General features: G+C 31.8%; 2 protein-coding genes across 4 annotated transcripts; one reads left to right on the top strand and one right to left on the bottom strand.

Moving 5' to 3' along the window:
* The first annotated feature begins 17522 nt into the window (after positions 1-17522).
* LOC117114105 (prolyl endopeptidase FAP-like) lies at positions 17523-85567 on the top strand. 3 transcript variants are annotated; one of them, XM_033257651.1, is made up of 18 exons: positions 17523-17986; positions 37686-37800; positions 56799-56900; positions 57658-57752; positions 59293-59483; positions 60859-60946; positions 67068-67194; positions 69743-69995; positions 70492-70675; positions 71647-71754; positions 72198-72322; positions 72750-73334; positions 74843-74900; positions 76324-76423; positions 77916-77974; positions 81035-81107; positions 81490-81563; positions 82081-85567. In XM_033257651.1, the coding sequence occupies exons 1-18, from the start codon at positions 17909-17911 to the stop codon at positions 82195-82197; spliced, it is 2532 nt and encodes an 843-aa protein (XP_033113542.1). In that variant the 5' UTR covers positions 17523-17908; the 3' UTR covers positions 82198-85567. The 3 variants fall into 3 exon arrangements, with proteins under 3 accessions (XP_033113542.1, XP_033113541.1, XP_033113543.1); XM_033257650.1 differs by having other exon boundaries at positions 56793-56900; XM_033257652.1 differs by lacking the exon at positions 17523-17986 and adding an exon at positions 32472-32520 and having other exon boundaries at positions 56793-56900.
* A 954-nt stretch (positions 85568-86521) lies between these two features.
* LOC117114106 (DNA primase small subunit-like) lies at positions 86522-95409 on the bottom strand. The gene is made up of 12 exons (XM_033257654.1): positions 95190-95409; positions 93887-94044; positions 93588-93694; positions 92826-92899; positions 92238-92374; positions 91695-91756; positions 90798-90910; positions 90114-90211; positions 89708-89910; positions 89280-89362; positions 87964-88062; positions 86522-87088 (listed from the first exon to the last, which is right to left on the bottom strand). Exons 1-12 carry the CDS (start codon positions 95311-95313, stop codon positions 87069-87071), a joined length of 1278 nt encoding a protein of 425 aa, XP_033113545.1. The 5' UTR covers positions 95314-95409; the 3' UTR covers positions 86522-87068.
* Between the last annotated feature and the right edge of the window lie 13077 nt (positions 95410-108486).

Genomic DNA, 108486 nt, shown 5'->3' with positions numbered 1-108486 from the left:
GCAATTATATACTTTTTAAATAAGGACAATTTTTAAACATTTTTAACATCATCGCTAATTTCATTCCAAAGTTTGGCACCTCTATATGTACAAACTTCTCTTTTTGTAGTCAGTTTTTGGTTTTGGCAATATTAATTCTGGTTTAGTTCTGATATTATAGTAATTATTTTTAGAGACAAATAATGAGGTACAAGGTTATTCATAACCTTAAACATAGTAATGGCCTCATTTATATACAACCTTTGGTCTAAATTCATCCATTTAAGGTTTTGTAGAGCTTGAGTACTAGAATCACTTCTTGATTTGTTTAAAATAATTTTAGCTGCACAGTTTTGTAGAATTTGGAGAGTTTTACTTTCTATTTGATTTTTACGTCCCCATACAACATGGCAATATTCAAGGTGTGGTGCCATGAGTGATTTGTATAGTTTGCTTTGGAAAGAATTTTGCTGGCTTTTTTCAGATGGTACAAGCTCTGCAAAGCCTTCGATTTTGCATCTATTTGTGGACACCAAGAAAGGTTCTTATCTAGTATTACACCAAGGTGTTTACATTGACTGACAAGAGTAATAAGCTCTCCATCAATGTTAATATTTACCTAAACATTTGATAATTTAGCTAATTTTTGCCTTGTGCCTATTATCATGTACTCTGTTTTTTCAATATTTAAACTTAGTTTATTTGTTATGAGTTCTGTCAAGTCATTATTAATTGTAGAAGTAAGGTTATTAATATCATCAGCATACAGAGAAGTAGTACACTTATGGACAGCTGTAGGCAGATCGTTTACATAGAGGAGGAAAAGCAGGGGTCCTAGTATAGACCCCTATGGAAAAAGAAATTAAAAGTAATTAAGATATTGTTATTAATACAAAATATAATTTACAGAAAAGAAATATAATTTTTCCATTAAATTTTAAACTTCTTTAATTTAAGTGAAATAGGCATTTGAATAATTTTTTAACCTTATATGTAAAAGAAATATTTAATTATGTAATTTAGGATTTCCATTTATAAGCTATGCTTCAGGAATTTCCCATTTTCTTTGATCTTCAAAAATGATATACATTTTTTTTTCATAAATTTTTATGCTCAAAGGAAATAAATATTTTTGTCATTGTCATTCCTTTTTTAGGCTGGGTCTCAAAGTTTCAGTGTGGGTGCCTTTTGAAAAGAGAAATTGATGTATGTGGTATTCTTCTATGTGTATAAGAATTAATATATATACATAGGTTAATGATTACTGAAGTAATTAGCATCTTACTATTAATCATGTTCATTAATAGTTTTTTATTTCATCAATCATCCGAAAATTATCCATTGGTTTCCAAATAATAGCTGGATTGAGAGCACTTTCCATTTTCCATGATGCATATTTATCATAATATGTGGAAAGCAATTTGTTTTAAATTTTATGTAATACAGTACAATATATCCTATATTATTACTAAAGGTTATTAGTCTACAAATAAGTATTATTATAACCTTTGTTAATAGTATGCCCATACTGTAATGGCGAAAAATACCGGCGCATATATTGTATTATAACAATAGAAAGAAGATTAATTTTGACCGATTGGCTTATCCAATGATAATATCCAAATAAAAATTAGGTGGTATCCATACAATTTTAGATCATGGTATTTCCTTAGCAATTGGCATATTGAAAGTGAGAAAATTACAATTGCGTTTGCATTATAATGGTGAGCTCCCTTTTAATTAACCCTAAAAGAGACTGTTATAATATTGGCTAATAAGCATTTTTATTAGCATGCGAGAGGTTTATAAACAGTGTGTGTGTTTTGTGCATTGGAATCGACTGGTAGTGAGTAAAGACTGGTATTACTGCCTTTGTTTAGTCTGATATGGATCAGTAAAGCATTTGTTCAGCAAGACGCAGTCTTTATTATAATTGCCATAACGCCAAGTGTCAAATAACATAGCTTATTGAAACCTTGGGATCGTGGATGTTATTGAGTTAATTGTCTTTCAATCGCAATTAAAACTGCATTAGTTTAGTTACCACCGGAATATGTTTGCCAGAATGCTTAGATGAATTTTTCATTGAAAGATGACGATACCAATGCCCGGGCACTTTGACGAAGAAGAGGAGATATTCTATTCAAATGTAGGTTTAATTTAGATTTAATATCTATAATAGTTTTATTTTATTCTTAGAATCGGTGACAATGTATATGCATGATGATCTGCTTTTTGAGAGCCATAACCATACTCTTGTATCCTCCCTTGCTGTTTCTATTCCACAAACTGATGGACTAACTAAAGGATGTAGGCTCGGTTCACTTCATTAATCAAACAAAGAGATTATAAATGTTGTAGAGAGATATGACAATATAGTAGGAGAACTTACTAATGAGAGAGAGACAAAGACAGATAGATAGAAAGGGGCTGGTACCCTGCTGGACAATTATTTCCCAAGCACAGTGCCATTTAGTAACAACGGTGGGTTGGGTAGGATTTTTGTAAAACTATAGTTTTATACACAGAATGGTTGGTGTTGTAGGTGTGGGGGGTGAGGGATCACATCCAAGTTTCCGTAGACCACTAGAGTGAAAAAATTAATAAAAATGAAAATATCTATATCAGTCGAAATAATAAATTAGATATGTAAATACTATACCTCAATGGCTTCCCTGGGTCAGGATACATGTATAAAAACATAGAAGACGATGTTAAAATAAACTTTGAAATTTTGGAAACAATAGAGAAATAAATTATTCCAACATCGCGAGGGGGCAGTAAAAAAGCAGACAACAGCGTGTAAGATCAAATAACTACCATCAAAAGATGGTAGTGGAGCACCCAAAATTCCAAGATGTACCAATGTAAAACTAGATAATTATTAGCTTAATGTCCAGTCACTGTTAATTTGACATACCATATTGAACATGCATTCCAGTTTATAATTATATTCTGATTATCATTCATGCATATCTTAATTTGAATCATATAACTGGGTCTATCAAATCAAGTCTACATGCCTCTTTGATATTTCATAACGCTCATTCCAATTATTTATATTTGATCAAATGTACGCAAATTGTGGATTAATGTAAAAAATGTACAGGCATGAACTTAAATCCGATAAAAGAGTATTGCATCACATGAATAAGTGATTTTAATTGGTGAAAAACAGCAATGAAACAAGTTAGTTCCCATGAGAGTTTGCTTTTCACAGCTTTTTTTCTGCTTGCTAAATTGGTAGCTGGTATCAAATTGCTCTCAACAGTGTACTACAGTATATTGTTGTAATAATACTGTACATGCACGAGTTGTGTACAATGAGGCTTGTCAAACCCCTGCCTAATTTCCCAAGCATGTCAACCTACGTCCACACTTACATTCAAACATATAATATTCTGCAATGACACGTGACAAATTCCTCACAAGGTTATTTTTCCATATAAAAAAAATTTCAAATGAGAATTACTTATTTAGTTTATGGAGACAAACCCATTTTGAATAATTGTGCAAATGCTACACGTTTTTATTGTGTTTCTAAACGGGCGGAATGATATAATTGATTGATTAATTGACAATAGGCAATATGGCACCTTTGACAGCAGCTTTGGGAGAGTAACAACGTTTAAGATCCCTACGGAATAGCAGGCTGGAGAAGTTCATTGCAGACCCTTCATTAGGCAAATTAGTTGTGCCAGTGAATAATAAGCAGATTGATTGAACCGAATTCCCAATATATTGTACATTAAGTCTGCAATGAGATACCGTGTAGCGGCCAGATTTACTAAACAGTAGCACGGTGCCTTAATCCGGCTAGGATTCAATGCTACGTTACCAACAACAACACCAGCTGGATGTGTATGGTGCGTGGTTAATAGCTGCGTACTACTCTAGTAGATGTGGATACTTGCAGAATTCTCGAGGACATATATGCTCGGTTTTCGACTCAAAAGCACATTTAGGATTTTTAAAAGCAAAAACTAATGCAATCTTGAGAAAGAATTATTTTTTGAGTAAAATTAAACGAGATGCAATATGCTAGTCATTACTCAGAAAAAAGAGGAAGAAGATGAGAAACCCAGGAAGCAAGAGGTAAGCTGGTAGGAATAATTTAAAAAGGTATAATTGCCAGAATATATTTTTTGTCCTAATTTGTAAATATGTTTTTGAGATTGTTAGTCATTATTTATTGTTATCAAACAAATTTTTCATTATGTTTAGCTGATGACATAATATTAAGTAGTATTTAATATAATTATTTACTTAGCTAATTACCAGATATTTATTGGATTTTATCCTATTTTAATGTAAAAAAATGTGAAATTTAGTAATGAGGACCGATTGTGAGTGTCCTGTTTTGAATTTTCAGTTCAAGGTATAAACATTTTATACTTGACAAGAAATTTCATAATTACTTGGAAATTTCATTAAACTTGCATTTGTGTCTTTTGATGATTTTTAAATGGTGTTTTTTTGGTACAGTGGTTGATGTTCTCTCTCCCAGCCTTGAGGTCATGGGTGGGGGCAGGTAGGGATTGAAACCTCTTGCTTTTGAATTTGTCTTATGTTTTGGGCAAGGAACTTTACTTAAGTTTGGCTTTCTCTGCCTAGGAGTATAAATGGGTATTCTTTGGTATTGAATGTATTACTACTGCCATATGCTATGGGCGCACAACTAAATATACACGCTATGATTTATTTTGGAATTAGCAAAATATTATCATCTTCAGAAGTGTGGTACACTTGGAGATGAGAGAGACTGTTTGAATAGAAAATGGAAGCAAAATGCTGATGACAATATGATTAAAGCTTATATGTATGTTTACAAAGAATGGAAATGCCATGTGTGGTTATGAAATTAGCAATAGATTGCAGTGCAAGTCATCATATATGCATTATGCTCCTAAAGATACTAATAGTGACCACTTTGGTTTGAGAAAATGGTAAAAATTACAGGCTGTTTTAACTAGCTTTCACTGATTCTTAAAAATATTTTAGTACTTATATTTTGTTCAGTAATATATGTAAACAGTTTATATCATTGAAAAACAACATGATACAAGAATTATATGCTGGTTGTATAGATATTTTATCGTTAGTACCAATTATACTACTGGCAGAGAAAGTCAAATTTTATCTTATGGACTTCTTTTTTCCAACGTCCATATGATTTTAACATATAGTATATGAAGAAAGTCAAAAATTAAGAAATTGTAGCTAAGCGCAACTCATTATGAAAGTATGTAATATATAAAATAAATATAATATAAACTGTACTTTACATAAAAATAACCATAAAAATAACATAAAGATCACGAAGCAATGTTGTGTCACGTAAATGGCACCAGTTTCAAGGACATCTAACTTGTAAAGAAGTATTCAAAACAGAAATGAGAAAGAATTGCTTCAGTAAATTGGATGTGAAATTAAGAATATGTTAGTGATGCCTTTGTTTTGCTATATCTTTTTATGTAACTTAGTCTGAATATATAGAAAAATCATTGAACTGAAATTTAACAACCTGCTAGTACTTGAATTATGTATTTGATTAGAGCGCATTTGATTGGGTGATGGCATCTTAACCCTGATAATGTGATGGATTAAGTTTTCCATGTCCTCGGTTTTCTGCACATATTAAGGTACTGGTCATTGTGTCCTACAGTAAGTCCACTACCATCCCTTACAGCAGGTGTTCTAATGGCAATGGTACAGTACAAGAGGTCACACTTTCAAATGGTCATGTTTATGTGAAACTAAATTTTAAGGGATACATGAGCCTGCACACTAAAAAAATTGTTAGTGAATTTCTGTAAGGCAGTAGTACTAGGAATACCATGAACTCAATAAGGAGCAAGAAATAATCATCTATTTTTGCCATCCCTTTTGCAGTACATGTAATGTGTCATTATTGTTTATTCCATCAGAATTATAAGTCTTAAGTCTACAATTGCTTTTTTATTATCACAAACATAGGCAGCTTAAGTAGAGCAGCTTAGTTCAGTCGGCATATCTGGTGTAGGCACTGTGTGTGCGCTGAACCGTGAAGATCTCTAGGTCCCCGGTTCAATTCCCATCACTGCCTCTTCTTGTGAAGCTCTACGATTGTATATAAATGAGACTATTATCATGTTTAAAATTATGAACAACCTTGCACCTCAATATCTATCAAACAAATTTCACTTTAGAAATAATTACTATGATACCAGAACTAAACCAATATTAACACTACCAAAACCAAAAACTGACTATAAAAAAAAAAAGCTTATCATATAGAGGTGCAAAGATTTGGAATGAACTAAATGACGATCTAAAAAATTGCAAAAACATTTCCTTATTTAAAAAACATATTATGGAAATTTTGTAAAGAATTTGTATTTTTTTTTAATGAAACTATTATTGTATTTTCTCTGCTAGTGTAAACTTTCTATTTTATCAAATTCAGTAGTTAGTAGTATTAGTTATTCAATTAGTTATTAATGATAAGCATAAGTGAATATCAAAAACAGTAGTTAAGTTTGTGTACTATATTTAATTTTAATTTTACAAAGTGTTGTAGTTATTATTTTTGTATACTGTAAAATTTGTGCCTTATACACGGCCTTGCAGAAAAACAACTGCTAGTTGAGCCAAGTTTCCGTGTTGAAATAAAGCTTATTATTATTATTATTATTATTATTATTATTATTATTATTATTATTATTATTATTATGAACTCAATAAGGAGCAAGAAATAATCATCTATTTTTGCCATCCCTTTTGCAGTACATGTAATGTGTCATTGTTTATTCCATCAGAATTATAAGTCTTAAGTCTACAATTGCTTTTTTATTATCGCAAACATAGGCAGCTTAAGTAGAGCAGCTTAGTTCAGTCGGCATATCTGGTGTAGGCACTGTGTGTGCGCTGAACCGTGAAGATCTCTAGGTCCCCGGTTCAATTCCCATCACTGCCTCTTCTTGTGTTTCAGCTAGAGGGCTGAAATACAAGTTACAATAGCGCACTGTCTTTCGGATGAAATGTTTAAGCTGTTGGTCCCGTGTGCATTATGGCCCATGTGCAATTTAAGGAACGCAGTACACTCTTCAGAAAAGAGTAGGGGATTGTCTCCCGGTGTACTGCGCAATCACCACCAGAAGGACCCCACTGGAAATAAATCCAATCCAATCCAAGTATAGGTAACTCAATCCTTTCTAGTTTAGTGATAAGCATTATGCTCTATACCCCAGAAACCCTGATGCAGTGCTCCCTTTAGGTCACATGGCAATGCACCGAGGCACTATCTGTTACTTTTTTTTCAATGACTTTACAAAGTTCATTATCGTGTACAATCAGAGCTTTATTCCACATGGGAAGGATGACTTAAATGTCGCATGCGGACAAACTTATATTTAAAGCCTCTAGCTAAAAATACAATCTGGATAAAATCGAACCAGCGTTACAAGGATCTCCACGGTGCATATCAAGTAATTTGAGATCATGAGTGATATTCTATTCTCCAATTGACTTAAAATAAATGTGTGAAAGTGTTATTTGGAATTACCCTTCAGGTCAATGTGGTGATTCTTTCTTGCATAAAGGGGTTTTAAAATAATTACATCATTTAAACTGATTACAGTCTGCTGACCCTAGCAGTGGTGGTGTCAGCTTCTGGAATCTGGGGGAGCAAAGTAAAATTTTAGGCGGAAATATGCGGGATGGGGGGGTGGCCAAAGGTGGGCATGGTCAGATTCCAGGGAGGGGCGAAACCCCCAATAAATAAATAATAAATATAAATTTAGGGGTTTCAGAGGCTTGTTTAATCAATTTTATAGGTAGATAGTCTATTTAGAAAATACATAACATTTTTTTCTCCCCTATGGTTTTTCTTCTTTTTTTGTGGGGGAAAGAAAATTTTCTGGGTGGAAAAACTCCCTTCCCAATAGCGCTGCCACTGGACCATAGACATCACACCAATCCATTATGGGGAAGGGGCATATAAGTTGAGTTTTAGGTAGAAAGTTAGAAAAATCATGATAGTGAAATAGTAGTAATAATAATAGTGGTAATTTACAAATATTTATCCTTCTAGATGATTAGTTGAGCTTTTTAACCACCAAGATATCCAATATGAAGAAGAGATAGAAATTTGTATTCATATATTTCTCAATTTTATTAGGGGTTTAATGTATAGATATTTCAGGTGTTTAATATTATGGATGGATAGGTAAATTAGTTTTTGGTCACTTCAGTAACTTCATTAAAATATACACATTTACTTCTTTTTCCACTTCATCACATACCAAATCGTATAATTATATTTTGTATGCTTGTCAAAATTAAAATTAAATTTTAGTTTATAGCATCTTTATTCAGTATTTTAATGATGAACATCATTCTACAATGCAATTTCAAAAGGTTTTTATACTGCTTGCAATAATATACTGAACATAATTATGTAAATTGTAAACTGTAACTTTGGGGAAATCTGCAATTGGAGTAAAAGCAACATTTTCTCAGCTGTGATTGAAATTCAGTGTTGCTTGATATATATATGTTTTAGGTCAATGTGATATGATTTAATACTCTGTACTGTTTAATATAATATAAACCTGTTTTTTCATATTTAGGTAAACTAGATTACTTGGTGGAACCATTGGGCTAAATATTTTTCCGATCCAATCAGTTCTTTTGATGCCAGCAGGGCCGGATCCAGAAATGTCCAAAAGGGGGGGGGGGCCGAAATTAGGGCCGATCGAGACAACACTGAAATAGGAGGTCTGGGGCATGCCCCCGCGAAATTTCTATGTTTTAGACGCCCGAAAATAACACTTGAGGAGTTCTCGGCTATCGTTTTTTCTTTTTCTTTCTTTTTTTTTCTTTTTTTTACCTCTCAAAAGTGGTGGGGGGGGCCGCCCCCCCCTCCTAAATCTGCCCCTGGCCAGTCCATAATACTGTGGTCTAAAAGCAGAATTTTGTGCCATTCTAACCAGATTTTATTCTGGGACCCTTGCTGTAGGTGGCCCCTTAGTTTGGACACCCTCCTGCCTGACTTGTTGGACCCGCTGTCAGCAGGTTTCTGGAGCCAACACTTTCTTACTTTACTTTAATGCCTCTTCTCCGAGTAATCATCTGATTTCTCCGTCTGAGCTAGCCTTGCTTGCTCATTATACAACATGTTTCCATTTACTTCTCATGCTGGCCAACTTTCTAAACTTTTCGACATCATTTAAGGTGTTCAGTCTCATCCAAGTTTGGTTTAGTTTTTTTTGTATGTCGTTGTTGAGAGTGACTGGGAGTGTGTATTTAGGTCTACCTAAATGTTTTTGTGTCAGTGAAGTAAAATTGTATAGCTAGATTTGCTGGGGTTATTTCTCTTCTGTCTCAGGATGTGTGCGTAAAGCCTCCATCTCGCCTGTGTTATTTCAATGGATGTATCAGCCAACACTGCTGACTTTAATTGTACCAGTACTGGCCTCTATAACAGCCATTTGGTCTTCCTTTTTCTTCTGCCCTTTCCTTAAAATTAGTAGTCATATTTATTGATCATTGCACTTTTGTAGAAGCTGATTACTTGCGTGCATCCTTGGAAAGACACATTATCCATGTTGCTTCTCCCCATCCAGGAATACATGTATGCGTACCTGGTTAAAATTTGAATGTACTCATTGCTCGCTGTAACATTATGGAATCACTCCCGAAGGAGCTGAGTATGTGCTTCTTGTGTGTTTGATCTAATGACTAGGATAATGATGTGAATTACATATACTATAGCATAATGCACTATATCAGATTGAGATAATGTAAAGAATAAAACATGTGCCTGCTCTAAATCATCATGTGAGAATTTGGGACACGAACGCATGTTATTCTTACTTTTTGTTTGCATAAGAATTTTTTTGTGGGCTCACATTTAATTATCGCTTGAATTTGGGGGACTCACACATTTACAAAAGTATGATTTAAGATTTATTGACATTTATGATTGAGATAATGTAAAGAAAAATCGTGTGGCCGCTCTAAATCATCATGTGAGAATTTTGGACACGAATACATATCATTCTCACTTTTACGTTTGTGTAAGAAATTATTTGTGGGCTCACATTTAATTATCGCATGAATTTTTATAAAACCATGATTGAGATTTATTGACATTCCATCGAAAGTAGTAATAAAAGCAGTGATTAGCATATGTCTGCAAAATGCATTATCCTGATCCAATCCAATGCACGGTAATTAGTTTAGATTCGTCTTGAATTCTTTTCATCATTTCTCATTCTCGTACACTGTCTCTTTATTAACTTTATATGTTATTTATAGAGCTAATTTAAAGCCATGATTTCTGTAATGGTATTGATAGTTTCTAATTCATTGTTTTGTTTTGTTGATGATTCCCCTCATTGATTTTCTTAATTGCTAAAAGCGTTATTGAAAATTAGCCATTTAATTAATTTGCCTAATGTTTACAAAATGTATTGAATCTAACCCCTAATTCATTTGTGTAAATAATTTCAGGTAGTTTGAGGTATTTTTTAGGTGATTATTATACAAAAATTCTTGCAAATTTATTGTTGAATCGCTTATATATATTTATTTGACTATAAATAAATTTTATTTCCTGTTTTCAGAAAGCAATTCATGTCTTGATATTGTTACTGTAAAGTGTGTTATGAAAAATTTTGTTGATGTTACATATTGTTCTCAATATATTGCCAACACAAGTTGCTATTTAAATTAGTTTCAAGTTTATGAAATGTAAACCATAAATGCATGTATTTGATTTTTTTGTTTTAGAATTATTGTTTGTGCATTAGTCTTCTAAATCCATTCAAACTGAAACCTAGAACTCGCGTTTAGAAATTGGCCAATGAATGCTGTGGACTTAGGTTTACGATAACATTTCCCGACTAAATTTTTAAAGCATGTGAGAAGTAATCACAACCGTACAATTGCAGAGTAAATCTTCTAAGCATGTTCTAAGTTACTGCACATGAGAAACAGACATGTGCAATTCACTATGTGATATATACGATAACCAACTTCAGCAATGAATTTTAGTTTCGAATGTAGGCCAACATGCGATACAGCTTTTTTGCCCGGAGATACGCTGTAACCAAAACCACATGTATCATTGACAAAATTTCTATTAGAATGTGTAGAGTTATAATTTTGTGAGCATCTCAGTTGTGGGGTTACGATAGACTGACTTTTAGAAAATACATGGTGAATAAATGATGTAATATGTAATTTAGTTGTAGAGTATTAAGTATTAATGTCAGATGGATAGTCATCAAATATGTAATCTGATATTAATATAAAATGAGATTAGAAGTAAAAACATAGGCTATAAATGATATATCACTTAATTATACGTATGACATATGATATAATATTATATAAATATTAGATAAAGATTCATGTTAATTTAAAGTGGGCTTTTCTTCATTCTCAACTAATAGCAAGTAAGTCGTTATATACTATATATATTATGTAGAATCAACACTAATTAATTATTGATTATATATAATTTATTAGTGTGTAAATATTTGAAAATGATACAAAAATTATTCCCATGGAGATTCTGAATTATTTAATAAATACACAATATCTTTCAGAACATAAACATAGTTAGTATGAATATATTAAATAGTAATATATTGTCAAAAGGATTTATTCATTCATACATATGTTCATTCATATATATCCACCCATTCATTCATCCATCAATTCATTCATGCATCAATTAATTCATTTATTTGTTTATATTTATTTTAATCCAGTATTTTGATTTACAAGATCTAGCTACTGTATTAAAAGTCATTGATTATAATTGATTGGAAGGCCCGGTGGAAAACAGTTGTCAGTGATCTGAATTTCCCTCATTAGGATTTAATTACATAATTAATAATCATTGGAACATATTACAAACATGTCTATACGATTTATGTAACTCATTGGATACAGAACCAATCATTTGGAATGTGTAACCTCTTCCATCCCTAGGCAATATTCTTAATTCTGCAGCCAATTCAGTACCAAAAAATTCCAATCCAAATGAAAATCTGCATCTTACTACTAGGTTCTCATTTATATTCCATAAAGTGACTTTCTGAAAGAAACATGTTTATGTACAGTAATCAGACTCCAACACACGACCTTTCATTTGAAAGCCCCAAGATGTCTGACATAAGTTGCTCGCATATTATCATAATAGAGAGAGGCATTTATATTATTATTCTAAGCATAATATAATTGTTATGTTTATCTAAGAACTGCTATGTGATCATCTTTGCTGGGAATAAGGAAGAACAAGTCATATCTTTCAGAGATAGGTAGAAAATATTTTATAACATACAATTTAAGTTTCATAAAAATAGTTATATTGAAAAACAACAATGCTGAGGGATCTCAGCTAGAGATACAAATTTCATAAAGCAAGAGCTAAAAAGTAAATGTAAGTAAACAGCCAGAAATAGAACCAGAGAGCTTTACAACTAAATGTACATATTAAATATGTCTCTTCTAATGCTCCTATTTTGTTCATGGTTGTCGCAATCATTTTTCATGTAAACGTTTAATATTATATAAAAATTAAAATTATATAAAAATGAGTATTCTCTAGTGAAAGAGTTATTTTTTTGTCTCTTGTTGAGTTAAGTATCCATAAAGCTTGTTTGATTGAGGTTAATTTTTAACATATTGATACTTCTACTACTTTAAAACATATTTTTTATCATCATAATCACCACCGTTTATCATTGCTTTTAAGATTGTTATTCTTGCTGCCTACCTGTCCAAAAAATATGCCTTATTCCCTAATAGCTATATATTCACTTAAAGTGCATTATGAGGTGGTTTATCTTACCAATTTTCTTAAATACCTAATCCATTGTGTTGATTGTCCATAATTAAGGATGATGATGATAATATTGAAATTATTGTTTTTTAAATTATTATCAATATATTATAGATTTATAACTAATTTAAAGATATAAGTTGTTATAAATAACCATAGACAGCCTCCAGGATTAAGAGAATAAACCAGATATAGAGATACCGAGAATTTATTGGGCATGTAAAACAATTGAACAAAATTGATTAGTTGCTGGCAATCCATTTAAAAATCACAATGGTTATACTGTATAAATATAAAATTCAGTATATATAAAAGTTATAAGAAATAATAAATTAAAATTAAAAAGTATATAAAGGTTAGTGCAACTTTCAAATTCATTTAAAAAGGTGTAAAGAAATATATGAATTTACAGTAATTGAAATACAAGTAATATTATCCAGTAAATTAAATACAAAATACAAAAGACAAAGGTTTCTGGTTCATAGTTAAAATGCATAAAACCTTTTAATGCTGTTAACTGAAAAGATTTCCACCCACTTTCTATACAGCTTCTGTGTATTATATGAAATTTCATAAATCGAGCCACCCACAGTTCCCATTCATTAACTTCTGTATTATGATGTAATACATTGACGCCATATATCTAACCCTTTATGTCTGTAAATGTCATAAAGACTGCATATCAGTGTGTGCATAACACGATATAAAACTGATACACTTAATGCAAAGGCTACAGTACTAGCTCTGAAGCAAAAATTGTTAATGATATTTTCCCATAACAATAACTGATAACTGATAGCAGGGAACCAGAGCACTGTGCATATTCTATAGAGGGAGCTCACACATTAATTTTTGTTTTCTCCATTAATATTATACAGTACTATACTTATGAGGGCTCTGTAGCATAAATAATTTATACCGAACTATATCAGAACATTTTACCATCATAATCATTAAAAGTATATGAGTGTTAAAATTCTTTGAGTGGCTAATTTTATTTTTTCTTATGATGCTGAACTTGAAATGTAAAGTAAATAAAAAGCAATTTCGTGTTCAGACTTATAATTAAAAAAATTATGGCCAATAAAAGAGGATGGTTCCACTATTGGCCAGCAGTTATTTTATATCAAGTTATCTCGATCTACAGAGGCCAAATTACAAGATTATGAATATATTTAAATGTCATTGCTTTTTTAAGTGAAAATTTAAATTAGAAAATATTTTTATTAACAACTCACAGCAATTTATAATAATGATAATAATTTGCGATTTGTATAGCGCCTCCCATTGAACCAACCTCAAGGTGCAATTGACAACAGTGAAATAATAGCATCCTGAATTTTTACAGACTCTTAGATTGGCTGGTAATCAATTTTTTCTATAAGAATAAATTACTAAAAACAAATTGTTTTGATATTGCTATAAATAAATTGAATATTAAGTAGACATTGTATCTGGAATAACATGAATGCGTTAAATCTGAGATTGTTTTCTTTGTTTTCCTTTTTCAGTGTTCATGAAGTAATGAATAGTAATTCAGGAAATTTATATATGAAATTAAGCAATTATGTTAATATTTGCATTTGCTGGGTAAACACAGTTAATTGTAAGTTTCAAAATTCTTAACATAATTCTTGTAAAGGCTAATCAAGCATGTTAATGTATGTGTACTTATATCGCCAACACAGGAGTATGCTTAAACTATACCTTATATACTGTAGAGGGCTCACTTATGAAGTTTTAAAAAATGTGGAATGAGAAAAGTTAGTATTTTTCATTGTCTTAATATTTGAAGTGAGCCCTCTGTTGTTAAGAAGAATAATTCATAATAATAATAATAATAATAATAAGCTTTATTTTAACACGAAAAAACTTGTTTCAACTAGAGTTCTTCTACAAGTCCATGTAGGAGAAGCAAAAAATTAAACAAATTGAAAATTTAACATACCATTTTGTTAATTGAACAACTTAAAGAAAACCAAAAATACAATTGATAAAATTTTTCAATATGGAAATTTCGACATTCTGTAAACCAGACCCCCAGCAACTCCACTACTGGTACCTCGCAACCTGGACACTTTGAGATTTGAAATGCCTTGGTTACAAAATGTCCAGATTGCGATGCACCTGCAGTATAGCGTCATGAAACATCCAGGTCCCAAAATTCCTTTTGCCCATCAACATAAAAATAATTACAAAAAGGTACTAAAAGAAATAAAAACTAAACTAAAATTCAGAGGTTAATATATACAGAAATACAATATCACAAAGTATGAACACAAATTGTGGTTATATGGTAGCAATAAACATTTTTTTAAATAAATTGACATTAGTAACATTTTTTAGGTCTTCACTAATATCATTCCAGATTTTTGCACCCCTATATGATAAGCTTCTTTTCTTATAGTCAGTTCTTGGTTTTAGTAATAACAATTTTGGTTTACTTCTAATATTGTAATAGTTATCTCTGATAATAAATTTGTTGAATAAATAAGTAGGTGCAAGATTATTCATGATCTTATACATATTGATGGCCTCATTTATACAATATTTATAAGTATAAAAAAAAATTGAGGTTGTACAAAAATGGCATGTTTAATCAATTAAATTTGCAGTCGCTTGTAAAACAATTTAATATTAAACCACTGTCGCCCTTGATCATACATTGTGTGTATTCATCTATTCTATGATTTAGCTTGAAGCATCACTGATATCTAGACTCTCGTTGTCATTCAACATTATTAATATTTCAGCTGATAGTAAGGTCCTACAGATGTATATTAATATCTGTATGTCCTTGAGAATTTAAGGAAATTATGTAATTGACAGTGTTAGAACCAGGAAAATTATTATTGTTATTAATATTGTAATTTTAGATAAATCTCAAAATAATGATAATAAATTGAAAAATGTGAAAAGTTTTTACTATAATGCGTCTCTGTATAATACAAAGATCTTATAATAACAAGATAGCACTCTCCGCGATTCTACGTGTAACAAATAGAAGCGTCAATGTTCAGCAAAAGAAGCATAATGTAATTGAGAGAGGGCGTCCTAATTGTTACCATGACATTTTCCCGTTGTTCCAGAACTTGCACGCAGATCATACATGTCAAAGTTCAAAAGTAATTTGAATTGTAGGAGGGTGCCCTACACTGAGTTGTTACAGAATTTGCACGCAGAAATCATGGAGAACGCTATCTTATTATTTTAAGATCCTTGATAATAATATAGAATCTAACATAAGAGGGCAGCATATATGTTTTTCTGTATTACAGGACATGTTCCAAAACAAGTGTTTTTTTTTTATTCTTGCATTGAAGTATGAGTTAAATAATGTTCCTTTGCTTTATCCCTTGATGTCTAGAGCAGTCTACAACAACTAATCTTTGGTCTCATTTGCAATATTTATATATTTCCTACATATAACACAACATTTGTTTACTATCTTCAGCATTATTTTTAAAGACTCAGAAACCTAATTATACAATGAAAAGTAATAAATGACTTTAATTATTGACGGGTGTATTTAAAACGTTGCATTAAATATCTAGAAAATGAAATACATTTTGTAACCTATAGTTAAGTGCTTGTTTTGGTGCATGTTCACTAAAATGAGGATGTAATTGTCTTTTCTTTAACCTTTTCTTTTCATTTGATTTTTAGTTTATAGTACATAATACAAATAATTTATGCTTTATAGCCTTAAGCAGCAGGTAAAAGGCATCTGTGCCTTGTTGTTTGTAGGAAATATTCTATATTGTATCTTTTTAACAAGCTTCCAGTATTCAAATAAAGTTTTAATGATTAAAGTAATTGCTATTTACAGTCTTAGAAAACAGCAAATAACGGGCATCTTTGCTTGGTTTCTCAAGAGAATTCCAAATGATTTATTTTTTTGTTGATTTTTAAGGTCCAATTGTATTCATGCTTCATTTCCCTTCTTTTTAAATGGTAGTTAGAGATCCTAAACTGAAATCCTATGCAGAAAAGGAAAAAACAACAAATCAACAGAAGGTAAAATACATTGATGGCTCAAAAATTACAATGTTAACTTCATCTGATTAAATTGAAAACTAAATTAAATTAAATATTTTTATATTTAAAGAAAGTAAATGCAATTTTTATATAAAGAAGAAAAATATAACAAGTTCTCGTAATCTCGAAAGCTCCGACGAGGCCAGTGTAATAAAGGCAGTAGAGCTAAAAAGGTCTATTAATCAATCATCTATTAATCAATTAGCCTCATGGAGTCCAGTAATATAGACGCAGTAGAGCTAAAAAGATCTATTAATCAATCAGCTGAGTGTTTCTAGAGTTCATCAAAGCTAAGAAATGCAAAATCAAGTGGGGTTTCAACTTTAATAAGCATGATCATGAACTTTAATAACTTAATGATTTCCGAATGCTCTTAACATTTTGGACAGAAAAGATATCTTTGATCTAGGCTAACCATACTTAAATACCATTTTAATCATTTGCTTCCATAAATAAAAGTTAATTTCCTAAACATGATATACAGGTTAATTACTATGAAATTCAAGTAAATCTCTACAGAACCCTTTGGAAATAGCAGTGCTATTAATTAGAATGGTATGCATTACAGATGACTTTCTGAGAGGAAGAGATTAGGTGAGCATGCCCTCTATAGTTTAAGAACGGTAAAGTTTCTCAGGCATACATATAAATCTGTGACAATACAGCAAGTGTCAACGACTGAAACACAAGGAACAATACCACCAAGATACACTGTTGCTGCCGACTGGTCCTATACATAAGAAAAATAACCTATTTGCAAACAAATAGCAGAATTATTTTCTACACCAAGGAATTAAAATCTCTTTTTGAGCTGCAGTTCTAACAGCTTTTAACCAGCAGTTACTAGTGGTCCAGCCCCTCATGTACTTGTCAGCTATAGCGGTCAAACTGGTTTTTCGCCGTTAGCTTAAGTACATAAGCGCAACATGCAAATCCATGTGGACTAATGTCACAATTCCGAAGAGCTTTTCTAGATACTTTGGCTCTGTGTGAGTCTAGTTGATATTCTAGCAGTGAATTTTAACTCCTAGGCCTAGCTTTTGATACCGGTATGCGATGAGGACATATGCGACTATTGATGGAAGTGGCATTAATAAGGACAGCCAGTCCATGGGTCTGCTGGGCTGGTTTCAGGTAGGCTACAGCATTTCAGTATGTTTGAGGCCTATGTCAGAGCCTTAACTTCCCTGTAGAGATTAGAGTGACATCCTAATATCAGCGGGAACAATTGTTAGGTAGGCTGAGTGTAGTTCCCTCTAATTAAAGACCACTTTTGACATCTGGGTTTTCAGGTTTTTTTTAGCAGTTTTTGTCTTTGATTAGAACAATTATTATGAAGATAAAAGCTAAGCCTAGGTATACATTTGGGACTACAGAAAGGTGGTCTTTCATTGAAGGTATTCTTTAATTTTATAGTTCTTTAATTAAAGGGAGATCATAGTATTTTTTGTGTAACTTAATATGTCATTAAAAAATCATAAATTTTAAAAATGCTAATAAAAAAATTAAAAAAAATAGGAACAGTGAAAGTCAATTATATTTGCCTTTAAAATATATGAAAACAAAACCTTGTTTGGCATGATGCGTAATGTAAACATATGGAGTCCACTGGCATAAGTCACAAAATTACTGAACAAACTTCAGTGAAAGAGTGGTTGGGCTTTTAAGTTAGGTTGTGGTTCAAATTTTAAACTGTATGGATCAGCAGTTGAGGTTGCTGCACTGAAGTATTCCCTGGGAGCTGAGAGGGTTACACATGGCGGAACATGAATGCTGTATCCAGTGATCATTGGTGGCACCAGCATTTCCCTGACAGGAGGTCTATTATTTCCCGAGAGATAGGCCACACCCACATCAGCCCAATTATTGTTAGGTCTGAGGCAAAAAAAGTTAGGTTATGTCACCTCTAGATATCTGAAAATGGCACTCTCAGGCAGTCTTTGGCTTGAAAATATTTTAAATTAATTTTACCACAACTCGAGCCAGTCGTCCCTGATGGCCCGCTGAACCGTGGAGATCTCTAGGTCCCCGGTTCAATAGCTGGAGGGCTGAAATATAAGCGCACCATCTTTCGGATGAGATGTTTAAGCCATTGGTCCTGTGTGCATTGATAGCCTATGTGCATGTTAAAGAACGCAGTACATTCTTCTAAAAAGAGTAGGGGATTGCCTCACGATGTACTGCCCAATCACCACCAGAAGGACCCCACTGGAAATAAGGCTTCTTCTAGACTTTTGTGGGCTATCCTTGGTGTTCAATCCAATCCCCTGCCTACTGTTGACAGGTACTTTACAGACTCTAACAATAGTAGGCCTTGTATTTATTATTTTGAGCCATCATAATTTAATATTACAAACCTTCAAGAATAAGTTTGTGCCCAGTCTTGCTTATAAATGCAGTAGATCATGCAAGTATGTTCAGTTGATCCAATCAAGCAATTATTATTATTATTATTTAATATATTTAAAAAATGTGTCATTTTTCAAGTTTTGTACTTTAGGATATGTTTTGAATGTTATGTTTTATGGAGGAGTTCTGTTAACCAGCATTGATGCTGATTCTAGATATCTCTTCATTAAAGTATGGGGATTTCCAGTGTAAGAGTAAAGCAAGATTATCATTGGTTCTTGGTCTATCATAAAGAAGAATTTTCAACTATCCCTTTGTTTTTTTTTTTGTTTTTTTTCCTAATTCTAATAATTCTGCCAATTAGCTTAAGAGAATTTTTTTTCCCCATCTCCTAAGATCATTATGCTAACACTCTAATATTTAGAGCATGACAAACTAATTTTCATTCATGGTTAAAGTATTATTCAGATACCATATGATGATCAATCAATCAACAGGGATGGAAAGCACTAATATCCATGGCAGAATGCAATTTTTGTGATGCTATTAAGAATTTCAAGCAATAGTTTTTGTTTTTTAATTCTGTTAACTCCCTGAAGCATTTTAGTCAAACTTCTTACTATATAACTAAATAATTACAGATAGAATTAATTGGCTGATGTATAGTAAAGGCAACCAGTAATAATGCAGGATGTAATATTTAGTTTCAGATTGAAATAATAAATTCAGATTATATCTTCTGCCTATTATTATGCTCAATGTTGGGCTAATAACTTACATAATTAAGTATACGTTGCAGAAAAAGAATCCTGCTTTTCGGAAGGATTAGAATCCAGAGATAATTGACTAGAGGACAAGCATTCTAACTTATAAAGCTACAACCCCAACTATTGTGTTTATTATTTTTTGAAAAATGTTCATGTAGATGGTAGATAGAATATTTGCTATATAATCCAATTTATAAATGCTTTGGTTTTATGTTTTTATGCTCTCCATTTGGAGGTAAATTGAATAAATTGAAATGCCAAGTATCTTTGATTCCCTAAGTACAGTTTACAAATGAAATTTTTTTTTATGAAATTACTTAATTGAATACAGTCTACTGCTTTTATAACAACTTTGTCTAATAGCATTTCAAATTGCTTTTAAAAAGCTTTAAATTATGAGCTGATTTAACAGAATCATTTATCATGCTGCCGATGTTAGCACATTTTATCCCTTAGCTTCTCACATTTTTCCTTTAGGAGAATGTAACAAAAGCTACATACATTTATCTAAGAGATTTATGTCTAGAGAAGTTTAATGTTATGGTATTTGACGAGCTAGAATGTTGGCGTTGTGAGCATGCAACATGAACGACAATGCCACGTGTGTGCATTAACGTGATGCTGATAATGCTGGGTAACATTGACATTAGGCCCTATTCGTGTTTCTGCCTCTGGTGATATCCCTGTTGGTAGAGGTTAAGGCAGTGGGAGACACGTCTAATATATCTCATGTTTGAATTATTGGGATATTTCTACATCATTATCTATTTTATTCAATCTGTATAGAAAATATAACAGATGGTGGTTCAAAATATTTAAATGCTATATAAATTGATTGATAACCCACAATGACATATGTGGATATTGAGAATGCTAAAGGGATACCCCAATAATTATTTTGTTTTTGTCAGAAATCAAGAGTGTATTGATTTGTTTATTTCTTTAATGAACACCATAATCATTGCGTGCTTCATACCTGCACAAGGTAATTGTTTATAGAAAGCTGAGATGATAAAACTGAAAGCAGATCTGGATTGGCAAAGATATCCAGCACTTGGGTAATGGAATGCTTATAGCATTATATCACTCACTGTCTGAAGTATAAGCACGAACAACCAGAAATAAACCAGAACGTTGCATCATAACGCAATCACCATTCTTTTCATGCCCATAACCAGGTTCATGTGAAGGGGGTTTCCTAATTCCAAATTTAACTCAGAAGTGTTTCTTTGATAAAGAAAGGTTATGATAAAATACCACTTCAGTAGTGAAGTGTTTAAAAAGGGCATTCAGCCAAACCACCGAAACCTCCTGGTTACGGGCCTGTTTTTCCAAGTAGTGTAGGCCTATATATTGCTTTTTTTATGCAGAAAATTATTGTATACAAAGCATTAATGGATTAACGTTACATCAAAGGGATGAGATAATTTAGAGTAGAGTAGAGTATCATACCCAATTGGCATTAGCAGGTTTTTAAATCTGGGAACATGCGTGCCAAAGCCCATATCTCAGCCATACCATGATATCAATACTCTGTACAACTTCTCGGTTTTTGTCAGTCCATGCATGATCTACTTCTTTGCATTCTAACATACTCAACTACTGTCTCTAATGTGCCAGTACTAATGCATTTGGTAATGATACCAGGTTTCATATCTTCAGGACAGGAAACAATTTACTATACTTATTTTGAGAAACTGCAGAATAAATAGTATGATAAAATAATTTGATCTTAAGAAAATTATTTATTAGTTTATTTATTACCTTGTTGTTTTTTATTTAAATTTAAGTAGCCAGCGCAAATCTTCATTGTTAAATGTAAAAATGGTCTACATAATGGCCTATAATATATGAGGCATTATAATACACAAATGCATGAGAAAATTGTTTAATTATATATTAATTGAAAACTAAATTTATAATGCCAGAACTAAGCAAACAGAAGAAGCCAAATTCAGAACTAATCATTATAACATTTTAAAATTAATTGGGAGAGAATTATCTGGAGAATTATCAAGCAAGCTACAAATAATGCATAATGAATACCAGTAGGTTACTTTTTATTTGACCTCCCAGTTTATGTAGGACAGGAATTTAATCCAAATGAGAATTCAGTCATTTATGATTTTTATACCTACTTAAAAAAATTGTATTGCTCTATTAATAATTTATATTTTATTAATAGGTACATTGAAACAGGTTTCTTTAAATAAAATAAAATATTGTGTGAAATATTGAATTTAAAAAAATAAAGTAAATTTCTTAAAAATCATGGGGTATAATTTATTTATTTTTATTAATTTATTTTTTATTAATTTGTTAAAAAATATCTGTTACAAATTATTTATCATCTATTCAAATTTAAGACTAATCCCTTTAATGAAATCAATTTTATTGATGTTTTTAATTTATTCACTAATTGTTTTTTTTTTTTTTTTTTTTGCAAACCATATTTAGGATCTATTAGGAAATAGTTGTAAAAAGGATGAAACTTGAGATTATACTCTATCAATTCTGTTCCGTTGTTTACTGCCAAAATCTAATTTTTAGCTTCTAGCAAAATGATGAATAAATTGTATATTGTATTGTAACTCGTTACGATAGCTGATAGGTCAAGGTTCAGATATGTGAAATTAGCTGGTTGTATTGAAATCATCGAGATGCTAGGTATTATTTTAGCACAGTGTTAAAGGTATACTGTCTATAGTAAATTGTAAAAAATTACATTAAAACATTTTTTATTTAAAGAATCCAATTATTTAAATAAGGAAGCTGTAGTTTTTAATTGTTTCATGGTTTTAGATGGCATGATCATCCCCCTCAAGTTCTGGTTGAATACGGTGAGGGGTAAGCTCTGGAAACTTGGGATCCTACAAATTTTAAAGGATAATGATGTTGATTGTGTAAAAGCCAAGGAGAACTTATTGATCAGGTGGATTTTTAACTGCGATGAGGAGCTCTAGAAACACTCAGCTGATTGACTAATCTGATTGATTAATAGATGGGCGGCTGTTAGGGACAATATACTCTACTGCCTCTATTATCATCGGAGCTTTCGAGATTACGAGAACTTGGTTTTTTTCTCTTCACAACAAGTGCACTCGCCAATTCTAGGATGGACATGCTTTTTAAATCAAGTGTCTTTATGAGGTATAGGGACTGGAGTTGTTTTTGGTCGTGAGAAAAAATCCTGCTGTGACAGAATTAACCCGGGACCATTGGATTAGACTTATTTAAGAGAGGCCTTACAATAGGTCTATGTCAGTGGAGGTGTTTTTGTGTAAAATATATATGCTGTGGCGTAGAAAAGTATTTTTCATTGGGGGGGGGAGGGTGATGATTGGTATGTTAGCGCCAATGTATGCGCTTGTGCGGACAGGGGATATGCCCCCTCTGAAGCTGGAAACCTTGTTTTTGCAAAATACATTGGTGCAATTTGATGACTACTTTTAGTGAAATTTTGATCAAAATGAAAATAAAATTTACCATTAACAATATGGCATATCTGTATCTGAGATATTCACAATGCTTCCTTGTTGAATGCCATGAGGGAGGTCATTGATGTGGAGCAAAAAAAAGAAGTGGAAGAATAAGTAAATATTTTATAGTATTTTATTGACTCTCTTCATTTTTACACTTTTATAATAAATACATTCGCTCATGAACGATAAACCTCTTAGTGTCTATTTTGTTTTGTTTTTATTACCACTGGTATTAACATGGTTTTGTAAAGTATTAAACATAATAAAAATAATGAGTATTTATATGCGCTATTCACATAACTGCTTAAATGAAATGGCCAAACTTGTTTTTATGAAAAAGTTCCTCCTTGCTATTATAATCAATAAATTCCTCATCAACTGATATATCCTTAAAAATTCTTGGAATTGACATGAAATCTTAATCCCATAGGGCCTACATAGTCAAAATATTGGGGGGATCATACAATGGACCATCTCCCCCCACCCCCTGGATCTATGCCTATGCATATATGCAATCAATTGTATGATTGTGGTAGCTTATAGATCCCTGATTCAATAATATAATCCTGTTTGATTAATAATTGGTGATTGAAAGTTGTTTAGAATAAGCTAGTTTGTTTACAATTGTAAAGCCTCAAAGGATCCATAACCATAGCGTTGCTTCTAATTAGTTGAGTACACAGTAGTTTGGAGGCTGGACATTTTTGAGAAAAAAAACATAGGGACCATTTATTTTATGTGATGTTCTGGAGGGAAGTATAGTCGGGGAGGCATTGATTCAAAGTAGTGCATTTATTTGTATAAATACAGTTAATAGAATGTGGTAATAGTTCCTATATTTTGTAAGGTTAAAGTATAAAAAGATAAATCCTTTGAGATTCTTTTCTAATGGAAACTGAAACATCTTTACTCCTGAAACCTCAAATTGAGATATATTATCAGGTTTATTCCATCTTGTGGCAAGTCATTCAGAGTTCAATTATGTTTTTAAAAAATGATTAAATGAGTTTTTTTGTAGTAACCACAATATTCCCCATCTCACCTGGGTTCAAATAGAATCAAATATTCTCTTAATTTTACCAGTTACTCTTTAGTAATATTCCGATACTTCAAACAAACTGAATATTCCTTGAAGATATGTATTGTGAGCACTTCTTAATGAACAATATGCAAAATAATCTTACTTAATGTGCTTTTACCCCTAGAGAAATCAGGATTCCGAATTTAATCTACTTAAAACCTACAATTTTCCATAAGCTTTGCCAAGGTAAAATGAACCGAGTTCTGCCACCTGCTCTCTAGGGTAAACACACCTGTCTTCTTACCCTCTCGTTTCATGTCCTTTTGACATCCCATCCTCTATTATCATCGTATATAATACACAGGATAACCAGCTCAGATATTTTTTATATGCAATGCAATGTGCGGCATATTTTTTTTCTACTGAAATAACGATTTGATTTTAATGATGACATTAGTTTCTGACGTGGATTACATACACGCAGCAAATTCTTTGTAGTCATCATTAAAGTTTTCTATTCTTGGCACGTTAAATGCTTATGCGTATTTCTGTTGCTAAACTGCAATGACTTCTAATCTAATGCTTTTATTTATAACGTTTTATTGGAATGCACTTACTGTGTATCCCTACTACACTTTCACATTTTGGATCTTGGATTAGTTTCTGTTGTGATCATGACTAGGATGATTCTTAAAGTCAAGGGAGTCTTGGGAAAAAGTTTAAGAACAAATTCCTAGTGATTCAATATCAAATAATATGAAAGCAAAAATAGCTCCAGACATTTATTATGTCGACTTTGTTGCTTTTGAGGCCCCATATGAAGCATTTTGAGCCCCCATATGAAGCATTTTGAGCTTGTCACTGTCCTCTCTTGTGTCTTGTATTCTTGTTCTTTTGTATTTTTAAGGAGGATCATCTTAAATTTTAGAAATAAATATATTCCATTGTTATGTCTGCCTCATTCCAATATAACCATCATGAAATATTGTCTGCTTCATTTTCTTGTTTCTCTGTTATTGACGTACTTAACAGGTGGAGAGTCAATGAAAAAAATCAAATATCTATTTTTAAATTACCTCTTAAGACTCCCCAGAGTACAATATCCCATCATTGTTTATATGTAAATTCATACGTGCATATGTAAATTTAGATGCATATGTAAATTTATGTTTGCTTTGTAGATGTGCTTAATGCACCATTATTGACAACATGGTTTTAAATTGCATTACTACCAAGTGTAAATTCAAAGGAAATTTTTTTTCAAAATCTAGGTTAATTTCTTGATCCATGTTTTATATCATCCTCTGTTTGTCTTAAATGTAGCCAGCTCTGGCAAAACCAGCTTTTTATAGGAAAAATTGAAATTGTTATTTGGTATTTTTATATTCTGCATGAATTCTTTAAAAGAGTGTGTATATTAATGGAAATTTGGTTAGTATTGAATATTTAATTCATTGCGTATCAGCCATGTAGATTTTTTTAGAAAACAGCTTCCAGAGATTCCAAAAACAATAGTTATTATTAAGATTTGTATTTTTAAAATAATTTTAGTATACTTTGCAGTTAGATTTAGTGATTGATATTTTGCAGAAATCTTCTTTTCTTTTATAAAATGCAAAAACCTGAAAATGTTTACAATTCAGATTCTCAAACGATTTTGGTGCTTGTGCGAAATTAGAAAACAGTGGATTTTGCCAAAGCCGGTCACATATTGCATTGTGCGGCAAGAGACATCAAGTCTAGTTTTTTTTTAAATGTTATAGTTGCATATATAATTGTAAATAAATATATGTAAATATATTTAAATTTGTAAATTTATTCAGTGTCTTATGAACAATGATGACTTACCGTGGTCATTAGAATTTATGATTGATAGAAAATGTAATTAAGGCAAGCCTTGAGTAATTAATCAAGTTACTAATTAATTGATGATGCTGATAGTTTATTTGAAAGTGTCAAATAGAATACTAAAGACACTGAGTACACCAGTGGCAAGTGTCTGCAGTAGACAATGTAAAATATTACTTTTTTTTATTCTGTGTCGCATATTCACATCATGTTCTTTGTGAGGTATGATAAGGAATATAATAGAAATATATATTTAAATAATAAATTACTTTTTAAAGCACCAGTAAACCTCACTAAAGATCAAAGGCATTAAAGATCTTCTTATAATTAAATAATGAAAGACTTGATTATATATACAACTTAATAATATGTATATAAATAAATATTTTATACAGCACCAATAAACTTATAGTAAAAATCAAAACCATATTTAAAATTATGTTTTATCTCATAAAGTTGTTTTTGTTTTGTTTATTTAGCCAAAATTAATGAATTATACTATATATATAAATCAAAATATATAAAAGAGCACTATACACTGTAATAAATATTTAGGGCACCGTACATTTTAGATGTTTAAGAGGTATTCATGTTTTAAGTCTATGGTAGCAAAGGGAGGTAATTCAGTTATATTGTGTTTAGGTAACAAGTAGTCCCAAGACAATTACAGTATCAAAAAGAAACATTATATTTATTGTGTATATTTGAAAAGTTGACATACAAGAATTTCTTTGTAAATTCATTTATATTAATTATAAAAGATATGTAATTTTATTAGTAATGTTTCATTGCGATATTAAAATATATGTAGAATGCATGAAAACACCATAAAGTTAGATTTACTTACTGCAGTAGTCATTGTATCTCTCAGCGCAATCATAAAATCTTTTATTTTAGACAGTTAATTTTAGAAAATGTCTTCATGTTACAGCATACACTACTTTTCATTATCATATTTTAAAAGACTTCAAATTTTCCTTACTAAAAAACATTTTAACAACTTAATTACCATTTTGAATGCACATTGAATTTGACAGATTCAGATAGAATAAATTTTGCAAATCTTAAAATGCATGCTACAATTTGATCGTTGTTGTAATGTTAATAAAACGCTACATAAGGGGATGATAATAGTACATTTCAAATTGAATCAGATCAAATCAAATAGCTTCTATTTATCATTCCATTATAAAGGTTAATAGTGTATTTAAAATTACATAAGAATAGTATCAAGAGTAACGAATCTAGGTTATCCTGGCTGTCTTGTCCTATATGCATATTTTAAATTGTTTCTAACTTTACTGTTACTTTTTAGTCCATCTTCTTGTATAGTTGTTGTTGGCTTTTTCTCTGCATATTACAGTTCTATAAGTAGGCATCTGTTATTATTAATTATATATTATTATTGGCTATTTTAAATAAGAATTCTAACTATTTTTTGTACCGTTTAAAATATAAATAATTTAAATTATGAATATTGGCTATTTAAAATACAAATATATATGGTTATGTAAGATATATATCCGCTATTTAGAATATCAATACCAAATCCAATACAAATATTTTTTTTAATTTTTAGCATAAGAACATAAGAATATTAAAAATCTATATGTATTACAATGCTTAATCTCCATAGCTATCCATAACAGCTTTGGTATTTATGAAGGGGTATCATTTAGCAAATCATTGTGCTTGAACCTTGGTCGCTTTTTTATTTCTCGCCTTTCTTGAATTAATTCCTTTAACATATTTATAAAGAAACAATTGAGCCTGACATCTATCATTTACCCAAATCTAAGGAATTATTAAGAATAGAATAGAATTACAGTAGTCACAAACTAAAGCCATTATAGTCGTGGGTATGACATCAAAACAAACCGCTAGGTGGCAGTTTTTTCACACAATAATAAGCCTCAACTCGAGTAAATTTTGACAGTTTTTAAACTCCTCAAACTTGTTTGTTTGTACATTTTATCATAAAATAACTTATCGAAAAGCCTTGGTAAATATTTCTATAATAAACGTCACAGTACTGACCCTTTAGATTTGAAATGGAGTGAAAGAAACAAATAGAAAACTTGGACATTTTTGCATAGCATTGTCACATGAACACGGGCCTAGCCCTAGACTAGAGAGTCATACAAACAACGTTCTTCTGACTCATTGGCCATCGTAGTCAAAAGAAACATCTTATTCTACAATTCAGCAATTTAATTTTGTCCAATAGTTAAAATATTTCATAGAGAAATTGCAACAAAATATCTTGGTAACAGAATTAAAACTGAATGTACCTCTAAATCAACGGTGATCACCTTAGTCAGTGCTGGATGTGGCAAGTCCCGCGAGTGACAGGCCTAAGCCCCCCTGGAAGCCCTCAAAATTCTTAATATTTTTAGTCTGAATGGAAATTTAAATCAAATCAACCTTAATCTCATGTATCAATAAATAATTGAAAATTATACATATTACATATAGACAGACAGAATTTAATAAAATAATATTATGTGTATACAAAATCAGGTGCAAGGTTGGGTTAAATTAGATCATATAATATCAGAGGTATTTGTAGATAGGTATTTGTAGGTTTGCATGAAAAGGGAATTATTAGAGATGTATATATAGACCAACATCTTAGTATTAGGAAATTAACACTTGAAGAATCAGCGTAAAAGGTGTGGTGTGGGCATATCTTAGTACTGTAAAGCGATATCATGTTCTCAGTGGAACATCTTGTATGCTTAGATCTCGGCTCACACAGAGTCTAGAGAAGCATGAAGCTGGTTTTGTAGGCTTTAGAGTATGAATACAAAGCAGAAAATCCCTTGGGTTTCATAGCATACTCATCCAATTCTTGATGTATCTAGGTAAGTTTCTATAGCTACACAAAAACAAAGTAGTTACAATTTGACTGATGTAGTAACCGTAATATAACATCAATACACTCTCGCATCTACTATCCACAATACCTTTCATGTGAGGTACCATAGCAAACATTAACAAATCAATTAAAATGTGTTAAAAAATGATATTAACTTATTTTCTACATGCAGTAATAGCAATAATAATTTTAACATACTTAAAACGATTTTACAAAGTGTTTCACGGTATTATCAGAAAAACGACAAAGACTGATCGAGGTGAGGAGTAAAAGTGGTATTTATCTGTCTTTAAGTGGAATTATGAAAAATTTCTTGAGGTTCATTTATTTATTTATCAAAATTCTTATTCAATAGTGGGAAACCCGTCCTGTACAGAATGGAACTTAAACTACTTAAAACTACAGTAAGAAATATACAATTTATAAGATTAAAACAATTATTAAATTAAACAATCTTATAAATTTTATTAGGTAAAACTTTTAAAACTATCAAAATAATTCCATAGTATTGTCTTTATCAACACATATTAAGACCACAAATACGGGACAAAAACCATTTTGAGTAACAAAGACAATAAATCTCAATGAAACCCAGAATTCATACACTTATATAAGTGGATGGTATAGCAATGTAGCAAGTCATGTGATAAGTAGAATTGTCTAGGTTTGCTTATGGAACTTAGAACACACATTGCAATTCGCTGGAGAACGTAATGAGATGGAGGCATGAGACAGTCAGTAGATAGTGTTGCGTCACCAGGTGCTCACAGGGGAGTACTGATGGATTCATCAGCCGATGGTGCAATGTATGCCCAGCTTAAGTAGTATTCCTCCATGAGAAGATGATTGAAGACATTGACCAAGCTAATGCAGTAGGTGAAATAATCCCGTGAAGATAAGATGGGACAAGTTAATGAAAATTTGAAAGTTGTAGAACTTCGTATGTGAAATAGACATACTGAGAAGCTAGTGGATTTGTTGGAGAGAGATGTATGGTGACATGATTAAATCTAGGAGCTTGGAAATGAAGACAATGACCAAGCTAATAGGTGAAATAAACCCCTGACGATAAGACGGTACCAATTTATAAAAATTTGAAAGTAGTTTGAACTTCATATTAGAAATAGACATACTGAGGAGTCAGTTAATTTTGTTTCAGAGAGATGTGGGACATGTTTAAATGTAGTTGGAGCTTGGTAAATAATTGTAGCAGACATTTTCTCAATAATGTAGACATTAAAAGTCTTTTGATGAAGAGTTGTATAGAAGTAAATTAGCATATTATCAAGCCGTGAAATGATGAGGGATCTGATAACATTGTGGCAAGTACATTCATCAATATATATGCGGATGTGCGAGACATTTCAGGTGATAATTTACAGATTGAGAAATTGATACAACATGAGCTGACAATTACAGATCGCACATGAACAGTGCCATTTGAAAAGCAAGTGGAAAACTCATGACATGTTAACTTAAATCTAATACTCCTTTCATTCATTTTTCATCTGTTTTCTCCTCTTTATCACAATCACATTATGATTGATAACGCATGAATAAGCGATAAGCTCTCTGAATTGCCTTTCATGATTGCTATCCTCCAACCCTTCAAACTGTTGATGCTTAATATAAACACGTGTCCATCATTTATCTCAAACAATCAGTTCATTAATCCACATTTGTTTACACAATTTCCATAGTATACCCATGACACATGATTTAATACATGTTCTTTAAAAAAAAATAGGTTTGGGAATTATTCTGGGGGGGGGGAAGTGGATATAATCTGAGCCATTAATATGAGATTGGCTATAACTTGAGCAGTAACTTCTTTATGATGTACATTAGTTGAAAATATCAGCTTTGAAAAGGCCAACACAAAGGTCTTTCTTTGGGATGAAAATTATTTTTTATTCTTTTTTCAACTACGGCCTTAAAAAGGTTTTCCATTTAGATATCAGATTCTAAAATTTAAATTAGAATTTAGTGATTGGAAATAGCAATGCATCGACTGATTAAAGTTGAGATAATTTCCAACATTTTTGCAAAGGAGTTTCCTCAGAAGAATTTACCTGTATGAATTTTAATAAGAAACACTGATGTATGCCATAATAGAAAGATAATGTCATGAGTCCTATATTAAATTGTTCTAATAACATCTGTAATCATGAAATTAATACCGCCAAAATACTCAATCGGAATGATAGTGGTGTTGATATCGCATACCTGAATTAATTTAGAGAATTCTGATGTAAATATACATTTATGGAAATAGTGTTATAGCACTTGACATGCTATTATGCATATGTATTCCTACTGAAGTGTTTTATTTCTTTTGAATTAGAGTTGGAAAAACAAAAATATTATTTAATCTGTTATTTAATGGTCACACATATGCTATGGCACTTTTCTTAAGGATAAAAAGCTCCCAGAATAAACAAAAAAAAACAATAGAGGCACTATCTTTATTAGCAAAAACCTATCTGGGATACACTGTCAAGTCTTAAGAACATGCTGTTTTATTTTTAAATAGTTGTATTTAGATGACGTTTATGACATTATTTTAAAATGGTTTATTATCCTCTCAAATTTTAAGTTTGACCGTTTTCAATGTTTTACGTCAGCATATATTCACTCTACACAGAGACGGCATTATACAACAGCCAGCACATTTTGTCTCACTGAATTTTCTCAAAAATCATTAATATCAGTTATTTATAGTACCATTGCTGTTATTGTGTATACTGCATTTGAATTGAATATGCCTCATAAACGTGTTTCAAGAATAAATTACTGTACAAGATGGGAATTTTTGTAGGACAAAATTTCACAATAATAACATATTGTATTAAAACCAGGGAACAGTGAAATTTCACTGTTGAAACACTCTATATAAAATATATGCATGACCTTCATATAATGTTTGGTGGCCTTATAAACTATTAATGCTGCAAACGTTGGCATTAAAGTTGTCTGATGTTGTAAAGGTATCTGTTTTTTCTGCAATGTATATAACTGGCATAGGCTTGCCTGCTTATCATTTGCCAGATTTTTCTGTTTAAGATCCTAAAAAGATTGTAAGAAAGGAAATGCATTTTCTTTTCAATAAGCTGTTTTTGTCTAACAAAAAGTTGTTCAATTTTTGTCAAATTGACAGATGATAGAAGAAACTATACTAGTATCGTAACTAATTTGTATGCAAAAATAATCGCTTTTACTTGTACAGCTTTACATTTTTTAAATTTTTTATTGTAGGTCTACTCGATTCTGGGAGAATGAACATATTCAATACTATATTTTTATATAGATCCTTAAAATTGATGGTATGCCATTTAAGTGTTTCCTATTAATAATTGTGAAAAACTTTTACAATTTTTTCTTCTCTGTGTTTTACTTGGAAGTTGATAACCTATATGATTTTTACATGAACAAAAATAATATTTCAATTGAATATTTTAGATGTTTTCCATATAGTATTACTATAGACACTTAAGATTATTTTTCACAATTGATCAATTACAAATATACTAAAATTTAATATTATATAAATAGTTTAACAATTAATTGTTTATGAACACAAGCTACCATTGCTATTATGAAATGTCTGGAAAAAATAATTTTGAAACATCTGTTATATGGTAAAGGAGTGAGTCTTGACCCTACCCAATTCGCATATCAAAGTAAACAGGGAGTGAATGATGTGGTACTATGTTACCTACTTGGTATTGGTGACCACCTTAAGAAACCACAAAAACGGTTGTGAGGTCATTATTCATAGATTTTAGCAGTGCGATTAATACAATAAAACCACATATTATGGTTAATAAAATGATGGAAATGAATGTTAATCTTAAACTTATTTTATGGGTTCATAGTTTTCTCTGGAATCGAGAGAGCAACTGACAAAAGTCGAAAACATTAAATCACGTACACGTATAATTAACACAGGTGCTCCACAGGGGTGCGTGCTGTCCCCGGTTCTATTTACTTTGTATGCAGGTAATTGCAGAAGCTCTTCCCCTAGTTTAAGTATAATTAAATATGCTGACGATATATTGTCATCTGTGGTTTTGTAAAAGGAAATAATGTTTCTGATTATATGAATGATATCAAGAAGTTTGCTACATGGTGTAAGGATTACTTTTTAATTTTAATGTTAAGAAGGTGAAAGAGCTCATATGATTTCAGAAGAAATCCATCTGTTCATGATCCTGTTATAAATGATGAATATGTAGACAGAGTACATGAATATTGCTACCTAGGAGCTAGTTACGGTTGACGACAGATTGACCTGGAAGCACATTGTGCTAAATTGGCCAATAAGCCAACAGTTATATTGTATTTTCTTAGGAAGTTCAATAGTGTTTTTCTTGATAAATCCATTCTGTTGTTATTTTACAAATCAGTTTATCTAGAGTGTGCTAAACCTTTGTTTAATTTTCACTTTCGGAAACTTTAGTAAAGAAAATAAGAGGAATCTTGAGAGGATCAGACGTTCAGCTTAACCGTGCATTGACTGATATAATTAAGATTTAAACCTTATACGAACAAAATGTGCGTAAAAAACTAAATGCCATTTGCCAGATGAATCGCATTCACTCCACAGTCTTTTGTATTCATGCGCTCAGGTCTCAGAATACGGGGCCCCTCGTTCAACCCATAACTCAATTCAACTTTTTAATCAATGTGCAATAAGAACAAGTTAATTTAAGTTATGTTGGCCTCATATTGATTGTATATCTGCTTCCTTTTTCGCCGTATTTCTATTTTTTAAATTTTTTTTATTGTGAAATTTTATAATTATTGTGTTAAATTGAAATGATAATGATTAGACGGCGCTAGTGGCAATAATGAAATGATTAATAATAATGATTCATGGTAGATTTAAGTGTATTTAATTATCAAATTTTTATATGTATATACCTGATGATATTCCTTTTTGATAAAAACAATTTTATATATATTTATTTTTGTAAAGCAATTTGAATTTTGATGTAACTTTACTTTGTGTTTCCTAATTCCTTTTGATAACAATGTGAGATTTATATTTGTTGTGCGATTTAAATCATGATGTAATTATTTGATGTCTTTGTATTTTTACGCCAAATGGACCATGAATTTCCACACACAAGCTAGCATTGCAGTAGACAAATATAATTTTTTTTATCTAATGCACTTGGGCATTCTCATGAAGTTCAAGACATATTTACAGCAAACCACACAGATATTTTGCCCTCCTCTTCACGTAGACTATTAATTTATTATTTGACGAATAATTTCCTCTCGTGCCATCCAATGAAGTTAAGACTGCCGCGACGGGCTCTGTTAAGATCATACTTTATCTACATGTTGTGAACATAACAGATATTTGCCGCTTGTTTCTGATCGTCAAACCCATTAAGTTTATTGTCAATCGTATACCTTGGATTTTAAGAGTGCCCCGTTAAATCCCTTAGCGGCATCCTGATATAAATTGATGGGGTTTCACATTTAGGTACGGTTAATTAATGCACAATTATTCTATTGTCCGTTATGAATTTCCAATTCAGCTATTTACATATTTTTAGACCATCTATGTTTCAGAATCATAAGTTTGTCTCCAGTCTAGTCTGTTGTGTCATTTTATCTGATTTATTAACAAAATAAATCGAAGGTTCTGTTTGCTCTCCTGTATAGCATTACAATACCATATGTTGTCTATGTTCCTTGAATAATTGTATATCAAAATGAATTTCTGAAATCACAATTAAAGTGAATTTCTGAAATCACAATTAAAGGAACTATGAACTAGTCTTAGATTTGTGACACTATGTGATAATCAATTAGAAAACCATGGAACCTTCTCAGTTATTTTTCTTGCCATGATAATAAACTATTGAACTGAATCTCTCCTAGAGAAAAGATCAAGTAACTTACTTTATGCGATTATTTCACCAGTAGTAAACAATCTTTGTGGTATCTCAGTGCTCTTATGGGAAATATGAGCTGACTTATTACATGCTTATGTTTCACCATCGGTAAAATGAGGCATCTTTGTAATAAATAATGTAACTCGCAACTAGGTTCTTACTATTCTTGTTTTAATGGTTCATTCGTGTCAGTAGCTTTAGTATTTCAGGGAAGTGATTTATCAGTTTTTGGGTTTTTTTTGCAGTATTTACAATAAGCCAATGCATAGTTTGAATGGCACATGCCCATATCAAGTTCAATCAACTTATACATACATACACACAACATGGGTTTATGTCGATTAACCTTGGATATTTAAAACTACAAATTGGATTAATGCAAACCAATTTTGTTACCATAGACTACAACCATATGTTTCATCTCATGTAAACAGATGTGTTAATTCGTTGTAAACATTTATCATTGTTGGTTGTTCATTGCCGAGACTTACAATTACAATATTTTAATACATTTCCTTCATCATTTTTCTTGCTTATTAGTGTAGTACGGTACTGACATCAACATTTGACTCCACCCTGCAATTTATGTAAGCCTACATCTTCTGGTCAAGTTAAATTGATTTTCCATTACCTTCATTTTTTTTTTATGGTTGCCTGGATTGGCTGTCCACGGACCATTACGAACCCTACTCCAAGTTATTGAAATAAAAAAGTTACATCACATTGTAAGGACAAAAAAAAAATATACTAGTGTCATACCCTCAGAAATTTTCGGGGGCGGATTTTTTTTTTTTTTTTTTTTTTTTTTTTTGCTGACTTAGGCCTAGCCTAGGCTCTAATGTGTAGGCTTCTTAGGCCTAGAGATTTCAAAAACTGCATTGGTGCCAAGCCAAATTTTTTACAAAGGCTATTACAGACACTAAATTTTACATAAAAGATTTGTTTGTACAATATTTATTTTAATAAGCATTGTGGTTCCGTAGGCAAACTGCTGCAGTGCTAGGCTAGGCCTATGCCAGGTGGGCCGAACCGGTGGGCCTAGCCATACTTACTACTAGTTATTAGGCTAGGCCTAAAACATCTGCCAATTAAAGCGTAGGTCGTAACCTATTATTTTTCTTCATAGTATACTTTATTATTATCATATTTAAAACATTGTTTATTATCTAAAAAGAACCAAATAAAAACATGTACGACTACGATCAAATTGTCCGCAATTTCTGTCAACAAGCACAATGTGTGAGGGAATCTATTTTTTTCTGCAGAAAAAGAAAACACACTTGGTGGTGCACTTCACATCTTGTTTCCTGTGCTGAAGATGAAAAAAACGATCGTTTTTCCTCTATTAATCAGCATTTTTTAGTCGATTTTCAGCACTTTTTAACCAAAAAAAAAAAATGAGAGGCGGCTAGAAAATCCGGGTCTCGCTCGCGGTGACGCTAAACAAGTATATTTTTTTTTTTTGGCCTAATATATACTCCGAGGAATAAATTCAGTATTTGAATTGCTTAACTTTTATATAAAGGTTTTGAGCTTTCCACAGTGATAAAATAATTCACTTCGCCAATTCATGAATATGCATTAATTATGTTAATTTTATATTTTAATCTTGTCATCTTTGCATTTGAAGGATTTTTGTAGTAAAATTTCTGTAAAATCAGCAAAAATGAATTGATTTGATGATTTGTGTTTGCTTCTTTTAAATGTGTTGATTATGTTTATGCTCTATAACATGTTCTAGCTTGTCAGTAGCCATTACATCATTCATCTCCTAGTTACATATCCTTTTAAAATGTATCTAATGCCTAATTAAATCTTACATGTACAATTTTTAATGTTCTTTAGTTAGTCTATCGATGTCCTTTGAATAGGGTGTATGTAGCTGTGAGGTATACAAGGCGCCTGATTCATTATTATGGCGCGATGTCAAGTATGTTGCCTAATGTTTCAAAAGTTGATAACAAAACTGATTGTGAAACCTACATATGAACAAACTTATTTAGAAAAGAATTTAACACCTTTTTTCAATAGGTACATTACATAACTTGCGGTAATATAGAGGTGACACTTTCAGACTAATGTATCAGATGATATATAACTTAAAAATTTGAATGAATACCATATTTACTGTTTTATATTAAGTAGGAATTGTGTTAGGTGATAATTGTATCTTCTCTCTTTCAACTCAGTCAGTGACATTGCTCCTTTTTGTCTTTCTTCTAATGCTCGTCCAACTTGCGCATCCAGCCACAATATACTTTCCAATTATAGTAGAAAACCAATGCTTTATAACAATTATATAGCAGTATTTAATCTTGTGCTAAATATAGCAAATTCTGAGTGTCAAATTGCTGTATCACAGAAATTGAAATGATAAATATATTTGATAGATGAATGAAAATAAAACTGAAATGGAAAGGCGAGAAAGATCTCAGGATCGAAAAAAATATCCGATAAGTACTAGATTTTATCAGGAAAAATATGTCGTCACGGTGATTGCTATTCCATCTTGCTTACATGCAGCTTACAGTACGTGCCTCATATGCGATGACTAAATTTGGTTTTTTTGGTTTTTATAGGAGCTGGTTGGCGGGCATCAGGAACAGAGGAACTGGAAGGGGATCATTATATCTCTGCTTGTGATCATTCTCATTTGCACCATAATCATCATCTGTATCCTCATAGTCACTCCAGGTCAGTAAATTACTCTTTTATTCAGGGGAAAATAGTAGAACTCGATTGAGATACAGTCTCTAATTAATTTTGAAATATTTTAGAAATATTTTATGATAGCTAACTTTTATGTTGCTATGTTTTGCAGAAATATGACCCAAGTAAAGTTTTATGCTACATTTAGACTAAATGAAGGAATTAAATTTGGATGTATTTATTCTATTATTATTATTTTGTAATTATTTTTAAAGTCAAAAATCCAGGCCATTCCATTTATATTTTCCTTTTTGCTAACTTTCTTTTATTTAAATTACATTATATAAAATAAATTTATCAATTAATATGAAGTATATTTACTATATTGTGTGCTAATAAAATTGAAGACAAAAACTACCTTCACACTAGCAATTTTTTTTAACCTGAAAACTAAATGGAAAGAAAAATAAATTGCAATGTTGCTCTTAATAATGAATCTAAGTTTTTTAACAACATTTTTAATTACTTAAGTACTGCAAGATGGTCAAAGTATTTTAATATTCATTTTGTAATTATCTACATTTTTATTAATTTCCCAAAAGTATTTACTTTAATTTCCGATTTTTATTTATCATTTTGCTGATCTGATGATAATCACACTGCAGATGAATTTAGTTTAATTGGATTTGATTGAAGTTTCGTCGACAGGATCAATGTTCATCAGCATTACTAGATGGGATTATAGAAGATGTAGCTGAACCTATTAGTCAACTATAGCATCGTAACATAGTTTTGGATGTTTGCACGGCACCTTTTGGATTCCTTTTAATTACTTGATGATTGATACCTCAAGTCTTCTTAAGAATCTGTGATCATTTTCCCATCAATTATTGGTTGATACAGAGGGCTTAAAGAACTTGTAGAGATTGGAGTATACTTCTCATACTGTACAGTACTTCTTATAGGTTGATAATCGTACTGATGATACTATCTGGTATTTAGCAAAACTGTTCACACCAAAAAAATTTCATATTATTTTTTTTTACTTAAAGGAAATTGTTTAAAAATAAAATACTTCCGATGGTAACACCTGAAAAAAGTAAAACCCTTCATAATTGGAGTAGAGTTATGAATGGTGTGGTATTTATCATTTATGTAAACTACGAAGTCACTTAATTAAACAACAGTAAATTACATAATAAATTAAAAAGTAATATTACTCACAGATATCGTCTCATACATTTTTTCTACAAACAAGTTATTTAACAGCGTACGTGTACGGTGGTGTACCTACGCCTAGGAATACACTCCGGAAGATTTTAAAATGCTAATTTTTATAACTTATGATTTGAAAATGAAGGTAAACTTATGATGTATGGTAAATAGGTTATTTAATATTTGTGCCTTTCCATAATAAAACGGGATGATTCAATATAAGTTACAGAAATAGCAATATTAAAAGGTACTACAAAACTCAGCACTAGAAATACAACAAAATTGCCGATCAAGATTTGTTTGTTTTTTTTTCTCCCTATTGCTCATTGTAAAGGATCAAATACCATCAGAGATTGATACAATTCAATGTAACATTTATTAACTTCCTTTTCCCCAAAAAATATAACTGACAATGATCATTTGTATTATATAATAGTAAGATAAGTAAGATATGCAACAAAAAAGGAAGAAGTGCAAAGACCCAAGAAGATAAGAAAACAAAGATTTTTCACTCAAATAGATAAATAGCCAAATTTAGAAGGCTTTATGTAAAGAATATGTATGATTAATATAGAAATATATTTCTATGCACCTGTTAATAGGAAATATTTTCTCATTTCTAATTTTCAATAGAAATCTATACATTACTTTATACAAAGCATGCGATGTAAATATTGAATTTTATTTGTTGTATTAGCTCAGTACAACAACATTGTACCATCAGAAAATATATTCCAATTTATCACAAAGTGCCTGAATAATTAGGACTCATAAATTTTATAGTGCATCTTTTTATGAATTATTCAAGATTTTATTTTTCAGTCGCACAGAATTACAATATGAAATCATATGACATGAGAATTTTTGGTTGCATTTCTCTGAAATGTTGTTTGATAGAGACTCATATTTTTCTTATTGTGTCTTTGGTCAATTATCTCTTTTCACTCAGTAGTATATAAACTAATAACAATATAATGTGGAAATGTTTAATGTATTAGTCTGCGCTTAATATATTCCTGCCTGATTAGAAACATACCCTAAGGAACAGTGGATTATTGAATACTTGTACTTGTGCTCTTATGTTTAGGTCATGTGACCACAAATACTGATGTTGTGAAGTGCTTTCACTTCCTCAATTACTATGTTACTAGCTCAATTCGGTTGGCATAGTGGTTGCGATTCTGGCCCTTGTAAATCTTGCTGGTAAATCTTTAGGCAAATACATTTTATCCAGGTATACCACGCTACCTGTAAATTGGATAATGTGCAGTAATTTTTAATCTAAGTGAGTAGTCTGTGCAGAAAAATATTCACAAGGGAGCAAAGGAAGTTGAGTATTTATGTGTCAATTATAGATTAAAATGTGGTGCTTTCTTTTCGTCTTCATTCTACTTTTCATTTCTTTTGCTTCATCTCATTCTTTTTGTCTAGTCATGTCTGGGCATATTCTTTTTTTTTCTTGTCTTTCCTTTCTTTTCATCTTGTATTTTCTTTTCTTTTTCTATTAGTTCTTGTAAAAATTTATCTAAAATAGTTGTACTTCGATGACAGTTTGCTCAATAATACCATTTTGAGTGATTGTGATGGAATAGATGAAAGAATCAAGTGAAAAACCAATCTTTTAATAAGGTTACTGTATTCATGATCAATATTGGTTGTTTATTAGGCAAACAGCATTCAATTAGCAGAGACACCAGAGAATCATCTATGCCACCTTCTCATTTTCGCCTCCTCATTCTTGCCTCCTCATCCTCAAGTGATACTAATTAGGTCTTCATGGACACCTGAAGAGGATTCAGGTGTCTACATAATAGAAAATGATTTTGTAGGCTGCTGAGAAATTAATTCATTAAAAACTTATAAAATTAATTCACAAAAAAAGTGATACAAAAAAAAACTTTTGATATCAAATTTAGAAATTGATTGATATAATAAAGTATTTGCATCTGATATTAGATAAGAATAATAATAATTATAATAATATTAGTAATAATTATAATAGAAATAATTATATATTAATGATTATAATAATAATCATAATATTAATAGTATCACTAATAATATTCCAAATTTTATATAGCGCATCGTGCCAGCAAATGCCTCAATGATTGATTTTGATTTCATTTATTTAGTAATATATTTATGACCACTCACTTAATATATTACTTTAAATTATCAATTTTCAATAAATTAAAAATATAGTTTCCAATAATGGATGGCATACAGATATTTTTACAGATAGAAACATACCAATGTCATTATGAAGAAAGGTTTAACTCCTGAATCCTGACGACCTATGGAGCAGAGAGATAGATAAGAACCCAAATTGCTATTGAAAGGAAAATGCTACATCTCTCACTATGGAATAAGGTGAGACACACAAAAACAAGAAAAATAACCAGAGTTAAAGATGTTATGGAGAAGATTATAGAAAAATGAATGGAGGCGACAAGACACCTTTCACGAATAGAAGACAATAGATGAACTAAGAGCTAACAATTTGGCAACCAAGAACCACCGGGAAAAGAAGGAAAGGAAGACAAAAGAAAAGGTGGAGGGATGATATCACCACATGGGAACAACAAACTGGGCAAGAGCGGCAATGGACAGAAATAAATGGAAAATGCTGGGGGAGGGCTTCACACAGCAGTGGGTGAAACAGCTTGATGTGGCAGTATATCTTTAATTCCTCATAGCTACTTCTAGGCTTGATGTTATCCAGAATCCATTTACTTGAGACCTGGTTGGTCCACCGAAATGTCCTCTTTCTACAATGATTGGAAGAAGACATGCCATATCTAGTGTGTCCAGTCCATGTGCTGTTATTTAAATATTCCTTTAATAATGATCTCATCACCAGTCCCTCTAAAAACTCCCACCTTTGTCTTTACAAAGTCTTTACTCCTTGGTCAGAGTATATTCTATGCTCTCCTCTTCTCTAGAGATACATTAAATGCTTCAGTTATTTTAAAACTGCTTTCTTAGTTTTCATGTCTCTCAAGGCATACAGTGCAACACTTCAGATCAGTGACTTTACTAGAACTAAAGTTCACTTGAAGAAAATTGGCATTATAGAACCTTTAGGACATATACTTGCATGTTTAGGAATTGAACCTTCAAAGTATTAGCGCATGATCTATAGATTAATTCTGATCTCTGATGGAGAAGTTTGCTAACAACGTTTAACTTGGAGACTTTTCACTAACCAATAAGATCTATAAAAAGGTTTACAATAAAAGTATCTATAAGCCATTATAATCCTCATTGCATTTTATGGATTTGTCAAAATGCAACTCTGCAAAACTATTGGTGCATTTTCACTTTTCGTCTTAATGCCTGCTGTTTGGGTAATATTTCAGACATATACGCAAGTCCAGAAGAGAAATCTCATTTAGCAGCCGGTGTGACTAATTGGACATCAAATAAGAAATTTGGATAGCCAATAATATACTTGCAGAATGAGTTTAACTGGTGTCCAATTTATCATAATACATATGACATCGCATTCAAGTTCCTTTGCAAAGTTCGTTTCTGGCTTCTATTTGTGGATCTGTGACATTTTAAAGTGAATATATTATATGATCCTATGAAAGTTGAGAATGCCATCATTTAGAACTAGTTATGAGTCATAGTTTTACATCTTTCTAGTCTGAAATTAATACATAATCCCTTCCAATATTCTATCAAAGCTCAAAATATATAGTTGCATCATCATCATCATCATCATGTTCAATCAATATTTCATTTAGTTAATATTCAATATTCTGTTAAATTGAATTGAACTTAATTAAAATTTATGGGTAACTTCAGGACAAAATACATAAATAATTGCAATAGGGGAAAAAACTGTTTTCTTAAAAGTCCCTCAAAATGGGAGGTGCAGTTGTAGCTTGGTGGTCCTGAGTTCAAATCATATCAAGTATTAGAATTTTGTTTAAATTATGAATCTATAGTCAAAACTACTTTCTAATACTCATTTCACACTGATGCTATTTTGCAAATATTAACAACTTGTAAAAAGTTGTAACCAGGTTTGGATGAGTGTGAAAGCAAAATCCTTGTAAACTTTCCGAGATTTCACTGGGGTCCCCTGAGTTATCTCGGAACAAAAACAGACCATCGCGAGGCCTGTTTTTTTCCTGAAATCTTCCGAGTTGTTGTTGCGCATGTGTCATGTCCATATTTTGACCTTTTTGCGGGCTGTGTTTTTTTTTTTTTTGTTTAGTTCGAATGAATGGCGGCAGCGATGGAAAACGTATCAACATATTACTACCATTTGTTAATAGGCCTAGACCTAAAATCAAAAGAAATCTCGCTAAATTTCACATGTCTGATGTAGAAACAATCACGAGGCTTCGTAAAATATGCCGACAGCGAATCATTATGATGCTTGTCGCACTGATTGCCTCTAACAACAATGGTAAGCTACTGGCCGGCGGCCCGACTGCGCCTAGCTAGCCTAGGCCTATCTTTCTCGCCAGCTTGACTACAGCAAGCGAGCTAGGAGTTGAATTTGTTTTACTCTCCGAAGGCTAAGGACCATAGAATATTAAATTATAATCTTGTTAATTCGGTACCAGGCCTAGTTTAGTAGTTGATATGTAATTCGGACAACCTACATCTAGCCTAGGCCTACTAGTACTACTCTAGGCCTAGTCATAATATTCTTCCGAGTTTTCCCGAGATTTCTCATGGTTTGAAAGTGCATGTGTGAAACGAACCAAAAATCTTGGAATATCAAACTTGTTACAACTTGTTAATAGTTGTTAAAAGTTGTAATATTTTCTGCTAGTGTGAAATGGGTATAAGTTTCATTAAAATACTTATTAGCATTGTTTCATCATGGTGTCAATTGTGCTTGATGTTGAAAGTGAGATTACAAAACAAAATCCCTCTTGCAAAATTCATGTTTTACCCATTCTTTATAGTTAGACATTTAATTAACTCTTATTAATGTATTCAGTCGCATGTTCTCCTTCTTAGAATTTATTCCATTCATTAATTTCTGTAAAAATCTGACAAACCTTATTAATGTTAGTTGTGTGGTCCCACATTCTACTGTCAGAAAGCATAAAATTAGTGTTTCTTTAGCTCGAAACATGTCATTTTTTAAGGAATGAAAATAAATCTCTATCACAATATAGTACAAGGCTTATTATCAAAACTAATTTGCATTCCAGACTTTTGCTCTACTTGATTAAATTAAATTGCTTATTTGTATTTTTAAGGAAGTTTCTAGCTTTCAATTAAAAGTAAGATAAGAAAATACATTCTTCCTAATTAACAGATTTGAAAATGAATATTGTTCTTAAACTGTATTCTTTGCAAACCAAATTGTGGGTGATGCTAATACTGTATGACTTGAAAAAAGGGTTATTGAAAAAACACAATGATCAGAACAAAAGAGAAACAGAACTTTGTGGCATATAGAGTCCTGTGTGACTTAAATTATTTACAGGACAATCAAAATGTATTTTTATAAGCACTGTTCTTTGGTTCGCTAGCTGGTTATCATCATATAAATTAAGTAGGCTTACAAATGTTATTGACAATAAAAGCCAATAGACGTATTGCAAAATAACCTAAATTTAGTTGTCTTCTACCATGGGTTATAAATCAGGCATCAGGACTATTCAACCCTTAAAATTTTAACATGTCTTGGGAGTTTTTGTTATAGTTTTGTTTACAGGGTTTAACTTTAGATCTGAGTGGAGTAACCCCTAAATCATAACACGTTTTTGGCTTGTTTGAAGCACACGATGAAGAATTGGACCAAGAAAGTACCCAGTGATCGATTTTTGGCGCTACCAGTATTTATTCTATTTATGGCCTATATATCATCTTGCTTATTTTCAAACCACTCTGTGTACATTACCTAGGGGTTGAATTTTTGTCTTTACTTTATTGAAAATGTATTCATAAAACTTTTATTATGCTTTAAATATTTTTTTTTTTTATTTTTTTTTTCCTCACAGGCCAAATTCAAAATATTACTACAGATATTATATCTGTAAAATTATATTGTTAATATTTTCTTTTTATTTGTATTTTTCTTCAGTCCAGAGTAGCTAATTAGGAACACCTCAGCGTACACAAGCACACCTTAAGTGCTTTCTTTATATATGGATTAAATGTTTTCTTTATTGCTTTTAATTTCAAGGTGGTTAGGGTGTTTCTTAGTAGGCTGCCCTGCTACCCATCTGCCTAAGTTGTTTTTATTAGTGGTTTTCATGTTAACATTTGGAATTCATAAGAATGAAAATCTCAGTGTAATGTTAGTGCATGTACGTCATCGTTTTTCTAGCTTGCATTTATCAGCCTTTTAAGAATGTAAACATGTTGAGTTTTGATCTTACTTATTATACGGACGTGCCATCTGTTAGAGTGATGTGCATCTGTATTCTACTTTAGATACGCAAGCGTTTATTTTTCAGTCATACTTCCAAGTTTGGTGAACTTCATATACTCACAACATTTAATAAATTGTTGATTAATTATTACTTATATCTTCTTTTTCATACAAGATAGCTTTATCTGACTAAGCAATGACTTTAATGACATTGGAATTTGTAGTAAATTAAAAATATTTATAGGTTGCCGAGCAGTGATGTTTTAAGAATGTATCAAAATCTGTGGGGATTATGAAGGTATCAGTTGCCGACAACAATCATGAAAAATGACTTCCATACAAAATTTTGCATTTGAAATTAAACTTTTGAAATTTATCTGATTATCAAATTACCTCAACTGGCCATCTCTGTAATAAAGATATAATAACATACATGGATGTGATATTGGTGCAAGTCTAACTTTGATTTCCATATAGGAACATTGTATTCCCCGGTGTAATGTAGCACTTATCATTTCGATAGCCAGTCTGAATTGGGATTTTCACTGGGTGAAATTTCCGTAGGCTTGAACAATCATTCAGTTGATTATCGACAGTTGTTATCTTTAGTACATTGAGATATATAAGTTTACATATCTCCATGGTACTGTAGGTGGTAAGCCATTGACAGACGTTTTGTGCGTATAAGAACTGCCAGGATATTGAATTTTTGTCAGGTTTTTTTTTTGTGTTACAAATTCCACCAGACATTAAAAGGTATGTGATAGGAACATTCATGGAGATAAATATCTACATATATCTCCATTTACAGTAGGTTTTAAGCCATTGACAGACGTTTTGTGCTTTTAACTGCCGCCAGGATGCTAAATTAAAAATTTTTTTAATTTGTTTTTGTTTTCCGACTTTCACCATACATATCAAACATTGTCAAATGAGACTTCAATTAATTGATCAATGGATGGAATATATATATCCGAAATATAGAAACATACAAAAATTAAAAACAAAAAATTAGAAACAAATGAGTAGTTTAGATTTCCGAAATGAAATCATAACTCTAATGTTAAGATTTCAAAGTTCTTTTTAGTATAATTTGTTCACTGTAGGTTGGTGATATCTCCTGTTCAAGCTATTTAAAAAAAAAACATTTCTGATAAGAAATCAGGAATTAATATGATTTAGAATAATATATAATAAAATCAAATACCAGACCATTTTCTTGCAGTACCTAAGTTTTAAGATAATTTTTACAGTTTCATATTCTTCGTTTTTATTTTCTCAATAACATGCATGCATACTCGGGAAAATGATTGCATGATATTGTATGCATTTTATGATATGGTTATTAAAATTTATTTGATATTTAAATTTGACAGGTAGATGATTGTAAATGGTACATATTTGTTCTGTTGGGGTTGGGGAGTGGAAGCATTCCATTTTAATTGAACAACTTTGGATTAACAACTTTACCAATTTATATTTTCTCAATTTAAATGTGTTTTTTTTTTTCTATTTCCCACAATATTATCTTCATTTTTTCTATGTATTGTTATTTATTTTCAACTAACTGGTTTGTTTTGTTAGGAAATATTACCTTTAGTCACAGTTATGTTATAACAACATAACAAGTACCGTATATTTATTCTTTTAAAACTATTTATTTAGATAATATGGTCCATTATTATGTAAGCATTTTATGTGGTGTCAAAAGGCCTTTTGGTATATTGCAGAAATGTATACATTTTATTCTACTTATAGGACATGTACTGTATGTAAACAATTTATCCTATTAAAAACATTACAAAATGTCAGCGTGTTATGAAAACTAAGTAAATATTGAGATAATATTCTGGATTTCATGATGCATGTATTATCTCTCACATATTTATGTCATCTGCATTATGCTGAAATGCGTACTAGGGCTGCCAGGGTGTCGTAGTAGATGTATCATCATGTTTGCCATTGTATTAAAGATGTCATACTAGTGTGCATGGGGATACAAGTCCAATGTCTAGTTGATATTCACAAACCCTACATTGAGATGAATTTTCCAATCTTGTTCTACAATCGATTAACAAAATGATATGAATTAATTGTTATTAAATTACACCCAATTGTAAATGAAATCGTGTGACTAAATGCAGTACTGCAAACTGCATTATTTCACACCTACTATAAGCCAACCATACAGCTTATGACTCAAGGTAATTTTGAGCATTATATATAACATATCAGGTGATAAAATTGCATTGATGTTGAATACAAGCTGACGTAGACAGCACGTTTGGATGGCATCGAATCTGGGTTTTGTTTTCAGCGGCCTCTTGATTTATGTACAAGATCCGTTCCATCCCTGATATACGTGATTCCATGCTAAGTGTGATTCCATGCTTGATTGAATCTTGCTTATTTCTAGCAAACTTTATAAAGTCAAGTTTTTTTCACATTTCACATGCAGTCATACTAATAAACTATCAAATATTTTTCATCCTCAATTATGATTTGATTTTCTTTTCAGCTTTTATTGTTAATAAATTATACTTTTTTTGTTTAATTTCTTCTCATCTTCTTCCAACATGATATTATATTCTGATTTTGCATTCATCTTTGCTGTATATTTGGTGTAAGTACAATAACATGCTATTTTTACGATTGCTATGTTTTTGAAATTTCGGATTTCGGTATTACCTCTGGTAGTATGTAGGCAACTTATACTTGATGGTTTTTGAGTCAATGACCTCCATGTTAATTGCATTAAATATTACTTGCAATTGATGTTAATTGCAATTGTTTTACATAGAGCTTCTTTTCAAACGTGTTGCCATTTGCTGTTTTCATTCATTGTCATTCATCGTTTGTTTCATTGTCATTATCATCACCACCATTCATGACCGAGGCTCGTTAAATAGTAGCACCTTGGTTTGTCGCATGATCTCAAACCTCATTCTTTCGTCAACATTGCATCCATTTTGAATGTTTAAAAAAGGTGTATCTTGAAATTCTAGTAAAATCCATCTGTTTGACAAGTTTATATAAGAATTGCACATAGACCATGTCTAAATATATAAATAATGAATAGTAAAAACTGTCAGAAACTAAATAATCTTGTTTAAGAATATATATGAGCAAGATACTTAATTTCAATACATTTCTAACAAAAATATTTCCTTTAGTCTTAAACCAATATTTATATATCAATTAGCAAGCATGCAAGCAACCTTAGATTCTACATCTAGGTTATTGGTCATTCACATTCACATTCAACTATTTTTAGGAAAATTAATCATTTTTGGGTAAAATTTCCTTCTTAAAGAGTATTATCATTTTTTTAATTCACGCATGTGGAATTGTTTTTTAAATTAAAAACTGTTATATATATTTATTTTACACTATTCTACATTAATATATTTTTATTCATTTCAATCTTTTTTCAAAATATTTCTTTTAATTAGTAACTATTATTTATATTATTTTACACTCTTCTGCATTATATTTTTATACATTTCATTTTTTTTTTCAAAACATTTCTTCTAAACTCTTATTGCTTGGTGTTGTTTCTTAGTATATATTTTATTATAACATTTATATTTCATTTAATTTTCTACATTTTGTTGTGCTTTTTCAGCTTTCCTACATTTCATTGCTTTCTTTACTAACAAAGTTCTTTAAATTGCATTTATATTTTTATTTCAATTAAAATAATTTTCTGATTCCATTTGCATGTTTTAGGTGAAAAATTTTACAATACCCAAAATAAATTTATGCTAGTTTTTTATTCAAGAAATTATCTCAAAAATTAATTTGATGTATTAAATTTTGCCATTATTATTTAAAAATTACTTAAAATTTACTTGTAATTTTCATATAGTTAAAATGTCCTTAAAATTGCAATTAAAAAAAAAGTACATGTAAAATGTACTTAATGATTTATTAGTATTAAAAATTAGTTTAAGTTTCATTTTGTTAAATTTGCATGTCTTTCTGTTAATACATTTTCTTTGTATAATAAGCTAAATTTTATTATTTCACCTCAATCACCTAAAGTTCTTTATGTTAATTTAATTACTTGATGAATTTGATCACATTCTTCAATGAGGACGAACATAATTTAAAAAATGCTCCCTCGATATTCAAACGCACTTTCTGAATTTATTATTAACTGAAAAGTGGCACCTTAGATTATTAAGAATGAAAAAAAAGCGGTCAAAAAGCACATGAGAATTCTAAGGCACTACATTAACCAAAGTTCAATCGATTGACCCAATTTTTGGAAATATTGATAAATTTAATCTAATTCCAGAGACACTTCATCACCTGTATGGTGCTTGGATGCAAATTGTATTTCTGCGCATACGGCAAGGCTGAGAGAGGTGACCGATGAAAAAAGTAATTTATTAATATTCTTACCAAATGGTTCTTCCAAATGCATGAGAGAAAATATAATGAAGTATTATTGAAAAAAAAGTAAAAAATATTGGTGCGTGCGGTGAAATGTAATTAGTGGCACCATTAGGCCCATGCTTAAGATCACATTTCTAAAGAATTGGATGTGGAGATGCAAACAGTTGCGTACAATAACTGTTTTGTATTTATTTCATTCTAATGAAAAAAAAATTTATGTTTTATTAGATGGCGGGTGAATCAAAATATAGAGTATTACATTTTTAATGATACTTTTTATTTCCCACGGCGGCAGGTGCATTAATGGGCCAAACATAAGTTTTTTTTTAAATTTGAAATACTTAATGATTTAAAGGCAGTGGATTCACAAAACAAGTCTTGCTTAAAATGTCTGCGCTTGCATAACTTTCACTGCAGTGAACTACGAATAATATTCACAATTATCGTATCTTAAAATCATCTATCATAATTTCTTATTCCATACCCTATCGCAAATGAATTCCTATGTAGAAATCCATCATGATTCTGACATGGATATTGTGATAAATAGAATTTGAATGTCCTACTTTCCTAGTCAATGTAACAAATATTCTTTCGGGAACTTGTCTTTCAATTCCTGTGTATTATTTTACCGCTTAATGGTACATTGTTAAGATATATAAACTTATTGTATTGTGTACTAAATATGTATAGTGAGAAAATTAAGAATTAGATTATTATATATTAATTATATATTATTATGTATTAATCTGTACATTTAGGTTGCAATAGAAAAAACTTAAGTAATAGACAGTGCTATAATTATCAATCTTTAATATTTGTAATGTAATTGCAATTTCTTGTTTTGAATATTATCATCAGACCTGACCCAATAGTGCTGTGATGTGTGTCTGTATGCAAAGGGTGTACAAAACTATTGAAAATTTCTTTTTGTGCTCTTTTTTAAAATGTTGTATTTTCTATTGTATCCCAAATTGTTCAACCTCACATTTTTCAACCTGAAATTGTACAACCTCAGCAACTTGTTCTTTTTGTTTTGTTTTTGTTTTTGTTCCTTTCCTTGCACTCCTCAGTTCCTAGGTTTCCAGTTATTAAAATATTTTATGGCATATATACTATACTCGGTTGTAATAATGATGACTGACGATTCCGAATTATGAAAAATGTCTACTGAAAGAAAAGTAAAATCCGAGTCAACATTGATAAATTTAAATTGTGTTTGGATGGACGGTACCATTAACTCCCGTCCCTTTGATATTTTTCCTACAATTTGTCCCACAAAACAACAACTAAACATATGTAAACCCCACAAAACTTTGTTTTCTATCGTAAAGATTTTTTTTATCGGATACAGAAAATAGAAAATTTGTTTATAAAATATTTTGTAATACTGATGGTTCTGACTATTACATAATTTCTGAAAACTTGGATTTAAAAAATACAGGTTTAAATGTCTTATACTGTTCATCCCATATTTTCACTTTTTCCCCTTCACTTCATCTTTATCATTGTATGTATCTATGAGTTGGTATTCCCAATGTTGTCTACTTTGAAGTTTGTTGTTGTAGTGAATTACTTCTATGAGTTGAAGTAGATTATATGTATGAATTTTTTCATCTCTGTTTTGCACATTATATGAATGTTTACGCTGTTATGTGTGACAGATAATCGAGTCTACGACACTCAGAAGTGTAGCAGTGATCAACCTGTGAGTGTCACCGATCGAACGAGCCAGGTTCATGTTCGTCGATCCGGCTTTTATCCACTGATTATATTTCAGTCATTAAGATCTTAGAGCTATTTATGAAACAAGAAAGCTTGGTGAATGAAAGTGATTGCTCAATAAAACAACTGTTGTCTGTCTTTGTGTTGATAAAAGCCATGCATCATGTACGTACAGTTGTAAACACTGTCGCCAGTCTAACCTAGGTTAGTCTATACAGAAGGATTTGGGCTTATTGTGACACCCGAAGCAACATACTCCAAAATGGAGTTATTATTGCACCCAAGAGCGAGACTACTTTTATTGATCCTAAGTGAGGTTGTTATTGCACTCAAAGGGATAATATGCATGCAAGTTTGGGATTAATACTGTTTTGCCTAAACATTGTAAAAATATTTATAGATTTAAACACGCAACATAATGTTATTGTCAAAACCAAGAGAACATGGAAATGCTATCCAAATTATAATAGCACAATGTGATTGGAGAAAAAATTGAACCAGCATTTTCTGTTGATGTGATTTGATATTTTACCAAAATAATTTTTTTTTTTTTTTTAATCTGGCTTATAATAGCATGGTATTTAATAACACTATATTGTACTTGTATCAATTAACAGAATATAAACTAATTTCTTAACCAGAATTTTTTATATAGTGCTACTAAACCTATATGCAAATAACTATACTCATTAAAAGCTTTTCTTGTGTCATATCCTAAAGTATGGAGGGTAAAGGTCAGAATCATTAGCCCTAAGATGATAGCCTATAATATGTGGGATGGATCCAGAGAGGTGCAAAACGTCACCCTAAATTTTATAACATAATTTTTGTGTGTTTTTGTATTGTGAAATTTTTGGCATAAAATAATAAATAAATTTAATCAAATCTGATTCCCTCACTTAGCCGATCCATTCAACTTGGCCAGTATCACGAATTACAAATCACGTCTAAATGTATTAGTTTTTCCATATTTGTTACGAAATGTCACCATATTATTAATGTTATGAGTGTAAGTAGTATTATTTTGTCTTCCAATACAAAATTAGGTTTCAAGTTATATAATTTAGGAATCGGTACTCAAATTTGGTTAAATGGTGCAGAAAGCCATCCGCCATGTAAATTCTTGAGTGGTCAACTTTGCAAAGTTTAATTTAAGCTTGATGGACTTACGAAATTAAAGATTAATGTACTTTACTTAATGAGAATTGAAATATGGCTCTTCCCCTGGACCCTGCTGAGTGCTTTTAGCAGAAGCCCTCACTTTTTCCAGCATTCAGACTACCCTAACCACATATTACAATATTTAAATATATGCTTCAACAATCAAAAGTTATATATAATACATCAGGGTAATATTCAAATATATGCGTCAACAATCAAAATTTATAATACATCAGGGATATAGAAGAACTTGCCAATCTGTAAAAACAACAGATTTGTTAATTCACAATGGTCAAGAAAAATGTGGTGATATATTCACAACATACAGTAAACTAAATCACATGTTTGGATGTGATTTAGTCTGATTTATGTAACATTTTTTGTGCACACAGAAACCAAATTTGAAAATGAAATTGTGAAATTAAATGACTATCCAGAGACAATTATAGTAATAGACAATTAATTTCCAGACATTCTATAAATTAAATTTCTAATACATTAATTATCTTGATAGACCAACAATGCTATTTTTGTGCATTTGCAGAGCTATAAATGTATATGTTGATGGAATCATGGTTAAGGTGCCAGACCTTCATATTTTCCAAGTTAATTGGTTCATTTTAGTCACATATTTGAACAACTCACTGTGACTCTCTAAATTTTATGACATGGTTCGATCGACCTTATATCAATGGTTATTTTTAATTAAATTATGAAGACCATGGTCATTTGTGATATATTTATCTTTTTGTTTTAAAACATTGTCTTCCAAAAGAATAAATTAAATGTTTTCATATTTGTCAAATTTGAAATTTTGACTGGGCCTGTGGGGACCCAAGGCAGAGTGCATAGTGCAGTACCAGTTATTCATGTAATAGATACATTGTCTCTTACCCACCTAACTCTCATGTGCGTGTTATACGAGAAGCTGTAACTGACGCCATCCTGGTTTGAAATAGGGTCTTTGTCACAAGAAATGGAAACATTACCTCTGAGCCAAATATTTAGCTATTTAGTTATTGAGTGTCTCCAAAATTATTGGTTTTCTAGATAACTTGTACAAATTTGTATTTAATCATTGTAAAGGTTAATTTTATATGGTTGTCTTTTTGTACCTACTGTTTCATGTTTTAAATGGCATATAGATGCTATCATCATAAACTATTTCAATATGTAAATAATGTTTATTAAGGAGTATCATGTTCATGCGAACGTGTTGCCATATAAATGGCATATGTTTGTTTAATCTTGCATCACACTCAAATTCTACAAAACTTACCATCAATTTTTTATATTAAATTTAATTATTAATGTGTTTAAAAGGTGTTTATTTATAATTGATGTATGGATTGAAAATGTTTTAGTACTTTACTTAAATTACATGCTTACATCACATTCTAGTCCTTTATAAAGTACATATATTCCATTGTATATTTTATGTGATGTATATATTAATATTTATCATTATATTTAGATTTATAGTTTTCTATATTCACTATTGTTAATTCAGTAATTTATGAGAGAGACTGTCTTGTAAAATGTATAAATCTTTTAATTGAAAATGAAAGAGTTTAATACATTTCTCAGGATTTACAAGAAAGGGGTGCTGACCTTGTAAATCTCCTACTTCTGATTATCATATGGGTTGTTAGACTTACCGTTAAAGCTGTTGGCCCCTGGATATGCCACATAGCATGATCACTTTGCGATTATTGTTGTTTTAATGGAAGATGTTGCGCATGTCCCCACTATTGTCATCGTCAAATCATCTTGTAATCATGTGTGATCTAGCAGGTAGAACACCCATCTGCATGTTTTACTCTCCATGTTTAGTGTGTGGATCATTTAGCATCATTTACAGGGTAAAGAAAAACTAACGCATGCCTTCATCATCATGTTGGGTACTACATTTAGTAGAATTGGCAATAGGAAAGGAAAGAACAAACATTGATTTAAAACTCAATTTTATCCTCTCTTGCAGTCGGACTGTAGTATGATGCTTGCCCTAAAATTTTAAATGCCTGCACTTGTGCATAAAGCCGGGTTTCCATAAAATTGCTAAATGTTTTTGCTGACAGGTTTTGAGTAAGCCTTCCTAATTGTGTCGGGCAGTGTAACAATTGCAATGAAAGCAATGCAGTGACATTGTAGCAATTTTATGGAAACCCAGCTTAACATGTGATTACACTAGGAAAACATTCCTCTTAGTTACACTTTATAATGAGAGCACATTATGCCATCTTGCAATTGGTAAGTGTACAGTTAGATTGGAATATGTGAATAAACAAATGAAGATACAAGCAAGCAATTCTTATTCTTATTCTCTATTGGCAATCCAGACATGGATGGCAGGCAGGGCCAGGTCTCTAAGTAAACTTATTACTATAACATATGTCAGAGAACCACTCTCATCCAGTAATTACAAACAATTATATATCATTAAAATTTAATATAAAACACAAAAATATACATCACGCAAAAAGTAAAGAAAAATAAAATCAGTAAAATAAAAGAGAGAACCAACAAGGCAAAAGAATAAATTATCATTAAAATCATTATCATCATCACAAATTGAGTATTTTCAAGTCCGAATGCATATGTCAAAGGTCAAGGATTATAAACAATGGCGAAGCAAATATTGAATTATAAAATATTAACAATGCAAATGTCTATGGGATTCAGTAGTTAAATATACTACAATACAGTAGATCTTCAATAAGAAATGCTGATAACTTGTTTATATGCCTTGAACTTTGACATTGACATACAATTAAAACTATAAGATGGCTAATATAATGTATTTAATAATAAAGTATAAATGTGCTAGAGCAGTGTAAACTATAATTCTGTGTTTAAAATGATTCCAAGCTCAGGCCGCAATTTATTTTTCATTTTAAATACATTAAATTGAAATGTTTTAAAAATGTATGTTCGTTCTTTCCTATTTTGCCACATAGTTCAAAAGTTACTGACTAAATAATTTCATATTTTTAATTTAGAATTTGTATGTGTAGAAATATGTATGTTATTTAATGTACCTTTTGTATTTAGTTAAATAAGTTACTTACTAAGCATGAATGAATTTATACTTGCATTCTAATAATGAAACATGAATATCCATGTTCTAATACGTGAAGTATTTCAAATGCAGATGTGTTAACCATAAAAAAAGAGTAAGGTTTGGTATATTTCATTAAGGAACTCTTTTTTGAATTAACTTTTGGCTTTTGATGTTTAACAAAGCCTAATTTGTATAATGTTTGTGTCATCTGTTGTATTTGAATATGCTGTTAAATCAAATTAATGACAGTTATTTTTATTATTAAGTAAAAAGTAAACACATCACAATTCAACTTCCGAGAATTTCAATAACATTTTTATTGTTATTATTGGAATAAGATTTATTTTTTACAATAACACATTCCTTTTATAAATACAACAATATGGTGTACCAACTATACCTATGCAGTGTTTAATAACAACTGTGTGCTATTAATTACAGCTGCTAATATGGCTGTTTACTTCATAAACAGAGAAAAGCAATAAACCAACAATGTTTATTATTCTGAATATATTATCATTGAAATTTGGTTTAACATTAATCAATTACAACATCTGTTTAGTTATTACAACATGCAAAAAAGTATGGTTTGTTGATTAACCAATATATAACAAAAGCGATATATAATTATTACAATATCGATTTAAATTAACATACTTTATATTAAAATAATTATTACTGATGTTACTGCAATTATAAGTAGGAATAAACATGATGACTACTTTTATAAATACTACCAACATAATAATGAATAGTTAAGGGTAAATTAAAATGATAAAGTAATGCTATAAATTTTTAAACAATGATTGGTAATATTAATAGTATAATAATCATAATTAATCACAATCATAATAGTGATAAATATAATAAAAATATCAACATGCATTATGGAATAACAAAATGATATCAGATTATATTATACAATAATTTTGTGTATTTTCTTATAAAATATTAGTTACATCAAGTTTTCACGAAGTTTATCCATGGCTAAACTAAATGCCAGTCAACCAAAACTGAAACTTAGTTGACATTCCAAAATGCATCCATATCACATTCAAGCCCCTTGACTACAATAAATTTTAAATGGATGATTAATTGTAATTTAATTTTCTCTCATTTTGACAGGTAAAGATGAGTCTTTTTATGAAAATTACACATTTGATGACATCTTCCGGAATGAAAGCTTTCAGATTAAGAAGTTTAAGTTGTCATGGTTACAAGAAGAGGGTTATGGTAAGGAAAATGTATCAGGAAGAAAATTTAAATAATTAATACATTATTCAAATATTCAAGAGATAAATCTCTTAAACAGATTATGAGGGTGTGGAGTAGGATAGAGGGTGGTTGATTGATGCTGTTTTTGCTAAAATTTATGTAGGATATACTATAAAGTCATTTAGAAATTAAAATTGGCTGCTATTACTAAATGATATTATTTGTTTGTTTTTTTGTTTAATTATTGAGATGCATTTCAATTCTTGTATGTTTTAATTGCACATATTATAATTAAGGTGTTTGCCTTCTAATCCCTCGGTTCAATCTTGTCAAAAAGTCAGAATCTTCAGGCCCACAACTACGTAAGGCCTAAGGAACTTGGTAGAGGACCAGAAGCTTTAAAGCATGTCTTGTAATGTAATATAATCGGGGTTCACTTAAAAAGGGGCTTAGCCATGTCATAGAACTCACCTGGATACAGGATTGATGTTTGTCAACCCAAAACTACTACACTTTCTAATTCCTAATTCTCTATACAACTTGCAAGTTTCATAGACTTGGTATAGAACTTTCAAAAAAGGGACCAGCTTATGATGGGAAAACATGCTTGGGAATGATATTACTATTTTAATTTATTTTATTACGAAAATTATTTTTTGTGAGTGTATTATTGTTTTTATTATTATGCTAATGACTGTTTTACATATTTCATTATATTTATTATTATGCTAATGACTGTTTTACATATTGCATTATATTTTCATTCGATATGTAGATACTACATTCATTTATCAAGATGTGAATGGTAACATAATGATAGGCAATGCCAACTCAACTCCAGGCTATCAGGTCATGGACAACAGAACATTGGTATGTTAGAAATCTTGGGTTCTAGTCTCAGTGAGTTTAATACTTGTGTATGCAATTGGTGTGTACATTTGAAACTACTGTGCATACACATACAATTATGAGTGCAGATCTCTATATTAGGTTTTCAAATATCTGTTTACCCTTATATTTTGAGTATCGTTTGTTATTGATTCATTCATAACTTTTCACTGATTGGGTTTTAATCCTCATAAGATGATGATTTTTCTATATAGATTTTTAAAAAAATTATCCTTTTCCTCTGATTCTCTTTGTATAAACCTATGACAGTCCTATCTATAATATTCTATCCATCAGGCTAGCATTGTTTCTGTAGGGACTTTAATCTGTCTGGCTTCTATTTTCTCTCTACAATTTATCTATGTCCTCACAGCCATTCCCATCGACCAGTATTCATAATTTAATTGATAGACCAAATATTTCTCTAATGCACCTTGCCAATGCCACTACTGTACTCATAGCCATGCGTTTCTCCTATTTTTCTTTCTTTACTCAGCCTAAGAAGAGTAAACATTCTGCTAGGGTTGCTTCTTGTTTATTTTGCTGATAATTTACTAGTTTTCCATTATGAGGAATTAATCTTCCTGTTTGGGGAACATGCTTTTAAATGCCTTAATAATCAGAAACAGATAGAGGAATTATAAAGTTGCAGTGGCATATCTAGAAGTCTTAAAATGGGGGTGCTGATGGGGGGTGAGAAAGGTGAAGTAATTTTTGGAGGGGCGTGCACCCCTCCCCCCACGCACCCCCTAGATACGCCAATGTAAAGTTGATGACTAGGGGTTACAATTCATCGTCAAATATTGAAATACTCATGAGGCTTTGTAACCAGAACCGGTGACGAGTGTATTATGTTCTGGAAAGAAAATTTAATAAAGACACAGTGGTTGCCATAGAAAACGAGTAGATTATTCAGAATCTAATACATTTTTTGCTAAGATAGTGATGTAAAATTTATACTGTTAGAATATTTTTATAGCTTCAGCACTTATTAGTTGATTACTTGACTTTTACTTAGAAGCTATACATACCTAAATATTATTTAGTCGTCTTATTTTTTTAATTAATTTAATGTTATAAAAATAATATTTGTTTTCGGAGATTTTTTTCGGCGAGTGGGGGAGGTGGGGAGAAATGTTCTGCTTATTCTCATTCTATTTTTTTTTTCTGTTGCTTGGGCACATTGAGCAGATGTATAATTACAACTGGGTGAAAAACTCAAGTGATATTCTTGTTAGAAATTAGTCGGAGTATGGTGGGAGATTGTAAAAGCTAAGGCTACCCACCTTGATTTGACCCAGGCCAGAACAGGCTACAGCAGTGGAAGAGCACCTCCATGTGAATACGTCTAAACCAGCATTAAGAAAATTTTACTCAGTGACTTATGATTTAACGCTTAAAACTACTTGCATCATCAATGTAGGTATCAAGCCGTCAAGTAGCGGCTGATTGCAATGAATTTTTGGAATAAACAATAATAATTTAGCACATTTTAATCTCTCATTTATGACTTTTCAAATAGTTTGGTATAGAAGCATCAATGTTCTGGTTGAGTCCACGCATGGAGACCATGGCGGGTACGAATACGGAATTCATGTACTTGCTACTCGCATGCAAAGTTCAGAGGGTATTTCGACACAGTTTCAATGCAAAGTACAAAGTCTACAAGATATCGCTAGGCAATTACAACGCTGGTGAAGGTGATGAGGATGGGTAAGACATTTGGAACTCTTAAGTGTATTGACTGTTTTTTGTTTTTTTTCATGGATTGAGTAATTGGCGTTTGACGTTTGAATCCACTGTTCATCCTGCTTGAGTCCATATAAGGCATTTTATCACTATAGTCTAAACTGTCCGCCTGGGAGTTATAGCTGGTTGGAATTCCAATGCTTTAATTACTAGCTGCGACATTAATACGGAATACTCCCCTAGGGCCGTGTGTATGTATTTCATGAGCATGTTCCTAATGACTGGGGTAATAAACATTATTACAGTATGAATCTTTCAACAGCTAGTAGATACCCATTTTAATAATATGCTATATTAACATGTGCAACATTCTTTAGAGGTAACAATCGGCTGGTAGTTATATAAGTTTCTTTTTACATGGCATCGTCTTAAATTAATGTCGTAAAAACGGTGCTGTTGATATATTAACCACTTAGTGTAAACAAATGATGTCATACCTTTTAACGCAACTACTAAATGCCACAGCTAAACCTGTGATTATAATGTGTATACGAGAATGTACTTTTTTACGCTGTCAATAATTCGCATTGTCAAGCAGAGGCCCATTGTGATGGAAAATTATTGATACTGGTGAAGGGCTTTGGTTGGTATTTGATGCCGTAATATGTTTGCAATTTTAAATGTCAAGTCTGATCAGCGTAGTGTTTATTTCTAATGTTGGCATGTGGCTGTTGAGTGACGGACAGTGTATTGCTATACAATAATACACAGTAGATTATTATTATTTTATTTGGATTTGTGTGCACGATTGGATACAATACTAATACGTGTTATTGTATATATTCATTTGGATTTTACTAATGCTTCTTAGTTAATTAAATAATAATCTGATAACCCTGACTTATGCATGTAAATAAGGACCAATAATAGTTGTTGATAATGAAAAAACTTTCAGGTGTATAACTCACTCCATATTTTTTAACTTTATGCAAATATGCTTAAATGTCCACAATACCCCACCCTTACCCTGCCCTATATACCAGTATTAATATTTTACTATTTCTAATAACAGCATTATTTATAATGTTGCAATCACTTTTATATTTTGTATTTTTATCTCTCACCCTGACCTTCGCCATGGCGAACGGTGCGAAGGTCTGGATCCGCATGTGAATAACTAAATTCAAACTCGACTCCCTTCTTAAAGCCTAGTAGTGAAACTCCTTTTTGCAATTTGGTGAGAAACTGGCTGCTATAACTTATAAGAGAATGCATTTAAATTTAAACTGAAAGGAATTTATCTCCATTCTTGGTGGGAAATGTCATTAATAGTAAATAATTGAAATTGCAGCTGGTAATTTAGAATATTAATATTTATATTTTATCTTAATTATTTCAGAAAATTTGTGATGAATGTAGAGGTACCAGGGATGCTTACGGACGATTCTTTGCAACTTGTACAGTGGTCACCACATGGAAACTCATTGGTAAGGTTATTGTTTTCTACGTATAAAGTCTACTTGGCTTCCTATTCAGTCCTAGGTTCATATGATAATAAAAATAATAAGATCTTTCTTTTACAACGGAAGCTCGTTCACCAAGGAGGTGTTCTTCCACGAGGCCGTATACAGTATGTACCTTTAACATATGGTATCAGATCATGAAATCAACTACTTACAAATACAAATAATGGATAAGGAAGAAACAAAAATACCAAAAAATTTGCAAATCATTACTTATATCTTTTTGCAAGGAAATTTGATATTTTGGCTTTCTGCATCCATTGAGTAGTTATTTAAGCCTCTTTTCCACTAGCAAATTTATTCGCTCGAATCGAAAGCATTGGTTCATGCACATTCACATTCACATTTCTTTTAGAGTTTTGTGCATCAGCGAAATCAGTAGTTCAGACTGTTTTTTATTTTTGCGAAGCGAAAAATTGCTCAGGAAGCAAGCCAATGATTTTGAATCGTGCAAATCAATTCGCCTAGTGGAAAACAGACTTTTTTCAGTATGCATGCGTGCACTGAACCAAGGAGGTAATTGTGTATGGTTCAATTTTGTCAAGCTGATCTCCTCTTGAATGCACCCCTCTGCCTATGCCCCACCCTTGAATGTTGTTGCTAAGGTCTAAAAAACCACAGAACATGTACGCAAAAAAGTATGTTTGTGGGAAAACAAATGCCTTGTCCTATTCTGATTGGTCAGTCAGGTTTAATTGACACTTAGGAAGGGTTCTTTACAGGTTTAGCAAGATCCATCAGAAGAGATATTTACTCCGTTGGAACGGTGTACAATATGCCTCATGTGAATGTTGTTAAATAAAAGAAAACATCGGAGGATTGTCGTACAGTGGACCTGTTCTAATTTCCAAGTTACTTGGTTAAGACTTTAAAAATTACAGTTACAAATAATAATAATAATAATATTTGATACCAAACCAATATAGCCAAAGCCTTTTAAAAATAGTCTGTTGTTTTCTCAAACTTCTGTTTTTTCCAAGGTTACACATTTGCTTTGAGAGGCTATAGGGAATTAACTTGTACATAATTAATAAGCTATATTACTACAACGACTTCTTAGGGATTAAAAGTGTTGGCACATTATGTCTGATTAATATGCTATTGAAAAACTGCTATGAATATTATTTAATTTCTGTTTTAAGTTAGTGCCTTTCCTTCTAAGAAACTTTAAATAAATGTTTTGATGTTTAGTCAAATCATCATAATAACCATCATTATAGCATGAAAATGACTATCATCATTATTATTATTATTATCTAACTCAATATTATCAGTCATCATCATCACCACCCCATTTACAAGATATTTCTGTATATAATGCAGTGCCTTCCACTACTGTACATTGAATAAATGTGCCCTTATTAATATCATCATCATCATTGATGTCATTATCATCAACATCATAGTCACCAGAATCACTTCAACACCATTATTATCAATTAACTTAATATAAATTAATTTTTCTATTAAAACTCTGCTTATTTTTAATGTTATTTTTAAAAATTGAGAGTTTTAACAATGTTGCTCATTATGTCGGATGAAGTCTAATGTCCATGTGTCATGAACATCTTGGTGCAAGATATTAACATAAAATAGGAAAAGATTAACGAGAGGAATAATAATGGCTATAAGACCCCTGAGGAATACAGCGAATATGTTTACATTTGCTTGAATTAATAACATCATAAGCATATGACATATATTTCATCATCTAGATAGTGTTTGAACCAGTTCTTGACATTTTAATGGATGTTACATGATTTCAAGTTTTTTAAGTAGATTTTATTTGAGTTCATTTATCACAAAACATGTATATTTTTCTTTTTTGAATCATTGAAATCAGTCTGTTTTCAAAAGGAGAACAAAAATGCAGAGCATGTTGGCTAAAATTAGACTGATGTTCATATATCACATCGTAACATAAAGATAAGATAAAGTTTTATTAATCCTCAGTGGGTATGTCAGATATTTAAATATAACATTTGTGACAATAAATAAATATATAGCATATCAGATAACTGTAAAAAAAACTTAACTACATACTTGTGTTATTATACTAGATAATAATATATGGCAATTTTAAATTCCTAAAACAAAATTTCATATAACAGGTTAGTTATAAGAGTGCTCACACTTATTAAATTAAATTATATCAAACACAAATTATACAAATATATTATATTATACAAATTTGAAATATGTTAAGTAACTGACTTTAACCATTTAATTTTCATCCCATCATTAGTGTTCTGCACTTCCTCTGTACTGAAGCATTGATTTTGAAAGATGGTTCAGTATGAAACCAAAGAACATAAATAGTAGTAGAATGAGCTCTTCGCATAGTTTGCATTAAATTTGATGGAATGTCCGTCCGCTCTAGAATGGAGAAACTAATGAAAACAAGCGAATCAGAGATTTATCCAACCTACCTGCCCAACCGATCAAAGATATAGTGCCGCCACTCGAATGGAGGAAAATTCATGAACACCCTTATGGGGCATTCCACTATATCGTGAACTGCTCTACCTTTTGCTATTTATTATCTTTGATGAAACTAAAAGCAAATATTTAAAAACTGACTAAAATAATATAAATTAAAAGCAACGAAAAAATACATTTAAAGGTGGCAAACTCTTCATTACATTTCTCTTTTGTACTTGCAATTCCTCTCTGTTCTTCTCTATTTAGTAATTTATCAATGCTTGCTTGTGTTTATGGGGCTCCTGCTGGATGCGACACACATTTAAAATATGTTTTTAAATAAATACAATTTAAAAAAAATTTTATTTATATATATTTATTACAACATTTTAGGAGAAAATAAGAAACGAAATAAAATGCCTTTAAAGGATTACTAAAGCGTCATCAGCATTGATGAATTATCACTACATTTATCCTCATTCTATTAAAGAGAGTTGACTTGACTTTGTAACTTAGGTCTGCCAACTTTCTGAATACTTCCATTGCACAGTTGTATAGTGCAGTTATCCCTGTAGGTAATCCACGTGTATAAACAGTTGCTAGATGTACCTACCAATTATGGCATTTCAAAATTATAATGACATTAAGGGCTTGCTTTGAAGTTTTAAAAAACTGACCACCACCTATGTTAGTAATTTGAAGATATAGTATCATAGTATAATTTAATAATACCAGCAAGACTCTATCATGACGGTCAATTAATGTTTAGTGTCTCATGCTGAGTTTCTATCAATTGGGTGAAATTTGATCCAAGATCCTGGCAATGCATTAAAATTATGAAGATTGATGACAAAGTAGCATATTGTCAGCTTAGCTATACATCATATCAAGTTTGAGCGATCAGAGATCAGTCATAGATAAATGATTCGTGCTTTAAATTAAAAAAATTTACGTACACAAATGTAGAATGGAAAAATACAATGTCGACCTTGAATTTAATTGAGGATGTTGTAGATTATTATGAAAGATTAAAATAATGATATTAACGTTTTTTTCTCCATCAGCACTACAAAACAAAAACATCATAGTGTTGTTACGGAAGGAGCAAAATATTGTTATAACTATGTAGCTATTTACATCATTGTAAATAAGCAAAACCGTAGCATTTTCATATTTGCATTGTCAAACAAATATCATCACTTCTTAGTAGCAAACCATAATATCGTCATACCATCATAGCATACAGTGAGCATTATAAAATCTAGATAAGATATAGCAAAACCATAGAATTATCATTGATTCATAACATTTTAATAGTAGCATGAATAACATTTTCATTAACATCATGTAACAATATGGTATTTTTGTCATAGTAGCATTTTGACATTGTTTTAACTTTAGCAGATATGCTATAAGGACATCATATTTTAGTAACAGCAGCAACATTGTCAATGATATCGTATAACGCAACCATAACATTTTATTATCCTTCTACAATCATTGTAACTGTGCATTAACTTTACAGAAATAATATAGCAATAGATCATATTATTCTCATAAAGAGCATTAAAATTATCAAAATATTCTATCAATTACAACATGAAAGCATTATTATAACATTGTCATAACAACATTATACCATTTTGTCATAGCAACATATTTTAATAATAGCATAGCATTTTCATGGTAGTATTTTTCCATCATCAGTTGTATTCTTATATCAACAAGTAACATGTCATACAAATATGCAAAACAATAAATCATAAAAATAAAAAAAATGATTAGCATCAGGATAACAATATCATAGTATCGTCGTGGGAGTATTATACATATCATTCACATAGTAACATTATAGCATTGTCATAATTACATGTATTATCAACATTTCATAGCATCATCATAACATAGCATTGTCATAGTAGCATTATAATATTTCATATCAACAAACTGGATACACATATTTATTCTGGATCATTAGCACTGTCATTTTTTACAGGGGTTCAGGTAATACAACTGTACATTCTATTGTTGAATTTGCTCAACACTATTATGGGCAGAAAACACCCATAAATCCTAGGCGTAATATTTGGCATCCTAACTTGTTTAATATTAAATACAATCAATGTGATTTATTTAATATGCTATCCATGATGGGATATATTTTGTTATATACGATGCCTGACTAAACTTATAGTTTAAATGTCAGGAAAATTAATTCTCACCTTGCAGTTCACCTTAATCTATTAAGCCTATTGCAGTCTAGTTATACTGTTGTTGCAAACAAATAAATAAAGATGTAAGTACAGTGAGAAGATTGAAGCATAAATCCACACAAACATGTACTTTAGCACTGTAGTTTTTTGCTGAAAACAAGAAATATATCGTTACATTTGTCATTTTTACGAATAGGCATAAACTGTGCACAAACAACTTTGTACCAGTAGTTTGTGGCTCTGAATACAAAAAACCGTAAATACATTGGGGTTTTTTTGCTTTCATTAATAACAATAAGCACAAATTACTTTGTGCTTCATTGTGGTTATGACGACAAAATGTACTATGATAAGAAATAAATACTATATTCGTTGATAGAACCAAGGTACAAGACAATTTTCATTGTGGGCATATTTTTATTTTAAGTAGAATATTTATTATTATTTTACACATTTGTTAAATAAATTTCTCTATTTATATCATATACAGTAACTATATTACTAAATCAGTATATCATCCCACGGTTGTCTACACAGTAAATAGCTACCTCTATGTTGTGAGAATATGATTTATCACAGAAATGATGACCTTCTGTGTTATTTTAACCATTTTAAACATCCCAGAGGATTCATCGCACAATTTGTGTTTAATGTTTCATTAGCGAGGACAATTATTGTGTGGACAGTTGGCCTTGTGGTCATCTTGATTAAGTTGAACAGAATCCAATGATAGCTCTTATTTAATGATCGTGGCATTTGGAGGACTTGCAATTCTGCAGTCATTATATTTGTTTGTATTTGTGTTTAATTATTACTTGTTTTTTATCCTGATGAGATTATCTGACAGGACCTTTCCAGCATGTGACTATCAAACTAAACAATCAGAACAGGGCTAGAAATATGCGTGTGTCTAACAAATGCATTTGTTTGCGTATGTTTTAACATTGTCGTTTTTGTGAGACCTTAGCAACTATATCCAATGGGTAGAGCTTAGTGGAAAGATCCATTGATAGGCAGTGGCGTATCTAGGAGTTTTGAAATGGGGGAGTGCAAAGGTCACGTGGGGGACTCCATGGTTAGGTGAGGGGCTCGAACTCCCAAAATAAGGTATTTTTAGGTGATTTTAACTACTTGAGCACGATTTTAGGGGCGACAAGGCGACCGTGTGCACCTAGATACGCCACTGTTGATAGGGCATTGGAAAGGTTTTTTATGAGGGGGAATTCGAATAGATACTGTATCTGTAATTGATAGAGGCAATTGCTGTGTGAATTACTTCATTTTTATTTCTGTGCTAGTTACTGCTGTGATTTTTTATTCTGTTTGTCATTGTATTCTAAATTTTTATTAACATAATAAATAACATTATATGATTTAATTGTTAAAGTCTTTAATAAATGGCAAAATATATGTTTATTCTTTTGATTTTATCTTTTTATCTCTGTTTCTAGGTGATTGTGTACAAAAACAACATTTACTTCAAAGAAAGTGTTTCAAACAATGATAAGGCAATTCCGATAACGTCTGATGGCGAAGATAACCAAATTTTTAATGGAATTCCTGATTGGTTATATGAAGGTCAGAGTTCATTTAATCATAAAAAATATTTAATATTCATTCAGATAAACTTATTGTGTCCATGTTTTTTGTTCTCAAACAGAATAATTTAGAAATATCTAGCCTTGGCTGCAGGTAGGTTCAGGATTGTATATATTTTCTGGTCCTCTGGTATAAGCCCATTCCTCCAAACTTGATCCAATTTCACATTTATGGTGGTAGGCTTAAGCCCTAGGAATTCTTAATTTAGAGATTTAAAATTTTTCAATTTTTCAATTATTTTAGTTTTTACACTGCATTGTGTATTTGGTAGATGCTACATATATAATATCCCTCATTTAAGCCATTGTCTCGGATTCAGTATTTTGTAATTTGCATTTTAAATAGACATAAAGCTATGTAAATACAATAATTTCCCTTTAGATTTGTATTAATTGTTCGCAAGAAGATCAAAAAGAAACTATTACAGTATGTCACAAGACTACTTAATGTTTAATTATCCATGGATTAATACGATCCATGAACACATAGTAATGATTTCTTGTTTCTCGGTACTGTAATTTATTTTTGTTATTCACAGTAAAGTCAGTTTAATTATATCTGTCTTAAAAGCATATGGTACAGATTTATAGCTAAATTCCCTAGCTACCAAGGATTGTATACAAGTTTTCCTTTCTTTCCGAAATACATACCTTAAGAGATAAGCATTAGCCAGTAATTCTTGTTTATATCGTGAAACTCAACAGACCTTTGGACAAAGTACAGGTGCCAGGTTTTATAACTTTGAATCTGGAAATAGTAAATTGCGTTTGAATGCATTTGCTTGTCGCATATATAATTAATTTCATTGCTCTATGAAATGATGCTCTACAAGTAGTATTTCATGGTTTGCCGTTTCAATCTCATAAACTTTTTTGTATATATAAATACACGGTGGAAATTTATGAGATGGTCTTAATAATTATTTCCTCACTGGTTGTTCATCTAATAAATTTAGTTTTGGTTTAGGGTAGCGGTGTTTGCATCACTTTAGTAAATCTGCATTCATCCTGTGTTGTGTTGAAAGTGAAACATACTGACCTCTCCATGATGTACAGTACCAAAACATGCGCCACTGTTATTCGAATGCTCTGTCCACACTATGAAATTAATTTATGTGACAAGTATGTGTTATGTGCCCATATATGGGCATGATGATGTCATATTATACCCAAATATGGGCATATCATATTTATTTGTCAAATAAAGTTTTATAGTGCCGATAGAACAAGAAAAGTCCAAACCTTGAATATAAGGATATATTACACAATAAGGATTTGAGAGTTATACAGCCAGCAATTTTTATCCACCAACTTGACTCTGATTCTGAATTACTCCAATCTTAACATGGTTTTTTACTTATTTTGCAAATATACTGGTACTAGTGTTAATAGAATTGAAATTGAGATGCATTTGCAAATTTATTTGCTGAGTCAGTGCTATGCCAGTGTGGAAGAAATTTTCTTACAGCTTACCTGACAATCAATCTCCGGAACTTACCCTTTAAGATATCCTGTCTATGCTAAAATGTAGAAAAAAACTTACCTAAATATTCAATGTAACTAATTCAAATATATGAGGTCTCATCAGGCATGAGATATTCACCAAAATAGGCCCAAGTCAAAATTTTACAAATTATTGATTTTAATGTTTTTGAATAACTTGATACTTATATTTTATGATTGTGTACTTTTTAAGTGAATTTTCTTACTAAAACAATGTCCTGCATATATTCTGTAATTCAAGTCCATTTATTTGTACAAGTTAGTTTATCTTTGAGGCCAATTTTCTGAAAACCTGGTTCTGATACTGTACATCTAAACATTAAATGCTCACATCTTTGGATCTACTTTACCCTAGGGAAGCCATTGAAAGTCTAAATTAAAGCTTATGTGATCTACCTATATAATATACATTTAATTTTGATTTTCTCACATAAGACTCGTTTTGTGGTGAGACCTCATATATTGAATTGTATTTTTTCAAATTGGTTAGCATGGTTATCTATGCAGATACCTTTAGTGATTGTATTTATTAAGATTTTCAAGGTTCAGAAACTCCCACCTTCCACCATAAGTTATACAGAAAGTCTAACCATTATAATAAAAAAAAAATTGGTACTGAATAAATGTATATATTATTATCTATGATCATTAAAAAAAAATCTGCTAAATTTACTAGAAAATAAAGTCATTAAAAGACATGTCAGAGGCCATAGGACTGAGATATCTGCTGGCCATCTATAAAGCAAAATTTTTCAGTGCCTATTTCTTTATTACTTATTTCTCTGCCTAGAATAAATTAATTAGAACCCACCTTTCTAAAACTTGAATTCATCCCTGAGTCTGTTTGCTATATATTTGTCTATAAACTTTTCTCCCCTGGCACAAATCTTGTGTTAATTAAAAAGAACAAATAATGGAATTTCATGGAAAATCTTCCAGAATATAATAGTTGATTATATTCCTTCACATTTTTTTATCCTTGTGGTACCATCTTTCAATAATCAGGCTGTTTATTTCTATTACAGAAGAGATACTCCATGGAAACTCTGCAATATACTGGTCTACAAGAAACAGATTCGCTTACATTCAATTTAACGATACAAACGTATTGTTAGGTTGGTGGCCTGTGTACGAGAATAACATCTACCCAAAGCAGAGAAACGTGACCTATCCGAAGCCAGGTGAGATCAACCCGACTGCGAAATTGTTTGTTGTGCAGGATGCAACACAGCACAATGGTCCATTAGAAATCAAAATGCCTATGGAGAGTAGCCTGAAGTTAGTGAGAAATTTACATTTTTTTTAGGCCTGATAGGCATATAAGAATATACTACTACTAGATAGATATTCATATGATTAAGATGCGTAATTGTGGTGAAGACATTGATGATCAGAAGGAGGACAGAGCAGTAAGGGCCTTCTGTTCTGTTTCCCTCCCTTCACGTTTTTAAGTTTTATTTAAATTTAAAATTTTAAAAATTCCAATTACCCTTAAATCTGATACTGCAATTTCTTACCAGCTAGAGGTACCATAATCATAAAATTTGGTACCTCCCCATTTGTACGGAAGACTGAGTTTGGTCTGTGTATATATATTGTAAACATTTTAACCAATATTTTAAAATATCTGAATTATGCTTACAATAACAGCAACCAATATGAAGGTGGATAAAATTATAATTTTTAATGTTTATAGTACTGTACTTTATATAACATAACTTTTGTAATATTTTTAAAGATGATGTAATACATGTTCGAAAACTTTCTAAATTAGTTTTGCAGAATATTACATCCAGTCCGTGGCATGGGCCTCCACCGAAGAGCTTGTTGTCACATGGATGAATCGGCCGCAGAATATCTCGCTGATCACCAGGTGCAACGTGGGTAGGCAGGAAAGAGGCGAGGTTACTTGTAAAAAAGTAGAAGAGCAGAAATCAGAATCAGGATGGGTTGCACAGGTAATCACGCAATTTATCCGATATTTTCTATTATAGTGAATTTCATATTTTGTTTGATCCTAAGGTTCATTTGACAGTCTAAGCCAATTACATTGCCAAATTTACTGTCAGGTCTAGAAAAAAAGTGTTTGTGCCTCCCGCCATAAAAATTGTCACTAAAATGGCTCCAACATGAAATGTTATCTGTACACTATATAGCCCAATAGTTTAATTTTTTTTAATTTTTTCCCCAAAAAATGGCTCTGGGACATTCATGATGCCTCCAACAGAAGGTAGCACAGCCGCTCACTTTTTCCAGCCTGTTTACAGTACTTTTACTTCAAATTTACCTGCAGTAAAATAATGAGCTTTATACTGAATACATTTCTTGTTTTTTTTTATTTTACAATAATTTTTTCCTTAGGGTTAGTTTTATGATTTCGTTGTTGTATTCAGAAATTGTATTATGTGAAAAAAAATTATAAAACAAACAAATAACATCTCATTGTTGACTCGTGCTTATAAGAACTTAAGGCCCTAGATATTCTCCCATTTATTTAACTTAAAACATAAGGTCATATCTTGGCTAATGGATTTTCAAAGTTTGATAAAAAAAAATATATAATACATGATTATCACAAAATTACACTCAAAACAGACAATGGAGCAATCTGCTAGACTAAGCCCTGCCCTTGGATATTGTTGCTAAGGTCCCATGAAGTGTAAAAACGTACTGTTCTGATTGGTCAGATTGATTGCCATTTGAAGGTCCATTGTTACATGGATAATCTGGAAATCTGTAGATCAGGAAAAAATTATAATCAGGAGAGGTAACAATAATATACGGCATTGCTACAAACTATATTAATATTCAAGATTAAAATCACTGCTAGATCAGAGTTGACTTTATTAAAGTATAATAACAAGAAATAGAGTGAAAGATTGTTATCATTTTTTAGGTGTTAATTTTGTTTGTTTGAATTTTATTGCAGCCTCCAGCTCCTGTCTTCACAACAGATAAAAGAAGTTTTGTACAAATTATGCCACAAAACGAAGGCAGAGACTTCAGACGGTTTAACCATATTGTGTACTTTAAACAAGTATGGAAATTTCACATTTCAATGACATCCTGTATAAATATATTCAAATTTGATTTTACTGTAATTGGAATACAAAGCTATCTTATATTTCCTGTCGTTCGTTGCTTTCGCAGCGACATCTTCAGGGAGACTGATGTGATTATAATGATCCACTTGTCACAAGACCATTCAAGCATAAATGATTTGAATAACCATGTGGCAATATCTCATAAATCAATTTTTTGTCGTTATATACCTTTCTTATTATGTAAATATTGTTTTTAGAGTTGATGTTAGCCCTTAATGTTTGCTGTAACGAATAGCTACTTGTAAATTACCTCTGGTAAAACAATTCTAAATGTTAATAGAAATATAACAAGTTCAGTATCAGATTAAATTTAAAATAAGCATATATGAATTTTCCTAAATATTTCAGTAAATATTTATATATATTTTTTTTCTAGGACAATCCCTTTATACGTTTAACAGAAGGAGAGTATGAAGTGAGCAAAATCTATGGAATAGATAGTGAAAATATTGTGTACTTTGCTTCCAATAAGGAAGGTTATGGGACGAAAAACATTTACAGGTATGCTAGGTGATTTAAAGGTGTATTTAATGATGAAATACATTTGTTTATATGTAACTTTATAGCAACAGACTAGGGAATTACACAAAATTGCAAAATTGTATTAGATATGAGTCCTATGAGCAATTTACAGGCAACACATATCAAATATATTCAAATGAGCTTTTCACATACAATATATCCAATTTAGGCAGGTAGGAAAGAGCATAGAATATTGAATGCCAATGACTTTCCATTCGAAGCATCACAGTTTGAACTTGGGTTTGTTGGGTTTCTTGTTAGTTTTTCCCTTCCTCAGTTTTTTGTTAAATTTATTTGCAATAAATAAAATAAATATTTATCAAGTATTTCTCAACATTAATAAATCTCATGATTATCTGGTTGTGTGTTTGAATAATCTTACAGTGTATTCTGTCTCTGTTTTCAGCGTACAAACTTCAAAGCCGTTTTCAGTGAAATGCCTATCATGTGGAACTTCTTGCAGTGGAAAATGCAGTAAGGGATGTTTAGGTTGCGAATACTTTGATGCAACATTTAACCCATCGCTAACATGGCTTTTACTGAACTGTGAAGGTCCGAGTATTCCATGTTCGTGGATTCGACAAACTCGTGCAATAGGTGGTAGAGCAATTGAAGAATATCTTGTTGAAAATAATACAGCTTTACAGAAGGCGATTGAGGGGAAGGGTACTCCCTTAAAAGTTCCTAAAAAAGAATTTTTAACGTTGAAAAACGAAAAGGATCAAGATATACATGTGCAGCTTATAATGCCTGTAAACTATGATGATAAACGTAAACATCCACTTCTTGTTAATGTCTACGGTGGCCCAGGTTCACAGAAAGTGACAAAAGCATTTGAGATGGGCTGGAGCATGTACTTAGCATCAAAATTTCACGTAATAACGGCCAGTATTGATGGGCGCGGGTCTGGAGGAAAAGGAGAGAAGTTTAGACATGAGATATACAAAAAGTTTGGAACTGTAGAGGTCAGAGATCAAATTGATATCACAAAGTAAGTAGACTTGTATTTTTGTTTTTGAAGTACCTTAGACCCATAGGTAGATATTTCACTATGTTAAGGTTCATAACAGTTGCAGTCCCTTTAATACTAGGTATTAGAAGGAAGATGATGAATAATTAATTTTCCAAATGTTTTCCATTCCAAATTGTGAACGAATATCATCTCGTAGCGATTTAACATCCCTAGTTGTGAAATGCTTAGAGCATCGAGGTATAAAATTAATAGCTCTGTGCTTAGAGGCTGCATCTCCACACATGAATGTGTGAATAATAGAGAAAATCAGTACAAAAACACTTGGGTAGATTGAGAAACATGATTTAAAATTGGATGAGCAGTGCTGAAGTGCTGTTTAAAAATGTTAACATCTCCCCCTGATGTGACATTTAAGATTGATGATTTGCAAGCAGTGGCTATTGTTACACAAGTATTAAACCAACTCCTAAATATGAATGAATATTATATGTATAGGTTGGATGGATAATAATATCCAATCATTATTATGTTTAAGACCGGTGTAATAATAGCCACTACATTCTTTTTGTATGTCCAAAAATGATTAAAAGAAATTATGGTGAGGAGTAGTATTTAGTTGTATTTAATCTTGAATGCATAGATAATAATTATGATTTACTTTAAAAAAATAAAATAAAATAAAATATAATTTTTAATCAAATTCAACGCAAATAATTTTGTAGTTGAGGTACTGTACTGTTATTCCCAGAAACCGTAGAACACACATTTTATAAGCTTTCTTGCCCAGTAAATCATACTTAGCTTTAGATATTGATTTGTATCCTCCTACTTGAGGACATAAGATAGCCGTTTGCACATTTAAGTACCGTCTTATCCCCTACTTGATGGAGTTTTATAATTGCATGGTCGTATGGAGTAGTGTGGACAGTGTATTCATATTCGGTTTGATTTTTAAAGACAAACACTTCGTAGTAGTCAGAATTGATTGTGGTTAAAATGCACTTAATATGGATCACACAATCAAATTTACAAAATTTGATGCATACGTTTGAGGATTATGAATACATGGACATGTTGTATTGAATACATCATTAAGTTGTATTAAATTATTGTGAACAAGCCAGGTATATAAATGTAATTGCTTGCATATTCATAAAGTGATTATGAACATATATCGTTTGTTTTCAGATGCAACAACGTCTGTGGGAATTGAGATAAATACATTCATTGTGTGTACGTTAGAAACAGCCCTATTCTGAGATATGCTGTATTTGTGTGTGTTTTGCAAATATAAGAGCATTAAAAACTGATGTGTTATTTTTCACAAAAGAGCATTATGAATGACATTATGAATGACATTATGAATGACATTATACAATGCATCATGCTATTTAAAATGCATGATTTCTAATTATTTGCACTTTGAATGAGGATGAATACCTAATGCTAGATTTATTCTATTCTATAACGATTATCATGTTTTCATACAGATGAAAATTATATCAACTGTTGTCCTTTGTTTTCAGGGAATTGTTGAATACGCTGCCATACCTAAACCCAACCAAAGTTGCTATATTTGGCTGGGTAAGTGCTTATATCAAAAAAATATTTTGTTCATCAATCAATCAGTTATTTTTGTAATGTTTCATTGCATGACAATTATTAATTTTTAATATTTGACAAATTTATTAGATGTGCCTTAAATTGAAAGTGTGGAAGGGACTGTCAGAAAATGAGACAGAGATGCGACAGGAGAAAATGGTTATTTTAAATCCCACAAGAAATATAATATATGAATATCAGGAAATCAATGGCTAAACATGGTTTATAATGAGTATTGAGCATAAAATATAATGTAGACCTGTTTTGATTGTTAATAAACAAAACACAATGGGTTTTGTGTTTAGTGTTTGGTTTATTTTAAACGATCAAAACAGTTCTACAATAATAACAAGCAAACCAGATGAAAGTATTCAAGCATAAAATATATGGGTAATAAGTAGCAAGGACTTCTTTGAAATGAAACAAGTTGGCTTAATAATTTGTATTGCAATATTAAAATGAATGAGTTATTTGTAATTATAAATAATGTTGTCATTAGCATTATTAGGCAAGTATTTTTAGAATGATGAAAAAAATCCTCAAAACTATTCAACTAACTACTTTATTAAATTGATGATATTTTTCTCTATTTGCAACAATCTCTTCATAATTCTACACCATTTTATGGCGTCTATTTTGAAACAGTGCCACTAATGTCTCGTAGCTTTTCACTGAGGGACAACCAGCCAGAGCATCTTGTTTGCTGGTCTTATGTGCCCCAATTTTTTTTTTTTTTTTTTGAGTTAGCCTAGTTGTAGGCTAACTCACTACAACAAAAAGGTAGTTCACCAGTCACGGAACAGATAAATACTGGTAACTACATAGAGCAAGATGCCTAGGCCTCTGGATGTTTCCCAGTTGTAGTTGCCAGGTTCTCGGAAATTTTCATTTCAAATTTAGTGAAAATAGTGTATACCAACAAATTTAAATAGTACAGTAATTCCATTTTGTTAAGTGTGTATAATAAATATATAAAATACCTCCTTTAATATTACATTATACTTTATAATTTTTTGTTGATGAATAGTGTACGAAAATTTGTTTATATAGCCTAGATAATTATTAGCTAAACTAATTCAATGGACTGCTTTCCATAAATAATAATAATTATAATAATAAAAATTGGGAGATTTAAACAACATCATTGATACACCCTTGAGGCACTTGAAAATACATATTCTATGTCTCCTTTATAGACATAATCACAACACTTCATAAAACAGTAAATTTAATAGCAATTCCATTTGTTAAGGGCATAATAAATAGATGAAAGTACTGTACTTCAAAATGACATTATACTTTCTAATTTTGTTAAAAGCCACTTACTTTTTTGATATAGCCTAGATAAATGTACTATATGTAATACTGGTATGTATATTGATTGCTCTTCCAAATTATCCTTTAGTCTTATGGTGGATTTGTAGCGGCTTCTGTAGCGGGTTCCTCATCAAATGTGTTTAACTGCAGTATAGCCGTCGCCCCGGTTACTGATTGGAGATACTATGGTAATTTGCATGTAGTTATGATATTTATTATTACTATATTATTATTTCTAATATTATTTAGTTAATATTTCTTAATATGTGGCAAACACAAGCCAAACCAGTCACTCGTTGCAAATCGTGTTTCAGAGAAAATGGCCAAAACATGCTGGAATGTCAAATTTTCAAAAATCTATTTTAAATTGAACTTTATATAGGTATGCATCATGCTATGCTGTTATTTTCCCAATTTTCAATGTTAAAACAACACTTTTTAAATATTTGATGATAGTTTCGTATTAGAAATGCCGGAAATCATAAACTTTGAAAGCTGATTTCTCATATATTGTTCTTTAAACAGCTGTATGTTTGAACGCTTGTAACTTCATAAGGAAATGTCAGATTTGAATGGGTTTTTTACCATTTTAGATCTCTTATTTAATTTTTTTTAACTCGCAATCGATTTTGCGACGAGTGACTGGTTTGACTTGTCATTGCCACATTTTATTATTTTTAATATTATTCAGTTAGTGTTTTTTTTTTAATTTTTCTTATTTCGGTTTTAATTATTGTATCATTATTTTGTCAGTGCAAGATACATTTGTTATCTGTTTCCTAACATTTACATTCTGTAATTACACCTCTTTGTTGGGTATAAAGTTTGACTTTTAAATGGCAGATTCAGAATGGTTTTAAAATTCAAAATGTCAAGAGAAACTAAGTAAATATGCATTGTGATTAGGAAGGCACTTAAAGCTTATGACCTGATTATCAAAATTTTTTTTGACAACAAAATGTTGTATGCTCATATATAGTCATGATGTGCCTGCGTAACATGGTCATGATGTGATGTCATCATGTTGCTGCCGCAGCTCCAACTTTCTGGAACTCTTTATCAATCTCCATCAGACAGCGTGTTAATTTAAACTCTTTTAAGACCAAGCTAAAGACCTTCCTTTTCCATAAAGTTTTTTATTAATTTATCATTATATCCATATTCTGATTTTATGTGTCGCATATTAAGAGGTTGCTTATATGTGCTATATAAGAATGAACTACCATAAAACCTCAAATTGAAGCCCTGGGCTTATTTTTTATGCGAACTTTGGATGGGTTTCTTTTCGAGGCTACTTTTGCAAAGTAAAGAGGGGGACTTCTTTCCAAAACAAATGCTGTAAAGTTTATGAATTTGTACTATATAACATCAATCTGTATCACAGGATGTATTAACTGACATTAAATCACCTGAACTACTGTATAAACCAAAGCATGTTTTTAATTTATTTTGCTTTTTTGAAATACAGTATGTACTGTACTATTTTGAAAAGCCTATGCTATGAGCTTCTTTTCAAGGCTAAATTTGCAAACTAGAGGGGGCTTCAATTTAAGAATATTATTATTATTATTATTATTATTATTATTATTATTATATTTAGGCATGTCACATGTTTTTGTCTAATTTTATTTGACAGTCTGGACAGGGCTAACTTATGTATCTGGGGTTTTTTTTTTTCAGACTCTGCCTACACTGAGCGATACATGGGGGATCCTTTAACCAATAAGGACGCATACTCAGTAAGTTTTTTTTGCACTGCACATTTAGGCTATAACAATCAAGAGGAAATAGTCATTAAGTAACTGTAGGAAGTGGTAGCTTTTACTACGAAGAAATGGGAATTCCGAGCTAAGCAAAGCGCATGCGCAGTTATCAAATAACATCCTTGAATTATCTATAAAAACACAGTGAGCATGTGCTTGGAAATGCTAGACAGCCAGTGAGCATGTGCATTGAGTAAGTGGCGTTATTGAGCCATGTCGAGCATGCGCAGTTACCAAAAAGACGTCTCAGGAACCAAATAGCGGCTGCGAAGAAGTCTCAGGAACCAAATAGCAGCTGCGAAGACGTCTCAGGAACCAAATAGTAGCTGCGAAGAGGGTATGATTACCAAAAAGTCGTCTTAAGAACAAAATAGCGGCTGCGAAGAGGGTATGAAATAGAAACGGGAAAACTACATATGTTAGAGAACTCGAGCGGGTTGAAAGCCTCTATTTTGGCTGTCTTTACGGTCAGGGGAATTGTAATTAAAAATTGGGGAAGAGTGAAATGGTGCAACACGTGCGGTCCCCACGCCCTCCCCTTGATACGTCACTGCCAACAATAGCTGATGATGAAGCCTTTGAAGGTTATCAATGTGGTCGAGCCTTGAGTCTAGGTGACAGCTTAATTAATCTACTATATAGGATTACAAACCAGACAAAGTGGGTCCCAGCTGCAGGAAGAATCTTACATGACCCACCCTTTGATAATTCCATATTCGTTTGGATCATTTTATTATTTTAACATCAATTTTATTTTTAAAATAATCTTTAATTCATATACAGTATTATGCATATTGCAGTAAAAAATAGGGCTTTCAAAAAACAAATTATACCATACCTTCAATAATGTAAACTCTACAATATTTATTGATCTATAGGAAAATACAATTACAGATTAATTTTTTGAAACAGGTAACTTAAATACAATAACAAAATTTAGGATAAATCTGGAAGTAGCTGTATACACAAATTGAATAAGCTACAGAAGTTGTGTAATTGTTTATTATTATTATTATTATTATTATTATTGTTATTATTATTATTATTATGAGGCTTACCAGACCAGTGACCACAAAATAAAATTGACTTTTTAATATATTCTTATTCTATAAGCCAAAGTTTATGAGTAAAAGTATTACAGCTTCTCTGTTTTAAAGTATACAGTCCTGCCACATTCTTATGTTAAATACTCAGTTTTAACATTTAGCGACAGTACATTAGTTTTGAATGGCAAGTTCATGTGTTATGTTCCTTATAAAAAGTGTATGTTATTTATTAATTAGTTTCATTAAAATTGGGAAAATGTAAGCTTATTGATAAAAAGATGCTGGGAAAAAAGTTTATACCTAAGGATTTTATTCTGTAACAAAAATATCTGGAGTTGAATTATATTTCTCTTGGGAAATATATAAGCTTATTAAAATAAATTGTTTATGAGCCTTTTTAGTCTGTAGGAAAAACTTATTTGGTGTAATAGAGTGTATTGTGTGAAAAATTGTAAGAGTAGATATATTAGTCTATATGGTACCATAAACACATTGACAAGTAGCACTTCGAGACTAATGACGTACGGTAGTGCTAATGGTAGAGCTTAAAAAGGCCACAGTACAGATGACAGCTTGTGTAAATAAAATGATCATTAGTCTTCAATTGCTGTTGCTCAATTATCATTACATGAAATGTCAGCGTTCATGAAAGCATGGAATTGATTTTTTTTTTTAAACTGTTAGACTTGGCGAAAATAATAATTAATGCATATAAGTAAAGCACTAATATCCCCAAACTAAAGTAAAGTTTTAATTAATATTCAGGTCTTTGTAAGTGTAGTTTTAAAACTCACAGTGAGCCTTTATCTGATCATGTGCTCCAAATAGCAGTAAACACATAGCAATCTCAAATAATAAAAAAAAATTGTTGAGCTGCCTGTGGAGAGTGAAGTTGGGAAATTTGTATCAGTTGGTCAGCAGCATTTCTTTTTATCAGCCTAAAGCCTGATTTTCTTAAAATTGCTACACTGTTGCTACACTGTTGCTACAGTGTTTTCATTGTAATTGTTGTATGGTGTAGCAGTCGCCGACACAATCAGGAAGCATCCCAATTTGACCAACTAATCACATCACCAAAAAGTTCAGCGATAGCATTTAGCAATTGTATGGAAACCAAGCTTTAGCCTAATTGTGGAGTTCATTGCCAACCATCACTCAACCATAGAGCTAAAATTCAAATATGTTAAACATTTTGAAAAGTGGCCTTTTAAGTTTTTCATTTAGTTAAGTATGTTTTGGCTCATCTTATTTTTTGTCCACCACTTCCCCCATCCCCATAAAAAGGAATAAATCGGTGAACCTAGATTTTGGGTCAGTTGTATTACAGTATTTATAAGTTACAGAATTACCTCCTCTGCAATGAATGCCTTTGTAAAATTGAGATTAAAGCTTAATACTATCATGCTAACTGTAATTTATTACCCTGCAAGACGTTTTACTTCAAACTCGAATACCGTACTGCATTAACTACAAGAATCCAGAATGATTTCACCTTAAATGTACGCCAACGCTTGGCACGTCCATTGTGCGAATTACAATACTGTAGGTAAAATGTCAGTGATATACGATTGCCTAAGCCCGGGAAATATCACCTCCCTGGTGGGTGATAAATACCTTACGACAGTATTAGGAGGCATTTGTGGAGATTAGAGGGAGTATGTTGTAATAATAAACTAACCGAGAAGCAGACTGGATAGGGATAATGTTAAGATAAATCGCTCCAATAAGTATTAACTCTAAGCTTAGCAATACCAACCAGGAACGTTTCTAAAACATGAGATAACATTGTGCAGTATTTTGTTATCTCCATCTGCCTGATGTTGATACTCTAAATATTGTTGTGTTAGAAAAAGAAGGTCGACTCTTTGTTTTTTTCATTATATAGAAATTATTACTGTATGTTTAATTTAATTGTGCCTACTGTTATGCTAAACAAATTATATTTTACATTTACATATTTAAAAAAATATTTTATGTTTATATTTTATAGAAAGCTAACGTGTCAGCTAAGGCCAGTGCATTCAAAGAAGTTCAGTTTTTAATTGTCCATGGAACCGCTGATGGTAAGTTATTATATACCTACTGAACTCTTTATTTAGTCATCAGTAGGTAATGCAACATTTTGAAAATAGGATGTTCAACAGGAGAAGGTTAAGGTTAAAGTCACGGGGGTTTTAAAATTTGTTTTTGGTTCTGTACCATGAAATTGCTCATTTTGATAGTCAAACAAGAGAAAAATTCCCATGTGTGTCCCCCCCACCCTCAGAAACAAATAACCAGGGGAATATTATTAAGCACTTCTTCAGACTGTCTTAATCCCTCCTAGCTATAAGTATTGTATAGGAGTTTTGACCACAAATGAAAATGGCCACAGGGTATAAGTAGGCCATCACACTAAATGTATAAATGTATGTATTTAAGTTCACAATTGTTCTTTTCTTTCAGACAATGTTCACTTTCAAAATTCAGCTGACCTGGTGAGGGCGCTTGTTCAAGAAGAAGTTGTACACCAGACACAGGTATCTATAATATAATATCTGTTTATATCAACTTTATATTCAGTTTTTCTTTAAATTACTACCAAAAACATCATGGGTTCGAGGTTAGCCATTAGTTTAAAGTCACTTTAAATTAAAGAAAAAGGCACTTTTTCTGCTTTTCTTTTCTCCAGGGACGAATCCAGAATTTTGTGAACGGGGGAGGGGGGCGCACAATATATTCAGAATAGATAAGTGAGTAGTGCTAATTTCAATATATGCATAGAAATTTTAAAATAATAAACAAATTTAAAATAAAAATTTAGTGGCAAAATGGGGGCACATTCCTCCCATATCACCCTACTGGATCCACCCCTGCTCTCTACCCAGGAGTTAAATGGGTATCTGGAGGGGTATTGAAGTAGTCCAAACAGAGATTCATGCAGTAGGACTGAAATACTGTACTCCTCGGAGTGGATTTACTGTATGAATATAAAAATGTCCCACCAAAAAAAAATTTTGTCCAATTTCAGCATATATTGTTTTTTAATGTTTGCAGTTTTACCCCGACCAAGCTCATTCTTTGGAAGACCCTCATGTTCAGCTTCATCTCTACCGGCTACTTACCAATTTTTTGAGGCAGTGTCTAAGCTTAGATTCAACACCTCCAGTGTAATGTATAGGAATTGTTTTTACTTTTTGATAACTTGGTGACAAATAATGGTATATGGAAAATTTAAACTCATGAAAGAGTTATATTTTAGGGGGAAATTATTTCAAAAAAATATTCTATCGAAGACAAAATTGTGGACTATTTAACCAATTGAAATTCTAGAATTATATAGCAGATTTTTATTGAACTAAGAATGAAATTGTGTGCAATTAGTAGTATGGGGTGGACAGTGTAGTGAAGAATGTCAATTTAGAGAGTTTAGAGTTCACAGAGCTTATATTTTTTTCTAATATTTTCATCGGGTTCAGTGAATAACATAAATACTCTATTATCAAATGATGATGGTAGGGTATTGAAATCACAACCGTAAAACCTCGAATTGAAGCCCAGTGGACTTAATCTCGAGATGAAGCCCATCTCAAATTGAAGTCCCCCTCTTTAGTTTGCAAAATTATCCTTGAAAAGAAGCCCATCTCGAAAAGAGGCCCATGGCCTTCTTTTCAAGATAGCATAGGCTTTTTTTCGAGATACGGTAGAACAGTACACTGTACATGAATTTCAGAAAACAAAATAAATTAAATACAAGCTTGGTTTTTAGAGTAGTTTAGGTGATTTAATGCCAGTTAAATAAACTCCATGATACAGATTGATGTTACAGTGGCCTTATTCACTGTATTATAATACAAATTTAGAAAATTTACAGCACTCATTTTGAAAAGAAGGCCCCCCCCCCTCTCTACTTTGCAAAAATAGTCTTGAAAAGAAGCCCATTTCAAAAAAATCCCATCAAAAGTTCGCAAAAATAAGAAGCCCAGAGCTCCAATTCGAGGTTTTACAGTATTATAATTCAATCCAATGACAAAAATACCCAACAAGTAAAGTGCACCATGAATATGTAACTAGAATATGTAACACAAAAATCTATACAAACGGTTTATTTCCATTGGGGTCTAATTAGGTCTTAGTACCAATTATTCATTAAAGAAAATTAAGATTTTAAAAATCAGAATCATTTCTAATCATTAATAAAATTATTATTATTTTACAATGCACCAATTTAGAATTTTGCAATACTAAAGCCAATTATGTTTTCATAATCTTATATTTTGATTTTATATTATGGAATGAATACTAAATAAAACTAAGTATATATGTTTTTGATTTTCCCCCAAACACTAGGGTAATGATGTCAAGTGCATATAAACTTTGGCATAATGCACTCTAAGACATAATATTCTTATTGATATGGTTATGCTTGTATTATCATTAATTTTATATAATTATTATTATTATTAGTGTAATGATAATGTCAACTGAATCTTGCATTCCTTAAATACAATTACATTTATTAAACATTATTTTATTATGAATATATTGTTGTCAATATTTGCCAAACCTAAAGGTAAAATATGAATATCATATAGTATTAATTCTGTTATAATTGTCTTCTTTCAATGGCTACAAGATGTCTTTCGTGCTGTGACTGCAACATATTTTTTGAGTGTTAAGTTGTACATAATTTTGTTTGTATATCAGTCAATTTTTGAGGGAAAAAAATATAATTGTTTACTACTCATGAATTTTATGATTGAAATAGTCAAATGCATTGGGTTTTTTTTTTTTTTTTGCTTTATTTTGGTAAATTGTAAACTTCAGATATATTATAGTTATAGGTCTAGTAAACTTTTCTTGGCTTCAGTACAATTTTATTTTACATTGTACCGAATATATTGAATTTAACTTGTTTGCTGCCATGGCTAATACCCGTCTTACAGAGTGTTAGGAACAAGTATAGTCATAATACCCTATTCTATCATTGTATTTTATATAATGACACTGGTGGGGCTCCTAGGGTCACAACTGCATAAAGCATGTACAAATGGTGATTTAGGGAAGGCCACGTATCGTTCGTTAGTGTGAATCTATAATCACAGGAGTTACACAGACTTGTGGTGTCAAAATAATGTTGGTGTCCATATGGCAGTGAACATGTTCAATAATAAGTTTAGTTAACATACAGTATGGTACATACCAACCATAGGCTTAGCCAGCGAGCCGTCTTTTGGATGGCCTACAATTATTTAGGACGGCCACTTTTACTGTGACGACTTAGACGGCTTGTCCTAATCAGCTCGGCCTAGCCTAATTTGGCCTGGTCTACCTTTAGCAAATTCTTTATATTCTTCAAATCTATCAAATGTTACATTAAACTAAAGCTAAATCATATTTACGTTTGATAAAAACAACATTTATTGATTGAATGTACATTGTTTTCGTACCAACATTCGGTGGGGATTCCCAAAGATGGGGTGGCGTTTTTCTCGCTAAACCCCTGATTACCAACTGAAAAATTATGCAAAATAGAGTATAAAAATTGGGTTATTTATATTTGATATGCTTAAAAATGCTTCCATTAAGACTGTAGGACAAGCATATTTCATATATATCCCCACTGAAACCCGTATTTAGACTTAATAGTGTAAGCCGTCCCATAAGTACCCATAAAAGTGGGTTAGCCTTAAACATTAGCGTAGAGTCCACTTGGTTGAACATCCTGGATGGGTCGTGTGCCCTAGGCTTCTCTTCTCTATTCTCCTGTATGAAATTTCTACTTGAGTGGATGCCGTTGTTCAAGGGTAGGACCGTAGGTAGCCTTTCTCCTCTGGATCTGTGTATGTTCCTGGGTATATTGAGTATAGGGTATATTGTTTCCATTAGTTTATTCTAACCATTATTTGCTTATAATAATAAATGCAACTGCTTTTAATAGGTCTAATAATACAATCTACAGTTATTAGTACACCCTTTATTACAAGACTATGTATTATTACAAGACTATGTAGTATCAGAAAGAGGTATTTACACATATTTATTGAATACTCACCTTTTATTAATGATAGGACTTAAAATACTATCTATTTCATATACTCGGTGAGTAGATATTGGAATTTGTACAGCCTGTATCAGTGCCAATATCTACCGCTGAATTTTTTTTTCATTTGCTGTACTGCATAGGATAGGTTCTCAACAGTAATTGTTTTATATATTATATATTTGATGTTTTTCACAAACAATTCCAAAGTGTGATATGTGATCATTTTCCAAATTTTATTTTGATGTATACCTTGATTTACGTCTTTATACATGTAATTGATATTATTCAGGTAAGCTTTTCCTTGAAATTGTCTTTGATGTAGAATTGTAATTTTAATAGTTGCTTTAGGTTGTTTGTTCAAAAAGAAGTGAAATAGTGACTAGGTTCATATATATATATATATAAATTAACACTTTGTTTATTATGTTCTAGAGATTCAGATATTATTCACAGAAATTTAATTCATTAGGTAAAAGATTAAAAACTACAGTAATTTAATAAGGGACTCATCTTTGTTATCATTAAGGCCTATTTATACAGAGCACATTACACTACCTATTTTATTTTTTTTACGGTGAATGCAAAACAAGTGACATGTTGCTGAGCATGTATAGTATACTACAGAAAACCAGAAAAATTGGTTATACAGTGTGACAACAGTTGTCACACTGTATAATTGGATTGAACTTGCAACAGAATGTCTGTGTAATTATGCCTTAAAGTTATAGTAATTTAATGAATGAATCAGCAGTATAACTGGTACAGTAATATTATTACCAAAATATCACTCCTACCTGCACCACCTTTGTTGGAAATTTATTACTGTGTTTTTTTGCTTCCACTTCAGATTTTTTTTAGTATATTAAGGTTAGGGGTGATAATTTATATATTCTTTATAGGTTCATAAAAAATTAACCATAAAAATCCTTTATATGAGTTGTAACAATGATGGTATGGTTACGGTATAAAACGTTCTTAATTTGAATAAAATTTCTTTAATCTTAAGTTTAAAAGATATGGGAAAATAAATTCCCATATTTTAGGAGAGATCATTTACCACAAAAAAGGACTGTTTATTGTATGTTGGTTGTTTAAATGTTATATTTGAGTTTTTACTGGGATCAAATGCTAACGCCATTATAGTTTGATTTGAAAGTATGATTGCTGTGGACATAATTATATTTGATTGAATACAGTACAGTATATCAATTTTGCCTTAAATTATCAAGTGTAAATTTTGTAGTTTCCTTACACAGTTGTATTTTTGAGAAAATCAGATACTAGCCCCTTTCAATTACATGTTGTGCAATTGTGGAAAAAACTTGCTTTCTGAGAGATGTTGGTCAATATATCTTGTAAACATTGTACAGTATTGCAGTATTGAATATTTTATATGGACATTAAATATTGTACAAAGAAAATCAAATAAAAAATTAAAAAAAACCAGGAAAATTTGATTCTTATGTTTGTGATCTTTATTTGCTTTTGGTTTTTGAGAGATTTAGGTTAATATATCTTGTAAACATGACATTAAATATTGTACAAAGAAAATAAAATTTAAAAAAAGAACATGAAAATTTGATTCTCGTGTTTGTGATCTACAGTACAGTATATATATTTTTTTCTATGAAACAAGGTTAGTTCCAACTAGAAAGGTATGTTTGAGTATTAATGATATAGGAACAATACCTGCTTATTGACTTTCTAAACTAAATGACTGTTCTTTAAAGGTTATCAATTAAACACAATGGCTTTTATACAATTGATTGACATTTGACATTTCAAAAGTCACTTTGTTTACATAAGCAGTACATTACCACTTGCATTGATGTGTTAAGTGTCTTAGTGAAAAGAATACCAATATTTTTAAAATACACAAAACAGAAATAAGATGTTTGTCAAATTTGGTCATGTCACTCTTCAGCTATCTAAATGAGGATGCCAATCTCTAATAGAACATTTCTTGATGTATTTTGATTTCAACATCCAATATTTGATCCTAAAACTCCCCAGTTTTATCTGAAAAATATAAATTAATATTATTTGAGCAAAAGTTATTACAGTAATGTTTATTAACATGCAGCTTTTATGTAAATTATGTAATTCTGCATGTGCCAGCATGCCTGATGTAGCACAGAAACTAAGGTAAGTCTTACATTTTAGCCTTTGGGAAGGACAATGGGCTGGAGAGAACAACTAGTTAGAGGGCTAGGGAGTCACCACTCAGTGCTCAGTGCTGGTAAACAGAGTGGTTGATGCTGGCTTGTTTCAAGCATATTTACTTAAATAGACAATTTTTTCAGGTTTCTTCTTTTTTACTAATTATTTTTCTCAGGCACCTTGAGCATTTATTTAAAATGGAGATGTGCACTACAGAAATCTTATATTATTATTTATACTATTCATTAATATTGTTGTTTTTCATCCTCCTTTTGTTTCTTGTTATTAGAACATCTATCTGTTGACCTCACTTGCAACGCAGTCGGATGCCAGACAGGCTTTGATAAAACCTTAGATCCCTTTTCCCAATAACTGGGCACACATCTTATGATCTTAAACTGTGCCTCAACTATTCATTACTGCAAGATATATCCATTACAGTTTGAACATATGTTATAATATTTGACAGAAATTGTTTTGATAATCATGTGCTGTGAATAAAGCTATGTTATTAAGAGTTTTGCTATTTGAGATGCTAAGTACAATAGAAAATGCCATTGGGCTAAATGATCGGATAATGAGTAGTTTTAACTTCATGACAAGCTCTATCAATCATATCACATCTACACATGAAAAAGCTCTCTGACACTACTTTACTCTCATTAATTCTAATTGCAGTTAGGGTTAAGAACACCATGGTAAATTGGTTTTATGACAGAATTTATTTTACTCACCGCTTTCTTCGATCTTCTTTCTTTGCCATGTTGCCTCAAGGCCTTTCACAAATTTCTCGAAAACTTCAACGCTGTCGGCCATACTTGTTATTTTGTAGTCTGCAAGGAATTTAAACATTCAAATAAATAAATCATACCTAAAATCCAGTGGACAGCAGGTAGAATGCCTATTCATTCATATGGAATTTTTTGTGATGATTAGTGAGGGTGCACTCCAAACCTCAGCTTAAGGGAGTTATAACAAGTAGGTTAGAGTTACACTTTGTAAAAATGCTTTCCTTCAAATTTTAATGTTGTGGTTTTAAATCTTGGACCAATATGAATGTTTGTTATATTATTTAATTTGTTATTCCTTCTGTGATTTGATTGGATACATATTTAATTGTTGTTTTCTTTTTAAATTATTTTAAAGTTAATTAACTTTCCAGGTTCCACCCCTGGTTTTAATAGAGATTTTCCCAGATTCTACAATTTTTATATATTTGAAATACTAGTTGGATTGAACAAATTGTATTGTGTGATTGTGAAGACCATAGTATACAAATACAACAAATAAGGACATACTGTTTTAATTTGAGCTCATAATTATATAATTAAATTGTCTACTTTGTGTATATGCCTACAATGAGTATATATTTTGCTTGACAATTATCACTTCCTATATAATTTACATTGACCATTAAATTAGATATAGTAGGATTGTCATAGTAAAAATGAAAAATGAATATCTGATTATTTTGTCAGATAAGAATATTTTTTTTTTATGGACTAGAAAATAGAGATTTTATGGACTACAAAATGTTTGTTATTGCCAATCCCTAAAATTGTGGCCATATCCTAAACCAAAAAATCTCTTCATAAGGAATTTAATTCTGGGACAGCCCTTTGGTTCAGACCCCCAACTTTTAGCACCATCACTGAATGCACTACAAACCAATTTCATTTATAGTTTATTTTAACATTCTCATCAGGAACCCATTTATAAATGTCAGGGGAAGAAATAAAACGTAAGTGTTATACGCATAAGCAGTTCAACTTGTGAGTAGAATAAAATCAATCTCCTAGCAGTTGAAGATTAAAACTTTAACACCAAGCTGTCTGCTTTTAAGGCTTTTGATGATAATTGATCACAGAGATCCTACTCAAAGATTCAATACAGCAGTCTTTGTTCGAAGGCAATTTCCATCTTCCAATTTAGTAACGTTTTTATCTCCTCTATCATGGCTTTTGCCTGATTTATCACCGCAATATAGTCACAAGTTTTACGACAATTTCTAATGAGCAATAAATCCCAGAAACCTAGTTATTGGACTGACCTTTCACCTTTGTTTGTTTCGTTGCATCTTCACCTGCACTTTGCATTTCTTTAAATTTCTGGTTTATTTCATCGTTTAATTCGCTGAAAGTAGAGAAAATAATTGTATTGTAATCATTTACAGGCATATATGTATATAAGAATAGTTTATTACAACAATGGGTAAAGTTACATATGTCCACCCTTTTCTTTGGTGTTTGTGTCAACTCCCTTATTTATTTTCCTGAATATTGTGGAAAAATGGCTACATTGTCCCACAGGTCAGTAGCGAGTAAATGGCAAGTCTACACACAAGTATCTAAAAATACTGATAAATTACAATTTTGCAACTACTTTGCCATTTTGCCACAAAATGCCTCGTACAGATGTGCAATAAACAAATGGAAATATTTATTTACACACATATAAAAATAAATATATTATAACCACCTGATAATAGGTACTGTCAATGGATTGAACTCATCCAGTTTATCAACATTCATTGGGACACAAACTCGACCAGTTTTTGGATGGACACAGAATGGGCTCTTGAGGAGATGGTTTACCCCAGTACTGACGTTGACATCCAACCGGGGGTAACAATACTGCATCTTGATCTCCTGAATACAGTGCTTCAGTTTATTATCCCTGGACTAAACAGACAGAAATGGAATTAAAATTGTAATGTCATGTCAATTAATACATAGTGCCACATTTTATGGCTTATATTCACCAAAATATAAAGAATATAATTAAATACAAAATAATCACATGGTGTATATGTTTATGTCTAGTATCTAATAACAAAATATATCAAAAAATTATTTAAATACAAAATGTGCTGTATCTTCCTCACATTTGCTAGGCCATCCTCAACCATTTCAACGATTCTATTCCATATTTCAGTTGGATCTGTCATTTGTAAAACTTCTTTGGCAATTTTAACCTTCAAAGGTAAACACAAATTAAGAAAAACAAATTTGATACATTACATATTAGGCTATGCTTATGTCACCCTTGCACTTTAACTACTCAAATTATTACCACAGTACTAAACTTCAACTCATTAGAAGGGGGTTCAAGATTTTTTTCATTTTTCATTTGAAGCTGTGCCATCTCCACACCAAATTATAATGCCTTTCTGTAGATGATGCTCTGCAAAATTAGACAAAATATATTTAAATGTATAAATGCTCCTCAACATTAGGTTTCCCACACCCACCTTGACAAAAATATTGATATTGAAAATGATATTTTATTGTTTATATTCACTTTAAATTATAAAAATAAACAAATTGTATGGTCATTGTTAATAAATAAATAGATCACTGTTCTCACTTCACTCCCAGATTTTCTAAATCCAAATTTAAATCTTTGTTGCTTCTCTGGTGTAGGTGGTATCTAAATGTGACTGGGTCTCACCTAGTAGTGTGGTGATGTGCCTACCAGGTTAAAACTGTTAAACCATGGAACACTGTTCTGGTCCGTGCTATATGAGTATTGCTCACCCAAGTGTTATGTTTATTTTTAAAAAGGATATTTTCATCTTGTATCAACTGTAGAACTTTCTTGAGGTTGTCCTTTCCATTAACGATTCCTTGATTCTCTATGGCATAATTATGAAAATACTTGTCGATGACTTTACTGGCCTCACTGAAATTTATTTAAATACATAAATATAATTTTACAATTTTCAATATGTTGAAGCTTTGAAACTTTGTGATACAATTTAGAAACATAAGAGCAGCTTAACTCAGTCAGCTAAACTGGTGGTAGCCACTGTGTGTGCGCTGAACCGTGGTTCAATTCCCATCGCTGCTCCCCCTTGTGTTTCAGCAGGAGGGCTGAAATACAAGTTACAATAGCGCACTGTCTTTTGGTCGGTGTGCATTCATGGCCCATGTGCACATTAAAGAATGCAGTACACTTCAGAAATGAGTAGGGGATTGTCTCTCTGTGTACTGCCCAATCACCACCAGAAGGACCCCACTGGAAATAAGTCTTTTCTAGATTTTCGTGGGCTATCCTTGGTGTTTACACCGAATAAATCCAATACTGTTCACATTAGTATCCTAATATTATAGACATATACAAACACAAAACTACTATCATAATTAGTTATCAGCACCTTTAGCATAATTTGTGTCGGATTTATTATCATCATCTTAGGGGTTTTAAATTACCATCCATCAACATCATAATTACCTTAACAATTATCACCACCACCAACATTTAATATCATAATTATAATGTTGAATCATCATTATCACCATTCTAATCACTGAAAAGCATAAGTTTTCCCCTTGAACGTTCTTTCACACACCTCTAACAATCACTCTGGCAGAAAGTACCCTTCAAGCTTGCCAACTTTTGACCACGTGGACCAAATAGAAACAAATAATGAAACTCATAAAAATGTAAGAGTTTTAAGACCTACCTCAAAGATGGATGGAGAGTATCAGATATGAGGTGGACTTTCTTTGTTTTGTTTTCACCTCCCTAATGAATAAATCACATTAGTAAAAAAAAAATTACAAATAGTACCTTGCAAAGGCCAACAGATTCAGTTTAGAATGGCACTATAAAATCATAGGGAGAGCTGAGTGGCCGAGCGGTAAGGCAGGGACGCCGCTAGCTACAGCCTCAACATCGGCATTGGTTCCAGCTGCTCCTCACCAATTGTTCAGTTGGTAGAACCAAGTCTTCTCAAATAAGGACTTAAAATGGAGGTCCTGCCTTTCGGAAGAGTAGGGGGTTACCCCGATGTTATGGTTCATTTCAGCCCCTGTCGTGGAATGATGTGAACTTGTAGCTACCATAAAGCGCCTCTTTACAGCTGCTAGGTAGTCACGGGACCACGCCCATACGCAATTCAGTACAATGACGCTGCAAGTTTTGGGTTATTTTCCTACCTTTACCTATTTATAGTGATAATATGACAACATTAAAATCATTCATACAGTATACTGAAGTAACAAACCTTGACAACACTCAGATACTCAGCAATAGCTGTCCTTGCATTCTGGGATAGCTTCCTTGCCGATGAATCTGCAACCCAACAATGAACACCACGGCGACCAGAATATACCCATAAAATGTGTTCAAAGCCAAAATCATCTGTCAAGCGAAATACAACTAATAGTCAATGATTACCAGCAAATTTAAGAGTCTATCCGGTATTATGTAGTCATCTGTTAATTATCTAGGAAAATTCAAACAACAACTTACAATCATATCACCATCATCATCAGCCTGTAAGGCCACTGCTGTCCGACGATTTCCTCAAACTCCTTTCTTGTCTATTCTTAACCAGATTTGCCCAGTTAACAAACAGCTTATTACTTAAATTTATAAAGCCATTCAATTATTGAATATTTGTTTAACAAGAAGTGATAATTTGCCTTTTCAATAATGATCCATTTAGATTGCTGTTCAGCAAATTTTTTTATGTGGAGCAGTCAGTACTCACACAAACTAGCTGTGTTGTAAACAAGTCTTGAGGTCTAAATCATTACAGTTATTGTACTGTAATGAAATTGTGAGGTAAAAGACAAATTGTCCCACTTACCGCGCAAAGCTCTGTTGACTACTTTAATAGCCATGGTCATAAGAGGCCAGCATTTGAGGCAGATATCTGCTCCCCTGAGAGAATGACGTAAAGAGATCTTTTAATTGATTTTCTATTAATTTTATGATTATGATGATGTATCAACACTATGCAGGGATACAGTTATGGTGGGCAGAAGGGCGGAGCCACCCTGCCTTGAAGTTTTCCACATCAGTGTAAAGACAATTTGATGGGCCTTCACCAAACCTTATTAACCCCTTTGCCCATCCTTAACATCCACTTTTATAATTTAGAGTTTACCAATGTTCTCACCCACATTCAAATGATCCAACCAACCCTGACTGAAATGTCAATTCTTGCCTTCCATATTATAAATGGTTTGTTGGTGATTTTTTACTGAATCCTTATTTTTTTTGGAACCTTGCAATTTCAAATTTTAACTGCTGGCTATGATTTTGTAAGTATACTAAAATATATCTTTAAATACTTCTATTATCACCATCAATATTATTATTATTGTTATTATTGTTATCATTATTATTACTATTATTATATTATTAAAAATGACCATTAATACTATTACCATTATACATACCATTATCACAAATTTTTATTTAACATTTATCACATTTATGAACAACTCTATGTTATGTACAACAAACATCTCAGAATTTATTATTTTGACAATACAGTTGACTTGTATATTGCATACTTGTATCATAATCAATGTCATTATTAAAATTCCTATTATACTTCACTTACTGACAACAATTCCTGACATCGTCATAGTCTGTCATATCAATGTCAAAAACAAGTTCCTTTTCTTGAGCTTGGAATGCTGCAGCCTTCACGGTCTTATGGTCCTTAGGCTGATGAAAACAAAACACAGTTTAACACTCATCATACCAGGCCTAGATTAATATTAGTGGACCCCTTTGAGGTAGGAGTCAAAATGTTCATTGTTTTTTGATAATATCAACATCAGTTCTCATTACAGCAATGAAGAAAAGCCTTATGTTCTGTTTTAAAACAGACATAGTAAAAGTCTAGTTATAGCTTACCCTGTGGGTATACACAGCTCCTATATCTATCTTGTATGGACAACATCTCTGAATTTCCTTCTCCATTTCTTGCTGATTGCTGAATGACTGGTAGCGAACATAGATATCATCTTTCAATGTAAAGGAGAACTCACGATGAGGGAAATATGTCTTTGGAACTAAATAAAGGAAAAAAGAAAAAGAAAATATACAGGTAGTAAAACATATAAAAAATATACAGATTGATAAAAATGGCATTAGATTCACTAGTAGTTTCTCCCCTTATTTAGAGAATTTGCCTGACTCAAGAGTACCAAATTCACTCACCATGAACATTATAAGTAGGCTGAATGCAGAAGAGGGGAGGGGACGGAATTTCTGTAACAAATTCCCCTTAGGCTTACAAATTAGTGGTGACGTATGAAAAAAAACTGGAAAAAAATAATTTTGTGTATTATTTTAGAAAAAAAAAAAACAAACACTAAATACATCACCCTAAAATCAAGAACTTTAACTGTAAACGCCCTTCATTGAGAAGATAACAATAGAAATACACATTTCCGTGGTTACGCTTGTATTAGATAGGGCAAATCATGCCCATTCGTGGACAACGAGTGTGCAGTGTCTGCCGATTGATGAATTACCTAATGCGAATTCACCAACTGATTAAAAGTTCAACCTGGTTTAACGAGCAATAACACTGTTATAACACACAACAGAGATAATGATCATAATCAATGTCTGTATTAAGCTTATGTAAAATCAGGGAAATAATTAATAGACAAGAAAACAACACGTCGTATAGGCCATAGCCACAGACCCTACATTATAGGGTCTGTATAGGCGAACAACTCGGGGAACAACTACATTCCTGAACCATCGCACATGTTCGTAAAAGTTACCATGTACAGAGATCAAGCCAGTCGGCTATTTTCAGCATTTGACATTCTTTCCATGTCTCCGATAACATTCCCGAATTGGTGGCATACAAAGACTTCGTCTCCAATAACATTCTTGAATTGGCGGCGTACAAAACTTTGTGTCTTTATTTTCCCAAGAGTATCATTGGACCCTACTTGTGGGAACGTTTCTCACTGAATTAATTGTTAAGGCAACTTAGAGCATCTCTGCTTTTCTTCATATAAGACAGATGCCCAGGCTATAAGCCTAGGATAGGCCTACGCTCTTGACCTAGGTCTAGTCTTCTCATTTCATTCATAGCACGCCCGCCTAGCTAGCCTCATAAAGCTAAAACAGCACGGACAGAACCAACTAGGCCTAGCTAGCTAGCCTAGCCCAGGGCCTAGGCCCTAGCCATACTTACTACAACCGTAGCTTAACCATCTATAGTATGGTCCAAAGGGAAACAGTCTTTTATAGTACGTAGACAATAGCTCTGGTAAATCATCGCTAGAATACTGTGTTACTTTGTTCTGTTCTCCTGGCATTATGATATCATTCACTGTAGGTAGATGGATAGGTATTTCGGTCACGTATTTTTGTTTTCCTCTACATTTGGTGCGACTCCTCGAAAATCATTGGCCGTATTCGACTGGTCGTTCTTCGTTAAAACAGGTAGTGGCTATTGCCGATTTGTCACTGCCGCAGTGCGAAAAAAAGCTGCTGTTTTCTATCGGCAGTGCCAAAAAGCTGCTGTTTTCTATCGGCACTGCCACAGTGCGAAAAACTGCTGTTAATTAATAGAATCGATGTATTTATCGATAGATATGGTATCAATAATTGATTAGGTCTAGCCTAGCCTATATTATTGTTAACATTATATTATATATGTTTTACAATTAATAATTATAATTATTTCTAATTAAATTTTTAAATATATACATTATATATTAGGCCTAGGAATATATTCATGTATACATAAAACAACAACAATAATAATAATATTAATAATAATAATAACAACAATAATATAATAATTATAATAATTTTACGATAGTTTGATTAATGAGATAATAATAATCAGCATATTAAATAAAATTACGTCCATGCAAAACCTGCTTTTAAATGAAAATGTTATCTACCGTATTGTATTTGATTCTGTTCTAAAAAATAATCTTATAAATTATAAGTTTATAATAATATTATTATTAATAATAATAATAAAGGTGCTCGAATAATGCTTTAATAAAGAATTAATAATACTTCATACTTCAATAGGCCTATTTACGATAGTGTGATTAATGAGACAGTTGTTAATTAATTTATAGAAATATATAATTGGTATATACTATTAATAATGATTCAGCATTATTAAATCAATTAAAAAATTAGTGACGCCGGGGCAATAGTTGATAGTAAATAACAGTACAATGAATTATCCACATTGAATGCAGGGACCTATCTCTAGTAATATACTAAAAATACAAATTATAATTCGGGACAAATAATTATCTTTACATGATATGACCCATGTCATGTGTACATCGTGAACTCAAGCGGTAAAGTAGGACGTACCGTCCCGATTCAAGGAATGACGCAGGGACCCGGCCGTATTGATAATAATTAATAATGGCTACGATGAATTTTCATTTTAAACATCTTACTTCAATCTATTATATTGTGTATGATGATGGTGATCAGGCATACAGATTTCAAGAAAAACACAAAAACAGCATGGTGATTAATCCTGGTGCTTTCTAAGACGGAGTCGACGTTAAGGTAAATAAATTTCGGGGAAAAAACTGTTCCAAAGGCATGTTTGCATACATTTTTATATCATTTGAAACATCTTACTTGAATCTACTATACTGTGTATGATGATGGTGATCAGGCATACAGATTTCAAGTAAAATACAAAAACAGCGTGGTGTCCCTGTGCATTTTTGCATACGTATTTGTGACATAGTTTTATGTACTTATTAAAACATTGATACAAACCAAAGTTGTCAGTTATTTCATTTGAAACCAGTGTCAGTATAATCTTAGGTAAGCATGTGGTTAACATAAGCAAGAATTTAGTCCAATGAAACTGTTTACATGCCCGTAGCCGGGGGGGGGTGTTTCTGGGCGTGAGGTCCACGGTCGAAGCCCCGGTGGCGTCGGCGAAACCACCAAAGCAAGGGGATTTTTGTGCTTTATGGGTCTAAATAATGCTTTAAAAGCAGATATTTTTGAAAAGGTCTTTGTCTGGATGGGTCTGCCGTGCATTAGTTTGGTTGGAGGACTTATTTGGGAAATTTGAAGAGGGAGGTTCGTCAAAAAAGAGGGGGGTTTGCTAGAAAAGGGGTTTCTCCCGAACCATAAAAGCCCCCCCCCCCCTGGATACGGGCCTGGTTTATCATCTTGATACCTTCCGACGAAAATTGACCCTACAGGCGTCACCACGGCGTCGCCACCGATCGATCTAATGTGACGTTGTTATGTGGGTGTTTTATAGATTATTGAGAATGGTAATATCACCGAAAAAAATAGATAAAATGACAGTTGAATGACCAACAATGACAACTGAAGACAATAGTTCGCCATTAGAAGATATTTATTATTTATTCGGAAAATTAATCTCAAAATCGAGTTTCCGTCCCCGACGTTGACAGTGACGTCGTATGATTTGTGTGCAATTTTTACCAATTAACCCCTAAAAAAATAGTTGAGCCATGTAGTACCTTGCAAATTAACCAGAAACCCGGTAGATTGTTTATTTGTAGCGTCCCTTCGCTGCCAAAAATAGTTTTTTGGCAGTTGCGTCCCCGGTGACATCATGAGGGCATGGTGAACGATTCTATTTTCCGCCTAACCACCATTCGTAATGTCCTTAAATAATCTTTTTTTCAATCAAATGAATTTAATAATTTCCCCTAAGAACCCCTCGATTTTCATCTATTTCCATAAGCGCCCCCTCAATTTCCACTCTGTTTTCATAAGCGCCCCGTTCGAATAAGTGCCCGTTTGAATAAGCGCCCCTCAGAAAGTGCAAAAAAAAAATATTTTAAGCGCCCGGACGCTTATTCGCGCGAGAACGGTAATGATAGTGATACTGTGTGAAAAGATATCTGAAAATATAGACATAAAAGCAGCACTAACGATACAGTTACTGAATTTGTTATTATATTTTCTTCAAGTTAGTCTTTCAATGGGCACCACTACTGCATTATGAGCACCACTACAGCAGGTGTTATTATAATTACTTCCTATAAATTACTCTAAAGTGGGTGCCACTGCATGCTGCATGTGTTATTATTTTATATATTAATCCTTAAATGGGCCAGTGATGGCGCCAGGACCGAATCGATTCTCACTTGGCTGGGGGCCAGGGGGCCAGGGGGCCACGGATATTTGATGAATTATGACGATTTTTTATTATTATTTGACAGGCATCGAGTTACTATAATATGATTTCATGTAGGCTATGTTTTCTAATGTTGACAACAGCTTCCAAAACCAAAACATTTTGAATAAAGCAAGAAACAAAGAGCATGCAATATAATTATCTAATTTATTTTCAAATCCTCATTCTTGAAAGTGAAATTCTATATTTTGGAAATTTTACATGAAATCTGTCAACCACGCTGTCATGGTCGAGGTTGCTTCACCCATCACGATGTATTCCAACCATCACGAGGCTATCTAAATGAGCATTTGTCTTAACAGAACGCAAATTATTTTTAATTAGTCTCTTTGAATTATTATTATTATTATTATTATTATTATTATTATTATTATTATTATTATTATTATTATTATATTATTATTATTATTATTATTATTGTTGTTGTTGTTGTTGTTGTTGTTGTTGTTGTTGTTGTTGTTGTATTGAGAAGTTAACACAAACAATATGGTGGCAAAACGAATATTACATGTAAATATTTTTTTTATTTGTTTGTTCCTCGACAAAATGTATCGTCTTCCCCGAGAGGGGGGCCCGCTGAAATGGGCACCACTAATGCATTATGGGCACCATTACTGCAGGTGTTTTTATATTTTATATATTAATCCTTAAATGGGCACTAGTACTGCGTTAAGGGCACTATTACTGCAGGTGTTGTTATCTTTTATATATTGATCATTAAATGGGCACCGCTATTGCATTACAGGCACCGCTATTGCAGGTGTTATAATATTTCATATATTTATACTTAAATGGCCACCAGTTCTGCATTATGGGCACCATTACTGCAGGTGTTGTTATATTTTATACATTAACCATTTAATATGGCCGCCGTTACTGCATTATGGGCACCGCTACTGCAGGTGTTATTATATTTTCTATAAGTTAGTATTCAAGTGGGTGCCACTACTGCATGTGTTATAATATTCTATATATGATCGTTAAACGGCCACCGCTACTGAAGTATGGGTACCATGAACCAATATTTCATTATGGGCACCATTACTGTAGGTGTTATAATATTTTATATATTAATCCTTAAATTTTTATAATATTTTATATATATTAATCCTGAAATGTGCTCCACTTCTGCATTATGGGCACCATTACTGCAGGTAATGTTATATTTTATATTTTATATATTAATCCTTCAATGGGCACCAGTACTGCATTGTGGGCACCGCTACTGCAGGTGTTTTTATATCTTATGTATTAATCATTAAATGGGCACTGAATCTGCATTATGGGCACCGCTACTGGAGGTGTTATTATATTTTCTATAGTTAGTATTTAAGTGGGTGCCACTACTGCAGGTGTTATATTGTATATATTAGTCCTTAAATACCCACCGCTATCGAATTATGGGCACCATTATTGCAGGTGTTATAACATTTTATATTTTAACACTTAAATTATATATTTATACTTAAATGGGCATTAGTTCTGCATTATGGGCACCATTACTGCAGGTGTTGTTATATTTTATATATTAATCCTAAAATGGGAACCGCTATTGCAGTGTGGGCACCGCTACTGCAGGTGTTATTATATTTTATATTATAAAATTATATTTAAATAGGCACCAGTACTGCATTATGAGCACCATTACTCCAGGTGATTTTATATTTTATATATTAATTATTTATATATTAATTATTATTATATCTTGACAACATTTCAAATTAGCTGTACTGCAACAAATTAAACTTGAATGTTGATAAAACAGAGTGTTGGAACACATCAAGTGTTGGCAAAAATGTAAAATAACAAAATAAATATAAATAATAAAGGTGTACACTTAAAAAGAGTTAATCACTGTAAACACCTTGGCATTGTACTTGATGAGCATCTTTCATGTTCAAAACAGGTATAACATGTACTTAAGAATAAAGTGCTGCCTGGCTTATATTATCTCAAATAATCTAGTAGACTTGTTGGGTGCAGTAAGCTAGAACTCCCATCAAGATAGGTTTCTTGTGATGTCTGTGGAAGGTGGTGTCACTATAATTGCATTGACTTTGAAAAAAGGCCAAGAGGTGACTATGTTTGTCTTATCTGTATAGCTGCAGTATGAATGATTAATCCAATAAGAAGATGACCTGGGTCAGGAGATATGCTGAATATCTATGATAGGAATATACAACATACAAATATATCTACCCATTATTTAAAAGTTTAATAACATACAGTATACAAATATTGAATGTTTTTATTCACGAAATGGAAAGAAATTTGCATTGAAAGATGGACTAGGGGGGTGGGGGAGGCCAGCCTGGGCTCCATAAATTGGAAAAATAAATAGGCCTAAATAATGGACAAAAGAAAATTGTATTCAAATAAGTCTGAGAGTGTTGTTTCTGGCCTTCTGCTTACCACAGCAGGTGGACTGAGGTGGGTAGACAAATCCCTCCCTTGTCCCCGTGTGCTATTACTCCTGGATCCGTCAATGATAATAGTAAGCAAAAATCGATATATCAATATGTAGTTGTCATTCATCAAATTTCTGTGCTCTTATAAAAGTTTCTGTGCAAATCAATATAAAATGATTATGTAGGAAATCAAAACTTGGGTCCCCAAAAAAAAAAAAGGAGCGGATCACACTATGTAGACACAGACACTCTTTCAATCTTATTTCATTCTTTTGCAATTGTAACACTCTGCAAAATGACTGATAATTAATGAAAAAAAAGGAAACACACACCGATGTTATTCATGTGTAATTGATAATAAAAAATAGTGTTCGCCCCTTGATCGCGATGATTCCTTTTGTAAATATAAATGTTATGATGATTAATTGTTATTTTTTCCTCACCGATGCTGTGCATGTGGCATTTTGGAAAGACGAATAAGACCTAACCATATTTATAAAACTCTTCTCCCTTTGTTTCCTGAATGATTCATGATAATGAATGATGAATTATTATTATGAAAAAATAGTAATAAAATAATAATGATGAATATAATAATAATAATAATAATAATAATAATAATAATAATAATAATAATAATAATAATAATAATAATAATAATAATAATAATAATAATAACTTTGCCTACATGATTATGGGATGTTCCCGCGGAAAGTCTCGTGGGCCACCCTATACTTGCTTGATACTTGATCGATGTTTTTAAGTCGGTTGGTAAGCTTTTAGCTTATATGACCCATCCAAAACTTCTTACACGATTCATCAACAATAGACGTTTTGGGTTTTACTGAACAAAATTTCTTTACCCCATAAAATTTAATGAAAATAAGATGATTATAATTGTCACAATGTATACATGATGTTCTCTAAAGTGTACTTTCTGAAAAAAATACTTGTATAATTAATTACTTTAATCTTATTGTTATTAGTTTTTTATTGTTATTTTCTATAAGTACGAGAATGAAAATTTACAATTTAGGTTAACCCAGTGATCGTTTAGTAAAGATTTAAATTCATTTAAACTAGCCATTACAACTATAGCCGGCAGACTGTTCCAAACATCAACCACTCTAGAACTAAATGTATATTTTCCGGACATCTAGTATAGCCCTGTTTTTATATAGGTTAAACTTGTGGGGGACGGACCATTATTCCGAAGGCCCATTGGTCCGAAGGTCTATTGGTCCGAAGGCCCATTGGTCCGAAGATCCATTGGTCCGAAGGTCCATTGGTCCGAAGGCCCATTGGTCCGAAGGTCCATTGGTCCGAAAGTTTAAGATAGGACACAATAAGATACGGTACCATATTTCATAAATAGAAACAAGCACCATAGTGACAATCACACAAAATTACATATGGACGACAGATACCCTATCAAAGATGAAATCGGGATTCAGTGAGATTCCATCAGAATGACCCCATCCGCCGGAATTTTGTTCAGATTCCTCGGGATGGGCGGGAATTCATTTGCAAAATTACGGGATTTTGTACGCAATAATTGGATCGGCCGGATTTGGTAAAATTACGGGATTTTCTAAAGTCAGGATCGGCGGGATTTTTTACGCAATTTCTGGATCGCCTGGATTTTGTTTATAATTACTGGGTTTTTTTTTTTACATAATATCGGGATCGGAGGAAATTTGTTTTTAAAATTTCTGTAGGTTCAATAACGATTATCACCGGAGGACCACCGTGGCTGGCTGAAACTAAACCGGCTTTAGAAAATCCCGTAATGTTACCAAATCCCGCCGATCCAGTTATTGCGTACACAATCCCGTAATTTACTGGTGATAATATTGACAACAATGAAGGGCTAATCGAAGTTCATGAAATCTGTAGACTTGATAGGCAAGTTGGTATATTACTTTACATTAAAAATGGTATTCTATTAAAGAAATTAATATGTTTGACGAAGATGGAAATCACTATGTGGAGGCCTACTATGGGTATTCATATATTGTGTCCTCTGGTTATTTTTCCCTCCATTCTGACTCGACTCAATCATCTAAAACTGCACATTATTTTCCTTGAATAGAATCTTTATTAGCTTCATGATTTTATCAAGAATGTGCGCACCAAAAAGAATGTCGTACCTAGGATAAAAGCTGTGTGAACGTTCACAGCAGACTATAACTATGGAATGAAATAGCATTTTAATAATTAAGAAAGCTATAACAGACATTATATTATATCAACCGTATTTGTTAGAAATAACCTGTGGTTTTTTTTTTCTTCTTCTCTTGTTTAATAATGACTGATAGGCCTAAGCCGCGGATTCAGAGCGGGGCTAAACAGGCTTTAGCCCCCACCCCCAAAATAAAAAAGCGATAAAAGAAACAAAAAGAGGGAGAGGGAGAGAGAGGAGAGAGAGGGGGAGAAGTAGAGGGGAGAGGGTGGGGAGAGAGGAGGGGGAGAGAAAGAGAAAGAGAAAAGAACATTAAAGTTGATTGTATACTGTACACTTCGTTTTTCAGTGATAAATGAAAACAAAATGATAGTAAAATCCACCAGTATCCCATAATGCGACCCTAATTTTTTTTTTCATAAAATCTCTACTGCCGTGATAGCGCTCTAAAAATGGTTATAGGCCTACATAGATAACTGTACCTACACAATTTTTCATTGTTGGTTCCGCTACATCATTATGCAGGTGCCCTCTAGTCTCTCGAGAACTATCAGAAAATGAAAACAACCTATAATTATGTCTAAATTGTCGATACCATTAATAATTCTAAAAACTTGAATCATATCTGCTCTGAGTCGTCTATATTCTAGAGTGGTAAACCTAAATAATATAATATAGTCCTATAGGACTAGACTAGGGGAGACGAGTCTCGGAGGAGTACGAATGTGAACCCAACTGCGTCTGGTGTTCACGCATTTGATGAATAAACCCTTCTGTATATTCATCTTTTCTTGGTGTCTGGATTCTCATTGTATCTTCTGATCTGACAATCGAACATGGTTACAATAGTAGTAGTAGTAGCATAATAATAATATTAATAACAATATATTTAATACTAATTAGTAACATTAGCACCTTCAATAAATTTGACAATGATGAAGATAATAACAATATGACTACGATAAGACAATTGAAGAGCAATTATAATATAAGAATATAGTGTTAATGATAATAACAATAATAATAATCAGAGTAATCATAATAACATTAATGATAATTGAATAATAATAATAATAATAATAATAATAATAATAATAATAATAATAATAATAATAATAATAATAATAATAATAATAATAATAATAAAAATAACAATAACTATACAGTAATAATAATACAGTAATAATAATATTATGGCAACTCTGGCGTACAGTATGATGGTGGTATGATTTGCGATGGCATGATCATGAATATTGATTATGCGGTTCAGTAGTTTTTTTCGGGTCAAAACAAAAGTCACGCCACTTCATAACAACACAGGCATCCGCTTGATGAAGCGCTGCAATGTGCATGTTCTTGTAGTAGTGTAGGTGTAGTCTGTAAGTTATTCTTTTTAACGGTTGGTAGTAGTCTTTGTGTAATTTACGGTGCACATTGGTTTCTCTAGGCATTAAGCTAGACTAGCCAACGCTTAGTAGAGACACGAGAGGTTTCTCACTCATATCAGCTAGCTTGTGTCAATATTAAAGCAAGCAGCACTCAAACAGTCCTCGTCGAGGCGCCACCTACCCAGAAGGCTAGGCCCCTAGGTAATTAACAAATGTTTTTATGCCTGGGCCTAGCCTAGCCCGGTGCCTAGCCCTAGTCCATACATACGCCTCTAGCTAGTTAGTAGAGCCCAGCTAGGTCTAGCATGTGTAGTTAGGCCAAAGTCTGTAGAAATTCAGGTCTGATTAATATTATCTGAAGTGATCATGCAGCCTAAAGAAAGAATTGAATTGCGAAACTGGAGAAAGCATATCTTGATCATTATCAACATTGACATAATCAACATGCTCCCCAGAAATTTTTTGCCCTAGCTAGATGCCTAGAAATGCATTCTTTGTGTTTGTCATTTTAATGTAGTATTACTGGATCATGGTGTGATGCATGGACCGCGGGTGTGCAGCCAGGGGCGGCTCTAGGATATAATTTATGGGGGCTCTAAGATGTCCGACGGGTGGGGGGAGGGGGGCTAAGTATTTATGGGTGTAACTATAGCGTGCAGTGTTATCTGAGGGCCGATGAAGGCCCGAGCTGGGTATGGGAGGGGGGTGGTGTCCCCTCCTCCCAAAACAAGATTGAAAAAAAAAATTGGGACTTCTAGATGTTCTGCTTGACTGATCAGACGCAGACGAAGCGATTGCTGAGACAGGCTTGGCGTAGGCAGTACTGGGATGGGAAAACTAGGCCTATTTTTAATTTTTTTTGTTCCGACTGCCCAAATAGCTTTGGCCAATAAGGGGCTTGTCCAGACCGGGTGGGGGGGGGGCTTAAGCCCCTGTCCTCCCACTAGCTGTGTGCAGCAGAGGTCAAATATCTTTTACAATTAGTTATGGTTTGGGTTAAAACATTAAGAAGATGTTTGACCTTGGCTACATACCCGCTCTCCATATTTTTACATACAACTAAATATCTGTTCGTGAGCTTATCAATCACAGTGACATGTCATGAGCTGCATGCATGGCAGCGTGATAATGCTCTTTGATCTTAGGCCTCAACTATGGTGTTATAAAATCATTAGCAGCATCTTTGTTCACTTATTGATAGAAAAAATTAAAATTCCATATCATTCCAAAACTCACAAGGTTTAATGGAAAGTTAACAAAAACTCTCAAGATCCCAAGGTGTAATTAAAAATCCCAAGATCTTGGGATAAATCGAAAGCAGTGGGCACATTGCATATAACACCATAGTTGACAATGTGAATGAGGGCTGTTTATTAGTTAAAAATAAAAGAACCATTGGAAGCTTATTATAGTAGTTTTTCAATTCTTCTGATTGCTTTTTTAAAGCCATTTTCATCATTTTCCAAAAATAATAAGGCGCATTTTTAAGTAAAATCTTTTGATGTGTCCCGTTCGCGGATATGTAGTTTGTTTCAGTACGTAGGCCTAAAGTTGAGCAAGAATATGCCCCTACTGTGTAGATGCTAGGAAATCGCACCGTCTCATCTTTTTTAGCAAATGCTTTTTATTGTGTTTTAATTTGACAAGTAGAAGTTCAATAAAATTTATCAAAAATACTTTACACCTCCCACAAAAAAAGAAGTTAAAAATCAAGGCCATTCTCATCCCCCACACCCCCAACTTCAGAAAATTCTACACAGTTGAGTCGAAACAAACAAGATATGGCTCTTGAAAATCCAGACACTGTTTTGTTATCAGTACAAATTATAGTAGAGTATAATAGCATTAATTGAAAAAGCTTTATATTTGGATGTAAAGATTTGGCTTGCCACCAATGCGGTTTATGAAATCTCTAGGCCTAGGCTTAACAGTAGGCCCCTAGCTAGGCCTATCCCCCGCCCCTGAACATTTCTGAGGGTGTGACGCAAAACAAGTATATTTTTTTGGCCTTATTGGAATTTTCAAAATAATAAAATATAAAATTAATATAAAATAAATTTTATTTTATATTATATTATTTTGAAAAATTCCAATAAGAGGTACATATTTGATATGAAAAAAAAATCACAGATAATAAAAGATAAAAAATTGAATATATGATATACTTCATTTATTTTAAAAATAAGAAAATTTTATTTTGTATCTGTGATTTTTTTTTTTTTCATATTAAAAATGTTCTGAAACTGAAGTGAATAAATGTACAAGGTATAGAAAGCAATTGCTTATACTCATTTGGCTATTTCTTTGTGATATTTATTGTACTACACTCACTACACTCACCATAACAGAAAATATTATATTACAACATTTAGCACACAAATTTATAGAAGTACATCATTAGTTGTTATTTTCATACAATTTATTTTCCGAAAATAATATGTTGAGTTGGTATCAATATATTTTACTAGTTGAGCAACTCATTTTGCTAGTTACATTTTTCACAACTAGCAGATTTTAGCAATAGGTTGCTAGTGGGTAAAAATGTAAATTTCTAGCCCTGTATGTATAAAAAAATTATTCATCCATCTTGATACATTTTATTCATCCTTTATATATTATATACTATTTAACTTGTTATATTTCATTTTCATTGGCTCAGGCTAGTGAGATCATAGGCCTACATTCGGCTGATTAGCCAATCTGTATTCATATATTGTGTCCTCTGGTTATTTTTCCCTCCATTCTGACTCGACTCAATCATCTAAAACTGCACATTATTTTCTTTGAATAGAATCTTTATTAGCTTCATGATTTTATCAAGAATGTACGCACCAAAAACTTGAATGTCGTACCTAGGATAAAAGCTGTGTGAACGTTCACAGCAGACTATAACTATGGAATGAAATAGCATTTTAATAATTAAGAAAGCTATAACAGACATTATATTATATCAACCGTATTTGTTAGAAATACCCTGTGGTTTTTTTTTTCTTCTTCTCTTGTTTAATAATGACTGATAGGCCTAAGCCGCGGATTCAGAGCGGGGCTAAACAGGCTTTAGCCCCCACCCCCAAAATAAAAAAGCGATAAAAGAAACAAAAAGAGGAATCTTGGAATTTTTAAAGCAATCTTGGGATTTTTTAGATTCAATCTTAGGAACTTCGATTTTTCCCAGTGGTCACACTGGTTAGTATAATTCTTGTAAAGATGCATGGACGAATATCTTTTCCAATTAGTTATGGTTAGGGTTAAAACATTAAGAAGATATTTGACCTTGGCTACATACCCGCAGTCCATGGATCGCACCATATTTTTACATACAACTAAATATCTGTTTGTGAGCTTATCAATCGCAGTAACACGTCATGAGATGCATGCATGGCAGCGTGATGATGTAGTTTGCAATTCTACGCGCAAGATGTCTGTCCTTGGGCGCAAGAGCTCGGGATAGACCTCTAGAAGTGAGTATCGTGCCCAATGCATCATTCTTGGTAGATATATCTCTGTAGTATTAGATGTTGATGTTTTAAAATTTTTTGACTGATCTAGATAATTATAAACTTGGCCATAGCTCTCCTTTTCCACACTGAAAAGTATTTTATTTGTACCGGGGGAATACATCCAAAACTCAGAAATCAGTCCCATTTATCATGAGCAACAGACCATTTTTATTACTCTATTTTGAGCATTTTAATCTTGTAATGTTAGCTCACAATTGTTTAAAATTGTTTTTTCTTCATATATATTACAATATTTTGCAATTGAAACATTCTATTGCTATGAAATTTGTTAATACTCTGTTAATTTCTTATGAGTAAAGATACCAAGATATTTTATAGCCAATTGAATGGTGCTTATTTATTCCAATCTTAAATTTTGTATTTGTCCTCGTGTGGGTATGCTTCTTGCCAGCATTGGTAGTAAGGATAATTGATTTGTATAGTGCCTATACTACAGAATAATTTGGTGGTACCAGGCTTCTGTTAAATAATTAACTATCTTCTAATCTACATAATTTATAGATCCAACAGTTTAAAACATATGTGCAGTAGTGTGCAATTACATAAGAATCCATTAAATTTTACTTAAAAATAAAACATTTAAAGCAAAAAGTAGCACTCTGAGAAAAGTTGAGATTTTTTTTATCTCTAGCATTCGTAAAACAGTATACTGATTTAGTATACATTATAATACATTGGTAGTTGGTAAAGTGTAGACATTAACTATGATATTCATGGTAGAAAGTAATTATTAGAGATAATGGTAACACATTTTAAAGGTAGGGCATTCTGATTCACAATGACAGGAAATGTTTACATGAAACATTTGTCATAGTT

Source organism: Anneissia japonica, unplaced genomic scaffold, assembly GCF_011630105.1.
Source record: "Anneissia japonica isolate Jap-2015-1 unplaced genomic scaffold, ASM1163010v1 scaffold288030_len866700_cov218, whole genome shotgun sequence".
NCBI lineage: Eukaryota > Metazoa > Echinodermata > Crinoidea > Comatulida > Comatulidae > Anneissia > Anneissia japonica.
This window is presented reverse-complemented; position numbering and strand designations above follow the sequence as displayed.

Excerpts from the sequence above, each read along its gene's own strand:
- LOC117114105 (XM_033257650.1), top strand. The coding sequence starts at position 17,909 with ATGAGGACATATGCGACTATTGATGGAAGTGGCATTAATAAGGACAGC. Across the intron at positions 57,753-59,292 it reads TCATGGACAACAGAACATTG|TTTGGTATAGAAGCATCAAT; the intron begins GTATGTTAGAAA and ends CTTTTCAAATAG. Across the intron at positions 76,424-77,915 it reads TACTGATTGGAGATACTATG|ACTCTGCCTACACTGAGCGA; the intron begins GTAATTTGCATG and ends TTTTTTTTTCAG.
- LOC117114106 (XM_033257654.1), bottom strand. The coding sequence starts at position 95,313 with ATGCCAGGAGAACAGAACAAAGTAACACAGTATTCTAGCGATGATTTA. Across the intron at positions 89,911-90,113 it reads TTGAGGATGGCCTAGCAAAT|TCCAGGGATAATAAACTGAA; the intron begins GTGAGGAAGATA and ends CTGTCTGTTTAG. Across the intron at positions 87,089-87,963 it reads AAAGAAGATCGAAGAAAGCG|ATAAAACTGGGGAGTTTTAG; the intron begins GTGAGTAAAATA and ends TATATTTTTCAG.